The sequence below is a fragment of the Chrysemys picta genome, chromosome 8 (assembly GCF_011386835.1).
Source record: "Chrysemys picta bellii isolate R12L10 chromosome 8, ASM1138683v2, whole genome shotgun sequence".
Taxonomy (NCBI): domain Eukaryota; kingdom Metazoa; phylum Chordata; order Testudines; family Emydidae; genus Chrysemys; species Chrysemys picta.
This window is the reverse complement of record NC_088798.1, coordinates 65,303,596-65,407,087: the sequence shown is the minus strand read 5'-3', so window position 1 is coordinate 65,407,087 and position 103,492 is coordinate 65,303,596. Positions and strand designations below refer to the sequence as shown.

The following is a 103,492-nucleotide window of genomic DNA, read 5'->3' as shown; positions in this document are numbered from 1 at the left end:
AATGAGAGTGCAAACTTTCACACATTCCGTCGGTGTGCCTCAGCCCTGATGTAGAAGGATCACCTCTAGGGGACAGTGGGTAATCCAACATCCATTTCCACTCAGTCTAGTCAGATTGCCAACAAAAATGCCTATTGTGTTGGTGAATGGTTGTTTTTGCACATGGTGTGGATATCTGCCAACTCAAAACTGGGCTGAGACCACTAGTGCTGTTCACAAGGGCCACCAGATAGAAATCCATCTCACATGTGGCACGTCTGACTAACAATGCCCGGTTGCAAAGACTGGAGAGAGAGCACAATAATGGAGAACACACCAAGGTTGTTGCAACATGTACAATATTTATTCAGATTCCTTTGTGCCTTTCTGAAAGATCAGAGCACAAAGCACAGGAGCACACATTAGCATTACATTACTGATCACCAAGTCTTCACAGCTACAATTCTGTGGCTGTTTTCCATTTGTGTTAACAAGTCTGCTTGCCCTGCCTCCTTTGTGTCTGATAACTAAAATAGATGAGAGGCAGGAGCTTCTTTGCAGGCAGAATGCAGTGAAAGTAACAGCTCAAGGGGAACAGGAGTAGAAGAAATGAAAAAGTGTGTTGGAAAAACAAAACACCTACAGTGTATGAACCATGCACAGGGAAAGTTTCAGAGTAGCAGCCGTGTTAGTCTGTATCCGCAAAAAGAAGAACAGGAGGACTTGTGGCACCTTAGAGACTAACAAATTTATTAGAGCATAAGCTTTCGTGGACTACAGCCCACTTCTTCGGATGCATATGCATCCGAAGAAGTGGGCTGTAGTCCACGAAAGCTTATGCTCTAATAAATTTGTTAGTCTCTAAGGTGCCACAAGTCCTCCTGTTCTTCTTCATGCACAGGGAGTTAGGAAGGGTTTATGGTTTTCCCTTTGAGCCTACAACAGCCCCACAGCCACCTCAAGCTGGAAACTCTCTTATTTCACTGTCTGGAAAACTTGGCAGTTTTATCCTCCACATTCCAGTGGTGATGCCTGCTGCTGTTCTTGGATATTATACCACATTACTGCAAGCCTCAGTATTCCTAGTCATTATTTTGAGGACTTCTTAAGTCCTATTTGACCATCATTATGTCTGTTTACCTGTGGTACTCTGGTTCCTACAAGGGTTACTTCCCTCACCATTTTCTAATTTCAGCCCTACGGTAGTTTTGTGCTTTGAGGTTACTTGGATGATCAGCGATGTCAGTGACAAAAAACAGAAATCCAAAACTACAGAACGTGTATACACAATGGTAGTAGGGCTCATTTTTTTTCAACCTTCATTGTGATCCCATGATCACTATATCCCAGGGTACTCATCCATAAATTAATTCCTCCTGTAGAAGATGTGGGTCCTGCTTACTGTAAGCTAGTGCAACACTGCCTGCAAAATTTCATCCCACCTTGCACCTTTCACAAAGCTCACAAATTTACAACTGCATATAACCCACTTTTTGAATACAACAGTCACACAATGGGACTTTCTGCACATCTAAATTGCCTGAAAATCTGGCCCACGCTTATTCTTATTAAAACTAAGAATAAGCCACAAACTCCATTGTGTGACTTTTGTAGCCAAAATGTTCTCCTCATTGGTAGATTAACTTGAGTAAGGCCCTATTGCTGTATGCTGTACTCACATTAATGGTGGGATTCCCTCCGAGATCTTTTCCACTTAGCTTATCCATAACACCTTGTCCAGTTCTGGGAAAACACTTCATCCAGTTCTCTGGGATCCAAAATAATTCAGTGTGACTCCAGATTTTGTCACCCAGGTGCTTTATTTGACATACAGCAAAATTACACTGAGCTGATCAGGCTTAAGTGTAGGGGCGTGGGCATATGTTGTACCACACATCCAAAGTTACACAGAAAAACTCTTCCCTTATATACATTTACACATTGCATTACATTTACTATACGTTGCATCACACATTTTAGAACTGGCAGCATGTTATGTCCGGGCATATGCTTGACCTATTCTTGACCGACTTTTTACCTCATCTCATATTCCTAATTTATCTTGTCCAATGTTAGTAAATGGTTCTCTGGGTGTTCTCCCTCTTAATGTAGCTGGCTCAGACATTCTGTCTTTTTAGCCTACTGACCTCTTCACTTACCTTCTTTCATAGAATCATAGAATCATAGAATATCACGGTTGGAAGGGACCTCAGGAGGTCATCTAGTCCAACCCCCTGCTCAAAGCAGGACCAATCCCCAACTAAATCATCTCAGCTAGGGCTTTGTCAAGCCGGGCCTTAAAAAGCTCTAAGGAAGGAGATTCCAGCACCTCCCTAGGTAACCCATTCCAGTGCTTCACCACCCTCCTAGTGAAAAAGCTTTTCCTAATATCCAACCTAAACCTCCCCCACTGCAACTTGAGACCATTACTCCTTGTTCTGTCATCTGCTACCACTGAGAACAGCCTAGATCCATCCTCTTTGGAATCCCTTTCAGGTAGTTGAAAGCAGCTATCAAATCCCCCCTCATTCTTCTCTTCTGCAGCCTAAATAAACCCATTTCCCTCAGCCTCTCCTCATAAGTCATGTGCTCCAACCCACAATCATTTTTGTGGCCCTCCGCTGGATTCTTTCCAATTTTTCCACATCCTTCTTGTAGTGTGGGGCCCAAAACTGGACACAGTACTCCAGATGAGGCCTCACCAATGCTGAATAGAGGGGAATGATTACCTCCCTCGATCTGCTGGCAATGCTCTACTTATACAGCCCAAAATACCGTTAGCCTTCTTGGCAACAAGGGCACACTGTTGACTCATCCAGCTTCTCATCCACTGTAACCCCTAGGTCCTTTTCTGCAGAACTGCTGCCTCGCCGCTCAGTGCCTAGTCTGTAGCAGTGCATGGGATTCTTCCATCCTAAGTGCAAGACTCTGCTAGGGTGACCAGATCACCCAAGTCAAATATCGGGACGCGGGGGGGGGGGGGGGGGTGGTTGATGCGGGGGGGGCGTGGCGGGGGGCGTGGCCAAAAAAAAAAACCCTTCCTCCGCAAGCGCTGGAGGGAGGCCCGGGAGACTCAGGGGAAGCGAGACTCAGGGGAAGCGCGGGGCCGGGGTGAGTAAGAGTCCGGCCTGGTCACGAGCAGGCAGGACTCAGTTGGGTGGTAGGGAGAGGAGGGGGGCCGCCCGCGGGGCCAGGCGGTGGCTGTTCTCACCCCCAGGCAGCGGGACTTGGGAGCAGCCGCTGCTGCAGCTCCCACTGCCGCAGGGGAAGGAAGCGGCCATGGCGCTTGGCAGCTGCGGCTCTGGCGCCCCCGAACCCCCCGGGCCGGGGCCTGCTGCGGGGACCCAGCAGCGCGCACGCTGCGCCCAGCCCAGCCCCTGGCCAGTCGCGTCTGGGCTGCTGCCCAGTGGTGCTATCGCGCGGCGGCCCCGGAGTGGGGGCAGCAGGCCCCACCCCCCCCGTCCCACAGGGGAACGAACGGGGCTGGGCTGCCGATGCCTCCACCCCGGGGCCGCCGCGCGATAGCACCAGCTGGGCAGCAGCCCAGACGCTGGCCAGGGGCTGGGCGCAGCGTGCGCGCTGCTGGGTCCCTGCAGCAGGCACGGGGGGTTCGGGGGCACCAGAGCCGCAGGCGCCGAGCGCCATGGCCGCTTCCTCCCCCCCCGCGGCAGTGGGAGCTGCAGCAGCGGCTGCTCCCGAGTCCCGCTGCCCGGGGGGGAGAACAGCCGCGGGCCGCCCCCCTCCTCTCCCTACCGCCCGACTGAGTCCTGCCTGCTGGGGACCAGGCCGGACTCTTACTCACCCCGGCTCCGCACTTCCCCTGTGTCTCGCTTCCCCTGAGTCTCCCGGGCCTCCCACCAGCGCTTGTGGAGGGGGGAGGAATGGTGAGCCCGGGGAAGAGGCGGGGATTCGGGGAGGGAGCCAATCGGGGGAGAAGGGGGCGGGGGGGAGGGGGCGCGAGCACTTCCGGGCTCCAGGCTCCGGCGCATTTCCTTGTTTGTCCAGTGTCCCGACCGCACGTCGGTCAGGACGCGGGACAAACAAGGAAATATCGGGACAGTCCCGATAAAATCGGGACGTCTGGTCACCCTAGACTCTGCACTTGTCCTTGTTGAACCTCATCAGATTTCTTTTGACCCAATCCTCTAATTTGTCTAGGTCCCTCTGTATCCTATCCCTACCCTCCAGCGTATCTACCACTCCTCCCAGTTTAGTGTCATCTGCAAACTTGCTGAGGGTACAATCCACACCATCTTCCAGATCATTAATGAAGATATTGAACAAAACTGGCCCCAGGACTGACCCTTGAGGTACTCCGCTTGATACTGGCTGCCAACTAGATATAGATCACTACCCATTGAGGCCAATGATCTAGCCAGTTTTCTATCCACCTTATAGTCCATTCATCCAGCCCATACTTCTTTAACTTGCTGGCAAGAATACTGTGGGAGACCATATCAAAAGCTTTGCTAAAGTCAAGGAATAACCCATCCACTGCTTTCTCCTCATCCACAGAGCCAGTTACCTCATCATAGAAGGCAATCAGGTTGGTCAGGCATGACTTGCCCTTGGTGAATCCATGCTGACTGGTCCTGATCACTTTCTTCTCCTCAAAGTGCTTCAAAATTGATTCCTTGAGGACCTGCTCTATGATTTTTTAGCACAAGCTAAAAAATGTAACACAAGCATTCTGTTTTCTACCTAATGATCTGTTTACCTCCCTAGTTCTATCATCCAAGAAATGAGACCTCCCTCCAGGTGTTATTTACTCATGTCAGGCCAGGCCTCTGCTACATTTAATAGCTCTATTGATTTCAATGAGACTATGCATAGAGTCATAGAAGTGTAGGACTGGAAGAGACCTTGAGAGGTCATGTAGTCCAGTCCCCTGCACTCAAGGCATATCAGTAGGGAGTGCAGTATTTGGCCATGTATAAAGACTCCAGGATCTGGCCCAACATTATCGGTGTTAGTTTTCTTGCACATGCTTTCAAGATTCTTACCATATTTTTCATGTGTCGCTCTCATTTTGGATCTTTGACCCACTTTGCTTTCCACATTAGCAGGTTATGAGCTATATAGCAGAGGTAGAATCTTGTAAACTCCTTTCCTATTACTGTCAGAGATCTGTGATTATTTCTTGTTAATTCTGCTGCTGCATCTGGCCTCAGGCAAACTCTGCCCGGTCCCAGATGGCCAATTTTTAATGGTATGTAGGAAGGAAGTAATGGCTTGACAGTTGATCTAATAACCCTATCACAGCTATTGAGTAAAGCTGAGAAATGCCAAAGACAGAGCTGAGAAAACATCAAGGGAGAAAAGTGAGGCTAAGCAACCCCAAAATTGCATTAAAAAAATAGCGAGTGGACTGTCTAGATCATACAGGTGAAAAGACATTATGGATCATCATAGGTTTAAAAATAGTAATCTGTGAAACAGCCCTTGTTGGGACCCAAAAGCCAAAATAATATGTGGTCTAAATTCTGGTTCGTGTTCCTAGAGTGGCCTGGGTTGGGGAAGAAGTATCAGGATTACTTAGACTGTGAGTTCTTGGGGGTAGGAGCTGTCTTTTTGTTCTGTGTTTGTACAGCACCTAGCACAATGGGGTCCTGGTCCATGACCGGGGCTCCTAGGCACTATGACAATACATAATAACTGGAAGTCTCTCTCTTTTCACACAATCAGGGAGGATCAGATATAATGTATTTATATAACTGTCTAATGAGCCCATTACAGTGGTATCTAGGTTACCACTAGTGCTCTTTGAGGGGGACCAGAGGAGAGCAGGCCTAACCAGTAGAATGCCAGAGCCCCAGGATCCACTAGGTTAAGGCATATCTAGCAACTTACCTCCTTGCACACCTGCTGGCATCCTAAAACAGTATTGAGCACACTCCCCCTCTGCTTGGCTGCTTCCCTGTCTAGGGCTTCTCCTAGGTGAAATGCCAGAATTTGGACTTTAGTATGTGAAATACTCAACCTTACTTTAAGGTATATAATTCGATGATGTTACAGAACTCACAGAAAAGGACTTACACAAGAGGGACTATATATGTTGGGGATTTAGCAGAGAAGCTTCATTTGCAGAACACATGCATTTATACCCTCTTTCGGGCTTATAGCTTTTTTTTAAGTGTTGTAACTTTCTCCAGCTGGTTATATTGTAGATGTGTGTGATGGTCATTGGTGTACTACTTTACATTTTGAAAGCACCATACAAACACTAATTAATTCAATCTCACAACATCTTTGGGAGTAGTGATCTTCATTCCACACTCAGATATAGTGAGAGCTTATGGATGGGATCCACAAAAGTACTTAGGGCGTAAATCACATTTTTAGGCACCACTGTGATCAACAAAACTCCCACTCAGCTGCCATCTAACCCTGGAGGCTCCTAACATTTCTCAGCACCTAAGTTTTTGCAGTAAAAGTTCCCTAGGCACCTGTGTTTCTACTTCTGAGCATGCGCATTAGGGCCTCTTTCTAGGGACCTGGGCACCTATTTCCCATTTAAGCCGCTGGGTGATTTATGAACCAAAGGAAAGATAGCTGTTTGGCTGCCTGACTCATGTCCAGGGCCCAATCCAGTAAGCATGCTCAAAGGCTACCTAACCCCACACAAAATAGCCAGGGGTTGGGTGGCATGGCCCTCACTTATAATCTTTAGCCTAGTGATTAGGATCCTCACCTGGATGTGGAAGACCCTCTTTCAATTATACCCTCTGTCTGATTAGGAGAAGGGATATGAACAGGACTCTCCCACTGCTCAGGGGAGTGTGCTGGCCATAAGACTCATAGGGACTCTTGCTCTAAACCAGGGGTTCTCAAACTTCATTGCACCGCAACCCCCTTCTGACAACAAAAATTACTACACGACCCCAGAACAGGGGACCAAAGTCTGAGCCTGCCCAAGCCCCACTAAAGCCTGAGCCCCACCTCTTTGGGTGGGGGGGGATCAAAGTCAAAGCCCAACGGCTTCAGCCCCAGGTGGGGGGCCTGTAACCCTGTGCCCCACCACCAAGGGCTGAAGTCCTTGGGCTTCAGCTTCGGCCCTGGGCGGTAGGGCTCAGGCTTTGTCTTCCACCCCAGCAAGTCTAATGCCACCCCTGTGGGGTAGCGACCCACTTTGGGGTCCCGACCCACAGTTTGAGAACCACGGCTCTAACCCAATTAATATTTAATTAAAGTGGAACAACGTCAATAGGAGAGATTGAAGGAGACCCACATTAGAAATCTCTCCTATTGACATTCCACTTTAATTAAGTAATTTAATATTAATTGGGCCAGACCAAGAGTTAGAATCAGTGGCTGGGACATGTGCTGAGAATGGAAAAAGAACGCTTACCAAATACCGCCCTTGAATGGAAGCCAGAAAACGCAAGAAGAAAGAGAGGAAGACCGTGAATAACATGGAAACTAACAGTTCTGAACAACATGAAGCACTCAACATGAAATGGGAAGATGTGGAGAGAAGGGCAGTTGACAGGCAAGGATGGAAAATGTGGGTAGCCCAATGTGCAGCAAAGCATGGGATGAACTAAGGTCTCCCCCATCCCAGCTGATTACCCTAGCCACTAGGCTAAAGATTATATTTCAGAAGAGATAGTTGTAATTGCCTTTGGAGGAATCGGTAAAGGGGTGGAATTATTTTCTTGCTTGCATTTTCATAAGACCAACTCTAGTTTAGAAAAGCAGCATTTGATTGGCTTAGATACTGTAAAAAAAAATACAACAGAAATTTCATCCTGCTTTAATCATTGTCCACTGCAAGTTTCTTTAATGACTTCCAGATGCATTCTTTTTATGCTATTCTCTCAGCACAGCTTCCACACAAAATTTGGATGTTAACATACAAAAAAAATCTTTACTCTGCCTTCCACTCTCTTCTAACAGAAAACAGATTTCACTTTGGTTATATAAATATGTGATGAGCTGGAGAAATCAAATGTCCGCCACTGACTTTCTTCAGTCTCCATGAAGTCTTTCGTTAGGGAGCAAAGGAAAATAAGAAAAACAAAGATATGCACATGAATCCCTATGCCGGAAAAGTGGAATTTCTTTCCTCTATTTAAATGGAAATGTATTTCTAGGTACAACAGTACAGTAAAATTGAGTTTAAAAAAACTCTCACTCTATATAAATGCAACATGCCTTTGAATACTAAATACATTGATTTATGATGGGAAGCACTGGACTGGGACTCAGATCTCGGTTCTATTCCTGGCTGTGACACTGGAATCCTAGGTAACCTTGGGCAAATCACTTCACTTCTCCGTGCCTCAGTTTCCCCCATCTGTTATTTGTCACAATATTTTTAAAAACACTTTTTACCACTTAAAAGTCATTTTTCACAGCTGAGCTGGTTAGTGGGGCAGCAGTTTATATAGCAGTAGTATATAAAATAGCCATGCAAGGCTGCTACATATTCTAAACAGTGGTCACCAACCGGTAGATCACGATCAACTGGTCGATCCTGGAGCCCCTGAGAGTCGATCGCAATCTCCAGACACTAAAGGTAGGGCGGCACAGGGGGGCTAAGGCAGGCTCCCTGCCTGCCCTGGCCATGTGCCACTCCCGGAAGCAGCTGGCACGACCCCATGGCCCCTGGAGAGGGGGCATGTGGCTCCGTGCACTGCGCCTCCTTGCAGACACTGCCCTGGCAGCTCCCATTGGCCTCAGTTCCCTGTTCCCAGCTAAAGGGGGCTGCTTAGCCGGCGCTGAGGGGAACCGTGGCCAATGGGAGCTGCCAGGGCAGTGTTTTCAAGGAGGGGCAGTGTGCAGAGCCACGTGCCCCCCCCCCCCTCCAAGGGCTGCAGGGACGTGCCGGACACTTCCGGGAGCGGCACAGGGCCGGAGCAGGCAGAAGCCTACCTTAGCCCCATTGTCCCAATGACCAGGAGCCACACTCGAGGTAAGCCCACATCTCTCGTCCCCTCCCACGCACCCCCCCGACCAGCCACAGCCCTGAGCTCCCTCCTGGAGCCAGCACCCTGTTTCCCCCTCTTGCACCCCAACACCCTGCCCAAGCCCTGAGTCCTCTCCTGCACCCAAACTCCCTCCCAGAGCTTGCACCCCTCACCCCCTCCTGCACCCCAACCCCTGCCCCAGCCCTGAGCCCCCTCCTGCACCCAAACTCCCTCCCAGAGCTTGCACCCCTCACCCCCTCCTGCACCCCAACCCCTTGCCCCAGCCCTGAGCCCCCTCCTGCACCCAAATTCCCTCCCAGGGCCCAAACCCCGCACTCCCTCCTGCACCCCAACCCCCTGCCCCAACCCAGAGCCCCCTTCTGCACTCAAACTCCCTCCCAGAGCCTGCACCCTGCTCTCCCTCCTGCACCCCAATCCCCTGCCCCAGCCTGGAGGCCTCTCCTGCACCCAAAATCCCTCCCAGAGCTTGCACCCCTCACCCCCTCCTGCACCCCAACCCCCTGTCCCAGGCTCAGCCTGGAGCCCCCTCCCATACTCTGAACCCCTTGGCCACAGCCCAGAGCTTGCACCCCCGCCTCTTGCCCCAGCCTGGTGAAAGTGAGTGAGGGTGGTGGAGAGCAAGTGATGGAGGGAGGGGGAATGGAGTGAGCGGGGCAGGGCCTCAGGAAAGGGGCAGGGTAGATCCTGGGTTGCACTTAAATGCAAAAAGTGATCTTGTGCTTAAAAAGATTGGAGACCCTTGGACTAGATAAAGTTCCTTGCTGTTGTGAGGATAGAGACATGGGGTCTCATAGTGAAAGAAGTTCCACGTTGTTGCCTGCTAAAATGCAGATCGATCTGTTCCTGCCCCCCTTCATTGCCAAAGAATGGCCATGTGAGCAGTGATGGCCAGTCAGCTTTGATGACACCTGGCTAGAGGTGTCATTTGTCTTTGAGGAACAGGTCTAATCCCTTACCCATGGACTTGTCTGGGAAACACACTTCAGTCATACTTTCAGTTAATGTTCAGTTAACGTAGTGCATATTCACCAGACCCATTAAATTGATACCACTGCATTGATCGCAGCAGTGCCGATTTAGCACGGTAATGAAGACAAGCCCTAAGATATGTACAAATACTTCATGAGTCTTCTCAGCATTCGGATCCCAAGTCTCATCTGTTTAATTATAGCTACTGAAGTAAGAGTTTGCTCCACCTCACTCCTGTGAGCACTGCACAGTTCATTCAGCTGAGAGAGAGGACACCACAAATGCTGCCTCTTGTGACCTGTAGCAGATGGTCCAGCAACCAATGGAAGCCTGAATGGAGACCTCTTGTCCTATATTGCTTGGCTTAGCCCCTGCCAGGCTCATGTCACTCTACCTGCCCCCATGCTAGTCTGAAAATATGCAGTGTGTGCCTATCCCTCAGGCCAGGCCCACAACTCACCCAGAGGCTCTGCACCTGGCCTTATGTTCCCCAAGAAACTTTATGTGCCTAGCTCCCTCTGCAGCCCCAAAGCAGGTGTGCACAGGGGGGTTTGCACAGGCAGGGAAATAGGATCTCTTATGGTTTTTAACACAAATGTCAGCTACAGCTGGTTAGACTTCCATGGTGTTTAGCAACCTCTAGTGGCAAAAGTACATCAATTATTTTGGGCTGCCTAACCTCATGCATTTTGCAATGTTGTTCTAGCTGTGTGGGGCCCAGGATATTAGAGACAAGGTGGGGAGGTAATACCTTTTATTGGACAAACTTCTCTTGGTAAGAGAGACAAGCTTTTGAACTACACAGAGCTCTTCTTCAGGTCTTGGGGAGGAAGCAGAATGTCTGAGCTAACTACAAATTGGGACAGATTGTTAAGCAGAAGCGACAAGGCATGTTGGAGGAGGTCGCTTGAAATGAAGTGAGCAGCTGGGGGTCTAAATTGTTATGCATAAAGAGTTTGATGTGGGTAATTAAGGGTAACAGACTGTGCGGTGTGTTACAAATTGTTGTAATGAGTCATAAAACCAGTGTCCCTATTAAGCCATGGTTTCTGGCGTCTAGGAGAGTTATTAATTTCACTTCCAAAGCTCACCGTTTGAAGGTATCATGCAGGTTTCCTGTGAGGATAAGTATTGAAAGATCAGATATGGAGTGATCACTTTGTGAAAAGTACTCACCCACAAGTGATAGGGTGTTTTTGTCTTTTATCATTTTTTTTGTGCGAGTTCATTTGAGAGCGTAGTGATTGTCTGGTTTCACCCACATCCATTTAGTGCACTAGATGAGGTACACCACATGTTGTGATAGGCATGTGTAGAACTCACAAATCTTGAAAGGTGTGTTGTGGGGGGGTATTGATTATCATAGCAGTGGAGCTATGCCTGGGGGTTTTGCATCTGTTGTTCTGGCACGGTCTGGTGCTACTTTGAGTTGGTGGGGCCTGGTCTGTGGGACACTTGCTTCTGATGATCAGCTTGGCAAGGTTGGGGGGTTGTTTGAAGGCCAGAAGAGGGGTTTGGGGAAAGATTTCTTTCAGGATGTGGGCCTACTGAACATGGGTTGTAACTGCTTGATGCTACTGCATATGGGTTTGTCAGGGGGGTGGTTAGAGTCCAAGGGGCCGCTGCACTCAGCGGCAGTATTGCCCGGCAGTGGGAACATGGAGGGTAGGGAAACCCAGGCCCACCCTACTCCACTGGTTCTAACCCAGTGCCTTTCAAAACCAGGTACCCTCATCCAGGGTTCAAGTCTCCATATCCCCAAACACATCCCCTGGGTCGCTTCCTAACCTTTTCTCCATCTCCGGCAGCTCTTCCACTGCCATCCTCTTCTGTTCCCGTGACTGGCAGCTGGCTTCCCATGGTGCAGCTAGAAAGCTTAGCCCAGGCAGCTTGGAGTCCCGCCGGCAGGAGGCTGCTGCACAGGATGGCTCTCCTCCTTCATCAGCCCCAACTGAGCTGAGCTGCTCCCTTTTGAATGCTCCCTCCACTGGGAGCTGCCCAACAAGGGCAAGAGAGTTTGGCCTTTTGGGCCCAAAGCAGTTTAACCCTCGCCTTGGTACCAGTGTTGGGTGGTAGGGGACAAGAAGGGGTGTGCAGTTAGTGGGGGTTTTTTTCTGCATTGAAAAATCACTCTCTATTGGATGTCAATACTTGTCCACAAAGACACCTCGGGTGACCCCAAAAGTTTCACAATTAGATGATATGTTCCAACGTTATTGCTCTGTCTTTCTGTCACACATGAAGCTGAGAGAAGCATCTTGCTTCACTCGACCAATGAACACATCCAACACACAGACACAGTTTAAATTTAGTTGATGACAGAACTGTATTGAGTCAATTCTGCCAAATGCAAATGTTTAAATTGTTACTCACCTAAGATGCAAAAGAACCCAAACCAAATAATATTTACAGACCAAGAAAAATCTCTACCAGATCAAGGTCTCCTCTAGCAGGCGAAGAGAGAGCAGTGGAATGTCCTTTAAAAGACCTCTGATGTCTGGTTCCCCAGTTTCTACACAAGACAATATCCTCACAAGCATCTTTATTTGAGGTGTAAATATCAGCAGGCATCATGCAATGTAGCAACTGGATCAGGAGCAGAGAGTACTAATAAACTGAGACAGGAGATAAAACTCCAAGTCTCCTGACCCCGGTCTCCTGACTAAGGTCAGAGATGCAAAGGATAATACCAGGAGTCAGTATCCACTAATCCCACTAATGACGGACAGCTATCACAGGCGCTGTGTGACAGCTGCCCAGAACACACTGTTAGAGATGGATGCTAAACATGAGTGGGGCAGCAGCTAAGCTGCTGGGGGTGGGGATAGAAAGTAAACCCTGTTCCATGTAACTAGTTACAGGGCCTATTCCCCTTTGTCGGTTTCAAAATCCTGGTTGTTACTCAAGTGTTGATGAGCCTGGACATGTCTTCACCTCGGGCTTTAGCACTGATGCTCCCAAAAGCATGAAAAGGGATGGCTCAGAGAAACCCCTCCTTATTGTATTGTTGCCCCTTTTTGACCTGAGCTGCTAGTCCAACTTTGGGGTGCTGGATATTTCGGTTGAAAGTAGAAATTGATGGAGTCTGGCATTTTCTTTGATGCAATCTCCTTTATCTACAAGAAATGGATGAAGTCCTGCTTCTCTGAACACAGGAGGAACAACAAAAGGAGCAGTTTCTTAGCTTGCAGTCCCAAGCCTCATCAGCCAACAGACTCAAAAGCACTGTCTAGCTTTCCCCAGGGTCATGCTGTGCTCCCCGGCTCCTGCTTGGCTTTCTGGCAGTTTTGCCTCTGCCTCTCTGTTCTTGGCAGTTCTTCATTTCCATGTGTTCTCACAACACCCTGTGGAACCTCCTCGCCCACATGGTGCTAGTTTCTGGGCAGATTCTATTAGGCCTTGTTTTAGGTGTGGCCCCTTAATTGACTCTTTCAACTACCTGAAAGGAAGGGTATGTTCACGCAGTGTGCTGACTGCCAACCCTTTCCCGCCCACATGCCTGAACTTCCCACCCTCTTGTTCACATGGATTTTTAGATCTGCATCTCTTGAACAAACAGCCAGAGGTGCCCCCACATAGCCAGCTACCCACAGGGCAGATTTTCTATGCAATCAATGAATACTTTTTTTGTGTGTGCCAATCTAAACATTAACATTTCAAAGAGAAGACTTTTGATGATGCTTCAGCCCGCTTCTCAGATAACATCACCCTTATTTGTCCATGTCAAATGTGCAATTAAGGTACCTCAGCCTTTTGCTGAGGCTGGTGGCATTCTGCACTAAGCCCACGACTAGTGCAGGTGAAGAAATAAAAACAGCTGGGCTCTATCTAACCACATGGCTCTTGTGTTGGTAAAGGGTGCCATATTATCAGGGTTTAATCATTAAATGGTATCAATGATAACACTGGTCTACAATTTCTGAGAAGTCGTCTGCTTCAGAGATAAAATGTGCTATTTATTATGTATTTTGATGTGCTGAATTCAAATATGACAATTAAAACAACTGATTGGCTACTGTTTCTAAGATATTTAAGTTTTTACATTTTATGTTTATGTATATTGTGTAGATAGTAGAGTTTTAATCATAAATTGTAAACCTAGGTCTTTTCATGTGTTTATGGTTGCTTTACATGATAATATTTCACCTGTCCTGTTTATGTAACACTTTAAAAATCAGCAAAAGGGTTATATAAATAAAATTTATTATGAAACAAAAGGCGAAAAACTATTATGTACATAGTTTAGTCCTATTCAGTGTCTACTTGGCACTTCTTGGCTTGTCTCTTGTATTCATTAAATGGAGCATCTCTTGTCACTGTCCAGCAATAGTCTGCAAGCACTGATGGGCTCCATTTGCCCTGATAGCGTTTCTCCATTGTTGCAATGTCCTGGTGAAATCGCTCGCCGTGCTCGTCGCTCACTGCTCCGCAGTTGGGTGGAAAAAAAGCTAGATGAGAGTGAAAAAAATGTATCTTTAGTGACATGTTGCAACCAAGGCTTTTGTATGCCTTGAGGAGGTTTTCCACCAACAACCTGTAGTTGTCTGCCTTGTTGTTTCCAAGAAAATTTATTGCCACTAACTGGAAGGCTTTCCATGCCGTCTTTTCCTTGCCACGCAGTGCATGGTCAAATGCATCATCTCGAAGAAGTTCACGAATCTGAGGACCAACAAAGACACCTTCCTTTATCTTAGCTTCACTTAACCTTGGAAATTTTCCATGGAGGTACTTGAAAGCTGCTTGTGTTTTGTCAATGGCCTTGACAAAGTTCTTCATCAGACCCAGCTTGATGTGTAAGGGTGGTAACAAAATCTTCCTTGATTCAACAAGTGGTGGATGCTGAACACTTTTCCTCCCAGGCTCCAATGACTGTCGGAGTGGCCAATCTTTCTTGATGTAGTGGGAATCTCTTGCACGACTATCCCATTCGCAGAGAAAACAGCAGTACTTTGTGTATCCAATCCGCAAACCAAGCAAGAGAGCAACAACCTTCAAATCGCCACAAAGCTGCCACTGATGTTGGTCATAGTTTATGCACCTCAAAAGTTGTTTCATGTTGTCATAGGTTTCCTTCATATAGACTGCATGACCAACTGGAATTGATGGCAAAACATTGCCATTATGCAGTAAAACAGCTTTAAGACTCATCTTCGATGAATCAATGAACAGTCTCCACTCATCTGGATCGTGAACGATGTTGAGGGCTGCCATCACACCATTGATGTTGTTGCAGGCTACAAGATCACCTTCCATGAAGAAGAATGGGACAAGATCCTTTTGACGGTCACGGAACATGGAAACCCTAACATCACCTGCCAGGAGATTCCACTGCTGTAGTCTGGAGCCCAACAGCTCTGCCTTACTCTTGGGTAGTTCCAAATCCCTGACAAGGTCATTCAGTTCACCTTGGGTTATGAGGTGTGGTTCAGAGGAGGAGGATGGGAGAAAATGTGGGTCCTGTGACATTGATGGTTCAGGACCAGAAGTTTCATCCTCTTCCTCTTCCTCTTCCTCATCTGTCTCAAGTGAGAATGATTCTGGTGCATCAGGAACCGGCAGTCCTTCTCCATGGGGTACTGGGCGTATAGCTGATGGAATGTTTGGATAATACACAGTCCACTTTTTCTTCTTTGACACACCTTTCCCAACTGGAGGCACCATGCAGAAGTAACAATTGCTGGTATGATCTGTTGGCTCTCTCCAAATCATTGGAACTGCAAAAGGCATAGATTTCCTTTTCCTGTTCAACCACTGGCGAAGATTTGTTGCACAAGTGTTGCAGCATATGTGTGGGGCCCACCTCTTGCCCTGATCTCCAATTTTGCAGCCAAAATAAAGGTGATAGGCTTTCTTAACCATAGTGGTTATACTGCGCTTTTGTGATGCAAAAGTCACTTCACCACAAACATAGCAGAAGTTATCTGCACTGTTCACACAAGTACGAGGCATCTCTGCTCACTTGGGCTAAACAGAAATGTGTCCCTTTGCAAAATCAAACACTGACAAATAAGAGAGCACGACACTGTATGATTTCTAGAGCTGATCTAGGGCAATTTGTTCAGCAGAGTGATGTAAGCTTCGTTATGATTGCATCATCCATGACTTCTAGAAATAACATGATGCAATTCATATCATGTATGATGCAATACCAGCTTCAGATTGCATCATTCATTGTTTTGCCTAAAAAGCAAGTACTATCCAAACCCAGTCATAGATATATTCATCGATCCAGTCAAAGATGTATTTTAGTCATTTCTGGTTTAAACTGAGATCCCTTCTCTTTATAACTCACTTATCCTCCGCCATTCCCAAGTCAAGGGTCGTATATACTGACCCAATAGCATATCTTGAAAACTAGAGCCAATCAACAATTTTAAGCATCATTTTCGTTCTCAGTGACCCAGAATTAGTAAAGTTTGACTACATTTATTTCAGAAGCATTTTGGCTGTAGAGCAGTATAATATGAACTGAGCTGAACCTGAGGATCAAGTGATCCCATGACACAGATAAAGGCCAGCTGACTGCTCTGACTTGTCCAGTTGAGTTGGCTAATGTTCCTGCTGAGTTGGCTAATGTTCCCCCTTTCTCCTCTTCATCCCCCAGCCGAGAAGCAGCCCATTCTAGGGGAACAGTTACTCTGAGAGATTGCCCCATCACTGCAATGCTGAGTTCCCCAAACATTCTCCCCTTGTGGGGACAGATTAGTGGCGCTGAGTGCTAAGGACCAATGGGACAGAGATTCTATTATCCCAAAAATTCAGGGTCTTGTATCTTAGGAGGAATCTCAGCCCCTCCCTGCAGATCCCAGTTAACACAGAAAAAAAATATAGTTCATCCAAGTGGAGAAGCAACTCTTCCATGATAGCAGTTTTCAGGTATCTAAAAGGGTGTCATAAGGAGGAGGGAGAAAACTTGTTCACCTTAGCCTCTAAGGATAGAACAAGAAGCAATGGGCTTAAACTGCAGCAAGGGAGGTTTAGGTTGGACATTAGGAAAAAGTTCCTAACTGTCAGGGTGGTTAAACACTGGAATAAATTGCCTAGGGAGGTTGTGGAATCTCCATCTCTGGAGATATTTAAGGGTAGGTTAGACAAATGTCTATCAGGGATGGTCTAGACAGTATTTGGTCCTGCCATGAGGGCAGTGGACTGGACTCGATGACCTCTCAAGGTCCCTTCCAGTCCTAGAATCTATGATGTCTCAGCAGACCCTGCCCTGGTGGCTATGCTGTGCTGTTGCTGACATCCTGTTCCACATCTATACCCCCTCCCTCTAACTGTAATAAAAATTCTGGATCATGATTTAATGCTGGAAGACCTCCTCATGGGGTTTTGTGGTGAGACTTATACAAACTTCCAGGGAAAGCTGCTGTCTAGACCTGCTGCTCCCGGCTTTGCCCCTTTCTGGTTGCATACACTGCCCTGCAGCCTCAGCTGTGCACTGGTCTTTTAGGGGGACTTCTTCCAGCATGGGAGAGTGAGGACACATTGGCTCCACTCTTCTTCCATGACATGGCCACAGCAGGCTGGTATTTGTGTGTGTTTGCTCTCCTCCTCCTCTTCATGCAGTGGAAGAGAGGAAGCTTGGGGACTGATGGGAGAGATTTTTCTCTTCTTCCTGCCTCTCAGAATAGCCAGCTGGTTAACGGTCAGGAAACAACCACACAAGACCAGTGCCTGATCCACCCCAGTTTACAGACTGTGCAAAGTTCAGTAAGATTTCAGATTCCCTTTTTCTTCTCTGGCTGTCTTCACTGCCCAAATAAGGGTATTTTTACAGCACAAGCGATAACATGAACTAGCCCTCTCAATGTGGAGATGAGATGAGATGAGGCACAGGTAGCTTTTACCTTGATGTAGCTCATCAAGATCAACCCTACACCCGCCCATCTGGGGCTGGCCTCACCTAGCTATATTGAGGTAAACAATTAGAGTGCCTCGTCTCTGCTACTCACGTAAATAACTGTTACTAGTAACAAGTGACGCCAGTGGACAGGTCTTTAGACAATAGAACTGGGAGGCCCCAATCTGGGGTCAGGGCCTTTTTGTGACACACACACACAATCTGGTAGGTCAGAGCACTGTGATTACCATGGTCTCAGTGTAGGTATCCACGTCTCACACCGTGACAGGGGTGTGGTCTCTCCCCAGCATTAACCGCGCTGAATATGCTCTGTGCTTCCTCGCACTACGGAGCATTAAATATGTACTTCTGAGCTGCCGGCTCCCAGTCCTGTCCCTGCCATGTCAGTCCCATTGCAGTCATTCTCAAGCATGTGTATGTTTCAGTCAGTGCTGCGCTGCTCCCAGCCAAGGGTGGGGACAGGGAATTCCCAGGATTAGTTTTACTTGCCTCAGGATTAAAATCAAAGCTCCTGTGTCATGCAGAGCAGATGGGCTGCTCCCTGCCTTCCTCCTTGGCGATGCAGTAGTGCAGCCCTGGCAGCTGCTGATTGCTCTAGGTGTGGAAGTAGAGGATAGCTACGGGGTTTGTTAAATTACCCTTGTGGCATTTCATACACTGGGCTTCCCTCCCAGAAATCCCACTGCATTGCATGTGGTGCAGACACCCTAATGTTCTTTACGCTGCTGAACTCCTCGAGTGGTCACCTGATTCTTTGGCCATATGCTAGTCTAGTCTCACTCCAGTTCCTAGCAAACGTGTTCATCAGGGCCAATCGGGGGGGACAGGAGGGCCATTTGGCCTGGGCCTCAAGCTCAAAGAGGGCCTCAAATTTAGACACTTGTTAATTTTTTGGCATTTGCTAAGTTTCACAACTTGTTTTTATGCACATCCCTATCGGATCAAAATGTGACACTCTCAGCTTAGAGCTGCACATTTATGCAAATAAGAGATGTGATTTGGTAAAAGACATAATTTTTTTGTTAACTGATATTGATTTTGTCATTCTAAAGAGTTAATGTTCATAAATATTAATAAAAATATATTGGTTCTGATGGCAGAAGATTTGACTGTGATGAATGTGTCCTCTCAGATCAGCTGATTATATAAACAAACCACTACTAGTGGCTGGTGCTGGATCTAGTGCGTGTTGAAAGGTAGAGAATTGTTACATTTTAGTGTCTTTATAGTTTTACGTCTAGGTGACTAAGGAATTATTTATGTGTCAGAATTCCTCATTATTATATTCATATGGTAGATAAAAGAGGTGACTGGCTGGTTGGTTGAGTCTTAGCTTGGCCATCATCATAAACTTTAGTAGTCTATAGGCCTAGATTCAAGGTGAAAATTTGTGAGGATAATCTCATGCAGTGAGTTTCGGGAAGACACACGTTTGAAATTTTTGGACATTATTCCTCTGTCTGTATTCGTGTCTGCATTTACTATATATCATGTCTTTGTCTTCAGCTCGGCCTGTTCTATTATACCTTGGGTGCTTGAGTTTTGATTCAGTGATAAGGATAATAACCTGGCTGACTGTTTCATTTTGTGTTCTTAATTAGTATTCCTTCATTTTAAGTCTTTTCAGCATGTAGGTACCATTCAGCATTTGTGTACGTGTTTACAGCAGAATATTTCAAGTGTGGATCGGCTACATAGTGAACAGATGTAAGTGTAAGCCCAAGGCCTTCGTCTGCAGCCAGATTAAAGAGCAGCTGAGCAGCAGCCATTAGCTGAGAAGCAGGAAGTCACATCCTCACATTCCATCTAAATTACATTAAAGCAATGTAATATCAGGCTGTTAAGAAGGAGACCCCATCCTAATGGTACCCACTATTACCAGATAAAGAAACAGCTCTTAAGATGGTTAAAGAAAACTTAGTTTGATAGCATCCTGTCTGTCAAAAAAATCACTTATCAATAGTTGTAGTTGTGAAATCCTCATTTCTTTATTGTTTTGTCATTATGGTCCCCACTTCCCTATTGTTTATCTGTAGGGTCTCTGTCTGGTTCTTTAATTGTTTCTGTCTGTTACATCATTAATTTTGCTAGGTGTAAATTAATTAAGGTGGTGGGGTAGGATTTGTTAAAGAATGTTGTTACATTACGTCAGGATTGGTTAGTACAATTTCAGTATAATAATTGGTTAAGGTATAGCTAAAACGGACTCCAATTTTACTATATAAACTGGGGTCCAAAAGTAAGTTCTTGGGGATCCAACTTCAGGACATAGCCCAAAAGATCAGAGCTGCCAGACCTCAACACTCTGCCAATGACACTGTGCAGAAACTAGAGTCCCCCAGATGGACCTGATCCTGACTGGCCATCAAGAAAAGTTCATCTGTATTATTGGGAGTGGTGAGCACTGTATGCATTGTGTGTGCATTCTGTTTTTGGTTATTAATAAATAGAGAATGAGGATATTACTGTGTAAGGCTCTTTCACTGGTAAAAGGTCCTGCATACCTGCAGAAGTAGTATACACCCGGAGCCTTATGTATTGGGAAAGGGTGTGGGTACTTAAATCAAGCAGGTTAGTTACACCCTGAGCCCTACGAATTGGGTACAGGTGGCCCTGAGCCCTACGGATTGGGTATGGGTAGGTGCTTTTCACCTGGAGCCTACAAATTTGGAAAAGGTGGGGGTGCCTAGATTAACCAGGTTATGCCTGGAGCCCTACGGACTGGGAAAAGGTGGGGTGCCCTAATGTGTGCAGGTAACAGAAGAGGAGATTTGAAAGTGGTGCAAGCAAGAGACGGAGAAAACAACTGAGTGAAGCAGCAGCTAAGAGCTCAAAGCCAATAACTTCATTTATCAAACCACTGGAAAACACACCTTACCCAACAAACAATGCTACAGCTACTGAAAACTCCACAACTGCAACAGGTGATATTTCAATGCCAATACCTGAACATGAGGATAGTAGTCAAGAAGGAGATGTGCCAACGGTAACAGATGCAGCAGAAGATCCTGTGTACGATCAAGAAACTCAACAGCAACAAGAAGATGTAGACCTTATGCAGCAAGAGCAATTCATGAGTATTACAGGTTTGACTGTGACTGACATTGGAATTATTAACAAGAGCAATGCTGCTCAAATGCAATCTTTTCTTCAAATTAGTTGTTTTGAAATTCCAAGGAAGATTCCATGAGATGTTAATAATCATGCTTTCCCTACTTGTCTGCTGACAAAAACTCTTCAAAATGGTGAGACCTGCACAAGAGACTGGTTATGCTGGAGTGCTGGAAAACAATCTCTGTACGGTGCACCCTGTTTCATTTTGAACAAAAGTGCTGCAAATGCATCAGTTCTCTCTGATCAATCAGGATGGAGCATCAACAGAGGTTGAAGGAAGTTGAAAGACCTAATACCATCACATGAGAGTTCAATGTCACACAAAGAAAACTATGTTGCATGGATATCAGTCAGTAGGGCAGCATCAGCTGAAAGTTCAGTTGAGAATTTACTCTTGACTGAACTCTCTACAGAAACTAATAACTGGAAAATACTTCTTGAGCACATCCTGAATGTCATCTTTTTTCTTTGGTTACAGTCAATGTACTGGTGATCGTGCAAAGGGAAACTTTCTAGGCATAGTTGAGCTCCTCAGCACATATGACCCACTTTAATCAGAGCATGTTAAACATGTTCAAGAATCGCAAGAGAGTCAAAAGCTTATGCAAATCCATTATCTCTCCACATGCATACAAAACGAGTTTATTGAGCTATGTGGGTCATTCATACAAACAACAATTCATGATGAGATTCAAAATGCCAAGTATTTTTCAAACATTGTTGATGCCACTCCAGATTGTTCTCACAAGGAACATACTACTATGGTTATTCGATATGTTAAGATTGTAGACAGGTTTATTTTGTTTGATAATTTCACGAGAAAAACTGGAAAAGAAATTGCTGCTCGAGTACTAGCAATTCTAAAAGGTTTTAAGTTAGATTTTCAAGTCTGCATTGGTCAAGCCTCTAACAATGGATCTAATATGGCTGGGAAGTACAAAGGTGTACAAGCAGTTCTGCTTGAGCATAATTCAAACTGTATTTTCTCCAGCTGTGGAAACCACACACTAAACCTTGTAGGTGTTGACTGTGCTGAATCATGCAAGGAGATAATTACTTACTTTGGAACTGTTCAGCAAATGTACAAACTCTTCAATAGCAGTCCACAAAGGTGGGAAATTCTGAAGCAATATCTTCTTGTTTCACTGCATGGGATGTCCAAAACTAGATGGTCTGCACGGATTGATTGTGTTCAACCAGTTGCGCAGCATTTAAATTCAGTGAGAAAGGCTTTAAATGAACTTGAATCTCTCAATCTCCCTGCAAAGGCTCAAACTGCTGAGGCTCGCACTGCTGTGCTTTCGCTGTTTCGGGACCCGGGCTGGTCGGATTGAACAGAGCTCACGTGTGTAACCTTGAGCTGCATTACACTCCGTTGTTGCAGTGTAGACATACCCTATAACTGTAAGCCCTCAGGGAAAGGACCATGTCTTGTTTAAGTACCACGCACGCTGATGGTGCTTTAGGAACAAATCATAACATGGAAGGTAAACTTCAGAATGGATGTATAGCTAAATCCAAAAGATCAGGGTAAGATTTTCAAAAGCGCTTAAGTGACTTAAGAGCCATTTCTAAAGTGCTTATTGACTTTCAAGGGACATGGGCTCCTAAGTGCCTATGTGACTTTTGAGAATGGAAGTTAGGTGCCTAAGTCATTTGAGCATGTTCAAAAATGTTACACCTAGGCACTTGAGAGTCTAAGTCTTATTGAAAATCAATAGGACTTAAGCTCCCATGTGATTTTTGAAAATGGAATTTAGGTTCCTAAATCATTTAAGTGCTTTTGAAAATTTTACCACAAAACATAAAAATGTCTTTCTTGCTGGATGTCCTTTTATCATCATGAGTTAAACAAAGCCACTGCCTTTTTATACACTTCTACTGACATTTGCTCATCACATTTCCAACTTCTGACAACACTAAACAGTTTGATCCACACGAGAATATAAAGCACTAACCATCAGAGGAGTGAAGTTCTGGAACAGCCTTCCAAGGGGAGCTGTGGGGGCAAAAGACATATCTGGCTTCAAGACTAAGCTTGATAAGTTTATGGAGGGGATGGTATGATGGGATAGCCTAATTTTGGCAATTAATTGATCTTTGACTATTAGCGGTAAATATGCCCACTGGCCTGTGATGGGATAGGGTGGGATCTGAGTTACTACAGAGAATTCTTTCCTGGGTGTCTGGCTGGTGAGTCTTGCCCACATGCTCAGGGTTTAGCTGATGGCCATATTTGGGGTTGGGAAGGAATTTTCCTCCAGGGCAGATTGGCAGAGGCCCTGGGGGTTTTTCACCTTCCTCTGCTACGTGGGGCACGGGTCACTTGCTGGAGAATTCTCTGCACTTTGAAGTCTTTAAACCATGATTTGAGGAACTCAATAGCTCAGACATAGGTTAGGGGTTTATTACAGGAGTGGGTGGGTCAGATTCTGTGGCCTGCGTGGTGCAGGAGGTCAGACTAGACGATCATAATGGTCCCTTCTGACCTTAAAGTCTATGAGTCTATGAGTCTATAAACTGAACTTCAGTTTATTCAGAAGCACGTGTCCAAATTTGAATGCATTCTGATGTCATCTTTATGGATGAAGCTACTTACAATGATCCACCAAACTAATCTGGTAATTGAAGCACGCAATGTATCAGAGGGATAGCCGTGTTAGTCTGAATCTGTAAAAAGCAACAGAGGGTCCTGTGGCACCTTTAAGACTAACAGAAGTATTGGGAGCATAAGCTTTCATGAGTAAGAACCTCACTTGCATCTGAAGAAGTGAGGTTCTTACCCACGAAAGCTTATGCTCTCAATACTTCTGTTAGTCTTAAAGGTGCCACAGGACCCTCTGTTGCCTTGAAGCATGCAATGTTACACTTGATGTTGAGAGGAATGACATTGAAAGTCTTATCAATGACATTCAACAGATTTGTGAACAATGGGATGTGATTCTGACTGAGTCCAAATTAGTAGCACAGAATATTGGCATTACATCTGAGTTCTCCACCAGTCACAACTTACCTACTGAATCCGATGCTGAGCAGCATTATAGGGTCAATGTCTTCCTTGTCATCATTTACTCTATTCAGTCAGGTCTTACACATCGATTTGAGTCACTGTGACTAATTTGTACCTTTTGGGGGTTTCTTTGGCAGTTCAACAGACGGAGTAATGAAGATCTACTTTCTGCAGCTGAACAATTTCAGCAACAGTACACAGCCCGATATTCCCCTTGGCTAGTTTCCAACCAACACTATCTCATTGGCTTTGGCACAAGAACTTGATGCTGGATGGTACTTTTGTTTCCCTGATGTCCACCCCACGATGCACTAGGGATAAGCAAGGTATTTTTAACTGGCAGCTTGAGAAGTGTTGAAAGAGCCAATTGTCTAGGTCTAAGAGAGTGGGGAAGGGGTGGAAGGGTTTGGAGTTTTTAAGATGTCTGGCCCAGTGGCTCTGGGTTATGTTAAGTTGTACTGCCATGCTCAGAATTGTGTCATGGGTGCCTCCAATTTTTATAAATCTAAATTAATAAGAAGCTATTAGAAAGATAGCAGCTGTGGGAGTGGGTGGATGACTAGGAGTCACCAAATGAAATTAATAGGCAGCAGGTTTAAAACAAACAAAAGGAAGTATTTCTTCACACAATACACAGTCAACCTATGGAACTCCTTGCCAGAGGATGTTGTGAAGGCCAAGACTATCAAAAAAGAACTAGATAAGTTAATGGAGGATAGGTCCATCAATCGCTATTAGTCAGTATGGGCCAGGATGGTGTCCCTAGCCTCTGTTTGTCAGAAGCTGGGAATAGGCGACAGGGGATGGATCACTTGATAAGTACTGTTCTGTTCATTCCTTCTGGGGCACCTGGCATTGGCCACTGTCAGAAGACAGGATACTGGGCTAGATAGATCTTTGGTCTGACCTTGTATGGCCGTTATGTTCTTATGATGGATGGTGAGATAGGAGAGGAGCTGAATCATGCACTCACCAAAAGTAGAAGTGCAGAGCCTTTGACAAAGTGTCTTTTCCCGAGATCCAAGAGCTGCCCAGCCTATTAGGAACAGGGGCTGCTCTAGGCACCAGCAAAGCAAGCAGGTGCTTGGGGCAGCCCATTTGCTGGGGCGGCAGCCAGCTGGGATCCAGCTTGGGAGCTGAGAACCAACAGGGAGCCCTGGGAGCTGTAGGTCCTTGGTTAGCTCCCTGCCTATAGAGCCAGCCCTGGAGCAGGGAAAGAACTACATTTCCCAGCATTCCCTTGGCTGCTATCAACAGGAAAGGGAGGGGGAGGGAGTATGGTAGCTGAAACCTCATACTGCAGATTGCTGTGAATGGAGAACTCACTGCTAGAGCAGGGTGGCACTGTGAATGGGGAACAAGTATGCCCAAGGAGTAGAAGGCTTTGGCCCAGATATTCCCTTCAGAAGACATCCCCAGACTGGATTAGGTATACTGGTGTGACCTCACCTTGCAGCCCCCAAAGAAAGAATTGGGTGGACTAAATGGAAAGTGCCCCTCTCTATCTGAAGCCTAGCAAGGGAGGTATGTGGATCCCAATAGAATTTAAAAGGAAAAGTAAGGGAGGGGAGGCTCTACTGGACCTGGGCAGCTTTAGATACAGTACCAGGCACATAGGAGGATTTCCACTTCTGAGCCATGGAAGCAGAAATTGACTTTTCCTTTCCAGATTTAGCTAATATTCAGAAAGGGAATCTAGCATCTGCCTTCCAGATTTGAACACCTCAAAAATATTTATTTATTTATAAAATTCAGGAGTCCTCAAGCTCAATTTGTGCAGCTGTTACTTCATTTCTCCCAAATCAAATATACTGATCCACTGTAACTTGCTGTAGAAAAAGTAGGATAAAATTGAGCAAGAAATGCTTCCCAGTCATTTTTAGGACTGGAATTGCTATTTTCAAAAGCCATTGCCTTTTTTTTTTAAGTTTTATTTGTTTAAAAGGAAGACAGTGATATTGCATTGGCAAATTCCCCATAGAAACAAAGAATGGAACAAAAGAATAATAAAGGCACCTCAACTTTTCCTCATTTATGGAGGACAGTCTTATAATATGCATCCAGATATCCTCCAATCACACAAGCTGAAAATTGTTTCACTTTACTGCAGTTCTATAACCATATGGGAGCCAATCCTGTCTGTGTTCTATGCAGATCCAAAATTCCTGCTGAATAACCCGCCCTGGGAGCAAGTTACCAGTGACCCAGGGCTGGGGCGGAAGGAGGGTGCAGGTGGGGGGTGGGGGAAGAGAGCCCAGGGCTGGGGCGGCAGGGGGTACGGGTGGAGGGGGCAGAACCCAGGGCTGGGGCGGCAGGGTGTGTGTGTGGGGGGGGGCACTGGTGGGGGGAAAGGGGAGAGCCCAGGGCTGGGACGGCAGGGGAGGTGCAGGGGCGGGAAGAGCCCAGGGCTGGGACGGCAGGGGAGGTGCGGGGAAGAGCCCAGGGCTGGGGTGGGGGCAGCCATAATTTTTTTTGCTTGGGGCTGCAAAAAACCTAGAACCGGCCCTGATTAGGAAACGATCACTGCTAGGGAAGATCATCACTAAGGCAACAGAGACCTTGGTGCTGATATAAACAACAAGGAGTCTGGTGGCACCTTAAAGACTAACAGATTTATTTGGGCATAAGCTTTCGTGAGTTAAAACCTCACTTCTTCGGATGCATCCGAAGAAGTGAGGTTTTAACTCACGAAAGCTTATGCCCAAATAAATCTGTTAGTCTTTAAGGTGCCACCAGACTCCTTGTTGTTTTTGTAGATATAGACTAACACGGCTACCCCCTGATACTTGGTGCTGATATGACAGCACTGACAGCCTGTCCAAACACTGAGTTTGCATCCAGCACTCTAAAGCTGTTTTGCAGCTCCAGCAAAACTTGAAGGAAGCAGAGGCAGGTTGGTAATTAGGCAGTTTACTGCAAAGGAAATAGAAAAGGTATTTTAATTATTATGTTTCTGCAGAGCTCTGAGGAGTAGACAGCCAGTCAGCGTAACAGAATGCTAATCTGTATTATACGCTCAGCCACTAGGTGGCACTGTGTGCAAGAGACCTTATTTAAGGTAACCTCAGCTACACTGGCAGAGTATTAATGGGTCTTATGATGAACACGTTTGGTGTGGCTAAGCAAGCCCTGGGCCCAGTCCAGGTCTGGTACAGGGACATGTGTCAGAGCACCGTTTTCTGTGTGCGCCGGGGAGTTTATGTCTCAGTCTGGGATTTGGAGTTAGCCAACGCCAGGGCTGGCTCTAGATTTTTTGCTGCCCCAAGCAAAATATGTTTTATCTGCCCCCCACCCCAGCCCTGGGCTCTCACCCTCCCCACCAATGCCCCCCCCCACCAGTACTGACTCCACCCGCTCCCCCCTCGCCTCCAGCCAGTCTGGCGCTGGCAGGGTCGGGGTAAGCAGCGGGGCTCCCGGGCCGCGCCTCAGCCCAGGGTCCCTCCAGGCAGGGCTCCTGCCTCCAGGACCGGCTGAGCAGAGCCGGGGGGACCGCCCTGGCAGGGGCTGAGGAGCCAGGGCAGGGTAGTCCCAGAGGGAGCAGAGTCCTGGAGAGCGGGACACTGGCCCCGCATGGCAGCACCCCGCCCTCTATGGCCTCACTGCTGCTGCTTCTGGCAGCCCTGCCGCAGTCCCTGGGCGGCTCAGGCCACTTCGCCCAGCCCCGGCTGCAGCGTTGGGGGGCGGCCGCCCTGCGGCACCTGCAGGCGGCTCCTGTGCCCCCAGCCCGAGTGTCCCCCGCTTGGAGCCTGCCCAGCCCAGCCACAAGGTGTGGGCGCTGCTCCCCCGCGTGCGAACCACAGCGGCCCCAGGGCGCCCCCCCGCACACGGCGCGCTGCTGCCGCCAGGGCCAGCTCTAGGCTTTTGCCGCCCGAAGCAAAAAAAAAAAAAAAAAGATGGCTGGAATGCCGCCCCTGAAAATGTGCCGCCCCAAGCACGTGCTTGGTTTGCTGGTGCCTAGAGCCAGCCCTGGTCAATGCATTCTAAACTAAGCCCATATCAAGCATACGGACCCTGAATTTACAGGCCAAGGCATCAAGCAGACATGCCCTGGTTTGATTACTGTGCCTGGGGAACCCCTTCTCCAGGGCTGTGGCAATCTGCAATGGTCCCAAGTAAAGACTCAGCATTTTCCAGCAAACACCACCGTGTCCCCCAGTAGTTAGTACAAGAAATGGCTGTAGTAACTGCGGGATGGCTTGGATACCACCGTGCGCTAGTTGCTAACAAATGCTGACTTGCTCCTGGTGATTGCTAGAGCTGGATCAATAGGGAAAAAAAATTATTCACATCCATTTTGGCGACTTTTGTAGCTCAGTTACGCGCTTAACCCATTATGTGTTATTGGGCAATAAGAAGAGTCACTTAACTCCTAGTGCCAAGTCAATAAGAAAATATATCCATATAGTTACAAAATAAAAACATCCAGGGTCCCAGCTCTTGATAGATCAGAATTTCTACTTTAATGTCCATGGTTCCAACCCTCAGGGCTGCAGAAAAAAGAGCTTGAAACAATGAATCAAGCATAAACAATGCAGCTATATCTGCCCAAATCTGCAATGAGCCTGAAACACTAGCTGTGGGTGGTGTGAACTGCCTTATGTTCCTCAACCCTGAAACCTGCTACTCTGGAGTGCCCCAGCCAACACCATCCTTGCACAGGATGCTGTATGTGGGGGTTCTCCTCATTGCTGCTAGCTTATCATGGCTCTGCTAGGATGTCAACGGGGCCCCCACGCAGAGTACTCTGTATCATGGCTGGGTCACAAGCAGCCGGACCTAGTCATGAGACAGGAGTCAGCTGGCCAGGAGACAAAGGAAGTTTGGAGCCACACTGGGTCGGGATGCCAGGGGCTCAAGGAGCAGAAAGCATATGGCAGACACGCTCTAGAGCAGGGTGGATCCCAGTTGTTCAGACAGCTTCCTGTTACTGCTGCTGGCTTAAGTAAGGCCAGCGGCCAATCAGCTACTCTGGGATTCTGTCAATCAGATCTAGGGATGGAGCATCAACACTGGGGCGGGGTTTCATGGGTCCCAGGAAAGCCATTGTCAGCAGGCTGCCAGGTGGAGGGTTGGAGCATGGCTACTCCCATGAACTTTGTGGGCCTGAGTTTGAGACCTATGGGTCATGACACTCTGCCCAGCTGAGCTGGTGCTGGGTCCTTCCTCCTCCAGAACAGACAGCTGCCTGCCCTCAGAAGGACAGTGGTGATCTGGGGAGCAAGAGGCCCAGTCTGCTCAAAGAGGAGTATAGGCAGGGCCCCTGCAGCCCAGCAGATGGAGTGCATGAGCAGCCCCACATTCCCCTTCCCAGGGCATGCCTGGGTACCTGAACTGGCTTATTCCAGCCTTGAGCATCATCGGGCAACGCCACAGCACTAGGATGCTTCCCCGACAAAGGGTGGGTTATGGAGAGCTGTGTGAACGGCAACCAAAATTCAGGGGAAAAAGGATTATTCACAACTAATTGAATAAGAATTTCCTTCTACTGGAAAAGCATGTTCCCAGCTCAAAAGAGCTTGCAATGAAAAGAAAAAAAAAATCAAACTGTACAAGGATCCTAAGGCAAGATCAAAGACATAATAGTTTTCAAATATTAATCACTTGCAAATCTCCACCATAAGCATTTAAATGATGAGGAATTCATGTAATAAGCTGCCATTTGGCTTTTTCAGCAGCATCAGCATCGACACCAGAACAGAGGATAGCTTCATTGCATATATTGGCCTGTCACAGCAAGCAGAAAGAAAAGGTTCTGTGGCTCAGAGAGTGAGAGAGCAAGATGCAAAATCAGAACGTGGCTGAAAGCCTAGTTCTGGGCTTGTCTAACAAAGAGAAGGAAGGGTAACGTTCACCACACGGAAAGGAGACCTGGTAAGCAATACATAGGCTCCTCTTGTTGGATGTTACATGAAGGCAAGTGCCTCATTGGCTATTTGTCTGGGTCGTACAGATACTGGATGGTGGCACCAATTTTCTGCAGTAGATCTGAGCAATTAAAATCACCTTTTAATGTATTTAACACCATTATAAATGCAGGAGGCAAAGTGGGGTTTGGGTAAAAAGCAACAGAGAGTCCTGTGGCACCTTTAAAAGACTAACAGATGTATTGGAGCATAAGCTTTCGTGGGTGAATGCCCACTTCGTCGGATGCATGATGCAATACATCTATTAGTCTTAAAGGTGCCACAGGACTCTCTGTTGCTTGTAAAGATCTAGGCCCCAGTGACTCCCATGTTCCAACCCAAGCTCCACAATGGACTCATGATGTGACCTCTGGCAAACTCACTCCAAACCACCTCAAATTTGCCATCTCTAAACCAGGGACAGTAATTATCTGCCTCACAGAGGCAGAGAGAACCAATTAGCCAACATGACTGCTTTGAAGTTATAAAGGTGGCTTTTGGATTCAGGACTGGAGTAGCAGATGTTGCTGCAGGTCAGAGTTGAGGTGCATCCGAATTGTAGGAAGGGAAAATAGAAAAGCACTTTGGAAGACTTGCAGTAGGAAAGGCATCATCTCAAGTCTCTTGTCAGTTTTGCAAAGCAGGAAGATGTACCGGACATGCAAATTTAGTGCCATGCACTTTGTCATTTCCCACTCTCTTTTCTTCTGTCTGCTCAGATCTTAAGAGGGAAATAGTTGGAGCAGAGAAGAAATGCTTTTGTTAGGAACTAATATGCTTGCAGACCTTGGTCCACTTAGAGCTCAGTGCAGAACAATGGGAGTGAGTGCTCACAAAAAGGAATGACAGAGGACAAAGATGACCTAGTGACAGTGCCTCTCCAACAGGCACAGGGATGGTACAGCCACTACAGGCCTACAGCAGAATAGCTTCATTTTACATTCTGAGATTTGTCCATTGGAAGCCATCTCCAAGCTGCCAATGAGGTGCCAGAGGCTCTTCTGGGCCAGTGCAGGTCACAAAACCTGGGACAAAGTGCAGAATAGCAGGAACATAAGGGGCCAGCTTCTTGCTTCGCTGATGCCAGGCATGCCCAGGCCTCAAGCTTCCCTCCTCACAGCTGCCAAATTTTGTGCCACTTCATGTGTGACATTTGATGCAATTTATTTAATGCAAAGCATTTCATATTGGCTCATGATTTGCATATAACCATAAATTGAGGCATATGATTAGCACACCTGGTTCTTCAAGATGAGGCAGGGCGGAGCCTCTGCTTGACTCCTTTGGCAGGGGTTGAAGCCCTTCCCCATCTAACCCAGCATGGGGTGATAAAGTGAAGCTATCTAGTGTGGAACATGCTTCCAAAGAGCCTGACACCCTTCAGCTCATGCTGCATGACCTCCTTGTTTGAGAAAACCTTCCCACCATGACCAGAATGATATTTACAACCCCCACCCCCACTCCTTCCCACAAGCAGAACATTCCATAACCTGGGCAGAGAGCAGAGCCAGGGACTCCATGGAGTCCACTTGGGACCAGTCTAACACCAGTCTAACACCAGAGCCGCTCTGACACTACGGTGAGGCACCTCTCACGACAGGTGGGCACTATCACAGAGACAGGCAATGAAGGCAAGTTTTCACTCCCTAGCACAAGCTTTGAGGAAGGGATTTGCCAAGTACTAAGACTCCATAGCTAATCATGAGGCTGCTTTGGAAATCACACATGGTTTTATTCATGGCCATAAGGGGTGGAGAGATCCTTATTTTTTAAAGAAGAGTTTGTGCAGTTCTAGAGCACAAGATGGCAGAAGAAGGCACCAGCTTGCTAAGCCATCACAAGTCACTCCCATTTGCCCCTGGTTGCCAGGGGCCCAAAGGCCACAGCTCATTTGCTTGTACATTTACATTAGTTATTAGTTTGCATTGTAGTAGCACCTAAGGACTTCAGTCATGGACCAGGGCCCTGTTTGGTGCTAGCAACTGCATATAGCAGAAATAGGACCTAAAGAACTTGCATATTACCAAGTTATGAGTTGTTTTATAGAACCCCTTTAATACAATAATATTGCTGAATAAATTAAATATACTCATCTCAAACCTCACATGCTGTGCAGCTTTTCTTCATCAATTCCCATTTATTTCTGGCATTTTCTCTCCTTCCCTAGCTGTTTTCTCTGCCACTGGATTTCCCCTCTTCTCTTCCTAGTTTGTTTCCTTCATCCCCACTGTTTTCCTCCCATTCATAAGAGTCACTCCTCCAGTCAATGAACCAAGTTGAATGTTACAGTCTTACTAACTCTATAGTTTGGCCATAGAATCTATCAGGGAAAACATGGGAGACCATGCCTGAATTTCTAACTGCAATGGTGCACTGGTCCAAGGGCACATCCACAGGCCAAAACACCTGTTGCTCAAAGGCTGGCCCTTAGGGGAACTGGGCACAGCCTTGCTTGTGCCTGGTTTAGTCCAGATGATGGGACAGAGCCGAAGAGTCATCATGACCTACAGGCCTACAGTTTGTAAGGAGCCTGTGGATTCAGTAGTTAGCAATAGCTTTCAGGGTGTCACCTGGATAAAGCTGGGAAGGTCTATAAAGCACCCAGAGGAAGGGCTTAAAAGTTTCAAGAGAGGGGCCAGAAGATTTGCTTCTGAACATAATTTTCTGTGACTAAACCAGCCCCACCAGGGGTGAGTTAAGGCCACCACCACAGTGGCAGTGAAGGTAAAGCAAAGCCACATATAGCTTCAATGACCGATTGGGAAAACCCCTGCTGTGTTACTGTGAAAAATCTTTAAAGGAACTAGTCCCTTTTCAGACCTGCTCTGCATCCCAGACCAAAGATAAATAAAGGGCACTCTTCGCAAGTCACTGGTGAGATCCTGTGGGCCAAATTCCCAAATGGTGCAAGTCTGTGTTGTGACGGGTTGGATCACAGAAACCCTCTTGGGAGCTGCCACCTGACGTGCCAAGACTACTTCTACCCCACTTTCCCTGCCAGCTCAGGACTCCAGCACCCTTTCTTGCTGAGCCAGACACTCCTTTCTGCTCCAACACAGACCCAGGGTCTGAATTACTTGCTCCAAAGGTGCAGGTTTACCTGAAAGCAGCTAACAGAAGTGTTCCTGTCTTTAATACTCAGATGCCCAACTCCCAATGGGGTCTAAACCCAAATAAATCAGTTTTATCCTGTATAAAGCTTATGCAGGGTAAATTCATAAATTGTTCACCCTCTATAACACTGATAGAGAGATATGCACAGTTGTTTGCTCCCCCAGGTATTAATATATACTCCGAGTTAATTACTAAGTAAAAAGTGATTTTATTAAATACAGAAAGTAGGATTTAAGTGGTTCCAAGTAGTAACAGACAGAACAAAGTAAGTCACCAAGCAAAATAAAATAAAATGCGCAAATCTATGTCTAATCAAACTGAATACAGATAATCTCACCCTCAGAGATGCTTTAGTAAATTTTTTCCTCAGACTGGACACCTTCCAGGCCTGGGCACAATTCTTTTCCCTGGTACAGCTCTTGTTTCAGCTCAGATGGTAGCTAGGGGATTCTTCATGATGGCTCCTCTCCTCTCTTCTGTTCCACCCATTTATATATATTTTGCATAAGGCGGGAATTCTTTGTCCCTCTGGGTTTCCACACCCCCCCCCACTGGAAAAGCACCAGGTTAAAGATGGATTCCAGTTCATGTGACATGATCACATGTCACTGTAAGACCCCCAAGCCTTCATTCCTCCCAGCCTGACTCACAGGAAGGCTTGCCTGCAAACAGAGCCATCCAGTCAATTGCCCTGGTTGATGGGAGCCATTAAGATTCCAAACCACCATTAATGGCCCACATTTTGCATAATTACAATAGGCCTTAAGAGTTATATTTCATATTTCTAGTTTCAGATACAAGAGTGATACCTTTATACAAATAGGATGACCACACTCAGTAGACAATAAGCTTTGTAATGATACCTTACAAGAGACCTTTTGCATGAAGCATATTCCAGTTACATTATATTCACTATCAAAATTTTATAAAATCATATAGACTGCAACGTCACATGTGTAATACCATTGGCTTCAATGGAGCTCTGCTGATTTACCTCAGCTGGGGATCTGGCCCATTGCCAGTTTACTCCAGCTGCAGCTCTGGCTCTGGCTCTCTTGTGGCATTTTCCTCTCCCTCCTCCATGCCCTTCTCCCTACCAGGGCCACGATGCCTTCCTCATGAGCATTAAGGCCTTAGAAAGTTTTCTTTGAAGCTAGAAGGCTTAGACCATTCAATTTTAAATGAAAAAAAAATGTAAACACTGGAAAAATCTAAGGGGTCACCCCAGGATGCCAGGACCACCTCTAACTGTGAATCCGTGCTGGTGGGAGAGGCCATCCACCCCATGCTGGTGGACAATGACCTGGCCTCCATTATTCACAACTTCAATGCCTCTCAGCTGGACTAGAGCAATGCGACATACCTGGGCATGAAGCCTTTGGCACTTAAGAAACTCCAACTGGTACAGAATGCTGCCATGCGTCTCCTCGGCAACACAGCCTATCACAAGCACATCAAAGCCCGTTCTTCCCTCCCTGCTCTGGTTCCCACATAGACTATCAAATCAAGTTCAAGGGGTTGGTTTGCATCTTCAAGGTGCAAGAGATCTGAAAAGATCTAAACCTCCGGGATGAAGACCATGGTCAACAACTCCACTCCTCTGCCCCTATGGATTTCTCAACAGTAAGGGGAAAGCTCATCTGTGCAGGAGAGAGAGCTTTTTCGGGGGCAGGTCCTTGTCTGTGTAATGAACTCCCCCAAGAATGAAGGACCATCACAAACCTCACCACCTTCTGCAAGGCACGTTTCTTTGACCTGACATCTCCAACATGAATATATAGCAGTGTGCATTTGTGTGTATATACATATTATAAAAATTTCAAAAACGGAACTATCTCCTGCACAAACTTTTCTCCTTGGAGAGAGGCTGAGAGAACATACGCGACACGTTTGTCAAGCTGTTTTATGCATTACTGGAAGGTGCTCAGACATTACAATGATGAATATGGTACAAGAACATCAATGGATAAGAACAGTGGTGTGGATAACGAATAAGTGACATGGGGGGGACACTCATCTCTTGTGAGCACCACCTGTTGGCTGGGTGTGATCCTGCACTGCTTTTTTGGTTCTGGGACCCCCGAACGTTGGTGCCCTTACCCAGCAAAGTCCTCAGTGGCTCAGCCCTCTGGCCAAGCCACACAATCAACAATGGATGAACCACCAAGGCTTATCACTGCGCCCTTGTTAGTGTCTTTAACCCTGTCTCTGGGCTCAGTTCTCAGCCCTTTGGGCTAACTTCAAGTTCATCCCTGCGCTGTTACAGAGCACTGCACCCAGGGCTTTCTCGCAGGAGACCCTGTCTTCACCAGTTCTCACTGTCCCAGCTCTCCACCCAGGTCAGTCCCCTTCTGGGGTAACAAAGTCCAACACACGTCTGGTCCTCTCCAGGCTCTTCAGACCCCTCTCTGGGCCTGTTTAAATGCCAGCCCCTTTCTTGCACTTTCAGTACAGTCTTATCCCCTTCTCAGGGCTCAGGCCACTTCCCCAGTTGCCAGCGAAGGGAGCAAGACCCGCCCACTAGTTTGCGCCCCCCCCCCCACCCCTGGGACTCTACAGGCAGCATTCAGTGATCCTTTTAACTCCATCAATTAGATCAGGTGTGGGCAAACTTTTTGGGCCGAGGGCCACATCTGGGTGGGGAAATTGTATGCAGGGCTGGGGCAGGGGGTTCAGGTGTGGGAGGGAGTGCAGAGTGTGGGAGGAAGTGCAGTGGGCAGGAAGGGGCTCAGGGCAAGGGATTGGGGCAGAGGAGGGGTGCAGGGTGTATGAGGAGGCTCAGGGAAGGGGGTTGTGGTGCAGGAGGGGTGCGGAGTGCAGGAGGGGACTCGGGGAAGGTGTTGGGGTGCAGACTGTGGGGGGGCCTCAGGGCAGGGGGTTGGGGTGCACAGGGGTGCAGGGTGTACAAGGAGGCTTGGGCAGGGAGTTGGGGTCCAGGAGGGGTGCACAAGGGGGCTCAGGGCAGGGAGTTGGGGTGCAGGAGGGGTGCAAGATGCAGGCAGGGAGCTTAGGGGATGGAGTTGGGGGGCAGGGTGCAGGTGGGGTTCAGGCTCCAGCCCAGTGCCGCTTACCTAAAGCAGCTCCGGGGTGGCAGCGGCGCACACCGGGACCAGGGCAGGCTGCTTGTATGCCTGCCCTGTCCCCAGCCCCACGCCACTCCAGGAAGCGTTGTGGCCCCTGGGGGCAGGTGGGGGTGGAGGGCTCTGCATGCGCTGCCCTTGCCAAGCCTCCAGGTACCTCCCCCGAAGCTCCCATTGGCCATAGTAGCCAAAGAATGGCCACTTGACAGGTGATGGCCCATAAGCTTTAATGACACCTGGCTAACAGTGTCATATTGGCCTTTAAAAAGAACAGGAGTACTTGTGGCACCTCAGAGACTAACAAATTTATTTCAGCATAAGCTTTTGTGGGCTGCAGCTCACTTCTTTTTGAGAAACTAGTTTATGTCCTCCCCAGACTTGTCTGGTAATCATAGAATATCAGGGTTGGAAGGGACCTCAGGAGGTCATCTAGTCCAACCCCTTGCTCAAAGCAGGACTAATCCCCAGACAGATTTTTGCCCCAGCTCCCTCAATGGCCCTCTCAAGAATTGAATGCCCAATGTTGAGTTTAGCAGGCTAATGCTCAAACCACTGAGCTATTCCTGCCCCCAATTTAGCTCTGATTTCAGATAATGTTCATAGCTTTACTGTTACTGCACATGTTTCATCATGATATTATGGTCCAGTTTTCAAATGATACTTTACACGGCATAGTCTGCACAAAGATTGTTACATTAGTAGGTAGGGTGTGAATACAGGGATGCATTTGGTCACAGATACCCCCTGGCGTAACCAACCCATCTGCACCCTCAATGTGAGGCACTGCACATGTGCCCTGTGACACCCCTTGCCCCACCTCCACCTGACACACCACATATGAACCACTCCCCCTGCCACGTGAGGCACCACACAGGAGCCATGCAATACAGACTGGCCCAGCCTCCTTTGTGAACACTGGGCATGTGACCTAAGCTATCCCTTGGCCAAAGTCCCACTCTGTCGCGTGTACCCCTGCACCCCGTGGACTCTGCCTCACCCCCGCCATGGCCCCACTGCGACGCAAGTCCCTGCCTGCCTGCATGGGCCCCTCTACTTCTGTCGCTGCCTGGGACTTCCACGTGAACGCCTCTAAACCCCAGACCGCGCTGTGAGCCCTGGTCCCCACATGAGCCCTTCTATAGCCCTGCTGGCTGCCCATATGAGCCCCTCTATGCCCAATTTAAACCCCTCTACACCCCTGCCCCATGTGTGCCCCTGCCTCTTCACCTGAGCAACTCCATCCCTCTGCCCGCCCCTCGGTACCCCTACCCCATGTGAGCCCGTCCATGCCCCTGCCCCCCACATGACCCTCTCCATATCTCTGCCCCAAGCCCCACCGTATCCCCATACAAGCCCCTGTCGCCCACCTGAGCCCCTCCATATCCCCCCGCGCACGTGCCCCGCGGTTCCCCGCCCTCGGCCGAGCCGGCGCCGCGTGCGGCGGGGGGGGCGGACGGCAGCCGGCGAGGGACTCGCGCGGCGCCGCGAACCGCGCCCGCTCCGCCGAGCATCCCCGGCGGCGGCGGCGCAGGTGAGCGGCCGGGCCAGGCTGCGATGCGCGGCCGGGCGGGGGCGGCCGGCGGCAGCGCTGCGCCCCCGCCCCGCCCGGAGCAGTGGCCGCGGGGAGCCGGGCCGGGGCCCGCCTAAGGCCATGGGCTGCCTGCAGAGCGTCGCGTGTAAGGCGCGCGTGCGGCGCGACAACATCGTCCTGAGCGACGTGTCCGCCACCATCGAGCCGGGCGCCACCGCCATCGAGGAGAGCTCGCCTGTCGTGCTGCGCTACCGCACGCCCTACTTCCGCGCCGCCGCCCGGGGCATCATGCCGCCCATCCCGCGCCGCCACACCTGGGTGGTGGGCTGGGTGCAGGCCTGCAACCACATGGAGTTCTACAACACCTACAGCGACCTGGGCATGTAAGGGACCCCCGGTATCCCCATATCTTCTCCTGCACCCCCACATCCTGTCCTGTACCCCCCTGCAACCACATGGAGTTCTACAACACCTACAGCGACCTGGGCATGTAAGGGACCCCCGGTATCCCCATATCTTCTCCTGCACCCCCACATCCCGCCCTGCACCCCCCCCCTGTAACCACATGGAGTTCTACAACACCTACAGTGAATTGAGCATGTAAGGGACCCCCGGTACCCCCATATCCTCTCCTGCACTCTGACATCCCACCCTGCAACCCGGTACACCTACCCCCCCCCTGTACCCCCGCCGCAACCGCATGGAGTTCTACAACACCTACAGTGACCTGAGCATGTAAGGGACCCCCCCTGTGCCCCTATATCCCCCTGCACCCACCCTGTTCCCTGGTACTCTTACCTCCGCCCTGAAGCCCTGCCCTGCACCCTCCCACACACCCTGGTACTTCTACCCCTGCCCTGCACTCCCACCCTGTAACTATATGGAGTTCTATAACACAGCAATCTGGGCATGTAAGGGACCCTGGCATCCCTCTGCACCCCACATCCTACTCTGCACCCCACATCTGCCTGATACCCCCCATGCATCCCTCAACCCCCAACCTGTAACATCTACAGCAACTTGGTTGTGTAAAGTCATCCCCTCCGCCTCCATACCATCCCGTACAACACCTACAGTGACCTGGGCATGTAAAGGACTGCAGTTACCCCACCCCCTCCACGTTCCTTTGCCCTTCCAGCCCCGCCCTCCCCATTTCACCACCCCCCCCCATCCCTTACAGCACCTATAGTGGCCTGTGCATGTACGGGACACCAACAGCCCATCTCACATCACTCCATTTCCCACTCTGCACCCCAGCACTAGAAGGGAAGGGTTCTGTCACTTTAAGAGCATGGAAGGAGAGAAAGCACTAACCTATTAACATTGCATGGACAGTGGGAATCCCGCCAGCCATTTATTGCTGTGTGTGTGTCTGTGTGTGTGTTTTGCAGCTCAACTTGGTAGAATAGGGGTGAGCAAAATTGCTTTCCTGCCTGTTGCCTGGGAATGCTAAGGCGGGTTCGGATTCTCTTCTGCCTGCTTGCGTGGAAGGGAGTGGTGCAGGAAGTCTTCCTGTTAATGCTGGGATTTCCAGCCTCCCCGTGAATGCAGAGTATCCGGGTGTCCCATTCTGTTTTGCTTGAAGTGTTCATTGACAAATGTCACCCTGTGGAACCAGAGAGAGCGGAAAGATCCCCACATTCCTCTGAGTGCTTTGTGGAATTGTCATTGTGTGCGTGTCCTGACTGGGAGCTGGCAGGCTCTGCTAATACCCACCTAATCATTATGCTGACACCCAGTTATCATGGGGAACGACTGTAATACTAGTGTAATGTTACTAAATTGGGCATATTGCATAAAACCCTACTGAAAGAACTGTTGGAAAAGGCTTGGGGGCATTCTCTTACAGAGAATGAAGAGCCCTGTACTGGTGTCAGCAATACCCTTTAATCTTCGGGCCTTCCTAATCACAAGTGTGCGCTGCTTTATGGTGCTATTACAGTGCACAGATCCTCACCCTTCTTAATGAGCAGCCTGTTACCTATGCGACACCAAGAAAGAGATGTGGTCTTGATTGTTAGGTGTAGTCGACAGCAGCTGAGATTGCTTATGATTTTATCCTCTGAATTTCATTTTAGGGCAGGAAGTGGATCAGGTGTTAAAGGTGTTTTGTTAGTTTTAGCTGTTAAATGAATACAAACTGTCTCGGCGCAATTCACAGCTGGTGAGAAACAATTCCTTTTTGAACGAGAGATGTGGCTTGCAAGGTTTGTCTTAAAACTTCTATGTAGTGGACTTGTAAGGGCTCTCTGGATTAATAGATGTTAAAGCCAAACAGGGCTGTTATGATCATCTCTTGCATAACACAGGCAGAGAACTTCACCCAGTGATTCCTGAACCAAACCCATATCCAAGTCCCTGATAGCTATCTTGAATCAATCCAAAAGGTAACCAATTAAAATGAAGTCAAGGTGCCTTGTAGGTTTTGGTTCTAGTCTGCTGGGTGCTTAATTGTAATACTAGTCATGCTTCAGGAATTCGAGTCAAAGGCTATAGAAAGACTGCACCATCTAAGTACTTTTTAAAACCGGAGGTGGACTTAGTGTTTTATCAGGAATTGTTGGCACTTATAAGAGTTATTATCGGTTGATGACTCTGGCTAGTGCATCCTTCTCTAGATGCATCTGGGTTGTGGGAATGTAGAGGAGGCTTATTATAGTAGATGAATTGTATCTTTTTTTTTAAAAAAAGGAATATTTGTGTTTGTGTTCTGTGTGTAACCGTCATTACAAACTTAATTTTTCCAGGCTAATAAGTGTGTGCTGATAACTTGGGAGAGAGCTGAAAAATGGAGCCATGTGCTTTGTTTGTTGTGTTGGAGTCTTGTTTTCCACAGCCTAAAAAAGGCGATGTGTCTTTTATGGACTTGTAGTATACTCCCTGCGCTGGCATTTGGGTGCATTGCATGTGAAAACGGACATGAATTTATGATTGCTGAGTTTGCAATTGAGTGAATGTGGACTGTGTTGCTGGGTAGAGGTCGTGCCTCGGCATCTGAACATTGCATGCTTCATTATTAGGAACCTTGTTGTCTTATGCTGTGTACCGCGTGCTGCCGCTTATTCCTGCACAAAATGGCGGTAAAATGCTTCCCAGTAAAGTAGTGGTAGGGTTTTATGCTTGCTTTGCCCTTAGTGAAATGAGGACACGATCTGTAGGACAATAGAGAATCAGGCTTTCTGTGTGTGGCTCTACATCATAAAGACTGCTCCGAGTGCTTCCTAAACAAGGAAAATGTTCAGAAAAATCAAGCTGCTCCTTGAAACATGTTTTATTAAGGGACCAATAACACCCCCCCCATCTGAAGTTCTCTGTATTTTGGGGTTTTCTGTAATGTGCATTGTGGTAGTACCCGAGGCCGTGTCTACACTGCAAACTTTGGTTGATGTAAGCTATGTCGACATAAAGCCACCACTGTTGGTATTTAGCTTGTACGCGTACATACTTGCCTCTTTGCATTGGTGCTGTGTGTACTCAGTAGGAATGCTTGTGTCAGTGCACAGTGCAGTGCACCATGGGTAGGTATACCAATGTGCAACTTGTCATTTTCCGGCGCACTGTCTTTTGGGAAATTTTGGCACTGCATGGTAAGGCAAAAATGAGTCACGCAGCGATGACTGGGAGTGAGGGGTCAATTCCCATCATGCAACTTTCTCCATCCCATAATGCCATTCCTATCCCACAATTTTTGCGCCTTTTTTAAAAATCCTACAAACATGCACTGACAGAAGCATGGAGCCTGCACAGCTCTGCACTATTGTCATGTTCATCTGGAATCTGCAGAGCCACAAGAAGGACTGCAGCAGAGGGGAAATGATGATTGCTGTGGGATATAGCAAAAACCAATTTAAGATTGATGATGGTGTTCATAGAGCAGCTGCAGCCTTGGAGAGCTCCTTCTGGGCCTGACAATTTAAGCACTGACTGGTGGGATCACATCACAATGTAGGTTTGGGAGGACGAGCAGTGGCTGCAGAACTTTTGGGTGCGGAAGGTCACATTCCTGGATGTGTGGTTCGAGCTCGCCCCAGCCCTCCAGCGCAGGGACACCAGAATGAATCATTGAATCATAGAAGATTAGGGTTGGAAGAGACTTCAAGAGGTCATCTAGTCCAACCCCCTGCTTAAAGCAGGACCAACACCAACTAAATCATCCCAGACAGGGCTTTGTCAAGCCGGGCTGCGCTGACAATTGAGAAGCAAGAGGTGATGACACTGTGGAAGCTTGCAACGCCAGATTGCTGCCAGTTAGCAGGAATTCAGTTTGGAGTTGGAAAATCCACTCTGGGGGCCGTTGTCATGCAAGTGTGCAGGGCCATTAATCGTCTCCTGCTATGCAGGACTGTGACTGTCGGCAATGTGCGGGACCATAGTGGATGGATTTGCCACAATGTGGTTCCTGAACTGCAGTGTGGCGATAGCACACATATATCTATTTTGGCACCAGTCCACTTTGGCACAGAGTACACCAACAGAAAGGGCTACTTTTCTATGGTTATGCAAGTATTGGTGGATCGCTTCACCGACTTCAAAGTTGGTTAGTCTGGGAAGGTGCATGATGCGTGTATCTTTAAGAACACAGATCTGTTTGGAAAGCTACAAGCAGGAACTTTCTTTCCTGACTGGCAGATTTATCACTGGTAGTGCTGAAATGCCAGTAGTGAACCTGGAAGACCCAGCCTCCCCCTTACTCCTCTGGCTCATGAAGCCATACATCGACCGCCTCAACAGCACCAAGCAAAGATTCAGCTACTGGTGCTTGGTGCAAATTTGGGATTATAATACTGTTTGCTAATGCACCTGTTAATGTTGTGGTGCATGCTGTACTTTTATAATTATTGCACTGTTTGTCACTGATCCCATGAGTTCTGTACAATACCAAATAGCTGGGCACTTTCAGTAATACTAGACATGCGGTATTATAGGTTGTGAAATAAACATGAATTACATTCTCAAAAATATATTTTTATTGTGTACCAAGACCAGTGCATAGACGCTATCTACAATTAAAGAACAAATACAAGAAAGACTTTGGAAATAAAGGAAAAGAACCAAACAAGGTGAAGGAACATTCATGTTCATTTCAGTCCATTTCGGCTACACATACAGGAACGATGGCTCTCACTGGTTAATGTATGTGAAGCTGGGTTGTCCTTACTGTCCCCGGTGCAGAGTGGTAGGGGTGGGGATGTGACCCTTGATGCCATGTGAAATGTTGATGGAGGCTGTAGGGAGATGATGCAGTGGAGCTCTCCGCTGACTGCAAAGGGAGGTGAGACTGTGATTGTTGAACCTGTAGGTCCACTGGAGTCTGCAGCATCTGTGCTACTTGTGGTACTTCCCCATTATGTCCTGATGCATCTCACTCTCCCATGGGTGGCCAGTATAATAGGTCAGGGAAGGCTGAGTTGCAGGTTTGGCGGAGGAAGTTTTTGCTTATTATTATGCCCCATGCAGGATCTGGGGTGGCTGAGGAGGCGGTATTTGCTATTCAGCTTCCTGGGTTCATCGGTAATCTCCCCAGATTACTGAGTAACAGATTACCTCCTCAGCTGCCCTAGAACATGCATGGGGCATATCAAAAGCTTGGGTTCTTCTCCCAGAAAAGAAGAAACCAGTGCTTTCCCCACGGGGTGGCTTGGGGTCTAGGAAGGTGCGACATGTTTGGGGGGTTGGGGGGGGTTGGCTGGCCCGGGGCTCCTCTGGCCGCACCGGGGCGTGTGTGTGTGTGGGGGGGCTCAGTGCTCTGGTGGCGGGAGGGGGCTCAGGGCTCCAGCTGGCCCCTGGGCTCCTCTGGCCGGATGTGTATGTGTGTGTGTCTCGGGGCTCTGGCTGTGGGGAGGGAGGGGGCATGCAGGCAGAAGGGATGGACCTGGGGGCTGGTCTCCCCAAATGGGGGCTCTGCCCATGCCCTCTCCTTTTCCTGCTGGGACTCCTGTCCGCTTCTTCCTTCTCCAGGCTGTCTGCAATGTTCATCCTCCAGGCCCTTAGCTCATGGTCTGATGCAGCCCTGGCTTGCAAGATCTCACTGAACATGTCATCCCAAGTCCTCTTCTTTCTCCTCCTCATCTGACTCAGGTGTTCCTTGGGTGCTGCAATGTCAGCAGCTGCAGATAAAGCACACACAGGTACTATTGCCCATAGAGTCACAACGGAAACACAAGGTCAGATTTAGAACTTCCTTCCCTTGCGCCCCTAAAGTTTTAAACCAGACATGTTTATTGACACTTCTGCTTCAGGAGGCTTGTGCACAGCCCCACTTGCAGCTCCAGCCACGGTGAGCATGGCCCGCTAAGGTGGGGGTGGGGGGTGGAATGAGAAGGGAATTGTTCAGTTTCATGAAACTACAAGTATAGGGCACTGAGCACTGGCACTGTTTTCAACCAGCCCTGGTATGTCTACACTACCCGCTGGATTGGCGGGCAGCGATCAATCCAGCAGGAGTCGATTTATCGTGTCTAGTCTAGACACGATAAATTGATCCCCGAGTGCTCTCCCATCAACTCCTGTATTACACCGCTGCGAGAGGTGCAGGCAGAGTCGATGGGGAGCGCAGCAGTCGACTCACCGCGGTGAAGACACCACGGTAAGTCGATTTTAAGTACGTCGACTTCAGCTACGTTATTCACATAACTGAAGTTGCGTAACTTAGATCGATTCCCCCACCCCCAGTGTAGACCAGGCCCAAGGCACAGAGAGCACAGCTGCTGCTGGCATCCTGAAGCTGCCTGGGCCCGTAGGCCGCTAGGCTGTTTACTAGAGTGGTGTCTGCTGAAATTATTGTGGAGTGGCATGGGAAAGCGTCCTACTGCCAAGTAAGAAACTAGGCTGCCGTCCCAAGAAAGTTTTGGGAGAGGATTGCAGAGGACCTCTATGAAGGTTTCATCAGGATCTCTCAGGAGGAGTCAAGGGACTTCCCTCTATACATAAACAAACTGCTCTGCACAGCCTCTCCTCCCCCTGCCCCGCCCCACGTCTACAGATCGTATTGCTACTTCTTACTAATACGAGTAAATTAATAAAAAGTAATTAGCTGTATCCTGCTCTGCTGGGGCTGGGCACCATCAGTAATGGGAAATGTATTCACGCACTTTCTCGAGGCTCCTTCCCCTGCATCGGATTCATCCGTGCTCAACTGCAGTGGAGACTCAAACAGGTCCTGGCTTGCAGCATAGCTGCCCCCTCCCTCAGTCACATGTCCACCTTCCACCTCCTTGTCCTTGCTGTTCACGGCAGGGGTGTGTGTCTCAAGGTCCCTGGAGGTGTCAGGTCTGGTCTGCGGGCTGGTGGTGGGGGTCTCTGCCATGCATGTAGCTTGTTGAAAAAGTGGCATGTTTGTGGCTCGGCCTCGGACTGACTGTTGCCTTGTGGTATGCCTGGCGTGTTTCCTTTGCTTTGCCAGAAGCTGGGACTGCATGATGGGATGGATCACTTGAAATTGCCTGTTCGGTTCGTTCCCTTGGGAGCCTCTGTTACTGGCCACAGGACACTGGGTTAGATGGTCAATCAGTCTGACCCAGTATGGCCGTTCTTATGTTCACTGCTGCCAATCCCTGTTGTTCCCCTTTGCCCGCATCCCCTGTGCAATCTGCTCATAGAGGTCCATGATTCTTTGGCTGTTCTGTAGCTGTGCCTGCACAGCCTCTTCTCCCCACAGGCCCAGGAGATCCAATACCTCCTGTCTGCTCCAGACCGGAGCTGGGTGTGCTTGCCAAGCTGAGCAATCCAGGAAAGGCATTGCAAAAATTCATGAGGTTTTTAAACAAGGGAGGGTGGCCTCTGGTCTCCATGACTGCTGGGCAGTGGAGCTCACAATTGTGACCAGAGCAGTCATTGTCAAGCATTGTGCGACAGCTGCTGGAGGACTTTTAGGGTCAACGCAGGTCACGCAGTGTCTACATTTGCACTGTGTCAGCATCAGTACATGGCCGTGTTACTGTGTCACCATGATGGGGCACTCGCATTGGTGGGAGACACACACAAATGTAGACACATGCACAACTAGGTTGACGCGAGGTGGCTTACGTCAACCTAACTTTGTAGTGTAGACCAGCCCTGAGTTTGGGCGTAAACCAGAATGCAGGAGGTTCAAATATAAGGGCGCCTGCTATCTTTGGCTCACTTCGATGTGTAGCTGTATTAAAAACAAACATCAAAGTGTATGTGTTGGGGTGAAGAGGGAAGCATCTGACTATGTTATATCCATTGTTTGGGTACATAATGGGAGGCGGTGTTCTCTAGTGGATAGGGCACTGCACTTAGGAAACCTGGGCTGTCTGCCACTGCTCTGCTCTGTGACCATGGACAAGTCACTCCCCTCTCTGTGCCCTGTAAAAGGGCGATTGTGACACTTGGATGCAGATTGTGGAGATTGTGAAGTATTGTAGGGTCTATGGAGGAAAAGAGCTAGGTATTATCATCTGGAGTAATTCCTTCCTTTTCTCCACTTGGGTCATAACAACATTATTTTAAATATAGTTTGAATTCCCTTGTTTTCTTTTACATGTTTGTTCTGTTTTTTGATGCTACGCGTTTCACAACTCTTTCAGGTACTAAGCCCCCCTTTTATAAAATACAGCTTTGTTTTGTTTTTGAAGGGGGCTTACCCTGAAGGTTACAGGTGCAGAAGTATACAGTAATGCTATTTGCAAATGGGAGTTATAAGGAAAAAAATCCCATGTAAGTTTAGTTCTTGATACCTAGTCTGAGTCCTCCTTACTGCAAAGTGAAACAGAGCATGTGAGTGTGGGCTAGGGTGTGTTTTGTGAAAAGCATGCTTATAAAAGCCTCTCTTACTGGATCTTGTTAGCTAAGCTACTTATATGACCCCCATTGCCCTAGATTTTGAGGCGCTAACATACTATCTTTCATCTGTCTGAGGTCTTGTCTACATGAGGAAATTTACTAGCATTATTATGCAACATAAGCAAACTGAAAATCTGCTATTCCACATAAGAGAATCCATATGGAAAGCTATAGCAGTATAATTATACTGATAGTAATACTGGTAAGTTTTCCTGCGTAAACGAGCCCTAAAGGTTTTCTGTTGTTGCCCATCACCATAGTATTTGAGAATCTTCTATGTATAATCTATAGCAATAGCCAAGTCCCTAGGGAACTTTTGGTGGCTTGTCTGAACACAGAGTTTGCGCATGGTAAGCTGGGGCGTAAATCTGCCATGTGCTAGCTGTGCAGTAACTGGCTGTGTGGGCCCTGCAACTGCACACTAAGTGACTTACTCGTGTTTCAGAGTGAGGTAGATCAAAGTGCACTTACCTTAGACCTTTGTCCCTCCTGTGCCGCTGACACACCAGGTAGTCCAGTTCTCCCCTGATTATGGTCACTCGCTAGTTGTGGTATTTCTGCCCATGTGATGCCACCACATTCAGTATCCTCTCTCACTGTCCTCTGCCAGTTCTTCTTTGGCCTTCCTCATAGAAGATTGTAGCACTGTCTGACAGCAACTTGCCATTCCTTGCCCATCTTGTCTCACTGAGGCCAAGTACATTCGGATGCTATTTTTTTCACGTCTCAAGTAGCCTGTGCCAGCTTTCCCGTACTGTACAAAGTATATACATTCCATGCCCCTGCTCTTGTTACAGATTTGGTTGTCAGGATTCAATGTCTCAAGCTCTCAGCTTCCTTTCAACTGCCACTGAGTTCTGTCATACTTGGGTTTTGAGTTCCAGCTGCACCTACCGTCCTCCGGTTTTGGTTTAACTTAACGATTTCCGGTGCGGTAAGGTTTTACCCAAGTGGGTCGCAAACCCAATTGCAAAACCCTCCTCTCTTATCCAGGCTTGGCACCTGCACTGTTGCTAACCGTGGCAGAGTTAAAGTGCACTAGTGAACTTTTGGTGCATGCTAGTAGAATCCACACAGTTAGTGCGCTATAGATTTAAACTCTAGCTCACCGCATTAACTAGCCATCTAGAAAAGCCCTAGGAGTCTCTGGCTCTGCTCCCTGTTAAGGGAAAAACGCTGCTTAGGGTTTTTTGTTTTGTTTTTAGATTTTATTAGTTTACTTTAAAAATCAAACAATCTTTAAAGTATTTATGTCCACAGTACTGTTGTGGGGGAGGGGAACATCCCTTCATGACACCTCAGCGAGGTACTATTATCCCATTTTACGGATGGGGAGCTGAAACTGAGGCTAGGTCTACGCTACGGGGGGGGGGTCGACCTAAGATACGCAACTTCAGCTATGTGAATAGCGTAACTGAAGTTGCGTATTTTAGGTCGACTTACCTGGCTGTGAGGACAGCGGCAAGTCAACCGCTGCCGCGCCGCCGTCGACTCCGCTTCCGCCTCTTGCCGCGGTGGATTTCCGGAGTCGACGGCAGAGCCATCAGGGATCGATTTTTATCGCGTCTTCACTAGACGCACTAAGTCGATCCCCAATAGATCGATTGCTACCCGCCGATCCGGCGGATAGTGAAGACGTGCCCACAGAGAAAATGAGTCCCAAGCCAGCTTCTAACCCAGGGGTCTGCAACCTTTCAGAAGTGGTGTGCCGAGTCTTCATTTATTCACTTTAATTTAAGGTTTCGCGTGCCAGTAATACATTTTAACGTTTTCAGAAGGTCTCTTTCTATAAGTCTATAATATATAACTAAACTATTGTTGTATGTAAAGTAAATAAGTTTTTTAAAATGTTTAAGAAGCTTCATTTAAAATTAAATTAAAATGCAGAGTCCCCTGGACTGGTATCCAGGACCTGGGCAGTGTGAGTGCCACTGAAAATCAGCTCGCATGCCACCTTCGGCACATGTGCCATAGGTTGCCTACCCTTGTTCTAACCCCTGGACCATCCTTCCTCTCCTCTCTGGAGTCTCGTTCTCATTTGGAATTGGCCCTTGGAGCACCTCAGTCATATTTTGCTTCCTAGTTTTCCCCCTGCTCTGGGGTGACAAGTTGGCTGCGCCAAGTGCAGGTACTTTTCCTGGTGCAATGATGCAGCTGTGCTGGGGATGGAACAGAGATGCTGCCCATTCCCTGCTGTTTCTGTCCACTCCCCATCCGTGTGCTTGGACGAAGCAGCATGGAGGCAGCTGTCTTAGGCCAAAGTCAGGAAATGCCAATGTTCCAGCAGCAGGGTGTTTTCAGCCCTGTTCCATGTTCTGTGTTTCATAGCACGCAGGGCCGTGACAAAACAAAAATATATTGAGCTGCAAACTTAACACAGAAACCAGAACTAGGAGCTAGCCCATGTGTGTAACCCAGCTGCAATGACACTGCTGGGGGAAACTGAGCTCTGCATTTCCTGATTGATCAATGGATCTATCTTAGGTGCTCGCAGAAGGAAGAATGGCCTGATGGATTGGGCATTGGCTCAATTCCTAGCTCAGCTGCAGACTCCCTGTGTGAACCTTGGGCAAGTCACTGAATTTCTCTGTGAGTCAGTTCCTCAGCTATGAAATGGGGCTGATTTTTCTCTACCTGAATGACCGGGGTGTTGTGAGGATAAAATCCATTCATGATGGTGAGGCTCTCAGGTAGTGTGGTCATGAGGGCCACATGAGAGCCTAGATAGACAGATGGCCCTGTGACAGGCTGATCAAGTATTCTGAGGGGCTTTCTGGTTTTTTTTCATGCTTTTTGGATGCTTTCTTTTTCTTGTCTTCCCTCAGGGTTTATTTTATGGGTTGGGTGATTATAGCCCATAAACACACCTGGGAACCAGATATTGCTATCAAGGGCCTCTAATGACTGTAACAGGTTAGACTAATAAGTCAATGGGGAATTGTATAATGAGGAGAACAGGGTGTCAGCAGGCATTTCCTGGGACTGGGGCAGTCCATGTGCTAATATTGCCAAATCCTGGGATGTGTGTTGGTTGCTTGGTTTGGCCCTTTTCTCCCTGCCCTTTCCCAACCTGGATCAGTAAAAAAAAACTTTCATCTTTATCTGCCTCCAGCCCCAGTGTTATAAGCCAACCCACCCATTTAGCATCTTTGTCGTATGGTGCCAGGGTGGGATGTGGCTTAGATGCTAAACAGAAATAAAACAACCCAGGAAACCCCCTGGGCCAGCCTTTCAAGGTACTCGACCCCCTGTCAGAGGCCTCCATTATCATGTGACTGAGCCTTTCTCACAGCACCTTGTGCGGCATAGCCATGCTGTTACCCCATTGTACAGCTGGGGAACTGAAGCACAGAGTGGTCAAGTGGCAGAGCGGGTAATTGAAACCAGGGCTGCAGAGTCTCAGGTGGATGCCCAGTGCTTAATGTGCCTGGGCTGAGCCCTGGGGCCTAGTTGCTTGAGCCCTGGCACCTCTTTCATTATAGATTAAGCACTGTGGGCGCCCTAAGCACTGCTCCCGATTAACAGTGCAGCTTAAAGCTTAAAGCTGCACTGACGCAGCCTGTTTTGTGTTTAATTTCCTAGATTTAGTTGAAGGGCAAACAGAAAATCTGTTGCTGATTTAAGAGCTTTGCTGTTGGAGTTGGGATTGCCTCAGGCTGACCAGCGTGCGCTCTGCTGGCTTTGCAGCGTGTTTCAGGGCCTGATCCAGCCCCCGGGGAGTCAATGGAAAGGAGCCCGTTACCTTCGCCAGGAGCTGGGTCAGGCCCAGGTGTGCCTCTGTAGACAGAAGGGGACTCTCTCTTGTGCAGTGTCAATGTGTAGTAGCACATGCTTGTTAAATGAAAGTCTGACCAGGCCAAGCTCGGGCTATGACTTGGCCCAGCCTTTTTATGCTGTGGCCCTGCCTTAAAAGCATCTGCAGAGGGGAATTAGTTCCACGCCTCTGTAACAAAAAACGCCAGACACCATTCTGCTCAAACTGGGAAAACCCTCATCTCTGAGCAAGGTCCCAGCGTAGAACAGGGATGGCTCCACGGTGGGCTGTGAGCCTGTGAAAACTGGGGGAAATGAGGGTCGGCTAGAAAGGAAACCATTTTGTAACTTTAACTCTTGCGGTCATGATGGCTGTAGTATTGTTGGCAGCGCGGCTGCCATGGTCCTTAGGGGATGGTCAGATGACCCTTTCCTTTTCTGGCTTGCTGTGATACATGTGTGCTAGCTGCTTCTGCAGACACTGTCCCTGCCACAAAGAGTTTACAGTGAGAAAGGCAGGGGAGGGGCATGGATCTCAGGAGGAAAACCAGGTGGTCAGGGGATTAAGGGCACAAGGCTTGATAACTCCAGTGCTATTTGGTTTTGATGTAAGCCTGGCCCCTTTTCCACAGTAGGCGATGCTGCAAATGCAGGTTTTAGTAGCAATTAGAATGAGTTAGGGCGTGATGACTAGTGCATAGAAGTCACCCAAAGCAAAGGGACAGCACGGAGGCCAGTGGGGTCTGGAATCTGGTGTTCTTAGGAGGCCAGGGAGTAGGGTGACCAGATGTCCCGATTTTATAGGGACAGTCCTGATATTCGGGAATTTTTCTTATATGTGCACATATTACCCCCCACACTCTGTCCTGATTTTTCATACTTGCTGTCTGGTCACCCTACCAGGGAGAGAGACCAGGCCAGACGTGTGGGCAGGGGCTGCGCTATGCAGGGGCTTGAAGGTGAGGCTTTGTCCAGAGTTGATAGGCGGCGGAAAGGGGAGCCAGTGGTGAGGAAGGAAGCTGGCTTGGCAACAGGGTTTTGTACAGGGCTGTGAGGGACAAGGTCACTGGCGCGAAGATGCAAGAGGAACAGGCCGCACTGGTGAAGGCGGGAGAGCAGCAGGGCAGAGATGAACGATTTGGCACTGGGATGGAGAGGAGAGGTTGAATTTGAGAGTGGTGGGAAGGCATTGGAAGCAGGATGTGGCTCCATTGTGCGTGTGGGAGCAGAGAACAGTCCCCTTGCAACTGTGGGGCTGGATGCTGACTGGAGGCGTTCTCCAGGGTGGAGCAGAAGGAAAGCAGTGCAGAGGGCCTGTGCGGGGAAAACAGGAGTTTGGTTTAGGTTGTGATAAGTGTGAGATGGGAGCCGGGTCTGACTGACAGGGAATCTGCTGTGAGATGTATTGCAACTGGCATCCCCCAGGGTCCAGCTTCCTGTGTGTGCAGTGTCCTGTGATCTATCTATGCTGGAGCTCAGTGCCCCGTAGGGGTGGCAGTACCCCAGTGAGCATCCCCCACTAGACCCTTCCTGGCTAAGGGGGAGAAGGTGGCAGGCAGGGCACAAGGTGACCTTGTTTTAGAAATCGCAGACATACAGTTGGGGCAGCATTTTTTATAGGTTCATGGGACCCTAAAGTGCTCAGCATTCTGGTTCCGTGCTTTGATGCCGAACAGCAGAGTTGATCAGAGAGCAACTGAGCTCTGCCTTTCCCCCTGTGCCCCTCTGGCCCTCACTCTTCTCCTCTCTCTGCTTCTGATGGCCGTCCCTTCCTCTCTGCATTCCCCCAAGCAGGGTCTTGCACTGACTAGACAGGGTCATGGACTCACTGCACTTCTCCTGCAATGACATGTCATGTTAAGCTTGCGCCTTGTCTCATATGTGCTTCCTAGGGACCTGATTTGAAGCCCACTGAAGTCAGTAGAAGTCTTTCCAGCTCCATGTGAGGACAGCACCATAGGGGTGCACTGAACACTAAGTGGGCTGGCAATGTGTCTGCAACAAACGCTTGGCAGTTATAAAATACCCGATTACTGAGTAATCGTCTCTTCCTCTGCTTACAGAGCGGCAGATGACATGGGCCCGATGTTATTTAGCCCCTTTACAAGTAATACTGCCATGGCTTTGATCCTTGCTGACCTCTCCTGGCCTTTGGTAAATTCTGTGGGTGATGTGTGGTTCTGTGTGTGGGGAGGAGGGGCATAGAAACCAAGCAGCAAGGTCACCAGGTTTTAGTATTTATGACCTCAGTGACTCTGAATATGTAGCATGGTGCAGGACCATTGCTGGCTTTGGAGAGACAAGTTCTGTCTTCTTGGTCATGAGAATGCAGCTGAGTTATGCATCGCCATGTCTTCCATATGCCCTTGTGCTGTATTCCCTGGTAATGCTCAGGTCACCACTGAATTCCTGCAGGAGAGAGAGAAAAGTCCCTGAGTGAGCAAATAGAAAGGACGATCGATCCCAGTGATATTCCTGTCAGGAGGTGTGCGAGATGCATAATGCTGGGCTTGCAAGCATACCTGATCTGCTGCCCCCACACAAATTTCCTACAAAATGCACTAAACAAATGAAGCCAGAGGAATCTTGCAAGCAGACTTTAAAAGTGCCAGGTGCCCTCTCCTTCCCATTAAAACCTGCCTCCGAGGCCTCTCCAGAGCGGAACAGATGGTAACCCCAGGAGGAAATGCTAGCAGCACCTCCCCCTGTAACCAGCTCTAGTTATGAGAGCTGCTCTGATTATATATACATGAGAGAGACAGCGACTGCAGATCAGTGCCCAACACAGCTAGGTTTGTCCTCAGATTCATCCCTGTTATTAACCAGCTGTCTTTCGGATATCGGCATATGTGAAAACGAGGAATGTTTCCCTGTGGGGATGGTTTGGAATGGTGGGGTGCTGTGCCACAGGTTAGGGGGCTGTTCCCCTGCCTTCACTATTTAAGATTCCCCTTCTCCCACCCCAACCAGGCAGGGGCATTTGGGAGCGATTGGGGGATTTCAGAGTTTATAACAACCCAGCAGTAAATGCTGGCCATCAGCAGAAGGGAAGTGTTTGTGTGGGGATGTGACTAGAACAGGCTTGGCAGGAGACTCCCCACCTTCCCATATCTGTCCAGGCCTCAGGAGAGAGAGGTGAGCTAGTCTCAGTCTTACATTATCAACCCTTTGCCTTTATTTCCCTTCTTGGCCACTGGTTTGAATCCAGCTCAGGTTGGCTAGTAGAGCTCGAATCTGTACCACCTTCCAGCACTTGGGTGCGAATAAAATCCTGTTTTAAAACCCCACTGTATGTTAAGAGAACAGTTCTTGAAGTTACAAAGTCCAGCACTCGGAAGTTAGGAAGAACCTGTGCCACCTTAATTCGCCCCTTGTGCATATGCATTATGAGTCTCTAATTACATGCTCACATGCTGTTTTTCCCCATAGGACCCTGGCTCGTTCAGTGCAAAGATGGACGGTGCTCAGGGAATGAGGCGGCTGTTCAATGTTTCTTTTTATCCTCGTTATTCAATGTGATGCTCCAGGCCTTCCTCACTCCACATTGTCCAAACTGCTCTAAATTCAAAATTATTAATTTCCTCATGGCCTTTTCTGTAGTGCTGTAGTATCGGAGCCTCACAAACAGAACCAAATTTATCTTCAAAACATAGCAGAGTATTTTCTCCAGGTTACAAATGGGGAACTGAAGTACAAAGAGATGTGGGACAAAATTTGCAGAAGCCTCCACTGCGTTTGGACTGGGTGCCCAATGTGGCTAGCTAAGGCCTGAGTTTTTGGAAGTGCTGAGCACTTGCAACTTCTATTGGGGCAGACCCTCCGTTGCTGTGAATATCTTAGCTTCGTGGGGGTAGGACAGCCTGCATTAGCTGAGCTCCATAGAGCCAGGACCATTTACATGAGCTGAGGGTCTGCCCCATTGACTTGAATTCCATTTGTCCACACTCAGCACTTCTGAAAATCAGGCTTGAGTTTAGTGCTCAGAAAATGAGCAACAGGTTAGATCAAGTAGTGACCATCATTGAAAATTTTGGTCTAAGTGACTTGCCCAGCATCCTATAGGAAATTTGTGGCAGAGGCAGGGATAGAACCCAGCTTCCCCGGGTGACAGTTAATTGCCATAACAATCCATTCTCTTCCTGTACTTACCTGCCTCTCACTTTCTAGGTTCTGCAGCAAATGAGGCAGGGGTCCTACAAACAACAGCTTTATTCACTACACCACCCTGTTCCTCCCAAGAGGACATCCATCCTGTGCACTGAATAAGGCAGAGGTCCTGTGGAAACACTTGCATGTCTTTGTATAATTAATGACTGTATCTTAATGCATACTCACAAGGGGGCTGAATTAAGCTTGTCCGGGCAACCTTGATTTGAGGGATTGGGGCCAGAGTGATTTGCCCAAGGTCCTAGTTGAGTGCTTTGACCACAAGACTATCCTTCCTCTTGACAAGACAAGATTTTTCAATGGAGGTGGATATAGACAGTGCTTACACTTTCGTTATGCAGATTTGCAGGGAACGCCCCCTTGTAAGTGGCATGTAAAGGGTGCTGTCTCTCCCTGTCCCCTTCCCCACCGTCCTTTAGGGAGTAGGAGCTGCTGGTGCAGACACAGTTGCTGCAGTGCACTGGAATGAATCCTGTCCTGCTGAGTAATCGCTTTGGCCATGTTTAAACAATTGCTCTGCAACTGGGAAATGTGCTGAACTTGCCCTGCGCTGGTAGGGGGATTTCTCTGCCATACAATGAGGTCATCAATCCTTTCTGAAAAGATTTCCCTCCTCCCCCGAAGGTCTGTAAAGAGCTAAAAACTCATTCGTTGGTCGCTGTGAAAACAGGCATGGATTGGCGTTGATTTCTTTGCAGTTATGACTTGATTCGGATTTGATTCTTGCAGCATGCATTGCATGTGCAGTGTGATGGCACTTCCTGAAGTACTTTGATTTCTAATAAGGGTGTGAGATCAATAGTGACTAGGGAGTTAGTTAATGATGGTGTGATCTGGTGAGTGACAAGTGTGAGCATGCATGAGTGAGTGTGCACATGCGCAACAGTGCATGGACTGCTCACTTGTCACCTCTGGAGATGTGGGTTCAGATCCAAACTCAAGGTGCAGTTGAAATTGTGTGCACCGGGGTCTTGTGCGGGAAGTGGCATTATAGTACAGGACTAAGATGACTGGGCAGAGTGTGCATCATGGGAGTAGGGATGGGGAGCTGATCTCTTTGTTTTGTGAGATTTAGGATAACCCTAAATAAAAGCCATCCCTGAAGAGGTGCTTCCTTTGCTGATTTGTCTTTCAAGCAACAATGCAGACTGCCCCATGGGAGCGGTGACTCCAGGGATGGTTTCTCAGACTGCCATTAGTAGCAGCTCGGGGTGTGATACTGACAGTGAGCTCTGGCTGAATTGATGGCTTGCCTGTGGAAAGCAGCCTCTCTTGTTATCTCACAGGCTAGAACAGACTGGCTCCCTATTTCTATTCCCCTCCTTTGCACCAAGGACCAAAGCCTGCCCTGCCACTACAAGAAATTCCATGTGGTGGAGAGGAGGCGCCTACGGAAGCAGATGCTGCTTCTTCAGTGGGTCAGGAATCGGGGCAATTGCATTTGGCTCTGGGGATTAGCATGAAGACAAAACAAAGACAAACACACACAAAAGGGGAGAGGAAAGAACAGCAAAGATAGAAAATGCAGCTGCTGTCTCTGGTGTTAACTTTCACTTGCAACCTCGCTGCTGGAGAAACCCAGGCCCAGCTCATGGTCTGATCAGCAATGCCGAGACCTGGCAAACTCGTACCAGCATCGGGCTGTTTAGACATTGCATTTAGCTGCTCTTTCTGGTCACAGGCTCACAGCAGGGCTGCAAAGTATACAGTCTTGACTGGCTAAGCCAGATTCTTATTAGACATTAGAAAGACATTCAAAGTTAGAAAGATAGGGAAGAGAAGAATTAATGTGGCGAAGGAAAAGGACACACTTGGGGAGTAGGGGGTGATATTCGGGATTTAGCCAGAGCCAGTGGAGGTGGCAATGTCACCTGGATCCCTTCTCTCTGGCCTCGTCTGGTCAGGGCACCTTTCAGGATTAACATGAAGAAGGTCCAGGGTCCCAGGAGAAGGTGGCAATCATGATAACGAATCTCGTTCTGTCCCCTTTTTTAGCTTCTAGCCAGTGTTGCAGGGACAGCTTTCCCCCTCCCCCCGCCAAGTCTCTCTTTTGAGGACCCTCAAAGGGCAGTGATGGGTGGAATAGCCTATCCTCTCATTATTTTGCCCACCAATTAGGCCTAGTTTCCAACATACCAACTTTGGTTCACTGATTTCTGGTTCCACACTTTTCTTGTTTACAAAGCGTGATCTTAGCACAGCCCTTGAGTTAGATCAGTAGGCCTTTCTGTTTGGGCTAATTCAGTCTGTCTTTTTTGCACCTTTTCCTATCAGCATTTGTTGTTATAGGTTGTTGTGACATTTGATGAACTTTCACTTACTCTAAGTGTGAGCTCAACTGTAAAAAGTAATTTTGTAGGCCTACTTATTACAACAGAGCACAAGCTACGTAGCCTATCAAAAAGAAGGTGAAGAGGTGACTTGATTAAGGTTAGACCTACATAGGAAGAAGCCAACTTGTAACAAGATGCAGGGTCTGGAATCTGATGTTTGGAAAAATTCAAAATTCATGTTTAGCACGTCTGGAACAGCTTACCAAGGGAGGTGGGAAATGGGTCATTACTTGGAAACTTGACATTGAATTTGGATGCCATTCTAAACAATGAGCTCTAGTTCAGCCCTAAGTTATTAGCTTAGTAGAGCCCTGCTCACAGGTTACGTACTGCAGGGACTGCTGGTTAACATTCTGTGGTCTGTGCTATGCAGGAGGTCAGATGAGATGATCACAGTGGTTCCTCCTGGCCTGAAATTCTGTGCATCTCTGCCATTTGAATGGATGGAAGTAAAACCTTGGAGGGTCTGGAGTGCCTGCCCCGAGGAAAACACATTGTGTAATCTGGTGCCTTTCACAGGTTTTGTTTGTTTATTTTAAAAGTACCAAATTTTGTAAAAAGTCACCTTTGTCTAAAATGCCAGAAAAGAAGCAAGATGTAAAAGTATTTTGCTCTTGAATTCTGGCTCAGCAGTTGGAGGAAGTGCCTGCCTGGTGCGCTCTGCAGGCTTGGATCCTGGGTTGTTCAATGGCATCACGTTTGGGTGTGGCATGGTGGGCTCTGTGCCATTGAGCTGTGCGAGGAAAAAGCACAACTCAAGAGGAAAGGGAAGAGCAGCTTTGTGTCTCTGAAGTGCTGCCTGCCTGCTGCTGCCTTAGGGAGTGAATGCGTGACCCAAATCCTTGCATTCAATTAGCAGGTCAGAGTATTTTTTGCACTGACTTGTGAGTGTTTGGGAATGTCAGAGAGAATTGATTTTATCCACATCTCAGGAAAATGTAACCCAGCTGTCACTTGCCAGGAGATGCAGTTGTAGGCAGCTGTTGGCCTCACAACTGTTACAGGCAAGAGCTCTGAATTAACAAGAGACTTCAACAAAAGCCAAGTGCACTTGTATTTTTATCCTCTTCTGACCCCCTTCCCCTTTCTTGGTACCCTGCATTGATAATGCTAACCTTTCAGAGCAAAGATCCTTCAGTGTCCAGCATGCTTACCTGAGCTAAGACAGGACAGTAACAAAATGATGGATAGCTGTGTTTTATTGCCTGGTGCAGGGCACAGCTTTTAAAAGTCAGAATAAATGAATTCAGTAAACTAAAAAGAGGAAACGTTTTTCTATTTCTGGCAACTTCAGAAGGAGGATGAGAGATCCGGTTCTTGGTCTTGTTATGGGGCATTTTGCAAAATCTAAACTGTCCTTAACTCCAGCAAGATCTGATCTGGACTGTTCTCCCAGGATGCTTTGCAGGGATTTGGTTCTCATGACTATTCAAGTACAGTAGTACAATAAAAATATTCCCTACCCAGCCCCAGAACTCTGGCAACTGCTTCCCGAATTATGCTGTCAATGGAGTGGATGAGCGGCAACTCTGGCAGGTAGAAAGGGCCACTTTCCCCAGAAGAGAGCTGATGACGGAGAGCATGACCTAATGGACTCGGAAGTGAAATTTGCCCCAACCAGTTAGACTGCAGTCAAATTAATTTACAGGTGTGTTGGCAAAGCAAAGGCCTCCGTCCACAATGATTCTGAATCTGCAAAGAAACCAAGAATTTGAACTTGTTCTTGGAGGAGGCACTTGATTGCTCCCTGCAGTGGGGAAATGGCTCCCGAGTTGAAGGACCTTTCTTCTCTTTGTGCTCATGTTAGTGCATAGGTGTGACGTTATTGACATGAACTGTGACCATATAGATCATTGTTGCAACCAAGGTCCTCTAGTTGCACCAAATCTTGTACAAAGGAGGTCAAGTAAGGAGTCTATGAAAAGGTTGTAATTTGCTGGTTATGGTTATGCTGTCTGTATGTGTGTATGATTTTTGTATTTGAAGTTATGAATATTGGCTATGTACTTGTATCTCAATGTGTTTGATTCGAAGTAGAATCAGTGAAGCATTTGGTCAGCTTCTTGAGAAAGAATTATTCTGAGTAAGTGCCCAATCAAGAAACACTTAACTGACAATGGACCCTGGAAGACTCCAATCCACATCTGAGGAGCCTTCCTGGGAACGTTCAAGCTCGCATGTAAGCAATGGCTGCCGCCTGCAAACTGAGTCATGCATGGACATGTAACTTGCCCATGTGACTCCAAACTCCATCTTGCTGCTGTGATTTTCCACTGTAAGAACAATGGGGTTTCCTTCCACATGGCAGAGGATATAAAAGGCCCTGGAAACCCCTCCATTTTGTCTTCAATCCTGCTTCTGACCTCTGGAGGAACTGTACTTGAAACTGAAGCTCTGAACAAAGGACTGAATGACACATCCAAGCTGGGATGTTTGTACCCCAGAGAGTTGATTGGTTTAAATCAGCAGTATTTCCCCAAGCCTGAACTAAGACATTTGCAATTGTTGTATGTATTTGATTCCATTTAACCAATTTTAACTCTCATCTATATCTTTCTTTTTATGAATAAACCTTTAGATTTTACATTCGAAAGGATTGGCAGCAGCATGATTTGTGTGTAAGATCTGACTGGTATATTGACCTGGGTCTGGGGCTTGGTCCTTTGGGATTGGGAGAACCTTTTTTCTTTTACCTGGGTATTGGTTTTCATAATCATTCATCCCCATAAGGAGTGGCTCTGGTGGTGATACTGGGAAACTGGAGTGTCTGAGGGAATTGCTTGTATGACGTCTGGTTAGCCAGTGGGGTAAAACCAAAGTCCTCTCTGTTTGGCTGGTTTGGTGTGCATTAGTAGTGAAGGATCCCCAGCCTTGGGCGGTGACTGCCCTACTTGTCCTGAATTAATACTCTTAGTAGTGTCCTGCCAGCGGCCACTTTGTTACAATAGGGAAGGAGGTTCTTGTGGCTAAGGCAAAAAACTGGACTCCAGGAAATAGCTTTGCTGTTGGCTTGTTGTGTGGCCTTGGGTCACTTATCTTATCACTTGAGTTATGATCACTTAGGCTGAGGTTTTCAAAGCCCACTAGGGCAGGAGTTCTCAAACTGGGGGTCACAAGGTTATTACATGGGGGGTCACGAGCTGTCAGCATCCATCCCAAACCCCACTTTGCCTCCAGCATTTATAATGGTGTTAAATATATAAACAAGTGTTTTTAATTTATAATGGGGGGTCACACTCAGAGGTTTACTATGTGAAAGGGGTCACCAGTACAATAGTTTGAGAAACACTGCACTAGGGGATTTAGCCACACAGTTCCTATTACCATTAAATTAATGGAAGTAAATGGTAAGGGGGATGTAATGCAATGCCAGACTAACCCGATTTGCTTCTTTGAAAAATAACTCTTTTTTTAGATAGGGGAAGTGCAGTAAATCCAATATACATGGACTTCAGTAAAGCATTTGACACTTTACCACACTGGAAATTACTAGTTAAGTTAGGGAGGATGGGGATCAGTACAGAATTGTTAAGTGGCTAAGGAACTGGCTAAAGGGGAGAAGACAATGGGTTGTGCTGACAGGTGAATTATCAGACTGGAGGGAGGTTACTAGTGAAGTTTGCCAGAAAAAGTAAGAGTGCGTTAATGAAATTTGCTGATGGTACACAATTGGGAGGCCTTGTCAATACAGAGTAGTATTGTACAGGAAGATCTGGTTGATCTCGAAGACTGGAATGAGAGAAATAGGATGAAAATTCAGTAGTTCAAACTGCAAGGTCAAACACTGAGGGTCTAATAATAAGAATTTCTGCTACAAGCTGGGGCTCATCAGTTGGAAGCAACAGAGGAGAGAGACCTGGGTGTGTGGGTCGATCACTGGGCTATTGGCCACCGATATGATGTGGCTGTGAAAAAGGCCAGTGACATCCTAGGCTGTATCAGGCGAAGCATTTCCAGTAGAGATAGAGAGATGTTCATGCCATTGAACAAAGCATTGGTAAGACCTCATTTGAAGTACCTTGTACAGTTGTGATCACCCGTGTTCTAGAAAGATGAATTCAGACTGGAACCAGTGCAGAGAAGAGCTACTAAGATGATCAGTGGAATGGAGGGCCTGTTTTATGGGAGGAACTGGAAGAGCCTGGCTTGTTCAGTCTAGCAAACAGAAGGCTGAGAGGCGATCTGATTGCTCTATGTAAATACATCAGGGGGTAAATACCAGGGAGGCTGAAGAGCTATTTAAGCTAAAGGGCAATACTGGCACAACTACAAATGGGTATAAACCGGCCATGAACGAATTCAGACTGGAAATGAGAAGGTGTCTAACCACCAGAGGGTGAGATTCTGGAGCAGCCTCCCAATCAGAGTTGTGGGCAAAGCACTTAATTAGTTTTAGGAGATAGCGGAACAGATTTTTCATTGTGATTGTATGATAGGGCTGGTTGTGGTGGTAGGGGGCAAGGCTCAGAAGCCCTGGGGCTCATTTCCAGAATATGTCTTATATTTCTGAAGAGCGTGCTTCAGGGTTTCAGCTGCCTACCTGCAGGGGTTAGGAAGGGATTCTCTCCCCCCTCCCCTCCCCCAGTGTATTCAGGGGTGGGATTTTTTGTTTATCATCTTCCTCTGAACCGTCAGGGCTGCTGTCTAGGGTGACCAGATAGCAAATGTGAAAAATCAGGACAGGGGGTAGGGGGTAATAGGAGCCTATATAAGAAAAAGATCCAAAAATCGGGACTGTCCCTATAAAATCGGGAATCTGGTCACCCTACCATGGCCAGAGATGGGACACTGGGCAGGGCCAGGGCTCTGAGGTGGCTCCGAGCATTCTCTGTCTCAGGTGCTTGGCTGGATGTTTCTTTCTCACGTGTTCAGGGTCTAACTGATCACCACGTGTGGGGTTGGGAAGGAATTTCCCCCTAGGTCAGATTGGCAGCAACCTTGGGGTGTTTCACCTTCCTCTGCAGCATGTGGGTCGCCTGCCAGGATTATCTGGGTCTATCTCACTTCCTCATTTCCCTGCTGTTGCGGAGGCCTCAAGTCCTGCTGTACCTCGGTCCCTCCTGTTCTATGCCTGTGGCACATAATACTCCAGTCTCCTGTGGGCTGTAATACTTTGGTCTATTTTGGTTGTTGGGTTTAGCGTGCGGTGCTGGGTGAGGATGGATGGCCTGTGATATGCTGGAGGTCAGACTAGGTCTGTGGTTCTCAGCCTGTTTACCATTGTGGGTCGCACATGAAGCTATCTGTGTTATGTGGGCTGCATCCACACAATGTATATATACGACCTGTATGGCCCTGAGGATGGGCCACAGCTGTGTGCTGATTGGGCCGCAGGTTGGGAACCACTGGACTAGGTGATCTGATGGCTCCTTCTGGCCTTGAAATCTGTGATGAACATGAATATTTGTGTGGCTAAATCTCACTAGTCGGCCTTGAAAACCTGAGCCTGACCTGCTCTGTCACCAGTGTGCTGTGAGGAATTGGTCATTCATTTGAAAAGCAGGGTGGGATTTTGTGATGAAGATGCTGGATAAGTACTAGTTGAGATCTGACTGGGTTGTTCAGCTTATCCTATGTTACCTAGAGTGTGCTGAGCAATTTTGATGATGCAACAATGACTCCTTCAGCAGGATTGCAAGTACAAAATTGTTATCCTCTTATCTGTTTTCTTCTTCTTCTCTCTCCAGCCAAACATTTCATCCTGTGAGTGTTAGCGCAGAGCTTCTTGTCTTTAATAATGCCCCCTAGACCAGGGTGGATAAAAATTAATGGCTTTTTTAAAAATGGATTTTTTAATTTAAATTAAATACAAGTTTATTTTTAGAAATCTTATGTGAAATTATGACAGCATGTATTAAGGTCTAAATTTAATCGATTAAAATCATATAAATTACATTTAAAAACATAAGGAGTATATGTTTACTGCCAAAGTTTTCAAGAAAGTCAAATCACTGAACAGATAGAAATCACGGGCTAAGCACCTGCAACCAGAAAAGTAGCATTTTCTGCAGGTGCAGCGAGAATATTTTCTTCATTTCCGTGTATTTAACTAGTTTAGTTCAATGATTAGTTCATGCAGAGTTAAAAACCAGTAGGAAGATGAAAAAGCAGGAAAGCTTGTTTTCCTCTTCCAATCTATTAATAAAAACTAGGTCTGAGAGGATATCTGTCGGAATCTGATACTTTGAAGGACACAGTGATAGGAAACAATCAATTTCATTTACTAACTACAAATAATACTTCCTTGCATTAATAAATCAGTTCTAAATGCAAACCTTGTTTTGATAAACTTTTTTTCTTGTATATCCAGCACATTTAAGGTAGATTTATTTAACTAATTTAAAAAATGAAAATGCTATGGGTTTTTTGCATTTTTAATTGCATTCAAATTCCCATCTAAACAGAATTTGACACTAAGCACAAGTAAAAAAAATTAATCATCTGGTAAATAAGAAATGCATTATCCACCATTTTCTAACATCATGAAAATGTAAAAAATAAGAATCTGTATAAATGTAATTTAAGCGGTGTAATTGCTTAAATAAATGTGTATAGACACAGTGTATCTTCTTGGTTCATAAAAAAAGCACTAAATTTTGCATAAAGGGTATATTTAGTTGCAACTCAACGTGTTTTAATGGTTGTCAACCAGTGAGAATCAACCTTTTTTTTTAGGAAAATAACTAAAAAGTACAAATGCAAAACACAGTTAAAATGAAGGAAAATCAAGGTTTCCTGCTTGCTGATTTAAATCATGATTAAAATCAGTGATTTTAAAATGCTTTGATTTAAATCAGCTCACCCTGCTGTAGACTACAGAACTACCCAGTAGTTGTTGCTGCTGCAGCTTCATTTATAACCTGGTTCTTTCGTTTTCATTCCCTAGGTCCAGCTGGGAACTTCCTGACTTGCGAGAAGGGAGAGTAAAAGCCATCAGTGACTCTGATGGTGTGAGCTACCCCTGGTATGGGAACACCACGGAAACGGTGACCTTGGTTGGGCCCACTAACAAGGTCTCCCGGTTCTCAGTCAGTATGAATGACAATTTTTACCCCAGCGTGACATGGGCTGTCCCTGTGAGTGACAGCAATGTACCACTGCTGACCAGGATTAAGAGGGATCAGAGCTTTACCACGTGGCTAGTAGCCATGAATATGACCACCAAGGAGAAGATCATCCTGCAGACTATAAAGTGGAGGATGCGTGTGGACATTGAAGTGGATCCCCTGCAGCTCCTGGGGCAGCGAGCACGACTAGTGGGAAGGACTCATCAAGAGCAGCCCCGGATTCTGAGCCGAATGGAACCCATCCCGCCAAACGCACTAGTGAAACCCAATGCCAATGATGCCCAAGTCCTCATGTGGAGACCTAAACGAGGCCAACCTTTGATAGTGATACCTCCCAAGTAGATGGTGTGTGGGCGTGCATGCATGAGGACGTCATTGCTGTTGGTATGGTGCAAATGAACTGGATTTCTGAGCCAAAGCAGACCTCTGGTGAATGGAAACCGAGTTCCTCCTTATTCAGAAAGAATATGGTACTTGATAGTGGCCAAAGCTATGTCACAAAAGAGGAATTGCACAGCTGGTGGACTTCCGATGACATACCTGGGGGATTCTGTACTTCCAGGGTATTTTGGCTGGAAGAGGCTTTCTTATCTGAATAACTCATATTCCCTTGCCATAACATGCAAGGAATGAGAATATGATTAAACAGTGCCTGTGGCAAATGCTGCTTCCCAACCAATTAGATGTAGAAATGGAGACCATGCACACCAGATGTTCATGGTCTCCCAGTTCGATCCTACTGTCTGACCGATGGGGCGGGGTGTTACCACGTTTTTATACCTATGCAGTTTTGATTGATAATCAAATGATCACCTTGCTCATTGGAACTAAAAGAATGTTTACAAAGGGGGGAGGGGGGAATAACAACCCATACCATCTGTTCCACTTAGCTACAGACAAGCTCTGAGTCCACAAGGAACTGTCCAAGGTGCTGAACTGAAGAACAATGTGAACTACCTTCCTCTTCCCAAGAATAATTTCTTCAAACAGATTGAATTAAGAAATTTTGCATGCATCTCAGTGTGTTTCAAGTAGTTGTGAATGTAGGAGCTGCCATAGGTCTTTCCATCCTTTGAGTGAAATCCAAGGGAAATCTAGATGTAATTTAGTTCTAAGATACACTAATCTTTCCTGGCCCTCCATTTCCCTCTCCCTCAAGCCCTTTTTTTAAAGAAGCAAAAATAATTCTCAGTAAAATGACAAATTATGAGCAATGTCTGTTCACCCAGCAAAGGGAGAACCAGGGAGATGTTGACTGTTTGCATGATGTCCAAAAGGCTTGGACGTCCTCCAGGATTCAAATACATAAGTCCATTGCAAGAAGCTGGGGTTCTTGCTCGTTTTCCATATGAATAGCTGTTCATGTGGAAAGCCACATCCCTAACTGCCTGCAGAGCAGCATAAATAAAGGTCTGCACACAGCGTGCTTCCAGGCCCCAGGGCCTGCCTTTGGAGCCATGGCACTAGGCCATGGGGACTGCCTGTGTGTCTGTTCGCTGGGGCAAAGGGAAGCGTTTGCACCACCTTCAAGGGGAAAGGATAGTTGTTCATGAAAACTCCTCTGAGGTGTCCCCTCCTGCAGCAACAAAACAGTAGCTTCCGAGAAGGATGGTTAGACGTGCACGTCTGTGAGTGAAATGCTCCTCTAGCCAGGCACCAGTGCATGGCTGAATCTGTCCGGGGAAGGTGCGGGGCTGTTCTCTTTGGGAATAAGCCTGAGCTTCACTCTCTGATGAGGATGTTTGGGGGTGGGGGGTAACAGGATCTTTGCTTTTTAAGGGCCATCACCACTGGGAGTTTCTTCAGCACCTGACTCAATGGCATCCCAGTTGGTTGCTGTGAAGGTGATGGTGATGTCATGACCGGAGTGGGGAGAAATGCTGTGGGTCATAAACTCATGGAGTTTCCTACTCGTTCTTCCTCTCGGGGTGTGATGCACCTCTCCTCTCCCTATCTCTGTCCTCCAGCAGGTTCATCATGTTAGGCTGTCTTGGAGGATATGCAGAAGGAAAAGGGTGTCTGCATTCCTGCTGGCCCCTGGACAGCATTGCTGCCCCAGGAGCCTTGTCAGGGAAGAGCCATAGCTCAGAGTGGGAGCCGTGCAAGGGATTATAGTCATAACTTGTGCTGTTTTCCCCCATGCATACTGACTGGCTCTTTCATCTGGGCCCTCCAGTGTAGGGGAGCTGGCTGCCTGGTGGGTGGAGGTATTCCAGCAAGGAACAGAAGTAGCAGTGCTACCACCTTCTGCGCACAGATGCAGAGGGCAGGGAAGTCAGGTAGAGAAGAAGGTGCAAAGTCTTAAAAGCAAAGCTTCTGGTTTTCCCATCTCAGTCACCAGGAAACAAAACAAACAAGCAAAAAAAAAAGAGAAATGCAGAAAATGTGTGGTTTATAAACAGAATGTGCTTTACCATTTTAAGGCACTGCTAACTACTCAGCCCAGTGTGACTAAGAGATGATCTATAGCATTTTTACCCAGCTACTAATTTAAAAGATATCTCTGCGGGATGTCCAGGGACTCCCTTAGTATTGACTCCAATCCAGAGGAACTCTTATCGAGTCCTAGATATTGTGAAATGATACTGATTCATTCTGCATGGAAACTGCTGTATCTGCCCTTCCAGCATGAGCCCAGTGACTTCTTGAAACCTTGGATTATTGCTCTGAAAAGCAGTTAATCTCTCAGTAATAGGAAGATAAAGTTTCTGTTATGTGAATTTAGGCTTCTGAACAAAGAAACCACTCATCATAATTCCACGGTTCAAAGATCTCCATTATGCCTGCCTTCATTCAGAGCATCTCCTACTGAACACCATTCATGTGCTGTGTGTGTTAGTGTACATGGTGGTAGGTTCTCCTGACAGTTTTGTAGAAAACCCTTGTTACAGTATTAGCCCTGCTTTTCTGAGCTTGATTTTTAAGCTGATTTCAGTGGTGATTTCACTGCTTTGAAATCCAGGGCTCCGCTCTCCTTTTTACGGAGTTGATGTTTTGCTGCATTTTCCCCACTTTGCTTATGAGCCTCATGCTTTTTGCGTCATAGGGGTCATACAGGACCTCCATAGGTGCACTTGGGTGTCTGGTACGTTCAGGGCTTCTGTGGTCTCTGTGCAGGCTAAGCCCCCTTTGAGATCACTGGGAACAGTACCTGCCCAATGATGCCAGGGTCTTTTGAGCAAACCTCTCTGGAATTTGAATCTTATGACCAGGGTACAGAGTAGCTACTGAGGACCCACAGAGGAGATGAAGTGCGTGTGAACTGAAATCTGTTGGGGAGGTTTCTTCTTCACCCCAGGAAAGGTCTCTCTGTGCTGTGTCCCCCTGCCCTGGACACCTTGGCCTTCAGCAGAGCTGCTCTGAGTAGAATCAGCGGAAAGAGCGCTGCAGTGTCATGCATCCGTTAATGCCATCCCAGTCAGCCTTAATTCACACAGAGTCACCAGCTTGCCTCAGCTGCCCTGCATCCCTGTGGCTCCTGTGTACCTCCTATAGCCTATCTCCATCCTTGGGTGGTGCACCGGCAGCCTTTCTCTGCCCATCCCTTGGTAGCACCTGCAGATACACAGGACTGCCAGGTTTCCACAGGGTGAGTTTGAGAACTCCATGCTGTCACCAGTTCATGGGCCCCCGCAGGCACAGGCATGGCCTCCCTGCTCAGGGCAGATCCTTCAAAGCTGCTGAATTTTCCCCAGACCTTCAGCTCTCTGGTGCGGCTTTCAGGCAGCTGGAGTGCATGACACTATGCCCTTAAAACTGGCATGGAGAAGTAGGTTGTTTTCCAAGCTCTACCCCACACCTATTATATGCAGCTAGTAGACTCTGGTCTTACCCCTCACACCACTGTAGACCAAAAATCCCATGTTCTTGTCTCTCTATTTATTATTCTCAGTAATATTTGTTGTTAGTTATTGATTTCTTATCCTTTTGTACACCAGAAATGTTGAATTCAAAATTCATTTTCAGCTGTGGTGGCCTAGTTTACAGCCTCTGAAAGCAACCTACTTATTTAGGTGCCTAAATATGGAGGTAGCTGTCTAAGAGCTTGCTGAAATTTTTCATACAAAAGTTTTTCAGGGAAAAATTGGCTTTTTTTTATGATGAAACTTGACATGGAAAAATTGTTGGCATGATCAGAATTTTCCATTTTTTGACATTTTTTGTGTCTTATTTACATTTTAATTGGAATGTTATCAAAATATTTTTTAAATCATTGTTGATATTTAAAATGTAGTTTTTAAAACATGGAAAATTTTCAAACCAATTTTGGTTAAAAACAAACAAAAAACCCCAAAACTCAAATGTTGAGAAAAATGGAAATGGGATGTGTTTCTGACTCTGTGAAGTGGAAACAACGTCAGCATTTTTCACAAAATACATTTCCCATTTCTCAGTCAGTTCTAGTGTCCAAGTTTGGAAAATTTTAGCCTGAAGTTATAAGGTTTGGGGCCAGAGGCTCAGCTGTTGTAAAGGTGAGACTCTGGAGCTACATCTGTTTGGTGCTGGATCCCGCCCCTGAATCCGTTCTCATTCCAAACTCTCTCGACTCTACAGATTTTGCTCTGCCCCTCATTTTGGGCTTCCTGCCCAATCATTTTAAAGTTCATGTCCTGCATTTTGGTCTGGAAGATTGAGACTGGAACCACAATTTGGGCAACCATTGCTCCCCATTTTAAGGAGAAACCCACAATACCACCCAGCTTCTCAGAATTGCTAAAAGGCCAGAGGAATGCAATCGCTAATGAAATCAGTGTTGTGGGAGTGGATTTAAAATGCAAGCCTTTAGAGGAATTCTGGGAGAGCAGTAGTTGCACAGCTGGAATCTGACAGCTGAGAGATTTGGAATCTGTTGTTCTCGAGCTAATATCCCTGACACAAAAGCTGTGAGGTGAAGCTGGTTAAACCTGTTGCTTGTGGAAATGACTTTGCCAAGCATATGTGAAAGCAGAAATAGCCTCAGAGGCAGAGGGGCCAGTGAGGCATTTTGATCTTGCTGGGGTTGCATGGGTTTATTGAAATGGAACAAAACCAATGTCAGACTCTATGCTCAGTGCACAAAGATGTGAATGCACCTGCACCTCTGAGCTAAAAAGATGGTTAATCAAAGCCATGGAAGCAGCTGAAATACCACATTCATCAAGAGCTTTCTTGGATAGGAAAGAAAAGAAGTTAGTTAGCTCAGAGAGATGCTGTTAACTTCACTGCAGGGACATTAGTGCCCATAAGTTCTTCAGGGTCTGTAGGCCCCACTGAGCCTGTGCCCTCCGTGGAAAATCTCCTGTTAAAAGACAGGTTTTCACAAGAGCTGAGCACCCTCGCAGCTCCTGTCGTGCTCAGTTTGTGTTTTCCTGTGGAGGACTTTCCAATTGTTCCTAACAGGAGCTGCTGGATGATCTGGAACATTGGCTCCCAAATGTTTAAGTATGGTGGCTCCCTGACAGATATGTTAAGGCTTGATGGCACCCCACCAGTGAAGACAGTTGCTTTTCCCAACTCAGGACACCAGATGCAAAGGGGACATCAGAGTTAGGATGGTTTTGTGACTTTATTCAATTCTATACAATTTGTTAATGATCTAATCAGATTTAATCTGGGGGTTTTAAACTATAACTGGAAACTACGGTTTTTGGGGTGTGTTGGGACAGAGTCTGAGCTTGTTGTGAGACGAGCAGGCCTGTTTCGAATGGCAGAGCTGCGCACTGTTTGGTTGAATCTCTAATAGCACCAGACGTAAGTTGTTTTTGAAGTTTAAATGATTTCTGTTTGGGTTTCACAGGAGCCATTGCTGAAAACCCTGGCTCTGAGATCCCTGGAAGTGATTCAGGGATTCCTGGCTTGTTAGATTTGAAAACTTGTTCTTCAGTGCATGATCACTTGACAGTTTTAAGATGCACCTGTCTCTCTATCAACCCCCTTCCCCTCTCTGCTGCTACCAGAGCTGGAGGCCTCTCTTTGTCCTCTGCACCAGCAGGGCCTCTCAGCTGAGAGGCTTCCAGCTGCCTGCTTCCCCAGCAAGGAGTCTCTCAGCTGAAGGCCCCCTGCCGGAGTGGAGTGCACAGAGAGGCCACCAGCAGCAGCATAAGACACAGACCCGTAAATAAAAAACTGGTGATTTTTAAGCCTAGCTTAATAGTCTTTTAATTAGAAAAACAAAAACTGGCTTAACAATTACATTTTCCCCCAGACATTCATGGCTCCATCATGAACCCCAAAGGATCCCTGGCTCACAGTTTGGGAAGCACTGGTCTGGAAAACCTGGGCCCAGCTGTGGGCGCTTGGCCCATTTGTTAGGAGCACTTGTGGCCAAATGGCTAAGTTTGAGGTTGGCATCTGGTTTACATTGCCCAGCCCTAGTGCTTCGTTTACTTTGCTCCTGCCAATCCCTGGGCTTGTTTAGGGTTGCCTGGTGGAGCAGATCTGGGTGCTGTCAGATAGCTTTGGAAAAGCCCTGTGGGGAATATGGCCAGTGATTGGCGCTCGGTTCTTAGCTCTTTTTAGGAAGGGGCCTTGTGAAGAAAAAGGTTCCTGTGCATTCTCTGTTTGGGAGAGGCAGCCTCTCCTAGCTGGGCTCCCCATTAGCCATCCAGCCATGCCCACCGCTCCTCTTCTGAGTCAGCTGCTATTGTTTAGCATTGCAGCTGCAGGGAACGATCATGGCCAGATACAGTTTACAGCTCTGATCTCTGCTGCTCCTAGGGTTTGAAGACACTTCAGCACTTGCCATATTGAAAACACAGAGGGATAAACCCTGGCCCCATTGAACTCCATGAGAGTTTTGGCAGTTGACTTTAACGGAGCCAGGATTTCACCCTAAAACTTTAATGATCACAGGTCCCCCGCTAAGCCTGGTCTCACAAGAGTGGTGTAAGGTAGCAGAAATCTTGCCCTGGTACGGGGAAGAGAATGCTGATCGATTCTATTAACTTATTTATTCAGCTGCTTATTTTTTTAGAGTGGGTTTTCGCTGAGCTTCTAGTATACATGTAAATTAAGGACCGCATGCTCCAGTTGGAATGGGCACAACTGCACAGGGTCTTGACTGTAGAACCTAGGAGAGAGACTGAGGCCAGGTCTACACTGCAGAGTTAGGTTGAGGTGAGGCAGCTTATGTCGATCTAATTATGTCAGTGTCAGTTTAAAATGTCACTACAGCCTTGCTCCTGGAGATGTAAGTACCCTAATACACTGACATAGTAACTCCACCTCTACAAGAGGCGCAGGACGTACGTTGGTGTAGTTAGGGTGGGACATTGCGTTACTTACATTGGCTGTTGGTTGTCATTCTTATCAATTTCACAGCTCCTGGGCTCACAGCTGGAGCCCCCGCCCTGCACTCTGGGGTTGACAGCCCCAGCTGTGGGCCCCTTGCAGGACTCAATTTCACAGCTTGGAGCCTACCAGCCTATCTTGTCAATTTCACAGCTTCAGCTGTGAGCCCTGCTGCTGCTCTGAGCCTGAGGGAGCCATGAAATTGACAAAAAGGCTGGTAGGCTCCCTGCTGTGAACCCGGTGCCAGGCTCACAACTCAGGCTGTCACCTCAGAGTGGGTGAAGGGCTCCAGCTGTGAGCCCAGCTGCTGCCTGGGTTCTCCGCTCCCTATTCCCCAAGCTGGGCTCCCAGGTCCCCAGTGTGGAGCTCCATGTGGAGCTGAGAGTCTGGGCTCTCAGCCTGCCACACTGCCCCTCTTACATAGGTGCATGCACTCCTGGTGAGGACGCTCACCACTGACAAGAGGGTAGCGTGGACATGAGAAACCACAGTAATTACCATTGTGGCTAGAAGTTGACCTAAGATAGGTTTAGTTTATTGTGTAGTGTAGACAAGCCCTGATTCCCCAGTATTGTGTGTCTAGCTTTAAAGTCCCACGAGATATCACCCCATTCAGTCAGAAAAGTATCAGTATTTTGACTGAGCAGGGCAAAAAGCCACCTTTGCAATTTCCTTCTCTGCAAGCAAGGGAGGAATCTGGAGGACGTTGCACTCTCATTGTAGCACATTGGGGGAATTGGAAACAGACCTTGCCGTTATAGGCCTGCGTGAATGCTGCAGTGTCCACTCTGCAAGGAGTTACAGCTGCAAACCGTGGTGCTCTCACTTTGCCACTTTATGTATAGTTCCCTTCCCCCTCCTAAAGACCGGCTGCTTTCCCATTTTTGATTAATGGATTTTATTATTTAATTAGGTTTGATTTATAGATTGACCCCATCAGACATTCCCAGGGTGTATTTACATAGTGAAGCATAATTACTTAACCTCTGATTTGCTGAGTTATTGGGATCCATGTAGCTCCATTGACATCAGTGGCATTGACTAACTTATACCAACTGGGGTTCGGTTCCATGATGATTCTCATTCCTCAAGCTTCCCCCCCAGGGGTCATTTTGCTCTAGTTTCTGCAAAATGTAAAGGGCAGCGACTCAATAAATGGCTGGGTTTTTTGGTTAATTTTAATGTTTATGAAAATCAGAACTGAACTGTCCAGATACAGGTACAATGTCAGTGTCCCCTGCGCTCTGTTCCACGGTTGTACCTCAGTGCTGACCTGAACCACTGCCGTCTGGCCCAATACTGGGTACCATCCCCCTAGTGTATCACCACTACTGCTCTCTAACGTGCTAGGCCCCTGCCTGTTCCCTCCGTAGGCCTTTCCAAAGCAGCAGTTTCCAGTCGTGAGCAATTGTGTGGTATGATGTGGACAAATGTCCATTGCGCACCAAGAGTTGAGGCCCAGCACTATAGCTTTGCTTGTGACCAAAGACTAATTTGAAACCAGGTCTTCAGGGGAGGGAGTCTGGTGCAGCAGCTCCCTCTATCATGGTGGCTTCTGTTTGGTCTCTGCTAAGTAGGAAGATTTATGCAAAATTTGGAAGGAGCCAGTCTTCAGAGAGTGGGCTAAGGAGTAGACACATCTGCCATCCATTAAACATTATAATTAAGGCTAAGATTTAGTCTTAGCAAAAGTCATGGTCAGGTCATGGTCAATAAACAAAAATTCACGGCCCCTGACCTCTCCATGACTTGTACTATACCCCTGACTAAATCTTTGGTGTGATGGAAGGTTCTGGGGGTGCAGCTGCTACTCTGGAGTGGGGACTCTGGGGCACCTGCTGGTACTGAAGGGAGGCTGGTGGGTGGGGGGGCTGCCTGGAACCACGTCAGCCACTGCTGGCGGAGGGTGGCCCGGGACCATCACCGCTGCTGCTGGCGGGGGCCTGTGACCGCTGCACTACTGCTGGCGGGGGGGGGGGGCGGCCCAGGACCGCCACTGTTGGTGGGGGGGGGCAGTGAGGCTGGCCCTGGGGCCGCCTGAGCTGCTTGGGAGGCCCTGGGGTCAGTCGCACCTGCCGCTTGCAGAAGTCATGGAGATCCTGGAAAGTCACAGAAGCCTTAATTATAATTACTGAGACCCTTAAAGAGAAATACCAACCCCCATCCCTGGAACCTTTTGTTTTTACTTGAAACTCTCCGAGTATTCCAGAGCTCTGCACATCCATCAGGAAAAGCACTTCTCGAGAGAGCCCCTCACGCAGGGAAATGAAGGGAAAAAGGCAGCTTTCACTGTGGTGCCCTTTGTGGAAAGCGGGATATTTCTTATAAAACGATTTTGAAAAGCTTATGAAAGTTTTGCACTAAGCCACTACAGCAAACCTTAACAGAGAACCAGGGTCACAGGCAGAGAGTGAAATACTTTTTTCGCTGGGCTTTACACACCAACTTTGTGAGTTTTTGTGCATGGCACATATGGAACCTGTGTAAGCAATAATGCATGTCCCCTTATCCATATCAATCCCCTCATCCCCGCAGTGTGTTGTGAGGTTGCAAGTGTTTGGCATGACTGCTCCTGCTGGAGTTCTTATTAAGAGGTTAATGGCTAGGTCCTGTTCCTGCCTAGTCACGTCTTCATCAGCCAATCATCTTGCTCTTTTAGAACAGCTTTCTGGGTTAAGCCCAAGGGCGGGGATTTGAGAGACCTGGGATTTGTTCCCAGCTCAGTGGCAAATCACTTAATTTTCCATAGTTTCCCCATTTGCAGTAGGGGGATAACAGTATTCCTGGGGCTTGTAGGGCTACATTGTGAGAATAAATTCATTTGTACGGTACTGCTTTGAATTCTGTGGATGGAAGATGCTTTGCAAGTGCAAAATGTTAGGATAATAACCATTTTATTGATACGTTCATGTATGTTTCTTAAGGTTCTCTATCATTGGTTTTTCTATCGCGTCCATCACCATGTTATCTAAGCATCACACAACAAAAATATTAAAGCAAACAAGATCAGGTTGCAGGGAGCGATCTAGCTACCAACGGATCCAAATCAGTGACAACAAACAGCTACATAATTCATATAGTACTCCTGAGCAGATTAGAGAATATTTATCTGGTGCAATCCAGCCCCTCCTGCATCTCATCTCATCTCAAGCGGAGACGTTTCCTGCTTTGTCATTGTCTTGAGCCAAACAGTGTATACAGAACCATTGCAGAGTCATGTTTCAGGTGCATCTGTGTTGCACGTTCAGGACAAGGGATACTTGGTAGTTTGTCTCAGCAGACACTGCTGGGTGGGCATACGGATGGGTTTGATATAGATATCACACTTTCTGCATGGTCAGACATTTTAGACTGGCTGCTAGTACAGCTCTGCCTTTTACCTGAGATATTTTTGAAATCCCATTGGGGGAAGATAATTTTCTTTTCACTCAGCAGAGAGGGTCTGGATTCACACTGGGATCTCTCAGATGGGTCTTTATTACAGTACAGTAGAAGAAGAGCCAGATCAGAATGGGCATGAGATACGTAGAGTTAGATAATTACTAAGTTTCTGATCCGGAGCCCGTTGAAGTCTGTGGGGGTCTTTCCATTGACTTCAGTCGGATGTACATCAGGCCCTAAGCAGTGAGCATGCACGGAGGCACAGGCTGTAATCAGCAAAGCCCCCAGAGATGGAATATCACCAGATCAGAGCATTTCCTGTTGGAAACTCTTGGTTTCCTTTCTACTGCCCGTTCTTGTAGCCAGCATCTCGTATCTCAGGGAAGGATAGGGGGATCTAGTTCTCAGAAATAGGAACCTGCAAACTTCCTCCCATTGCTAGAACCAAACCGGAATGCCGGGACTTTCGGAAGGGTCTCAGGTGTTGGGTTACCCTTCCTCCCCTCTGACATTTCATGTTCACAGCCGTGCCTCTGCTTCACTGAGTTCCACTGGCTGCATCAGTTATGCCCCCAAAAGCTGCTCTCGCAGCAGGCTCACAGCCAGAAGCCAGAGGAGCTGTAAGCCTCACAAGAGAATCTGTTCTCATGACATGTCCAGGCAGATTTTGCTGACCCAGGGTGGGGGATTAGAAGAAGCATCTGATTCAGCCATCACCAACCAAACGCAACATGCCTGCATGAGACCGCTTTGAGTCACACTGTGGCAGCTGTGCACCCTAAATCCTTAGACACTATGCACAAGGTATTGCCTTTATGCTCTAGAGGAGTTTTCATAAAAAGTGCACGCGTGTGTGTTCTGTAATGTCGGGATATATATTTGTGGGTGTGTCTCACACAGCGAAACCCTCCTGTAGGAATGCACTTGCTTTCTGAAAAGCAAACCAACCCTTCGCCAGAATTGCATTTGAAAAAATTTGGGACTTTCCAGTGTAACTGTAAGCTGCTTCCACTTTATGTATGTATGTATTTATGTATGTGTGTGTGTGTATTTATTTATTTATTTATTTATTTATTTGCATTTTACTTTTGTAAACCACCAGCCCATTGAAAGGCCTCTGGGCCCTGTGTGAGTTTGAAAAAAACCCTTCTTTTAGGGAAAATGTGTGTTTGGCTGCAGTCGACAGCAATCCGGACACACTTGCCCAGAGTTACCCAATTCCCACACCCTTAGCATTGACTTCACCTGGCCCCAATCTTCCCTGTACAACAACATGATAAAACACGGTGAACAAAAATCAGGTAAACCCCAATGCAAAATAAAACCCCAGGATCCTCCTCCTAGAAACCTGGGAGCAGTTGGCTACTCTGATCCTTTCTCCATTTCTTATTTGTTTATTGCCGCTATCTTCCTTTATTGTTGTTTTTTTTCCCCCCTTTTTGACTCATGCTGTATTTGATGTTGCCAATTTCCGGAGATGATGATAAGAGCAGGAGCATGTGGGTGTTACTTTGGAGAAAAGAAAAAAAAATCGGGTATTCTGCTGCAGCGTTGGGAAAATCAGAAGGAAGAAAAGACGAAAGCTGGTTTTGCAGAGTGCCTTAAACAAAAATGACTTTAACGAGTAGGGGGGTCTGACTCTTCTGTCTTTGGATGTTGTTAAAAACTCAAACAGATGTTGCATTTCACTTCTCTGGGATTAAAAAAACAGTTCAGTATGTGTTTCAAACAAGTGTCTTCTTTGAATGTTTGTGGGTTTTCTTAAAGATGTGGTACCATGTGCCTCTGGGAGTGAACAATACAATGGCAGCAGATGCAAGGAAAATATTCATCTTAAAATAAACTCCCGTGTGGTCTGAGAAGAGAGAATTGTGGTGAGCAGCAAGGAGCCAAACTAAGGGTGCATCTCATTTAGCTTTGTGAAATGTCCTTGGTTGGCTTTTGCAGGTGTCTCCGTTTTATCCCATCTCCCAGCACACTGTTGTTGGTCTAAACAGCGGTTGGTTTACAAGGCTTTCTCCTGGGGAGTTTGATCTTGCAAGACCTAATTCAAAACCAGACATGGCTTGGATCCAGCTCCTGTTTAGCCAAAACCTGAAAGTTCAGGTACCAGAGGACTTCAGATGCCAGGTTCTGGTTTTAGCCCATCTCTCATGGCTAATATGGAGCTCTGTCCCTGTCTCTCAGTCGGTTGCACTAAGGGTGGTGGTTATTGAGTTACATGTTTTTCTGAAATGTGACTAGAAAGAAGGCTCTTCGAGCTGAGGTTCTCAAAGTGGCTGCAAATTCAAGGAGGGGCTTCATGAATGTAGATCCCACTTGGATTGCAGTGGGACTACACACATGCATACACTGAAGCACGTGTGAAAGTTTTTTTGCCAATGTGGCTACTCATGCTTAATGTTAGCCACGTGCTTAAGTGCTTTGCTGAATCAGGCCCAAATCCTGAGACCTTATTCCTGGGCAAATGGTTGTGGAATCGTGCTAAAGATCTCAAGGACCAGAATTGACTGGGAGGGTCTCAGTTGTAGGCCCTGATGGACAGCCCTCCTTATACTTTTCTGCCCCTCCTCAGGGAAGTCACTGCTCCTAGTCTCCTGCCATAGGCTATTGGAGGCAGTGCCAGGAAGGACAAGGGGGATCCTTTACCTTCTGTCATTCTTGTTCTCCTCTACTGACTTTGGAGAGCCATTGCTTTGGAGCTCATCTGCAAACAGAGGGCCTGTTGGTGAAGAGGTGATTGATGCCCTCAGTCCAGGGAGAACAGGGCTCAAGTGACATGCATACACCATCCCCTTGCTGGCACTGCTGTGCCAAGAGGCTATGTGGCTAGGTGGGGGGAGGTATTGTATGTGTAGAAATAAATCCATTGAATTATTCTTTTCCTGTGGGACGTGCCCAATCCTTGTTTTTCCCTAGGGACTGAGCGGGAGGAGAAGAGTGAGGACTTTGGGGTATGGACTCTCCAAGCTTTTCTGCACACCCATGTAATAAATGTACAAAGCCAGCCCCCCAGGGCCTCGGTCTTATTTGTCACTGGAGTTGGCACTGCTCTGTAGGAGCTAGGGAGGTCCACTCCTCTTGCAGGAGCAGCGATGGCAGGGAATGGTACATGCATGTTGTGGAGTCCCATTCTTCTTGGACTGACACTGTGCCATTAATGAGGGTGGGCATCTAGGTCCTGCATAGCTGGGGGCCGAACCTGAGGTCACTTCTGGGTCTGGGCCACTGGGATTACAATCAAGAAGTGCAATGTGTTGCCACCATCACTGTGCTATTAATGTCGACCCTTGTGGTAAACCTGGAGCTGTAATGGAGCCTCAAGGGCAATCTCACTGGGTTCCTGGGGCCAACTGGAAGCCAGGTCAGCTGGGGAGCCAGATTCTTGAACCCCTGCCCCCAATTTTTGGGCTGGTATTACTCAACTAGTGTCATGCCAATGCACTCTCAGGTGTCCCCTGGTCTTTTTACAAAGTGTCCTCTGCCTACATAGGTACATGGTCTCCATGTTGTGAACCTCATATGACCTCTAGGAGGTAGGAAAGTGCTACTATCCCTGTTTTACAGAGAAGGAACAGAGCAATTAAATGACTTGTCCAAGGTCACACAGGAAGTTCATGGCAGAACAAAGAATTGAACCCCAATCTCCTCAATCCCAAATCTAGTGCCTTAGCTACAGCACCGTTCCTCTGCACAAATGCATCACAGCGAAAGTCAGGGAAGATGAGCCCAGCCTCTCTCTGGTGCCCCCTACCAGGTGAGTAATGAAGTGGCATAAGATCTGCATCAGGAGAAATGGGCATGCCCCTCTCCTATTCCAATAGAGTGTGGCTCCATGATGGGTCAGTGGGATGGGGCAGATTTTATAGCCCTGACTCCCCTCCAGACACAATGAAAAGCAGGTCCATTTTCCTGGTCTGACGCGGAAGGAATCTCCTAATGGTGGGAAGAAAAAAGCAGCAGATGGATGCATCCTGCTGAGCTGCACAAATGAAACCTGTTAATTACTGCAGCCTGACACAGTTATCCACGGGAAAGGCACCTGCTGTGGGGAGGAGGAGTAAGTTAAGCCATGCGGCCCGGGGTAGCAGTGAATACATGAGCTGATTTGATTTCAGGCCCCACTGTGGTGAGAGCAGCTCTGATCTTTGCTTCTGGGATGTTTGCTGGAGTTGTGGCCTCCATCAAAATAACGTTCCTTTAACTATGTGGAAACAGATGGGCCGCTGGGAATGCGGTCACCACCCAGTCTCACTGTAATGCCATTGCATTCCTCTGAGAAGAGAGACCAACAAATCCTAGAAGGCGTCTGAGTGCTATTAGCCAGGTAATTCACAACACAGCCTCCATGCTGCGTCTCCATGGAGCTGATTGCTCACCTTACTGCAACGATGCATCTCTTTACCTGGAAAACCAACCTGTTGCCCCAGATGCTGCTCTGTAACAAACAGGCCTAGGTGGGCAGGTCAGCCCTATTCTCTCTGGAATAGAGGAGCCAGAAACTTAGAAGGGAAGGTTTGGTCCCCTCTGCTTCTGGCTCTTTAACACTCCACTGAGTGCAGCTTTCATTGACTTCAATGGAGTTTGGTACCAGGGATGAGTTTGGCCCAGGGAGCCCATATCCAGAGGACGCACTGATCCGAGTGGCAATCCGGTTGATAAATAACAGAGTGCTGCTGTTACAAAATAACTGACAATAAACACAAAGTGCGGTGAGTTTTCTCTGCTTTGGAGGGGAACGCGTGGCTGATTCAGAGCTGGGCTCAGAGGTCAATCTGCTGACTTGCTGAAATGGCTTAGGGGATGAGAGCTGAGCAGCTGAGAGAGAGAAAGGTTTAACAAGACAGTAATGCCGCAGAGTGAGGGTCAAATATTGCACAAACGGGAGGCCAGATTCTGTCTGGGGAGGGCCCCATCAGAGGTTTGGTGTGAGCATCTGGGTATATCTCCCCAAACCAGCTCCATGCCATTGCAGAGGCCATAGGCTTTAGCGCACCTTGGTCCCTCCTAGTCTCTGCAATAGTGAACAGCCAGGGAGCTGGAATACGTCAGTCTAATCCCGTTTGTTAGGTTCTGTGCAGGCGTAAATGGGTGGGGTTTAGGGGCCTGTGCAGTACAGGTCCGACTAGATGATCTGATGGTTCCTTCTGGTCTTAAATTGTGTGAAACTCTTTGTTGAAATTCTGGCGGCTGGCCTGGTTCCCTGCTCACGCAGGCCATGAGCACAGGAAGGATTGGCTCCTCTTTGTGAATAACAGAAGTTGAATACAAACAAGAGGAGAGCTGGCTGGAAAATCAGCAGGGGTTTTCCCCATGAAAAATTTGGAACAAAACATATTCGTTCAACATTTTTCCACCAAAAAATGTCAAAATGAGACTAAGTGAAAATGTCTTTCTTATCTCAGCTGTGTCTATTGTTCCATACACAACAACAGCAAGAGGAAGAGACTGCATGGGTCCTAAATAACTGCGTACTGAATATACAAAGACTTGCCAAGTCTGCTGCCTGGGGTCTGGTGGCTTCTGCAACGTAGAACACAGTGTGCTGCACTCGAGGGCCTGCAGACTATTGAAAAGGACACTGCCTTAGTCCCATATGCTACAGTTTTTGGTATTGAAATTCGCATTTTGAATTCCATTTGAAAACTGGAAAATATGCAGCTTTTGTCCCCCTTCTACCACCACCACTTTGTAAAAACCGTTTTCTCCTTTTTTCAACTGGAAAAAATTGGGGGTGAGGGAATAAAAAAGGGAATGAAAGCAAGGAGTACCTCCCAGAAATAAGTTTTGGCTTTTTAAACTTTTTCCCCCCTATTCAAACATTTGAAAGGAAAACTAAAAAAAATTAAAAAGTGAGAGAAAGTAAAACTTTCCCCCCTTTCTTTCCCCACTGGAAAATTGGGACAAAAATTTTAAAAAAAACCAAACAAGTGAAAGTTAAACCCAAAACCTGAGAGAAGGTGGGAATTTCACCAGAATCTTAAAATGAAAAGTATAAAACATGCCCCCCCCCCCCAAAAAAAAAAAGTCTGGTTGTTTTCTGAAATGTTTCATTTTAATTTTTTTTTAAAAGAAAAGTCTGTGAAAAAGAAATGTTTTCACCCAAAATCTAGTTTTTGACGAAGCTCTGATTTTAGATGAAAAATTCTGGTCTATCTGTGGAGGTTGGGCAGGTTCTGCTTAGATGCGAATGGCCGGTGAGGGAACGTGCTCTCTGGATTTTGTGTGCTGGAAGTGAACAGCTGCGATCTCTGAACTATATAGCAGGAGGGCAGGAGACTTTACCTGCATGTGGTGGGCAGCATGTGAGATGTTGGGCCTAGTGGAGGATCAGAGTTGGGTCTGTGTCTGGGCATATGGACCTCAATGTCCAACTGACCTCTAATTTGGAGGGCCTCATTTTTTGGGAATCCAGCTTTAGGCATCCACAGGAGAGGCTGTTTCTCTCTTACCATCCACCAGCTTTGTGAAGAAGGCGGATTTGTCACATGCTCCCTTGTTGTACCCAGAGAAGATGCTGTGGGAAATCATCAATTCCACAGGCACGTTCCACAGGAAATCATGATGTGGTTTAGCAGATGCTAAAGTATCAAAGGAGGAATTTATGGAGCAACATGACAAACTCATATGCAGGAAATCACTGGGGCTGGATGGTGTCACGTGAGGATGCAGAAGGGAATAAATAATGTGATTGCAACACAGTCCAAACTAGCTTGAGTAACAGTAGCAGTGACACTGCAGCAGCCACTCAGGTACATACCTGTGTTGTATTGAAAAAACATGTCGGAATTGTAGGTTGTCACTTTAATTTGTAAGGGGTTTCCTGGTCCTGTTTGAAGGATAGGGAGGTCTGTAGGGAAGTGTGAATGTGATCAAAGTCAGTTTATTCAGAGCCAGCAGAGAGCAAGGTTGGTGAGTTGTGGCAGGCAGCTGCCTGCTTTGTCCTCCCCCTCCCACTCTAATAATCCCATTCTCATCACCAGTTTTCGGGATTATGTTTCACAGCACACACAGAGATTAGTTTAAACATCAAATCCACTTGCTGGAAGAGGATTCCATGACTTTCTTTCTTAGGGTTCAGAATGAGAACACAGAAGAACCCCAAAACAGAGAAGGACAAAGCAGGCTGCTCCCTAAGGCAGGGGAGAAACAACTCACCCCATCTTGCTGTAGGCTGGCTCTTTGCAGACTGACTCTGATGACACTTTCCTACAGCGCCCCTGAGCCTGCAAGCAGGATCAGGAAACCCCTTACAAATTAAAGTGACAGCCTACCATTCCAGCACATCTATCAACGTGATATATGCCATCATGTGCCAGCAATGCCCCTCTGCCATGTACATTGTCCAAACTGGACAGTCTCTACGCAAAAGAATAAATGGACACAAATCTGACATCAGGAATCATAACATTCAAAAACCAGGGGGAGAACACTTCAACCTTTCTAATCACTCAGTGACAGACTTGAAGGTGTCAGTTTTGCAACAAAAAAACTTCAAAAACAGACTCCAAAGAGAGACTGCTGAACTCGAATTAATATGCAAATTAGACACAATTAACTTAGGCCTAAACAGAGACTGGGAATGGTTGGGTCATTACACGAATTGAATTTTTCCTCCCCCATGTTAACTTCTCCTCATACCTTCTATGGGTCATCTCGATTATCACTTCAAAGTTTTTTCTTCTGCTGCTACTGATAGCTCATCTCAATTGATTGGCCTCTTACAATTGGTATGTATACTTCCACCTTTTCATGTTCTCTGTATGTATAAATATCTTCTGTCTGTGTGTTCCACTCTATGCATCTGAAGAAGTGGGCTGTAGCACATGAAAGCTTATGCTGAAATAAATTTGTTAGTCTCTAAGGTGCCACAAGTACTCCTGTTCTAATTCCAGCACAGTTTTCAGTATATGACACTATTCAGGGTACTGGGCAGGCAGGGCTAGCCTGTGCAGCCACCCATGCTGCTGCAGCTTTGCCACTGTTATTTGAGCTAGCTAGATCACAGCTTGCTCAGGTGTGTCTACATATGCTGCAGACATACCCTGTCAGGGTATCCATCAGCACTGGTTCTGGAAGGCTCAGTGCTGAGGGGTGGGAGGGGTTGTGTCTTTGACATTCTCAGGGCAGGGTCACCACAAAGACATCTCTCTGGCCCAGCAACACTGGGGTCCAGCCAACTGATCATTGGATTCTTCCATCCCTATTGGGCTTTGCCCACACTTTCCAGGGAACAAAGCCTGTTGCTCTCTCTATCACCGGCAAAGGGCTGAGAAATGCTGGCTCTAATCGTCCCTCCTAGACCTGTCTGAAGGTTTGGAGCCCTGCTGGAATGTGGCACTGAGCCAACCGGCATCCCAGACCCAATCCTGCTGCCTCCAAAGGCCTGGGCCAAGCTCAAGGACCAAGCAGCAGTGGGTGGGTGAGGTTCTGTGGCTTACAACATGCAGGAGATCAGACTAGCTGGTGGTCCCTCCTGGCCTTAAAGTCCATGTATCTACGAGACCAAGCAGCTGCTTCCCTGCAGCCGCTCGCCTCCACTTTCATCACTGTCTGGGACTGAGTTTCTTGGAACCCTCCCCCCGCCTGTTGTCTCTAGTCTTGCCCTTAGGCTGTAAGGATTCTGGATTGGGCAGGGACCCTCTTTATGTCATACGTGTGTACAGCACCTAGCGCCCTGTGGCTGCGATCCCTCCTTGGAACCTCCAGAGGCTGCTGAGCGGGAGGCACTGGGTAGGTTCTCAGCCACTCATTGGGACAGAGCCAGGGTGTTCATGTTCAGTACAGCTCTTGCTCAGCCTATGAGGGGCCCTGAGTACAGTATTAGGGGTCGGGACTTTTGGTTTGTTTTTCCCCAAACAAGAGGCTACTTGTTTATAATGAAACCGAAACCTATTAATTCCAGCGTCTCTGCTTACGGTACAGCAAATCTGTTCCCTAGATGGGTTGGTCCTTTTAATCGATGTTCATTTCAGAGTCCTGATTGTACCAGGCAGTGATGTATGTTAGTGGAGTGCAGACATTATTTATTCAATGAGTATTTCACGGGCCTGACAGACTAGAATGATATTACAACATCACTTAACAAGTTTGTGCCTTCTTCAGATATTCTTGGCAGGGAGGAACTGTGCTTTTTGGACCAGACTTAAGCAGGGAAGATGCTTGCCTGTAGCTGGAGAGCGTTATGGTGATAGTCATCCCTGTGTCTAGTTTAACTGGTTCAGCACAGGGAGTCTGTGGTAGCCTTATCTGTTTGTGGGCCGTTGTCTGTGCTGGGTCTGCTTCTTGGGCACAGTGTGCCAAGGAGAGGCAGGCTTAAACTGAAATCAAAATAAACACAAAAGGGCATCTGCCAAGCAGGCACAGAGCCTGGGAAAAACAGTGCTCAACCCCAGCTGCCAATGGCACAAAGAGCCAGAACAAAGCAATAGCCTCTCAGAGCACAAAAGGAGCCAGGCGGCAGGCCTGAAGTGACCCCTTTTTGGCTCCCACAGGACCCTGACCCCACACCCGACCCCACACCTGCACCCAACCCCATACCTACACCCAACCCCCAAACTTTGGGGAAGGGGGGGAATTCCAGACTCAAGGGCCCCTCCTGAACACCAAGCCAGCCACTCCTCTCTTCCACACCAAGGGGGCTCTGGTCGAAGCAACCCTGCCCACACGGGGGGGGAGAGGGTTTCTTAGATCAGCAGCTCCTGAGCCATTTAGGGCTTATAGACCACAACCTACAGCTTAATCCCCACTCAGAAGCCAATAGGAAGCCAGTGCATAAGACACTGGCCTGAGACTCAGGGAACTGGGCTTTCCTATCAGTCTGGTGTGTGACCCTGTCCCGATCCTGTCCTGTCCCGTCCTGTCCCTTTCCCTTCCCACCTTCGGTTGTTGAGCTCTTAGGGGCTGTACATACACAGGGTGAAGGACAGTCCCTGCCCCAAGCAGAGAGCAAAGCCCCACTCAGCTGGCACAAAACGTAATGATCCCAGGCAGCTGCTGCTAGATCTAAAGACAGGGATGCTCGCTCTGTATCCACGGCCAGCGGGAGGGCACCGACTGCTAGCCAAAGCCACTACCAGGCTGACCAAAGCAGAGGTGAGCTGAAACGTGTACATCCTTCTGGAGCTGGCTTGCCATTACTTTCTCCTCCATCTCGGGATTAGGAGGTCAATAGTTGGCCAGGCTGTCAAGCACAAGCAGTGGTTTCTGGAACAAAAGCCATGTGTTGTGCATCCTTCCAAGTGCCTGGCATGGAGCAGCAGGGCCCCTCCTGTGTGTCCTGGCCAGGCATCATGTAAGATGTCTTACAATCTTTTGGTCATTTCAGCTCAGGGCTTCTGCCACCAGCCCCATAGCCATGTCCCATTGTCTTTCCTCTTCTGCAGACCATCAGCAAAGCAAGGATGAGAATGAAGTCATGGAAGAGGACCCATAGGGAATGTGCTATGGATGGTATCTCACATCCATAGGGTCTGGTCTAGGCCCTAGTCTGTAACCAGTCCCTTGGAAGTGACCCCATTAGGGGACTTGGCCCCAAAGACCCATACAGTTCCACAGGAGCAGGCCCATAGCTTCTACATCTCCGAAACTATGTCTCCAGGCACCAGCGATCCCTGGTGCTCTCTATGCATAGCAATACAAAGCACAGAGGGAAACTGAGGCACGCATAGGCCTAATAAAAATATTCCCACAATTCCCACTTGGTCACAGATGGTGGCAGGATATTATCCGGGTCTGCCTCACCATTGATGGCACATTCAGGCAATAGCACGGTGAGCTCCCTGGCACCTCTCTGTGGTTATGCCTCCTGTCTCTGCCCCCAGCTGAGCAGGGGTTGCCAGTGCTGCTTGGAGAAGGAAGGCCCTTTTCTGCGCTGCTGGAAGCCCTGAGCTGGCAGGGACTAAGGGCATGGTGGGGTCAGTATGGTCAGCCCATGCAGTAAAGGGGTGTCGTCTCTTTCCCATCACAGCCAAGTCAGGCCAGGGACTACAGGGCAAGCAGCATCACCATGCAGAAGTGGTTTGTGTTCATATAGGCATTTGGGATTTGCTGGGGGGACTCTCTCTTTTCAAACCCCCCGCCCCTGACCTTGCTGACTACATGGTCCCTGCATTGGACTGAGAGGGCCTGGGTTCTCCTCCAGGCCCACTGAGACAGATGGTGGCAAGACCCTGGAGTCTAGGGTGGCAGGACTTGGATCAAAGCCTGGGCATGAAGCCACTGGGGTCTGTTACCCCCGAAGGGAGAATTGTAAGTGGCCTGGCTGGGGGCTGAGCCACAGGGCTGGAGCAGCTGGGGGGGGGAGTTGCTGAGGAGAGCCTCCTATGCTCGGTCTATTGTCTGCACTAGATAATGGGGTGTGGGTGCAACCCAGAAGCACCTGCAAAGTGCAGCCTGCCGGGGTGCCTGGGAGCCAGCAAGCGCTGCTCCCCCATGGAAAGGTCCAGGGCACTGTTTGCAGTCAGCGTACCAGTGAGCTGGCTGCACTCCCAGGAACCAAGCATCAGACGCTGGTGCTGTAATAACACTGCCCAGCTCCCACGCCTGCATGCCCAGGTACCGACATAGCCGCCCCTCCCATACCTTTTGAGTGGATGGCGCCCACCTATGGCAGAGGGCTGCATACTGAGTCTGGCGTGAGCTTGCCAGTGTCCACTGCAAAGTAACACGGGCCCAGAATTCCTGTGTGGCTCAAACGCTCATCTCTCTTATTGGACCAACGTCCATTGGTGAAAGCTCTTCCCTCCCCCACCTTGTCTCTCTAACATTCCGGGACCGACACCTACAACTACACTGCACACCAGAATTAAGGGAGTCAGTTAATGCAAGCCTGCTCTAATGTGATGGCTGCAACTGTTTGGTTCTGATCCCCCTCTTTGGGATCTGTACTTTTTATTTCTCCGCCTAGGTATAGTCCTATTAAATTCCTATCTACCGGCACTGCACTGCTCTCCTCAGCTCAGGCTGCAGTTCAGTTCTGTCTGCCTGTGATTATTACTCCCCCAGTTGCGACATCACCCCCAAATTTGCTGACATGCATTTATACTGCGGAGGTCACCGTTCAGGGTGCTTAGGGGTGGGTTGGCTTGGTTACTCAGGCCTAGTCTACACTAGGAGTTTATCTCAAATTTAGCAGTGTTAAACCGAATTAACCCTGCACCTGTCCACACAACGAAGCCCTTCAATATAAAGGGCTCTTAATATCGATATCTGTATTCCTCCCCGATGAGGGGAGTAGCGCTGAAATCGGTATTGCCATTTCGAATTAGGGTTAGTGTGGCCGGAAGTGGACGGTATTGGCCTCCGGGAGCTATCCCACAGTGCACCATTGTGACCTCTCTAGACAGCAATCTGAACTCGGATGCACTTGCCAGGTAGACAGGAAAAGCCCCACGAACTTTTGAATTACATTTCCTGTTTGCCCAGTGTGCAGAGCACAGGTGACCATGCAGAGCTCATCAGTACATGTAACCATGCAGTCCGAGAATCGAAAAAGAGCACCAGCATGGACCGTACGGAAGGTACTGGATCTGATCGCTATATGGGGAGAGGATTCAGTGCTAGCAGAACTACGTTCCAAAAGACGAAATGCCAAAACATTTGAAAAAATCTCCAAGGGCATGATGGAGAGAGGCCACAATAGGGACTCACTACAGTGCCGCGTGAAAGTTAAGGAGCTCAGACAAGCCTATCAAAAAACAAAGGAGGCAAACGGTCGCTCCGGGTCAGAGCCCAGACATGCCGCTTCTATGCTGAGCTGCATGCAATTCTAGGGGGGGCCGCCACCACTACCCTATCTCTGACTGTGGATTCCGAGGAGGGGGTAATCTCAGCCATGTCTGAGGATTCTGCAGATGGGGAAGAGGAGGAGGAGGAGGAGGATGACGAGCTTGCGGAGAGCACACAGCACTCCGTTCTCCCCAACAGCCAGGATCTTTTTCTCAGCCTGACTGAAGCACCCTCCCAACCCCCAGACAATGAGGCCATGAAAGGGACCTCCGGTGAGTGTACCTTTGTAAATATAAAACATGGTTTAAAAGCAAGTGTTTTTTAATGATTAATTTGCCCTGAGGACTTGGGATGCATTCATGGCCAGTACAGCTACTGGAAATGTCTGTTAACGTGTCTGGGGATGGAGCGGAAATCCTCCAGGGACATGTCCATGAAGCTCTCCTGGAGGTACTCCAAAAGCCTTTCCAGAAGGTTTCTTGGCAGTGCAGCCTTATTCCGTCCTCCATGGTAGGACGCTTGACCACAATGTCAGGGGAAAATGGCAGCCGTGTTTTTGGGACGAGTCCCCCCAGCTGTAGGAAAAACGCCCCTGAGCCCATCACCACCCAAGCCATTTCTGAAATGGTGCCAACAGCTTGAATTTTGAACTGTCCAAATTTTTTCCTATTTTTTTTAAAGTCAAACATTTTTGCAAACGTTCCCATCCCCCCTCCGATGTACAGAGGAGCAACACAGCCTGGACCTGCTAGAAATTATCATGCTCCCCATTGGAGTTCTATAAATAACTCTAATAAATAACAAGACAAGCCCCCTGGACTACAGCTAAAGAACAGGGTAATTCCTGGGAGGAGGCGATGCATGGGGAGGGGCACAGGGGATCAAGTGTCCTCCTCCCAGTTTGGCCTGCCAGGGCCGGGGAGGGACAGGGGCTCTTCTACCTTCTCTCCCTGAGCCTTCTCTCCCTCCGCCCGCCAATTTGGCTAAATTGGCTGCTCATGCTGGCAGCCGGGCAGAGAGCAGGACATAGCCACATCTGCATGGGCTTGGCGGTGGGGGCGGGGGAGAGGGGACTCCAGCTCACTCGGCCCCTGTCTCCGCAGCAGGGCCTGGGCCGAGGGCAGCCAGAAACATGCTGGGGGGGGGGGGTGACTCTGGTTCGCTCACCACTATCCCTGGCAATTGGGGTGGCAGTGGGTCACCCCCAATCTGGGCCCTGCTGCAGGGACAAGGGCCAAGCGAGGCGGAGCCCCACTCCCTCCCCCCCCGGCAACCGAGCCCAGGCGGCCTCCCAGCCAGACTCTCTCAGGCAGAAGCGGCTCTGTCCCGCTCCCTGCCCGGCTGCCAGGGAGAGTGGGTCAAACTTGCCTGGGGGAGGAGGGAGGCATAGGGAGAGAAGGATAGAACCTGCAGGCCCCTCCCCGCAGGTCACAAGGGGTGGGGAGAATGCGGCGGTCCCGGCTGGGTGGGTGGGTGGGGTCACTCGGTAGGGGAGATACATGGGGCAGTCACGTCCTCCCCTTTAGCCTGTGCCCCTCCCCCTCGTAACTTGCCCCCAGAGGGGATGGGGATAGTAGTGTCAGTGCAGGGATTGGATTTAGCCCTCTGAGTTGGAGCTAGAGGGTCCATTGGCATTTAACAGAGGCGCAGGTGTCTTAACAGGGGCACATCAACCCCCCTCGCAGACACTTCGCCTCCCCAGAAGGATTCTGTAATATTTCCCCAGCTGTGCGGATCCCATGTCCTTGTGAGCACGGGAAGGGTGGCTGGGGTTAAATAATGGAACAGCATTCATTGAGACATTTGTCAGGCTGGGACCTTACCTGTTGACTTTCCCATTCACAAGCCTGAGATCATCTCCTGCCTGGAGCGAGGAGAGGAGCCCTTTGTCCCAGCTGCCCAGGGCGTTGAGGAACCAGAGATCCTGAGAGGCATCTACACAGGTAAGGGAGGGGATAAAGCACCTCCAAACCAATCAACGGGTTAAATGAAATGTTGGGACCCTGGGAAAGCAGCGTGAGTGTCCCCAGCTCTGCCTCCTCTTGTGAGCTCTGCAGAGGCCGGTCTCGGCTAGAGATGTGCAGTATTTGCCATGGCTCTGAGCAACCCCTTTCCGTTTGGGGGGATTCACCCCCTAAGTACCAGAGTGTTCTGGAGACGTAAAACAAAACATAAACATAGAGTCCTAAGGCCAGAAGGGACCATTAGGCCCATGCAATCTGGCCTCCTTAATCACCCAGGCCAGAGAACCTCCTCTGGAGAATCCTGTATCCAGCCCAGTGGCTAGTGACTGAGCCAGAAAGGATCTTGGGGATCCAAAGAGAGAGAGAGACCCCTGCAGATCCCGCACTCTGTCACCTTCCCTTCGCTGTTTCCTTCCCTAGCTGTCCTCTTCCATCTCCTCCTCTCGGCAGATGGATGTTGTACATTCAGCTCTGGGGTTTGTGGCCAGGGAGCAGTGGATATCAGTGCCACAGCTGTGTGTGGTTTCTATTCCCAAGGTTCCCTGTCTCCAACACCCAGGGGACGGCTCGTGCCCAGACACCTCTTTATCCCAGGGTACGTCTACACTACGAAATTAGTTCGAATTTATAGAAGCCGGTTTTATTGAAATCGGTTGTATACAGCCGATTGTGTGTGTCCACACAATAAAATGCTCTAGGTGCTCTAGTCGGCGGACCGCGTCCACAGTACAAGGCTAGCGTCGACTTCCGGAGCATTGCACTATGGGTAGCTATCCCACAGCTATCCCACAGTTCCCGCAGTCTCCGCCGCCCCTTGGAATTCTGGGTTGAGATCCCAATGCCCGGATGATGCAAAACAGTGTCGCGGGCGGTTCTGGGTACATGTCGTCAGGCCCCTCCCTCCCCCGTCACAGCAACGGCAGACAATAGATTCGCGCCTCTTTACCTGGGTTACCTGGGTTACCTGTGCAGACAACATGGAGCCCGCTCAGCTGAGCTCACCATCACCGTATGTCCTCTGGGTGCCGGCAGACGTGGGACTGCATTGCTACACAGCAGCAGCTGCTAACTGCCTTTTGGCGGTAGACGGTGCAGTAGACTGGTAGCCTTCATCGGCGATCTGGGTGCTGGCAGCCGTGGGGCTTGCCTTTTGGCAGTAAATGGTGTATTACGACTATTAGCCGTCCTATTACAAGTCGGGTCATCGCACGTTAGCAGAGTCTTCCCCGAGCAGCCGATTGTGCAATAGGCCTGAAGACCATCGTCATACGCCGCCCCGTATTTGCTGCCAAGCACCCAGAAAGATGCCGAGGGCTATCAGTCACGCTGCACCGTCGTCTTAAGATGTAAAAAATAGATTTGCTCTGTATTCATTTGCTTCCCCCTCCCTCCGTCAAATCAACGGCCTGCTAAGCCCAGGGTTTTCAGTTTAATCTTTGGGGGGAACATTCTGTGTGACAGTTGTTTGTGTTTCTCCCTGATGCACAGCCACCGTTCTTGATTTTAATTCCCTGTGCCTGTACGCCATGTCGTCACTCGGCCCGCCCTCCCTCCTTCCCCTAGTCCGTCAGATACTACATTTGCGCCACAGAGAGCCGAGAAGCGGTTCGCGCCTTTTCTTTGAATTCTGGGTTGAGATCCCAATGCCCGGATGATGCAAAACAGTGTCGCGGGCGGTTCTGGGTACATGTCGTCAGGCCCCTCCCCCCTCGTCACAGCAACGCAGACAATAGATTCGCGCCTTTTTACCTGGGTTACCTGTGCAGACAACATACCACGGCAAGCATGGAGCCCGCTCAGCTCAGCTGAGCTCACCGTCACCATATGTCCTCTGGGTGCTGGCAGACGTGGGACTGCATTGCTACACAGCAGCAGCTGCTAACTGCCTTTTGGCGGTAGACGGTGTAGCATGAGTGATAGCCCTGGGGCTGGCAGCCGTAGGGCTGCATTGCACCAGCCCCTTGCCAGGCGATGGTATATTATGACTGGTACCCGTCGTCATCGTATTGGTGTGGCTGTCAATCATGGTCACCTGGGCAGACATGCTACTGTTTCGATGATGATGGCTACCAGTCGTAATATACTATTTTCTGCCAATTGCCCAGTATTGTCTGCTAAGCACCCAGAAGAGGCCGAGGGCGATGCTGGGTGCTGGCGGACGTGGGGCTGGCAGACGTGGGGCTGCATTGCTACACAGCAGCAGCCCCTTGCCTTTTGGCAGATGATGGTATTTTATGATTGGTAACCATCATCGTCATACTGGAGAGGCTATCACTCATGCTGCACCGTCGGCTGCCAGCTTAAGATGTAAAAAATAGATTTGTTCTGTATTCATTTGCTTCCCCTTCCTCCGTGAAATCAATGGCCTGCTAAGCCCAGGGTTTTCAGTTTAATCTTTGGGGGGACCATTCTGTGTGACAGTTGTTTGTGTTTCTCCCTGTTCCTGTACCTGTACGCCATGTCGTCACTCGGCCCTCCCTCCCTCCCGCCCTCCCTCCTTCTCCTGGTCCATCAGATACTACTTTCGCGCCTTTTTTCTGACCAGGCGCCATAGCTAGCACTGGGATCATGGAGCCCGCTCAGATCACCGCGGCAATTATGAGCACTATGAACACCACGCGCATTGTCCTGGAGTATATGCAGAGCCAGGACATGCCAAGGCGAAACCCGGACCAGGCGAGGAGGCGATTGCAGCGCGGCGACTAGAGTGATGAGGAAATTGACATGGACATAGACCTCTCACAAGGCACAGGCCCCAGCAATGTGGAAATCATGGTGTCACTGGGGCAGGTTGATGCCGTGGAACGCCGATTCTGGGCCCGGGAAACAAGCACAGACTGGTGGGACCGCATCGTGCTGCAGGTATGGGACGATTCCCAGTGGCTGCGAAACTTTCGCATGCGTAAGGGCACTTTCATGGAACTTTGTGACTTGCTTTCCCCTGCCCTGAAACGCCAGGATACCAAGATGAGAGCAGCCCTCACAGTTGAGAAGCGAGTGGCGATAGCCCTGTGGAAGCTTGCAACGCCAGACAGCTACCGGTCAGTCGGGAATCAATTTGGAGTGGGCAAATCTACGGTGGGGGCTGCTGTGATCCAATTTGCCAGGGCAATGAAAGACCTGGTGATAGCAAGGGTAGTGACTCTGGGCAACGTGCAGTCAATAGTGGATGGTTTTGCTGAAATGGGATTCCCAAACTGTGGCGGGGCCATAGACGGAACCCATATCCCTATCTTGTCACCGGAGCACCAAGCCACCGACTACGTAAACCGCAAGGGGTACTTTTCAATGCTGCTGCAAGCCCTGGTGGATCACAAGGGACGTTTCACCAACATCAACGTGGGATGGCCGGGAAAGGTACATGATGCTCGCGTCTTCAGGAACTCTGCTCTGTTTCGAAAGCTGGAGGAAGGGACTTTCTTCCCGGACCAGAAAGTGACCATTGGGGATGTTGAAATGCCTATCGTGATCCTTGGGGACCCAGCCTACCCCTTAATGCCATGGCTCATGAAGCCGTACACAGGCAGCCTGGACAGTAGTCAGGACCTGTTCAACTACAGGCTGAGCAAGTGCCGAATGGTGGTGGAATGTGCATTTGGACGTTTAAAAGCGTGCTGGCGCAGCTTACTGACTCGCTCAGACCTCAGCGAAAAGAATATCCCCATTGTTATTGCTACTTGCTGTGCGCTCCACAATATCTGTGAGAGTAAGGGGGAGACCTTTATGGCGGGGTGGGAGGTTGAGGCAACTCGCCTGGCCGCTGATTACGCGCAGCCAGACACCAGGGCGGTTAGAGGAGCACAGCAGGGCGCGGTGCGCATCAGAGAAGCTTTGAAAACGAGTTTTGTGACTGGCCAGGCTACTGTGTGAAACTTCTGTTTGTTTCTCCTTGATGAACCCTCCAAACCCCCCCCCCCCCGACCCGGTTCACTCTACTTCCCTGTAAACCAACCACCCCACCCCACCCTCCCCTCCCGCTTGCAGAGGCAATAAAGTCATTTTTTTTAACATTCATGCATTCTTTATTAGTTCCTTACAGAGGTAGGGGGATAATTGCCAAGGTAGCCTGGGATGGGTGGGGGAGGAGGGATGGAAAAGGACACACTGCATTTTAAAACTTTAAGTCTTATTGAAGGCCAGCCTTCTGATGCTTGGGCGATCATCTGGGGTGGAGTGACTGGGTGGACGGAGGCCCCCCCACCGTGTTCTTGGGCGTCTTGGTGAGGAGGCTATGGAACTTGGGGAGGAGGGCTGTTGGTTATACAGGGGCTGTAGCGGCGGTCTCTGCTCCTGCTGCCTTTCCTGCAACTCAACCATACGCTCGAGCATATCAGTTTGATGCTCCAGCAGACGGAGCATTGCCTCTTGCCGTCTGTCTGCAAGCTGACGCCACCTATCGTCTTCAGCCCGCTACTTGCTCTGTTCTTCCCGCGATTCAGCCCGCCACCTCTCCTCTCGTTCATATTGGGCTTTTCTCATCTCCGACATTGACTGCCTCCACGCATTCTGCTGTGCTCTATCAGCCTGGGCGGACATCTGCAGCTCCGTGAACATCTCGTCCCTCGTCCTACGTTTTCTCTTTCTAATGTTCACGAGCCTCTGCGAAGGAGAAACATTTGCAGCTGGCGGAGGAGAAGGGAGAGGTGGTTAAAAAAGACACATTTTAGAGAACAATGGGTACACTCTTTCATTACAAGGTCGCGTATTTCGGCTTGCAGGCAGCCATCGTAGGCCACAGTGTTTTGGCTTTTTTAACCTTCTTAACATGCGGGAAAGGTTGCAAACAGCAGCGCATTTCCCATATCAAGGATGAATTGGGTTGTCCATTTAAAATGGGGTTTCAATGTAAAAGGAGGGGGCTGCGGTTTCCCGGTTAACATGCGGCACAAACACAAGTAAACCCCCCCCCACACACACACACGATTCTCTGGGATGATCACTTCACCCCTCCCCCCCACCGCGTGGTTAACAGCGGGGAACATTTCTGGTCAGAAGAGCAGGAACGGGCGCCTCTGAATGTCCCCTTAATAAAATCACCCCATTTCAACCAGGAGAGCTTTCTGGAGATGTCCCTGGAGGATTTCCGCTCCATCCCCATACACGTTAACAGACTTTTCCAGTAGATGTACTGGCCGCGATTGCCAGGGCAAAGTAATCATTAAACACGCTTGCTTTTCTTTTGTAATGTTTACAAATAGTTACAAAGTTACACTCACCAGAGGTCTCCTGTGTGCCCTGAGGGTCTTGGGTGAGTTCGGGGGTTACTGGTTCCAGGTCCAGGGTCACAAACATATCCTGGCTGTTGGGGAAACCGGTTTCTCCGCTTCCTTGCTGCTGTGAGCTACCTACAGTACCTCCATCGTCATCTTCCTCGTTCCCCGAACCGTCTTCCCTGTGTGTTTCTCCAGTGAGAGAGTCATAGCACACGGTTGGGGTAGTGGTGGCTGCACCCCCTAGGATCGCATGCAGCTCCGCGTAGTAGCGGCAAGTTTGCGGCTCTGCCCCGGACCTTCCGTTTGCTTCTCTGGCTTTGTGGTAAGCTTGCCGTAGCTCCTTAATTTTCACGCGGCACTGCTGTGTGTCCCTGTTATGGCCTCGGTCCTTCATGGCCTTGGAGATCTTTTCTAATACTTTTCCATTTCTTTTACTGCTACGGAGTTCAGCTATCACTGCTTCATCTCCCCATATGGCGAGCAGATCTCGTACCTCCCGTTCGGTCCATGCTGGAGCTCTTTTGCGATCCTGGGAGGACTCCATCACGGTTACCTGTGCTGATGAGCTCTGCGGGGTCACCTGTGCTCTCCACGCTGGGCAAACAGGAAATGAAATTCAAACCTTCGCGGGTCTTTTCCTGTCTACCTGGTCAGTGCATCTGAGTTGAGAGTGCTGTCCAGAGCGGTCACAATGAAGCACTGTGGGATAGCTCCTGGAGGCCAATAACGTCGAATTCCGTCCACACTACCCCAATTCCGACCCGCAAAGACCGGTTTTATCGCTAATCCCCTCGTCAGAGGTGGTGTAAAGAAACCGGTTTAAAGGACCCTTTAAGTCGAAAGAAAGGGCTTCATTGTGTGGACGTGTCCAGGCTTAATTCGGTTTAACGCTGCTAAAGTCGACCTAAACCCGTAGTGTAGACCAGATGATGACGGGATTGTGTCTCCAACTCGAGAGTCCTCACCTGGGAATCCCAACTGGAGAGTGAGCGAAGCAGTGGGCACCCTCTGGAGCTGCACAGAGAGAAACCCCCTCTGTGCATTGACTGTGGGGAGCGTCACAGCTGGTGGTGCATCAGAGACATCTTCCCTCCCGCCCCCCCCCCCGCACAGAAACCAACAGGGCCGCGTCATCTGGACCCTCAGAGCCCCGTCCCACCAGACACGTTCTGCATCACACACCATTCAAGGCATGTGGGGTCTGCCGTGAGTTGTGGGCTGGGGAAAGGGAGCACATTCCTGGACTGATTGATTGCTTGGGAATCATGTAACAGGGGGCATTGGGGTGGAAACCAGAGGAGAAGGATTCCTGGGTGCACCACTGGCCTACTGGGTGACCTTGGGCAAGTCACTGCCTCGCTCTCTGCCTCAGTTTCCCTATTGGTAAAATAGGGATAATATTATTGACCTTTTTAAAACACTTTGATCTCTAGTGATGAAAAGCATTAGATAAAATAAAATAATAAGATCCAGCTCTTATTTTATTATTAAGGAGCAGCATCTTGGGTTCATTGATCATTGCTTACGTGCCAGTGATCATGACTTGATTACATTTGTCATGTGCAAACAGAATAATGTCCAGACCAGTATAATTATATCTGCACTTCTGCTTTAAAAGGGCCAGTTTCACAAAGCTGGAAACAGAGATGAGTCAAATGAGCTGGGAGAAAGGATTTAATCAGAAAATTGTGAATGCTATTTTGGAGTTGTATAAGAACATTGCCCAAAAAGCCAGAATCCCCCAAGCAAGAAAGAAGGCTACACAGGTGAAAAAACAACAACCACCTGGCTTAGAGGAGAAGTGAAAGCAGCTATAAAAAATACAATATGTAACATATGGAGCGAAATATAAATTAGACGCTAGGAATTGTAGAAAATTGCTAAGGGAAGCAAAGGACACAAGGAGCTCATCTATGGCCAGCTGAGTTAAGGACAATAAAACCCCATTTTAAGAATATTCAGAATAAAAGGAAATCTAACAATGCTATTTGTCCATTACTAGGTGGAAATGGTAGAGCTGACGACAATAACGTAGAAAAGGCCAAAGTATTCAATAAATATTTCTGTTTTCCATTTGGGAAAATGCCAGATAATGTATTCATGTTATATAATATAAAATACTTTCTATTCCAACAGTGACTAAGGAGGATGTTAACAGCAGCTACTTTTAAAGCAGCAGATCCAGATAACTTGCATCTAGGAGTTTTAAAAGAGCTGGCCGAGGAGCTTGCTCCCCATTAATGCTGATTTTCGATAAGTCTTAGTACGCTGGGGAAATTCCAGAGAACTGGAGGAAAGCTCATGTTGAGCCAGTATTTTAAAAGGGTAAATAGGACACCCTGAGTAATTATGGGCCTGTCAGACTGGCATTGATCCCTGGCAAAATAATGGAATGGTAGATATCCAATTCAATCAATAAAGAATTAAAAGAGGGTAATATAATTAATGCCAATAGCATGGGTTTATAGAAAATAGATCCTCTCAAACTAACTTGATATCTTTTTTTGATGTGATTACAAGTTTGGTTGATAAAGGTAATAGGGTTGATGTTCTATACTTAGAATTTTGTGAGGCATTTGACTTTGACACACAACATTTTGATGAAGCAACTAGAACAGTATGAAATTAACATGGTGGCACCTTTTAAATGGATTAAAAACTGGCTGGCTGAGAATTCTCAAAAGGTAACTGTAAAGAGGGAATCCTCATTGATGTGTGTGTTTCCAGTGGGGTCCCACAGGGATCAGAGTTTGGCTCTACGCTGTTTAACATTTTCATTGATGACTTGGATGAAGGCAAAAAATCATCACTGATAAAGTTTGCAGACGATACAAACATTGGAAGGATGGTAAATAACAAAGAGGACAGGTCACTGATACAGAGCGTCTGGATCACTTGGTGAATGTGGCGCAAGCAAACAATGTGTGTTTTAATATGGCCAAATGTAAATGTACATCGAGGAACAAAGATCGCCGGCCACACTTACTGGATGGGGGGCTCTATCCTGGGAAGCAGCGACTCTGAGAAAGACTTGGAGATCATCTTGCACAATCAGCTGAATGTGAACTGCCAATGTGACACTGTGCCAAAAGGGCTAATGTGATCTTTGGATGTATAAACAGGGGAACCTTGAGGAGAAGCAGAGAGGTTATTTCACCTCTGTGTTATCACTGGTGTGACTGCTGCTGGAATCCTGGGTCCAGTTCTGGTGCTCACAGTTCAGGAGGATGTAGAAACATTGGAGAGATTCAGCGAAGAGCTACCAGAATGATTAAAGGATTGGAAAACCTGCCTTGCAGTGAGACATAAGGAGCTCTGTCTATTTAACTTAGCAAGGAGAAGGTTTGACTTGATCATTGTTTCTAAGGACCTACTTGGAAGGAGAAATTTTAAAATGGGCTCTTCAATCTAGCAGGCAAAGGTTCTAACAAGATCCAATCCTTGGAATTTGGAGCCAGACAAATTCAGACTGGAAATAAGACACACATTTTTAACAGCCAACAGTTATGGCAGATTCCCCATAACTGGCAATTTTTAAACCAAGCCATTCTCTGAACTGTTTTGTAATGTATTGTGGGAGAACTTGTCTGTCCTCGGCCCGGGTGTGGAAGTGTTTTTAGCCCACCAAGTCAGGAAACAGGAGCCATGTGAGGAGCTTGCCCGACCCTTGAGCCCCAGGACGCAGTGAGGCCATACCAGTCCAGAAATGGGTTGCCATTGCCATATGGAAGCTGGCCGTCCCAGACTGCTGCAGGTCAGTGGCTGGTCAGTTTGGTGGTGACAAGCCATCCGCCAGCCATTGTGGTGATGAAGGTTTGGGAGGTGATTATTCCTGTGGTTTGCCCACGGGTGGTGGCAATTACTAAGGGCCCCGAAATACTGGCTGGCTTTGAGCAGATGGCCTTCCCGAGCTGTGTAGGGCAGGGGTGGTCAATTGCTTTTTATCAAGGTCCAAATTTCTTGGTGAAGGTATAGTCAAGGTCCACACTCCAGAGGAAAATTTTAAAACATAATAATAATAAATATGATCATAAGTAAGTAGAAGGATTTCAGGGTCTGTTCAAATGCGTCTGGTGGTCTGGATTTGGCACACGGTCCACCTATTGACTACCCCTGGGGTAGGGGCCTTTGCTGGCACTCCTGTTCCCATGGTCTTCCTAGCACGAGGGGCACAGGAATATGGCAGCTGGAAAGGATACTGCTCCCTTGTTACAAAGCCTTTGGTCAACCACAGAGGGGGTTTCGTGGACCCAGCATTGGACGCACTGGCGAGGTGCATGGTGCCAGAACATTCCAGAGATCTGGCATTTACCTGTTTGGACGAGAAAGGGCTTTGGTCCCCCCACATGCATTTCAGCAGGTTCCAGTCAGCTCCTTAGTGGCCCATCCATTGCACCCAAGACTGCGAGGTGACCCCCGCACCTCACGTCTCCTGCACCAGCCCAAAGCAAACTTAACCCTTCTCCCCTTGCTGGGAAGGTGGCGGGAGGGGCTGTCATCTGGGGAGGGAGCGGGTGACGTGCCGGAGGCTGCAGGGCTAGGGAGTGGGGGGGAATCTCAGGGCACACCCAAGCGGTCTCCCAGTGTTGGCACTCATGGATCAAGTAGGTGCTATTACTACCGAGCATCACCTTATCTCCGTGGAACTCAGGGGCCCACATACTGGTGCCAATAATTCGTGGCAGGGCCACATAATCGCACCACATTGAGGGAATTTGCCCTGGATATGCGCGCACAGTTTGAAATTGGACACGCAGGTGCTCATTAATAAAAATCGGGCCGGCACTGACACAAACCCAGCCTTTCAGCACTCCTCAAAAAACGGGGGCAAGCACTCATTGTGACCCAACCGGTTCTTCCTGCACCAGGGTTAACCACAACATCTCTATTTGCATCAAAGCTACAACTTGCTCCAGTACACATGACACCATTAAACTACTATTCTGTGCAATATTAGCAGCAACACGAGCTGTTTCCCGACCACTATGGTTTAATACCTTCCACATTTGCCATTGTCCTTCCAATTTTGAATTGACGCTCCCAACAACAAGGGGAGCCAGTCCGCCTGCAGCTGGATCACCCCTTAGTTGAGGGCGCCCAATGTGGCAAGCTTATTTTGCAATACTTCTATATCAAAGGAATTTAATATCCCCATACCAGTCCTAACCCCTCCTAGCACTGTCTCCATAAGGCCCCCCTTTTTTGCAACCCTTCCCTGCCCGTGGGCCAACTGAGGCTCGCCATTGCTCCCACAAACCGTCTGTCCAGGGCCGACAGCTCACATTGTACAACCCAACACGGACTGCACCCACATTAATATTTACATTAATTTCATCAATCTGTGGCTCCACAATTATGGGGCTACACGAGTCATGCAAAAGCACTAAATGTGGTTTGCTTCAATTCAGCAGGGCAAAAACAGAAAGTACATATAGCAATATCAAAAGGGGTCTTGCCCCTCTATGTAAGTCTTATTGGTGAAGCTCCACATAGTCCCATGGGTTACGAGAAAACAGGTATCATTCCCAGTGCAGTTAAGCAACTCTTGTAGGGCAGTTGTATAAGAGGATTGGATTTGCAGCATCACCTGTCCACGCCAGTGGGAGGAATCATTTAGTGATTGTATTCCAATGATCGGCACGAGATGCCGGCCAGACCTCTCCAGAGCCGATGGCAGTATCGACCATGGTGAGAATATTCGCCTTGCGGTGGTCGTGAGGGAGTGGGCCAACATAATCAATTTGCCAAATTTGAGTAGGCTGGTCTCTCCGTGGTACCTGTCTGGGGCTTCCACCTGTAAGGGCTTAACAATCTGGCAAATCTTACAAATGGCTTTAGCTGTTTTTAGGGCTACATGTGAAGTGGGGATACCTCGGGCCTGTGCCCAACAGTACGCCCCCTCCGGACCCAAGTGCGCTGAGTGTGTGTGTATCCAGGAAGCCAAGAGGGAAAAGGCCTGCCCCTCATCAGCGGGTGCCGCTGTACACTAGGCTATGTGGGCCAGTTGGTCCATGGCAGCATTCCAATAATGCTCCTGGGTACGATTCTGGTGGGCATCTACATGAAACACATAAATCAAAAGGTCCTGCGCAGCAGAATACAATTCCTGCCAAATAGGGGCGCCCCACACGGTCTTGCCATGGATGGCCCAATCCTGGGCTCTCCAGTGGCCCATCCAGGTGGCCAATCCCTGAGCCACTTCCCAAGAGTCAGTGTACAGGTGTACCTAGAAGTCCCCAAGGGCAAGTGCCTGTCTCACTGCCAGCAGCACAGCATAAAGCTCAGCATATTGGCTGGAGGCTCCCTGTCCCTCGGCAGTCTCGTGCAACTGGTGAAGAGGATTTGAGGCGACAGCTCTCCAGCGCCACGTATTACAAATGTGCCTGGCCAAGCCATTAGTAAACCAGGCGTAGGCCTGCTTGGCGGCACTCAAACTATCAAATGAGGCACCCCATTGCACAATGGGGGCTTCGGGTGGGGGCTGGGCTGCAGCGGGGGGAGGAAGCTGCCCCACCCTCCACCTGGGGATGCACCAACTATTCATGAAGCTTACTACTGCCCTGGAGTACAGAATCCAATTCATAATGGGGATTTTGGGCTGTTAAACCACAATCTGCCCCTCAGTCAGGCGTTCAATTTCAATTGGGCTCCCAATCCGACGCCATAAGGGCCCTAACCTTGGACTGGGGTGGGGCAAGGGTTCTGCAGGAGGCAATGATGGCAGTTCCGGGCATAGCAGATCGCCATAATCTCAGCTATCTCCTGCTGCTTGCAGGCCCTCTGCTGAGCCGCTTCCAAGGCCTCAGTTAACATGTTATTCTTATCCATGAGAGCCCGCTTATCGTCCGCCAGGACGCTTACATTCTTCTCTAGCTGCTTTTTATCTGCTGACAGCTTTTCCACCACCGTCAAGAACAACCACCCCCACCCCCAATCCTCATAAAGTTTATTATGCCCATATAACTCTATTGCCTTCTCCATCTGCTCAGCCAATTTGGCCAGGGTGAGGGGAACTTCGTTCCTGTCCCATCCAACCGGGGGAGCCACCTGGCATAACAATTTGGCCACCAGTGCCCAGTGGGAGGTACTACCCCAGTTGGGTATCTTGTCGGTGGCCACAGCCCCACATCCTCACTTGCCCCACATCTGGCTACACCTCCCGGGGGTATCACTGAGTGTATCCTGCCAACTACGCCAGGTGTCGGTCCCGGGGCGGGGGAGGCTCGGATACACTAGGTGAAGCCACGCCAGGTGCATAACAGGTTTTATTGCCAACGTATAATAAGCCTCCCGGTCTTCACGCATTACTAAATAGTTGCTTTCCAGCAAGCAAGCAAGCAAGCAAGAATCAATGCTTAGGCCCCTTCTGCTACGGACAGTCCTGGACCCTCCTGCCTTGTCCTTGAGGGCTTGTAGCAGGCGCTGCTCCAGTGTGGGGAATTCCTGGGCACCCACAAGGCCAGGGTCCGCAGGTGAGACTGTTCGTCTAAGGCAATTCACATAGCTGCTTTTATCATCATCTCCTTCTAAGGGGGGGGGGGCGTATTCACCCACAAGCAGGCTCTGGCAGGAAACACTATTGCTTCCTATTCTCACACTTCACAGTCTTGGGCCTCGCCTATCTCTTCATTTGTTTATCCAGCCAAGTGGCTGCAAGCCAGCCTGGGCAGTCAAAGCCAGTTCACCACTAGCTCCCCCCGAACCATGCTGTAACAACAGCCCAAGGTAACTTTGGTCAGCCCCAACAACTTTATATTATTTTTTATTACAAATATTTGCACTGTAAAAATGGCAAATAAAATAAATAGTATTTTTCAGTTCACCTCATACAAGTATTGTAGTTCAATCTCTTTATTGTGTAAGTGCAACTTACAAATGTAGATTTTTTTGTTACATAGCTGCACTCAAAAACAAAGCAATGTAAAATTTTAGAGATTACAAGTCCACTCAGCCCTACCTCTTGTTCAGCCAATTGCTAAGACAAACCAGAGATAATGCTGCCCGCTTCTTATTTACAATGTGATGAAGTGGGGATTTTCCCTTGTTATGTTGTGTGTGAGTCTTACTGTTGAGCCTATGTGAGTTTTACATGAATACTGTGTGTTCCTCAGTTTCCCTGTGTGCTGCACCAATACCTCGGTGGTGGGAATAGGGGTGTGTGACTTTGGATGAGACCTCTGGGGCAGGTGAAGCTGCTCCAACTGCCTGCACATATGCAATGACCCATGCCCTTCATAACCTGAGACCCAGGAGGGGGATGCAACCAGGTGATGACCAAATGACTGCCCAGAAAGAAAGAGAAAAAGAAGGGGGAGAATCAGTGGGGTGTCTGAGATCAGGTCGCTGGAAGCTGGCAGTGTGTTTGGGGGGACTAGAAGAGGGGGAGTACAGGCCATCTGGCCCAGGACTCCCCAAAATGGACTTGGCTGAAAGTCACTGATTTCTGTGCTAATAAGTTCTGTTCTATGCTATGTTTCTGTCAACTAATAAACCTCCATTTTACACTGGCTGAGAGTCATATCTGACTGCGGAGTTGGGGTGCAGGGCCCTCTGGCTTCCCCAGGAGCCCCACCCGGGTGGACTCGCTATGGGAAGCGCACAATGTGGAAGGGGATGCTGAATGCTCCGAGGTCAGACCCAGGAAAGTCGAAGCTGTATAAGCTTCTTGCCCTGGAGACAGTATGCTCAGAGAGAGGAGGCATGTTCCCCCAGAGTCCTGGCTGGCTTCATATGGAGCAGTTCCAGAACATCGCCCTCGTGACTCCGTGACCACAATGTTACCTGAAAGTGAGAACAGGCATTCACATGGCACTTTTGTAGCCAGCATTGCAAGGTATTTATGTGCCAGTTATGCTAAACATTCGTATGCCCCTTCATGCTTCGGCCACCATTCCAGAGGACATGCTTCCATGCTGATGATGCTTGTTAAAAAAATAATGCGTTAATTAAATTTGTGACTGAATTCCTTGGGGGGAGAATTGTATGTCCCTTGCTCTGTTTTACCCACATTCTGCCATATATTTCATGTTATAGCAGTTTCGGATTATGACCCAGAACATGTTGTTCATTTTAAGAACACTTTCACTGCAGATTTGACAAAACGCAAGGAAGGTACCAATGTGAGATTTCTAAAGATAGCTATAGCACTAGACCCAAGGTTTAAGAAACTGAAATGCTGTCCAAAATCTGAGAGGGACGAGGTGTGGAACATGCTTTCAGAAGTCTTAAAAGAGAAACACTCAGATGTGGAAACTACAGAACCCAAACCACCAAAAAAGAAAATCCACCTTCTGCTGGTGGCATCTGACTTGGATGAT

General features: G+C 48.2%; 2 protein-coding genes across 3 annotated transcripts; one reads left to right on the top strand and one right to left on the bottom strand.

Annotated features, from left to right (window-relative positions):
- The first annotated feature begins 37,387 nt into the window (after window positions 1–37,387).
- Window positions 37,388–73,916, top strand: FAM78B (family with sequence similarity 78 member B). 2 transcript variants are annotated; one of them, XM_005312970.4, is made up of 2 exons: window positions 37,388–37,877; window positions 63,439–73,916. In XM_005312970.4, exons 1-2 carry the CDS (start codon window positions 37,615–37,617, stop codon window positions 63,959–63,961), a joined length of 786 nt encoding a protein of 261 aa, XP_005313027.1. In that variant the 5' UTR covers window positions 37,388–37,614; the 3' UTR covers window positions 63,962–73,916. The 2 variants fall into 2 exon arrangements, with proteins under 2 accessions (XP_005313027.1, XP_065410763.1); XM_065554691.1 differs by having other exon boundaries at window positions 37,872–37,984.
- A 19,325-nt stretch (window positions 73,917–93,241) lies between these two features.
- On the bottom strand, window positions 93,242–94,862 carry LOC135973105 (myb/SANT-like DNA-binding domain-containing protein 2). The gene is made up of 2 exons (XM_065554690.1): window positions 94,179–94,862; window positions 93,242–93,584 (listed from the first exon to the last, which is right to left on the bottom strand). Exons 1-2 carry the CDS (start codon window positions 94,717–94,719, stop codon window positions 93,373–93,375), a joined length of 753 nt encoding a protein of 250 aa, XP_065410762.1. The 5' UTR covers window positions 94,720–94,862; the 3' UTR covers window positions 93,242–93,372.
- Window positions 94,863–103,492: the final 8,630 nt, after the last annotated feature.

Excerpts from the sequence above, each read along its gene's own strand:
- LOC135973105 (XM_065554690.1), bottom strand. The coding sequence starts at position 94,719 with ATGGAGTCCTCCCAGGATCGCAAAAGAGCTCCAGCATGGACCGAACGG. Across the intron at positions 93,585-94,178 it reads GGGCACACAGGAGACCTCTG|CTGCAAATGTTTCTCCTTCG; the intron begins GTGAGTGTAACT and ends CTCCTCCGCCAG.
- FAM78B (XM_005312970.4), top strand. The coding sequence starts at position 37,615 with ATGGGCTGCCTGCAGAGCGTCGCGTGTAAGGCGCGCGTGCGGCGCGAC. Across the intron at positions 37,878-63,438 it reads ACCTACAGCGACCTGGGCAT|GTCCAGCTGGGAACTTCCTG; the intron begins GTAAGGGACCCC and ends TTCATTCCCTAG.